We start from the raw sequence: 103407 nt of genomic DNA on the forward strand, positions 1-103407 counted from the left end.
CAGCGGCGGACCCGAGCTGCGACGTGCGCTACTCCGTGTGCTGGACCCTCACGCTGTCCGACAACACCCGGTGCGCGAGCGAGCCGCTAAACACCACTGCCTACACCATCGAGGAGCTGAACCCGTGCGTCAACTACACCGTGGAGGTGACGGCGACCGAGGCTGGCGGCGGGGAGGAGCGGGGCAACACCACGCTCAGGACCCGTGAGTACACCTGGTTGCACGAGTCCCGCCAAACGGCAGCTTTCATCAAACACTACTTACTTCTCACATTGTGGTAGATATAGAAGTGTGGCTCTTACAGTAATTCTGCGCGAAGTTAATTTAACTGCATGACGACTAGAAGCTTAGCAGAAATGTGCAATAAAAACACTTAATACAGTTTTGTAAATATAAGTTCATTTTTGTAAATAGATGAGATGCAGTATTTATGGTATGCCACTCCAATAAATAAGGTGTATTAAGGGGGTGCCTCCCATTTAAGCTTCTAGTCGTCATGTGGTTAAATTAACTTCGCGCAGAATTAATGTAAAAGCCACACTTCTATATTTACCTCTTTGCTCTATGGTTTATAGCCGTTATCGTAAAGGCGAACACAGCATCTAAATTAAATTATCGTAGAATTTATTGTTGGAAAAAGGGGAATTTTATTTATAATGCCCTTGGAAAATAATTTTCGTAAAAATACGTCTTAGCAAATGAATATGTAAAATAAGGAATATACTCGTAGATATCAAAGCGCCGAGACCGGCGAGAATGACCTAGCTCTTTTTAAGTCATGTCTTGGGAGCCTGCTTCAGTCGATGATGTGCTAAGACCGAGGGTCCGCTCTCCGGGTGACAAGGGTCAAGTCTGTCCAACTTAGTCGCTTTATGTACGTAATTTTACCAGCGGTTTTTAGTTTCGGTAGCCACCTCCCAGTGTGACAGCTGTTATTGCTGATTGGCGGCCTGTCGGCCGTGCTGGGATTGGGCGTCAAGGTGGAGGCAGGGCGGAGCAAGGTCGCGCGGGTGGGAGACATCATCCGCCCCTCAGAGCTCGGAGAGTTGGCCGCTCGGACAAAAAGAGCTCGGACAAGTGGTCATTCGGAGAAGTGGACACTCGGACAAATGGTAGGCCCCGGACCTCTCGCTGACAGTCCCCAGGAGCCCGTTGTTCGCCAACGCCACGGAGACGGGCCCGGGCGAGGCGCGGGTGTTCTGGCTGCACCTGTTCCTCGGCAACGACTGCGTGACGCAGTTCTCCGTCACGTGGGCCGGAGGGGTGGGCCTGGCGCCGGCCAGCTCCAACCAGCTGACGGCGCGCGGCCTCGCCTCCTGCGCCGACTACAACTTCAGCGTGGCGGCGCTGGACGCCGGTCTGCTCGCCTCGGAGCCGCTGTCGGCCGCCCTCACGACGGACATGCTGAGTGAGTCGTGGTTCCCGTTGTTCTAGAGGCCCTGCGCACACTCAGAGAAAGGCTTGATAATTGATAATTGATCATTTATAATATTTATTGTCATTAGACACAGGGTGCAATAGACATTGTCATTGAAAATACATAATAATATATACTTACACATTTTTAAGTTTAAAAAAAACATCTTAACAATAATATAACTTTACACAAACTTAAGGTCATTAAAATTTAAATTGTTCCATTCATCTAGTGAGTATAAAGGATTGGATATGAGCCATTGTTCTAAGATTTGTTTATACTTATCAAAAGATACTGTCCTTGGACACAAGGGTAATCTATTAAAAAAACTTACACTTACATTTTCAAAACTCATATATTATTTACATTGTCGTTTATAACTGACATCAATCAAATATCTATTTCTGGTTTTATAGTTATGTACATTATTTCTTAAAATTAAAGTTTGTAGATTACTTTTAACATACAATAAACAGTATAATATAAAAATACAAGGTAATGTGAGTATTGTTTGGCTGAACAAAATATTTGTTTATATATGGCGAAATAAATATATTATTTGTCAATCCAAAACAAATATCTTGTAGCAGGAAAGATTCTGTTTCACCCAACAAAATTATTTTGTCAACTCAAATGTATATTTGGTTAGGTGTAACAAATTATTTTTGTTCCTTACCGCGTTTGGTTAAACTAAGAACATATTTTGTTCCACCAAGTAAATATTTGTTTCGCCATAAATAAACAAATATTTGTTTGATTCAAACAAGCCTTTTTCTCTGTGCACGTTCCATTGGCGGGTCGGGTGGGCCGTGTCCCGGTGGCATATCCCGGTTAAGCTTCTAGATTTTTGAAGTGAAACTTCTTTGGGAACGATGGGAGTAAAATTTGAAGACCAAATTTTAACGTTTTTTTTCCTAACCTTACTAAAAAAAACTAAGTGTGTTCCGGGATAGGGAGGGAGACTAAGTGCGTCTCAGGCCAAAGCCCATACGCTCTTATCATGCAGGGTTTAAGCCATGCGGGAGAGAAAGCACTCATCATGTGGGGGATTGGCCAGCCATGGCAACGTTTTATCCATGACTCCCCCTCACTGACTATTCTAAGTTAAAACTAGATAAGTTGGGCCCAGGTAAAACCTGCATAGACACAGGGAAAACCCTGGGCACTGACATGCGGGATGCAAAATTTTTCATGCATTAATAACAAGCAGGTTGGTTACAGGAAACAGAAGTATGGTTCTGGAAGAAGAGTTGGACAGAGTAGAAAGACTACTAAGCAAAAGGGCGGGAGCTTGGACATTTTGTCCGCATTGGGTCGTTTTTGGTGATTCATAAAAAAAAGAGAGAATCAAAGATATTCCCATCGGGCACACGTATGGTTACTTATAACATTCACAGGAAACATAACAAGAAATGCGATTAACGCAAATCACTTTATTCAGTTATGGCTACAGTAACATTTAAAATCTTAAATTTTTTGGGAGTTATTTAGGCGCGTTATGAAAAAAAATGATGAAAGTAAAATATTACGATGCGCGCGCACCGAGAAATGCATTTTTCACAGGATGAAAAAAGGCTACATACAAATAAAAACTATATATGTGAGTGACTAATATTGAATACTGTTCCATATAATTGAAAACATTTATTTATTGCGAATATTAGTTATAGAAATGGTGTTTACAAATTGGTGAACACTCCCCGCATTCCCATGATCCAAACAAACTTAACTTTTGATTTTAAGAGAGTATAATATACAGTTAAATGTCATTTTGTGATCACCGTCAAAAATCTCAGGGTCTAACACAGAAATATGTTGGTGTTGATCTGAGAAAAGAATGATGTATGTTGGTCTGTCTATAGCAGGGAGTATGGAGAATCAGTATAATATTTTCAATTCGTTCAGAGATAGTCCAAAAATGTATAATACTCAGAAATATTGAAATCAATCAGTCACCGTAAAATTAAACAGATCATTTGTTTATCTCATTTTATACAGCTTGAGTGCGTATATATAACTCTTTTCTATAATTAAAATTGCATTTTCTTGGAAATTATCAATAAGTAAATAGTTTTTTTTAGTATAATTTTCCAAAAGAGTGGTTTCTCTGTTAAAACTATTTGTCTACCCGAGGTAGTAAATTAATTATAAGTGATACATTTTGTCATAGTCCAAATTGCGTGTAACATGTTGCTTATCAAAACATTTTTAAAACGGAAGAGGAATCTTGGATCATGGATAAAAATACCTGTGACGTAGTCACGAGACATATGAGGACGATTAACTATCCAGACTTGTGATTAGTGAAATTTACAACTTTTGATACCTTTTTTAATCTTACGCGATTTCTGTGTCCATCCAGGACGGTTAAGCTATAAAGCTGGGATAGCGCTGTATGCAAGTAGGTTATCAGTATAGACAGCGTATTACACACTACATTTTTATCAACCTAGATATTCGTGGCACAACAACCATGCCATCAAACATATTTTATTGTTACAAAGTATTTTATTTATCAAATATTAGGTACATAAATTTAGATTATTTTTAAAGAGATATTATGATAAAGATTTCATCAACGCTTCTGGATAGTATGAAATAAACAACCTTGGAGAACTAACAGTAATACCTGAACAACAAAAGTCATATTTTAGACATACAATATAAATACTGGGTGGTTCCTTAAGCCTGAGATAGTTTAAATATTTTTATGAAAAAGTATGCTTTGACAATCAGATTATGACCTCATAGTTACAGCTATCGTTCCTGAGTGTTAGATAAAAGAGGCAAGATAAAAAAAATGTTTGTAATGCAACATAGTAAGTTTTGAAGGATTTATTCAAATTTTAAAATCCTATTAATAAAATAGTTAACCATTATGCATATAATTACGAGAAAAGTTTAAAAGAACTTTTTTTCGTTTTATAGTTTCACTTAACGTGTTCATCGTCATGCCGAATTATAATTTATAAGTGTAAAAACAATTATACCACCACGTATATTTTTACGTTCGGGTTAGTAATTGACGTACTTTTTTCAGTTAATATTTGATATAGATCGCCAGTTGAAATATCTCAGCACTAAGTCATTTATGCTTGCCGAACGGCGATGTATGGCAGAAATGCCCAAAATCAGCCATACGTTGCAAATAAGACAACCGAAACCTCCCTTTATAATTGTATCACGAATACTAATATGGACTGGTTGCAAAAGCAAACGAAACTTTTATTTGTCCTCCGAGCATGTAGGCCACGAATTTTCCCGGGATGACTGTTAAACCACCATAGCCTCGTAGATAATATGGACTTCCGAGTGTGGTGGTAGAATGTCTCAAGCATACTCTATGAAAGTATGTAAACAGATTCTTGCCTTCTGCCAACAGAACTGTCAAAATCCGAACTGTTGAAAACGTTTGTTTGCAAACGATGCTTCAAAATTTGGTTAAAATTCTGGACTGTGAAGTAGTTACTTGACGAAAAACACAGTAAATGAAATATAGTCGTGTTGTTTGAGCGGCGATGGCTTTCGTAGCCTAGTTGGCAATGCACCATGTTCCGGTGCGGGGTCTATGGGTTCGTATCCCGGGTAAGACAGGGATGTAACTTGTGTTGTCCTAGTCGTCTCCTTGGAGCTTACCAATACACCAACAACAGCCAACACAGTTACATTTTTACTCGGGTTTACAAAAAAAAATTAAGGGGGTGGGGGAGATGACGTTTGGTTCACTGGTCACTGTAAAACTTTTAACAGTGCCATTCATATTTTATTTAAAAAAAAAAAGTCGGTGCGTGAACTTATGTACGCGAGTTATAAGTTTCACCTGTTTGGCGTGATAGCTAATAAAAGTAACATTAATTTTGCATGAAAATAATTAATAGACACAAATTAATAAAACGTATTAATGCTATTATAAATACGGTTGGTAAAAAAAAACTCCAACAAATTAAAAATTAAATACATACTCAGTATTTAAATTAATATAAACGCATGTATAAAATTAGTTATTTAATTTAGTAGAAAAATCGAGACAAACTTAAACTTATAATTAAAATTAATTAATATGAATATTTTATTCTAATTAACTTTAATTATTCATTAAATAATAATGTAATAATTTATATTGCAAATAAACTTAATTATATAAATACTCTTAAAAAGTTTATAAACAAAATTTATATCTCTAATATTAACAAAAAAAATATTTTTTAAAATTATATGGACCAGTATATAATATCAGCCAGGCGCACGGGTGTTGTCGACAAGCTCCCGCAGGCCCCGTGCTGAGCGTGAGCGCCGCGGACGAAAGTGTCAGCCGTGCGCACGGGTGGTTGTCGACACGCTCCCGCAGGCCCCGTGCCGAGCGTGAGCGTCGCGGACGAGTGTGTCAGCCGTGCGCACGGGTGGTTGTCGACACGCTCCCGCAGGCCCCGTGCTGAGCGTGAGCGCCGCGGACGAAAGTGTCAGCCGTGCGCACGGGTGGTTGTCGACACGCTCCCGCAGGCCCCGTGCCGAGCGTGAGCGTCACGGACGAGTGTGTCAGCCGTGCGCACGGGTGGTTGTCGACACGCTCCCGCAGGCCCCGTGCTGAGCGTGAGCGTCGCGGACGAGTGTGTCAGCCGTGCGCACGGGTGGTTGTCGACACGCTCCCGCAGGCCCCGTGCTGAGCGTGAGCGCCGCGGACGAAAGTGTCAGCCGTGCGCACGGGTGGTTGTCGACACGCTCCCGCAGGCCCCGTGCCGAGCGTGAGCGTCGCGGACGAGTGTGTCAGCCGTGCGCACGGGTGGTTGTCGACACGCTCCCGCAGGCCCCGTGCCGAGCGTGAGCGTCGCGGACGAGTGTGTCAGCCGTGCGCACGGGTGGTTGTCGACACGCTCCCGCAGGCCCCGTGCTGAGCGTGAGCGCCGCGGACGAGTGTGTCAGCCATGCGCACTGGTGGTTGTCGACGCTCCCGCAGGCCCCGTGCTGAGCGTGAGCGCCGCGGACGAGTGTGTAAGCCATGCGCACTGGTGGTTGTCGACGCTCCCGCAGGTCCCGTGCTGAGCGTGAGCGCCGCTGATGAGAGTGTCAGCCGTGCGCACGAGTGGTTGTCGACGCTCCCGCAGGCCCCGTGCTGAGCGTGAGCGCCGCTGATGAGAGTGTCAGCCGTGCGCACGAGTGGTTGTCGACGCTCCCGCAGGCCCCGTGCTGAGCGTAAGCGCCGCTGATGAGAGTGTCAGCCGTGCGCACGAGTGGTTGTCGACGCTCCCGCAGGCCCCGTGCTGAGCGTGAGCGCCGCTGATGAGAGTGTCAGCCGTGCGCACGAGTGGTTGTCGACGCTCCCGCAGGCCCCGTGCTGAGCGTGAGCACCGCTGATGAGAGTGTCAGCCGTGCGCACGGGTGGTTGTCGACACGCTCCCGCAGGCCCCGTGCTGAGCGTGAGCGCCGCGGACGAAAGTGTCAGCCGTGCGCACGGGTGGTTGTCGACACGCTCCCGCAGGCCCCGTGTCGAGCGTGAGCGTCGCGGACGAGTGTGTCAGCCGTGCGCACGGGTGGTTGTCGACACGCTCCCGCAGGCCCCGTGCCGAGCGTGAGCGTCGCGGACGAGTGTGTCAGCCGTGCGCACGGGTGGTTGTCGACACGCTCCCGCAGGCCCCGTGCTGAGCGTGAGCGCCGCGGACGAAAGTGTCAGCCGTGCGCACGGGTGGTTGTCGACACGCTCCCGCAGGCCCCGTGCCGAGCGTGAGCGTCACGGACGAGTGTGTCAGCCGTGCGCACGGGTGGTTGTCGACACGCTCCCGCAGGCCCCGTGCTGAGCGTGAGCGTCGCGGACGAGTGTGTCAGCCGTGCGCACGGGTGGTTGTCGACACGCTCCCGCAGGCCCCGTGCTGAGCGTGAGCGCCGCGGACGAAAGTGTCAGCCGTGCGCACGGGTGGTTGTCGACACGCTCCCGCAGGCCCCGTGCCGAGCGTGAGCGTCGCGGACGAGTGTGTCAGCCGTGCGCACGGGTGGTTGTCGACACGCTCCCGCAGGCCCCGTGCTGAGCGTGAGCGCCGCGGACGAGTGTGTCAGCCATGCGCACTGGTGGTTGTCGACGCTCCCGCAGGCCCCGTGCTGAGCGTGAGCGCCGCGGACGAGTGTGTAAGCAATGCGCACTGGTGGTTGTCGACGCTCCCGCAGGCCCCGTGCTGAGCGTGAGCGCCGCTGATGAGAGTGTCAGCCGTGCGCACGGGTGGTTGTCGACACGCTCCCGCAGGCCCCGTGCTGAGCGTGAGCGCCGCGGACGAAAGTGTCAGCCGTGCGCACGGGTGGTTGTCGACACGCTCCCGCAGGCCCCGTGCCGAGCGTGAGCGTCGCGGACGAGTGTGTCAGCCGTGCGCACGGGTGGTTGTCGACACGCTCCCGCAGGCCCCGTGCCGAGCGTGAGCGTCGCGGACGAGTGTGTCAGCCGTGCGCACGGGTGGTTGTCGACACGCTCCCGCAGGCCCCGTGCTGAGCGTGAGCGCCGCGGACGAAAGTGTCAGCCGTGCGCACGGGTGGTTGTCGACACGCTCCCGCAGGCCCCGTGCCGAGCGTGAGCGTCACGGACGAGTGTGTCAGCCGTGCGCACGGGTGGTTGTCGACACGCTCCCGCAGGCCCCGTGCTGAGCGTGAGCGTCGCGGACGAGTGTGTCAGCCGTGCGCACGGGTGGTTGTCGACACGCTCCCGCAGGCCCCGTGCTGAGCGTGAGCGCCGCGGACGAAAGTGTCAGCCGTGCGCACGGGTGGTTGTCGACACGCTCCCGCAGGCCCCGTGCCGAGCGTGAGCGTCGCGGACGAGTGTGTCAGCCGTGCGCACGGGTGGTTGTCGACACGCTCCCGCAGGCCCCGTGCTGAGCGTGAGCGCCGCGGACGAGTGTGTCAGCCATGCGCACTGGTGGTTGTCGACGCTCCCGCAGGCCCCGTGCTGAGCGTGAGCGCCGCGGACGAGTGTGTAAGCCATGCGCACTGGTGGTTGTCGACGCTCCCGCAGGCCCCGTGCTGAGCGTGAGCGCCGCTGACGTGGACGCCCACTCGTTCGACGTGCTGTGGACGCGGCCGCTGGACTCGGCGGGCAGCGCCTGCAGCCACTGGTTCCAGCCGTGCTGGGGCGCGCCGGGCGCCGCCGAGGGGCAGGAGTGCGTGACCTTGGCCCGCGACGCCACGTCCACGCGCGTGTCGGGCCGCGCCGCCTGCTCGCCGCACAACGTGAGCGTGGCCACGGTGTCGGAGCGCTCCAGCCACACGCCCTTCTGGCTCCTGCACGTCACGCCCAGCGAGAGTGAGTTGCTATCCCGCCTGCGCTGGTCACCGCATCTTGTCAGAGCCAGCGCTCTCTCTCCTAGCTAGCTCCTCGGCAGAGGAAACTATGAATGTCACATACTGACATAACTTGATGTAAGCTTTTGGACATGCGCCATTGCGAAGCTTAGCTTAGAAACGGTGTATGTCGAAAAGCTTACATCAAGTCATGCACTCCCATTGCACAAATATTTCAAAGATAACTGGCTTTATAGCTGCTCGGTGACAGTAAGTCTGAAAGTGCATTATATTAGAGTAAACACTCTTTCTCCTTGTGTGGCACTATTCTAAATCTGGATTTTTGAAGAAAAAATGACTGGCAACATTATTTATCAAAAATTCAAATTTATAATTGTGCCAATTAGTATTTTTGGCACACTAGCTTCTCGGCAAAGGAAACTATGAATGTCACACATTGACATTACCCTTGCTCGGTGAAAATAACTATCAAAACTCGGTGAGAGTACCTATGAAAGTACATCCTATTAGAGGGTACACTCTCCTAAATGCTCAGTAAGAGTAACAATCAAAGCGAAATCCTAACAAAATGGATTTTTCTTCTTTCTAGCTGCTCGGTGAAAGTAGCCATGAATGCCACATCGTAGCTAGAGGAAATGTTCATTCTCCCAGCTGCTCGAAAAAAAAAACTAGGAAATCAACATCCCTAGCTGAAGGAAACGGTTCTTCCTCCTAGCTGTTAGATGAAAGTAACTATTGAAGTGCGTCCGGCTAGAGGGATAGATTTTTCTCTTAGCTTAGTGAAAGTAACACTGCATGACTAGAGACCCGGAAAATTCGCGGGTTCAATGACCTCCAGGATAGACTCCAATATCCTCTACACACTCGGGCAAATGCCAACTGTTCATTGGCTGCTGACTTGTGAGTCGTCTCGACTGGGTGGCCTGTGATTCGACACTTCTATGAGTGAGGGTCTCTAATTGACCCTCAGTGCTCCAGATTAACAGTGAACCAATGACAGAAGCAGCACTAAGGTATAATAATTTGAATTGTAGCATAACACGAAATGAACCCGCGAATTTTCCGGGTCTCTAGTCATGACACATCCTTCGTGGAAAGACAGTTTGCGGGTTAAAACATGAGTCTGCCGACTTCCAGGAAGTTTTCCAAGCAAAGAGGCTCTTCAGTTGAACAGGGATGGTAATAACGCTGAATAATGAGAAACGGGAGCACCCCGAGGGGACCCATTGAACAACTTCTAACTTCTGTGTTACCGACGTTCGGAAATCTAGATTGAAGCTCACCAGTGATCAAATTTGCGGCGAATCGTTAGGCCAGAGATAATTACCATTAAATAATCCAATAAAATTAAATAATAACAAATAGCAAAATAGTTTGAATTTGAAATTAATAAATACATTCGTTATTCGGAAAAGGCACACAATTTTTTGTAATCGTGTTAAATGAGGGCAGGTATTTTTCCCTAAAGAAATCTCTGAGCCCTTTCTAGACTGGAGTTTCTTCCTTATAAAAGCCGCAAGACAAGGAATTGTCTTATTTGGCCGGACAAATCAGAACCCGTTTTCCTCGGCAAAAAGAAAGTTGTGGTTCGTGTGCCAAGTGTAGTAGTGTACTTGAGAGGAAATCAATCAGTCGTGAAACCCAGACGAAGCTTCAGTGCTTGAACACGCAGCTGATCTCAAAAGGTTTTTCGCCAAAAAAATCAATGCTCTGATAATATGATATAAAATATAAATTAGATTGCAGTCTTTTAAGCCCACTTTCTAATAATCTATGTTGGCTTTTGTGTAGAAGTGGTAGATTGTACCGATGTTGCGTTGCAGAAGGCATCTTCGGTGTTGAGAAATCAACTCATTGATTTAATAACAATGATACAGTCTACCACTTCAACGCTCGACTTTGAAAGCCAAAATATTTTATTAAATATATATTTTTTAAAAAATGAGAGTAATTCTTTCTGTACGCGCCAGAGATGTGTAACATCTAACCTCGGTAGCGTGCAAATTAACGTGTTCTCATGCTGTAAATACACTTATAATGCGAAACTTGGACACGAAATTTGACGTCGAATTATTTAAACCTGTCCCGAGTGTGATAAACATACAAAAAATTGTATTTTCAACTACATTTCTGGACGCGAATCACACGTAGTTTCCGCATCTGCCGCTAGAATTTGTTGCCGGAGCAGCTACGTTGACTATCGAATCATTACATTTGCAGAGAGAAATGTGAAACTATATACCTAATAAAAGGCTCCGATAAAAGTAAAATAAGACTTAAAAAACAAATATTAAACCCCGGCTTTGAACCTAATTTTTGACAAAAAAAACTTACAGGCGTTATTTTAAAATGGGGGGTTGTCTGGAAAGTCGGTTTACGGACGATAATTTTACGTGATAACGTCATATATATTTTTTTTAATTGCTGCTTTTAAAAAGCCCGCCTTAACCTGTTTGATATTATAGAAGATTTTCTCACACGGTGGTTGGCAGGTTCTTGCACGCTCGGCTAAGAGCGGAACGCGACACTGAGTCATGCTTTTTTCGTGCGTGCAATCGGCGTTCATCGATTTATCAGACGTTATCAGGTCAAAATTAATTTAAAAGTTAATCGTTTAAAGTTTCCCCTTTGGCTTTGTGAACATTGGTTCGCGCCATCCGCCACAGATGGCAGCACCGTGGTTACATGACGTCATTCCAGACAAACGGCCGCATACCGAGGTCTAAGACATTGCACATCGTCGAGTAAGTGAATGAGTGATGGAGGAAGCCTTCATTTCACAGACGAAAGAGCCGCACCGGAAGTACCCCGAAGTTCATGCTCGCTTTTTTTTCTCCGTTCTATCTCATTGTATAAACCGGTGCAGCATTAAATTTTACGGTCGATTGGGATAGGTTAGCTACATTATAAATACTTTAAAACATTGTGGATGGTTGGTTGTATTAGGTAAGTATAGCTACATTAAAAATACTGTAAAATCATTTCATGGTTGCTTAGAAAATAACTTTTTAATATGTAGCTATCCAGGGCCAGGAAACCGTTTACATGATTTCACAGTATCTTTAATGTAGCTATCCTGACCAAATCAACCGTCCACGATGTTTTAAAGTATTTATAATGTAGCTAACCTAACCTAATTGACCATTAGTTATCATGAGTTACAATGAAAAAAAAAACCCGAAGATGCACGATCGGGTGTTCGGCTCTCTCGTCCGTGGAAAGAAGGCTTCCCGTGACGAAGTGGCTACGCGCCGACGTGCCCGCAGACCGCACGGTGATCGCGGCGCTGCACGTGACGGAGCGCACCGTGCAGTCGGCGCACGCGCGCTGGACTCCCCTGTACGAGGGCCTGCCCTGCGCCATGGCGTACCGCCTGTGCTGGAGCCGGCAGCCCGAGGGCGACGACCCTTCCTGCGTGATCCTCCACACGGACGTGACTGCGCACAACGTGACCGGGCTGCGGCCGCGCGCCCTCTACTCGCTGCAGCTGGCCGCGCTCTTCGACACCGACGACGTCTCAGAGGCCGTCAACGTCACCGTCTTCACGTCCGACGGATCAGGTTCGCCCTCCCCTCCCTCCCTCCCTCCCGCACCGTCCCCGCTTGCTTCCGCGAGTCAGATCACTTTTCAAACTTACGAAATATCAATCGAAATCATAGCACGGGTCGAATTTATCTACATAATAAAAGAAAAATTGGTTGTCTGTAAAGTCGGTTTACGGACGATAGTTTAACGTGACAACGTCATAACAAAACTTTGATGAAATTATTGCATACTTTTATGAATAAAATTGAATAATTTTTTTATTTAATTATCACTATTTTGTATGGATACAAACAAGGAGTGAAAAAGAAATCTACAATTTAATTGATAAATGTACTTTTATTTGCACTCAATAATTCAAACATGTTTACTACTTTGACGAAGAGATTATTTTAACTACAACTTTTATACATGTTTTATATTTAACTTCTTCCAATCTGTGTAATTCTGTTAAGGATAGGACGATGATAGGAAAAGTAGGAAACGATGGGAGTGTTTCAAGTTTAATGTGCCTCGAAAAAGTCAAATCGATGGTTGTTCCAATCGAGTGGACGAGAGATAGATGCGGCGCAAGCGTACAATGAGCGTAACGGGACACGGCGTAACGGGACAATGTGCGTAACGGGACACACACACGTAAAAGAAATAAGAGTGGTTTTGCTGGAGTCTTTGACAAGTTTATGAATGTTAAGATAAACCTAGATTTTTCTTGCGGATTCCAGTTCAACGTAAGTGAAATTAGTACCTGCCAACGGTAAACTTTCAAAGATCCCTGAATAATTTTTAACAAGTGTTCTTCGTAAATAAAAGGTGAATTTTTTTTAACAGTATACCCCCGCGCACAGACCACGTGCCTTAGCTTCACGGTAGACATTTTTAAGTCCCTCATTGAACAAGTAAATCTAATTATAACTGACAAAATCGTGTGTCATTGATGAGGCGGTGGTGCCGTGGTTCATATTATAAAATCTCGAATTGCTTTATTTGTTCAGGTTTCAAATGCAATTAATGTTTTATATCTCATTCATTACTAGAGACCTCCAAAATTCGCGGTTTCGATGGCCTTCAGGATAGACAGCACATACCCCTGTACACTCGGGCAAATAACGCAAGTTCATTGGCTGCCAACTTGTAAGTCGTCTCAGCTGGTTTGTCTGAGATTCGATCCTTCTTTGGTTGAGGGTTTATAACTGGTTGAGATTCGTCCAGATGAACAGTAAGCCAATAGCAAAATTATCTAAGATGTATATGTGTTTGAATTCTAGCCTATCACCGAATGAATCCGCGAATTTTGCAGGTATCTACTCATTACTGTTTATGAATTACAACCATGGCTCAGCCTGAAAAAGTTTGAGAAAACAACCATAAATTACAATGGGGTGATTACAGTTAATTTTCGTTTTCAAGCAGCGTGTCACAAACAGTGTGAAAATGTGCCTGATGTGGAAACATATTAACCACCGGAAACTTTGCTATTAATACAATAAAGGAGGGCTTTTGGGTTCACATGTGATGTTATTGTGTCTTTCTTAATTGAAAAAAAAAATTGTTATTTCAAAACTATTTTATTATAATTTTTGTTTATTTTTGTCTTCTTTAACATGTTTATCAATTTTAATCATTGTAATGAAATCTCACTGTTTCTTTTTATTTTAAGTTAAAAAGTAATGATCGTCTTTATTTTAAAAAAGTTTACCCAGGAAGCATTTTAAATGGCGTGACTAATCTCATTGTTAATATTAGTTCATTTTTGTTTTAAATACTTTTAACACTTTTGAGATAATTTTTTATCATGGTGCATACTGATATTTTTTTTCTAAATTTGTATATAAATTTATTGTTCTGTTTTACAGGTGCCACCACACAGAAGATTTCGGGAGTGACTTTGGCTGTTTCTCTCATGATTTTGTTGAGAGTTCCATATTTTCTGTAAATTTTCTCAGAACAAGCTATTAGACGAGAAAATATGACATAATTCTCTTCCTTCCATCGCATATTATTTAATAATTATAAAGAACATTATTTGTGTAACTCATTGGAAATAAATAACTTTGTGAAGAGAAAGCATAACTTTAATTTCAACCAGCCTCTCTGAACATGGTTTATCTAAAAAAAATTACAATCTGGTGCTAACATAGCAACGTCATGTACGACCGACAACTTGTCATTCTAACACCATTTTATACAGACAAATGTACAGTCTTACTACGACAATGTGAGACAGTAAGAAAAGATAGTAAATCCAGTTACCCGTCATCCAACCATTTGTATGGAGCCCACGAATCATGTAAAGTATAAATTGGTATGCTTTTTTTGTTTCCACTAGCAGGCATTCGGTTCGGTATAAGATATTTGCGTGTAGGTTTTATAGTGCATATGATGTGAAACATTTTACAAGAAAACTAATAATGTTGGGCTTTATTGACATCCGACAATCCACCTTCACCATCCGCAGACACCTGTTTAGTTAATACTGTTTTATAGCAGTAGAGATGCCTGCAATCAACTTCTATCTTCTATCTTCTGAGGCAAGACTTGGATCGCGACAGTGATGACAGTATTGGTAAAAGAAATATCCCAGTTAAATTTTGGAAATGTTCTGTTCCAACAGAGTAAATACTTTTTTGACGTGACGTCTAATAAATCGATGAACGCCGGCTGTACGCACGAAAAAGTTTCCCGTTACTCACATTGTCCCGTTACTCTGTGTCCCGTTACGCTCACTGTGCGCTTGCGCCGCATCTATCTCTCTTCCACTCGATTGGAACAACCATCGATTTGATTTTTTCGAGGCACATTAAACTTGAAACACTCCCATTCGTTTCCTACTTTTCCTATCATCGTCCTATCCTTATCAGAATAACACAGATTGGAAGAAGTTAAATAGCAAACATGTATAAAAGTTATAGTTAGAATAATCTCTTCCTTAAAGTAATAAACATATTTGAATTAATGAGTGCAAATAAAAGTAAATTTATCAATTAAATTTAAATTTCATTTCACTCCTTTGTATTCATACAAAATAGTGATAATTCAATAAAAATGATTCAATTTTATTCATAAAAATATGCAATCATTTCATCAATGTTTTGTTATGACGTTGTCACGTTAAACTATCGTCCGTAAACCGACTTTACAGACAACCATTTTTTTTATGACCTGAAACGTCTGGAAAGCCTCCAGAGGCAATATATTCTATTTCCAACCTCTGGCGCGATCGGCGCGACACAAGACACGCAACACGAATTGCAAGAAAACTTGCGAGAACCACGGATCCACGTGATGCGGCCTTCAAGGGAATCGCTGTCGCAACACTTTCTATCTATAGACATTGTGACATCTACCGCGATTTTAACACGAACACTTGGTCCGACAGCCGTCGTGATCAGTCATTTCAGTGCCTCATGAAGACTCCTATTTAGGATAACTATCATGGCATTCAAATAATTTGTTTTAACAGTTGTGTTTTTGATATAATCATTTTCCCATTGTTATTCACTAACAAACTATATCGTTCACATTGTTTCAGGCACCTCAAATTCTGCACCATATTTTATCACCTTAGATTAAAAAAAAAAATTTAAAAAAAAATTGATTAAAATAAATTTGTGTGGACTAACAAATATTTCCATGAAAATATTACAATTCAACACAGTGACCACTTGATTACCCAATTCCATTCTCGTTTTCGTAAGAACAGTTTGTGCCTGATAACAGGAGCACATGCCAGTTCCCGGAAAGGTTAAACTCTGTTGGTACTGTCGTCATTGTGGTGGTGTCCTTGTTTTGTCCACATTATCTGCTTAGTTTCATCGTTCGGTTTGTGCTTTTGTTGTGGTGTTGTCCAAGGTTGTTGTTTTTCTGTATTTATTTTTCTTGTTGAAAATGTCTTGTCTCTGTTGGTCCACTGCGTTTGTCTTTGCTGTAATTATATATATTTTTTTACTTACTAAATCCTTTCCGCGGAATCAATAATTCCTTTGCGCTGTTTAGTCATTTAACATTTGAAATCAGCCAATATTTTCTTGCTCTCCGTGTGTTTATGTATTTATTTTTGTTGTCCTTCCTTGAAGGTTTTCTATGACGTCCAGTGGAAACAAGCAATGACATATGTTAAAGAAATTATTTTAAAACAACCTTTCCCATTGCTAGAATACTACAAAAAACTCATTTATTATCATTTAGCGCTGATTTATAATAAAATAGAGATAAACGTGTAGGTGTTATATTTAAATTATGACAACCTACTAATGCTACTAATACGTATATGTAAACGTATTAGTGTATATATACATAACGGTATTATATCTAAAATCGGTTAATCTGAATTTGACTGACAAACTTCAGCTTCAGGTTAATAACGTAAAAATAAGTTTATAAAAATATGTATATGAATTATGGTATAAAGTGCTTCCCAAGGTTGGTAAACACTGTTTTAGTAACAGCTGAACCCGTAACTTAGGGAAAATTAAGAAAAAGTATTAATGATGTGAAATCAAGAGTCTGGATAGTTCTAACTGAAGAAAGTCCTACAAACACTGCAAATCTTGTCGTTGAAGTAAAATTATTTAATGGAAATAATTTAGGGTAACACTTTTATAGCCCATAAACGCTTATGGCGCTGATTATTAATCTAAATTAATTTAAATGTCAAAAGTAACGAACATGAGAACTTCGTGGTATTAACTTTTACCCCACCGTTTTCGAGAAATTTAGTATAAAATTTAGATCAAAATACTTTGACGCCTGCAGGTATGCAACTCTCACAACAGTCAGTTTGAAACAGCTGCCTAAAATCAGGGGTACTGATTGTGATGAAGTGATTCACACGCCAATGAATTTATTTCGAATTTACATTGAACTGACAATTAAAAAAACCGCTGTAGCCGCAACTAAAAACTCACAATCGTGAATGTTGCACAACCAATACATGTCATCAAATACCACAATATAAAAAAAAATCTTTGGTCGCACCCTTATTTGTGAGGAAATATCTTATAACCAAACGTGCCTTGTTAATTAAAACAAACGTAAAATATTTCCATACCACAGTTCACAAAATTAAGCACGTAATGTGTGAGGAATGCATTCCAATATTGGAAGTTACTATTCAAATAAAAGACACAGCGGCTGGAAATAGGGTGTCCTATTTACCGCCGAAACACTAGCATTTATCATAGCATTGACGGGCACTTAGTAGTTGTATTTATGTTGATGCAAGTGCGGACAGTTGTTAAACGTGCTGCCAAACGCAGAAATAAGTTATTACGAAAAGTAAAACGTCCTTTGATTGTTAAATTGTGTATTATGAGATGATATTTCCTCACAAATAAAGGTGCGACAACTTTCTTTCCTGAAAGGGTTTTTTTTTTAACATTCGCATTAACCTATTTTAAGTTGCATCTGCGGTAGTTTTCGTTTAGATGTTAGTTCAATGTTTTCTTCGAAATAAATTTCTTGGCAAGTATATCACTTAACAATCAGTACCCTTGATTTTAGGCGTCTGTATCAAACTGAGTGTTGTGAGAGTTGCGTACATACCAAGCGTCAAAGTATTTTATTCTAAACTTTATACTAGATTTCTCGAAAAGGCGGAGTAAACGGTAATACCACTAATCCACCTTTTTCATTATTTTTAAAATGTAAATTAAAAATAAGTTTTTTAAAAATTCAATTTATTCCTCCAAGTCATAAACATTTATGGGATAATAATTATTTCAATTAAATAATTTTACTTCAACAACAAGATTTGTAGTTTTTGTAGAACATTCTTCATTATACATTATCTATATGCTTTGTGCCCCATCATAAATTTTTTTTTTTTTAAATTTCCAATAAAAGGCTTGTTCTGTTGCATCTTCAATGACGTATACAAGACTTGGTAAGCACTGTAGACCATAGGTCGTATTATATGTTTTCAATTTATTTATACGTGAAGTACGTGAAACCAGAGATTCACGGTAGAATTAAACCTCACTCTTTATAAATACGCTTTTTGACGTGATAACGTTTTATAAATCGATGAACGCCGGCTGCACTCACGAAAAAGCATGACTCATTGTCACGTTCCGCCTCCGCCGAGCGTGCAAGAACCGGCCAACCACCGTGCGAGAAAATCTTATATTATATCAAACAGGTTAAGGCGGGATTTTTAACTAATTGTTCGTGATTATATTTAGACAAATTATTTAAATTAAATTTGCAAAAACTGTAAATAATATTTGAAAATTAAAAAAGTATGCAATTTTTCATCAATGTTTTCTTATGACGTTATCACGTAAAATTATCATCCGTAAACCGACTTTACATACAACCCCTTTTTTTGGTTGTTTGTTACCTACTAATGTCTAAATAAAATTATATGTTAATATAATTGAATGTAATAAAGGGTAAGGTAAGTAATTAAGCATTAATTACAGACATAAAGAGTTACTTAGTACGTTGTAATGCTATGGAAATACCGAAAGAAAATATTAAGAATTTCTAATACAAAATATTGCTTTTGTAAACTGTGGACAAGGTGTTCTTTCTAAGGCAAAATGACTTTTGAGGTTTTTCGAAATCCTAATTTTTGAATTTTTGAGGAACAAAACGAGAAAGTTTTTCCTCAAAACGGGAATTTTTTAGTCATTTTTGAGGAATTTCGAGGAATTTTTGAGTCCAAGATGGCCGCCGTGACGTCAGAGCAATCGCTCATTGACCCCGGCACCGGCACCAGCGCCTGGCGCCTGCGCTCGGAGGAACTATAATATACTACTCTGCAATGTCGTTCTAAGCGTCAGAGATGATTTCTTTAACTTCGCGCAGCTAAAAATCAGTCATATAGCCGCGAAAGCGCGTGAACGTAATTGAAATTATGACTTTGACAACCAGTTATTTGAAACAATGCACTTAACCCCCCTTAAAATTTTAGTCCTCCCTCGTCGAAAAACACGGCTTCGAATATGTTATTTAAAGCACATTTCGATGTTCGTACATATTTTTCACAGGTGACCACTTGTACAAATCTTATCTGTTCCCCGGAGGACTGTACCTTTGGACGCTAGATTGTGCGCGATGTTCAAACCCGCGTTGGGCAACGCGGGAAGATCCAGTAAGTCGAGGGTACATACAGCAACCATGAAGACTGTTATCGCTGCAGCTACTCTGTGCCTGGTCTCTCAGGTTGTGTAAGTATTCGCTTCGTCGGAATAACCCTTGACCATTGTACTAGAACATGAGCAGCTCTCACACTTAAGCCTTAAGAAATTAATTTTTTAAACTAATAGTGTAGGTAATGAAATTGTAAATGGGTGGAGATTAAAATGTAAATGTTCAATTGAATCTGATTTTTTTAACTATTGTTCTGGGTGAAAATAAATCTTTAGTTTTTTTTAAAGATATATTTCGAAATTAAAACCTGTATAAATGGCGAATGGAAACAAAAGTATTTAAGTAAAGTTCAAAATCTTTCAAAATTTGTAGATGAGAAGAATGCATTAAAATTTGTATACGTATTTAAGTACTTCGATTATATTTATATTTAACAGTATAAACTATAACCAATAAAATCCAAACGACTATAAAACTAATGAATCAGGTCCTTAGGTATGATTATTAACATTAAAAATTAGTTTAAGTGTATGGAAAGACAATCAAATAATGAAGTGAGAATAACATTATGTTTTACTGCTCATTTAACAATTACACGTATATTGTGACCCAAATACATAGAATAATATAAACTGCGTGAAATATCAAGAATTCAACATGAATTTTTGTAAATTCTTGGAGGCATGCACACAAACTAATTTTGTATTCACAATTCGAATTGTTTATCGTTCGATATTATTTACTTACTGAATAAAAATACTGGATCTCCAATGTTAAAGTAGTCTCCATACCCGAACTCAGGGGAAAAGTGACGATATAGTCAATATAATAACTTAAAATCTTACGAAAATGCTAAAACGTTATTTAATAAATACTTAAAATAGCTGACACTTTGACTACAAAGTGGTTGAAACCTATATGTGTTTAAAATACTTCATGAAGCATGTAGAAAACGAGAATGTGAACAAAATAAAATACTTGAACAGCATAAAACTAATATTTTCATTTTTTTAGAGAGATTCTTAACAGTTTCTACGAACATGAACAAAAGAAAATGTTTTATGATGATAGATTTATACAAGAAAAAATACTTTTCTTGTATATTTTTAGGAAAATGATTGTTAATTATTGTATTGGCAGAAATTGAGAGTAGTTTTACTGTAGTATATTTAAGCTTACTTTATCAGGAATTGTTGTTATGCTTATAAAATGTTTGATGATTGAAATAAGTTAAATTTTTTTTTAGTTCGAATAAAAATCTCTTAGTCTGACTGGTTTTTTAAAAGACTTTATTCTTATATTTATATTTTGCATTAGAAACACTTTTGTGCTATTTGTCATGATAGAATGGACGCAAACAAAATTAATAATTGTAGCCAAGTCTTTCTTAATGATATATTCAATGATTTGCAGAGTAAAACTGACAGGTAAATGTTTTTGAGCAATTTCCTCAACATTAATTTTCAAATTTCAATCATATTTAGGCCTATATATTTTATACTACTTGTTTAGTTATGATTTATAGAGTGTGTGCGTGTGTGTTTTAACATTTGTTTTGCAGCAAACCATGAAGTTTTGTTTACATTATTTCATATAATTAGTTATTTCTTTGATTTATGCTGTAGTATTACCAGAATATCTGCAAAAATATAATGTGTGGAATTTGGATTCAGTAGAGTGATTTCGTCTTCAATGTAGACTAGAAAAAGCAGCGATCCAAGAATTTAGTCTTGGAGAACACAATGCTTGCATTCCACATGCCCAGAGTAGTCTGGAATTGTTTTTTTATAATAAACATTTATATTTATGGCATATATGAACTAATGAGCTTGTTCATTAATCTCCTACTTCGTAGAATTTTAGTTTATCTAAAAACACATCAATGTTTACAGATTCAAAAGCTTTGGTTTCTTCACAGAAAATTCAAACATGTAGATTTCATTAAGATAATTTGTGGATAAGTTTTTAATTGCCACATTTTAAGTTTTTTCAACAAAACCAAATTTTAAAGTTTTTTTCTTTTAAAAATAATGTATTTTGATCATTTCTTGAAATTACTTTGGGAAAAGTACTTAAGAGTGAAATGCGTATGTATTTGACCTTTATATTATGTACTAGCTGCAGTACCCGGCTTTTCCCGGGCTGAACACCTGGTGATATATTGTCCGTGAGTTACAGCAAAATGGATAGCGATATGTCCAGTGTGGTGGAAATTAAGAAATGACACATAATTACTGTTTGTGTATCTGTGACCTATGGTTTTCTGTTTACCCATGGCGATCGGTTGAAAGGTTTAGAAGTTGATGCGCTACAGCGCCATCTAGCGGCGAGTTAAAAAAAATGGATAGCATAAAAACCTTCTCCATGATAAAAACACTTCGATGTGCCAACTTTCATGGCAATCGGTCAAACGGTGTAAGAGTTTATCGACGTCAAACATGCCAACATCCAATTATATATATTCTTATATTTCGAAATTTTGGGGCTTTCACTTTTGCGGAAAGTGGATGTTTAGGACCTCGAATGGTTTGGAACACTCCATCTCGAAAGAATAGATATTTGAAATTCCTGAAATTGTCGAAATTTTAGGGCTTTGTTCCCAGAGGGGGGCGGGGGGTTCGAGGACCCTGAATGGCTCGAAAACACTTAAAATCGAAAGAGATAGATTTTTAAAAAATTTTAAACTTTCGAAATTTTGGGGCTTTAACCACCTGGGGGGGGGGGGGGTCGATGTTGAGGACCCAGAATGGCTCGGAAACACTCCAAATTGAAATAAATATAAAGGAATATAAGAATGTAGGCATTTACTGTACTCCTATCTACCATAATAACAATATTGACAAATAGAAAGCTTATTACCTACCTATGAATAATTATCTAAATAAATTGTTTAAGAATTTACGTACATACATGATATTAAACTTCAAACTATACACACCAAAAACACTAAAGATGTTTTTGAAACTATTTTTTATTTGTCATAATGTTTAAAACATTTGTAGGATTTGTTTATATGTAAAACTGTGGTGGCCATATTCCGCTTATCCAAAGGAGTATAGAAATTAATAGAGATATCACTACCTGTACACACCACAAAACTTTGAATTAAGTAAAAAAAAACATACTCCAAAATGAAACAAAAAGTATTAATAACTAATTTGACAAAAAAATTTATAGAACTGGAATGACAATGTTAACATCCGCCTGAAATTTAATAGAAGTAGGTAGGTAATAATATATACAATAAATTAAATGAAATTAAAACATACATAAATAAAATTATCTCACACTTAACCAAACATAATGTTTAATATGAAATAAAGGAAGAATGAAATTACACGTAACTATTCTAATTAATAAAAAAATCAACTTTCCTGAAATAGTAAAATTCAAATTTTTCAACAATATATTACATAATTGATAAATATTTCTGGTCTTCGGTCTCGGCAGCCCTAAGACTCTTGACACTCAGCAGATAAATTATAAACACTAAACCAAACTCCTTGCAAATAAGTAGGTACTGTAAAAAAATTACAATATTACAAATAGAAAATATTAGTAGGCCCTACCAACCGATGAATAAATTTCGAAGAAATTTATAAGTTTAAGAATTTATGTAGGGTACCTACATAATATTAAACTTGAAACTATCCACACAATAAAAACCTAAGAATGTTAGTGAAACTAATTTTTTTTTATTTGTCATAATACTTAAAATACGTATGTTTTCAAAATGAAACAAAGTATAAATAATGACCAATTTGACAAAAAAAATTGTACAACTCGAATGACATTGAAAACATACACTTGAAATTTAAAAGAATTATGAGTGCCCTAGGTAGGGAGAAAATATATAAGAAGAAATTAAATATTAAAAATGGGTGCATGTACTTGGTACGCGCATGAGAAGTTATACTTATTTAGCATCATTAAAAAATAGTTTTTAATTGCATGCAAAAATATTGCGTGGAGTCCCTCCACGTGGAAGAAGTGAAACTTCGTAATGTGGAAATGAAAATAGGAAGGGGTAGAAATTGATTTTTAGTGAAATCATATTGTATCAAATCAAACTAAAAAAATAAAGGAAATAAATTTGTAACGATTCATAGACTGATCTTCAGAGAGAGAGAGAGAGAGAGAGAGAGAGAGAGAGAGAGAGAGAGACCTATTGAATGTCTATAAAACTATTTTTTTTATGAGAGCAGATTTTCATGAAATAAATCATGAAATCATTCACGATACAAGCTGTTTATTTAATTAAGCGGACGGGTCCGCCCCAAGGAGAAAATTGACGCGGCGAGACCTCGTGGACATAGAGAAATGACACACACTCACTATATATGTGTCTATGAAACATTATTTTTTTCTGCAATTTAAATTGTAATATACAAAAACGGTATTGAAAATTGAAACAAATATGGCGACACTACAAACTGCCAAGATCTTGATTTTTTTCTTACTCTCTACTTAGTTCCTTACAATAGCAAAACGTAACGTAATGGCTTGAAAGCTATTGCTCGGCAGACATAGAGGAATGACACTAACAGTTTGTACATCTATGACACACATTACATAAAATTAAGATATATTTTTTTAACCCGTTTAAAATTTATTTTTTTTAAGACAAAAGATAGCCTATGTCCATCCCCAGGATATAATCTATCTCTTTGCCAAATTTCATTACGATCCGTCCAGCCGTTCAACCGGGAAAAGGTAACAAACAAACAGACAAACAGACAGAAAGACAGACAGAGTTACTTTCGCATTTATAATATTAGTAAGGATGTTCCTTCTCTTATAAAAATGTATGGATGTTGCCTTTTTGAGCTTGTTATAAAATAAACTAGGTAGTGGTTTTAAGACCGTATTTTCCATGTGAATTAAATTAGCAATGATTTCAAAAGAGCATTACTTAATTAGTTAAAACTTTTAAGTATGCATATCCACAATATGTTTTTAATTGTTCTGACTATAATTACCTCTTGGACGCACAGTTAAGCAAGATATAAATTAAATTATAGATTAATTTTTCGAACCTTCCATTAAAACTACCGCATATATTTTTTTAACGTCGTGTATTTAATGACATAAATAAATAACAGTCTGTAATTTTCTACTCATTAATTTTTTTGCCTGCATAAATATTTAAACCATTTTTCTGGAGTTATGTATTCCTTCTTTCTTGTCATAAACAATGATATAAAAATGCATATTTTAAAGTTCGGTTCCCATGATTCCATTTAACAGGAATAATTTATTTCAGATTAAATAGTCACTGTGAACAGTTTGGAGGATTCTTATGTAACCAGCATGTAGGAAATCAGATTTTAACAAATATTAAGTTTTTAACATTAATTTGTAGGGATTAAAACTAAATTTGGCAAAGATTTTGACTTTTTATTTATGTTATGGGGAGGCTACAATTAAATAAAGTTTTGCTATTAAATTTTTTGTAGAAAAAATACTCGTAACCTGTGTCTTTAAGTAACACAGAGTAACAACGTGTTACATGGTAAAGAACGTAATTGTGTTAACAATATAAAAACTTAATCCTATTATGACAACGCTACAATATTTAGAAAAAAAAACATCTTAAATATATAAATAATCTCTTTAAACTATATTTCAACATAAGTGATTCATTATGGTAGCAAAGGTTTTTGACATTGCATTACCTGGACATCACTTATAATCAAATTTACTAACCTTCTTTGTTTCAGAGCCTACAATGGCACATTAGACGTCTACAAATACGCACAGACTCTAGTTAGCGATGCCAAAAACCTCAGCTTATGGCCGGTTTACCCGAGTCAAATATCTGTGACAATTGGCGTAAGTAAATGTGCAAATATGAACAGTTGAACATCTCAATTCACGATAAACTCTTAATCGATTAATTATTTTCAACGTCTAAATAATCGTAAGTGAACAACATTTCTGAAAGCATTCGCTAAAATGGTTGTAATAGTTTTTATATGGATGTGATAGTTGACATGTGGATAATTAGTCAACAACGGCAACATAATATAATGTATTTAAAACCCGTTGCTATGTGGAAGACCTAAAACAACTGTATGATTATAAAGTAATACCAATGTGCCCAATACAAGTCTTATTGTTAAGAACACTTGAATCCACGTGGCAACATTGTTTTCAACTTGGCAGATATGTACTCATGAGCTTTTTCTTTTAATCTCCCACTTGGTGAAATTTTAGTTTAACTGAGAACACATGAAAAATTACAGATTCAATAGCTTTAGTTTCTTCGCGGAAAATTCCAATATGCAGCTTTTCATTAAAATGATTAGTGGATATAAGTTTTTTATTGCCTCATTATTATCCACATACTAGTATAGGGCATGCAGACACAACATCCAAAGATGTTATTAGTCATATTTATTAAATAAAATTTTGTATAAAATGTGCCATATAGGTCACATGTACCTTATATGCCTTATAATAGTAGAACAAATTGAACCTCAAATTAATAACAATTAATGAAAAATGTTTTTATAGCAGTGATAAATAGAAATCCATATTTTTTTTAAACTGTTTTAAAAAAAGAGAATTATATGCAGTAGCATTTTTTTGCACTCTGCATACAAACTTAAAATATTGTGATTAATATTTATAGTCATGTATAAGAATATTTGGTTACAATTTCTTTCTATGTCTTTACAAAACATTTGTTATGAAAGTAGAAGGGTTGTATATGATTAAGGTTAAGTGGTTTGAGCTATAAACATAAAAATTATTACTTTAGCTGGCGGAGTCGGGCTTGAGACTTACTTAACTATAGTGTCAGGTAATCTGAACAAAATTAATTTCCGTATTCATGCCCTTTTTTTAAAAAAAAAATTATTTAGAAAACATTCTCTTACCATGTTTTTGGTTTGACCATCAAGTAGCTATTTTACAGTATCTAAGCTGAAAAACATGATACGTAAAACCGAAAAGCCTAGCCCAGTAGCATGGTCGCGTGGGAATGTGCTGAATACCAATCCTAAGAATTCAATATAAAAAAAAGTGTTTCTTTAGTATAAGTATTAAATTTCAGTGTGTTTTGTATATGCTTTGCAGGTCACACCGGCAACGTACACGAATATTAGTGAAGGAACCCTGGTGACGCAAGATGACTACATCTCCCTGGATAATGCCTCGTATGTTCTTGACAGCCATGGAAAGGCACTAGCTGTTATCGTAGACTTCTACATCCTTTCTCATAAGGTAGGGCCAGGAAAAAATTGTTATATGTTCACCGTGAGAAAAATTGGGAAAAGGAGGAGTTGTATTTCTCTGCGTGTAGCGGCAACGCGTCAATTACTTGATTATATCCGTGTACACGGAAATAAATATTGCAAGTTAAAATAATAATTTAATAATGTCGCATATCTATATATTTTATTTAATTGGTCAATTTTAAGTGGCGAAGTTAAGACTTAAGGCTTAACCATGATAATGTTATATAAAGTACGTGTATATTGGTCATAAAAGAAAACGTTCATAACTAAGTTAAACTCAATTAAAACACTAACCAAGAAAATGAACAAAAACTTATAAATTGAATATATCTAGCGAGTATGAAAAATAGTAAAAATAAAATAATTGCTTAAAGTGATTTAACGTAGCTTGTAAGATATTAAAGCCAAGATTTATAATTATAAAAAGTTTAAAAAATTTCTAATACTATAATTTTAAGTAAAGTAAAACATGTTTTCTAATATAAACAACTTCAATAAATTTTACTACAAGGGTTTTGTAAGTTTAATTTTTTTTTTACCTTTAAATTTTAACATCAAACAAATATGAATAATTATGTTCCTTATTTATACACTGAATTTATGGTTATATGTAAGGGCGTGACTTGAGTTAGAGTGAAATTTTGTCTGATCTCTGTTTCTGCGTGTCAATGAGATCATTTTTAACAATTTAAAATTATTATTTATTTTAGTTTACTATCGTACGTTATTAATTTTAAGTGTATATGATATTGTCATAACATAAAAAAAATTCTAGTTTTCTAGTTATTCTTTATTGTAATATATTTTTTCTCAGTATTTTTTTTCCAAACGCAAGCAATTTTTTTTGGGTGATTACATCCCATCCTGGCCCTATTATATGTTATGAATATTTAATTTTATAACTTCTTGTAAAATAATTTAGCTTCGTATAATTTTACAAAACAAAATTAACATGATCAAAGCGACGAATAAGACTACGCGCTTGGACAAAAGGTGTTAATAAATCGTGTAAATATTTACTTTATTCATTAAGAAAACAGTAGTCTAAATATATAAAATAACGTTATCTGAGACCTGATTGACATTAAAAAAATTGGTTGTATGTAAAGTCAGTTTACGGACGATAGTTTAACGTGACGTCATAACAAAACATTGATGAAATGATTGATCCAGAAGAAAATGAAATATCATATTCGGCCTGAGACTGAGCCGTAATAGGTTTTTGCAACCAAGCTATTTAGGCATTAAAAATATTATATTCTTTGAGGAAGAAATGTTTTTTCTTTAATTTTTTTATATTTTCTATGATAAAATCTACCTCTGCATACATTTATGAATAAAATTGAATACTTTTTATTGAATTATCACTATTTTGTATGGATACAAAATAGGAGTGAAAAGAAATCTACAATTTAATTGATAAATGTACTTATATTTGCATTCATTAATTCAAATATATAGTTACTTTTGTAGTGTCGCGCGCGCCGAATATATTTTTACAAGTACAAAAATGAAGATATCGCAGTTGCGCGGATTCGATCCATTAACCTTTGCGATACTAACCGTACGGCCACGAGGCCATAATGGAAACAATTGTTTCAGATGTTACATATATATATATATATTTTGTTTTGTGTTGTGGAACTTTTAAAAAAAATTGTGCTGGAGTTACGTATAACTGTATAAGTGTATTTGTGACGTGATAACACATTAATTTGATCGTTACCGGGGTTAGTCTGGCGAGTACTGAAAGACTAGCTCACATTTTTGACGTCACGTATAATAAATCGATAAACGCCGGCTGCACGCACGAAAAAGTGTCCCTTTACGCACGTTGTCCCGTTACGCTGTGTCCCGTTACGCTCATTTCACGCTTGCGCCGCATCTATCTCTCTTCCACTCGATTGGAACAACCGTCGATTTGACTTTTTCGAGGCACATTAAACTTGAAACACTCCCAATCGTTTCCTACTTTTCCTATCATCGTCCTATCCTTAACAGAATAACACAGATTGGAAGAAGTTAAATAGCAAACATGTATAAAAGTTATAGTTTAAATAATCTGTTCGTTAAAGTAATAAACATATTTGAATTAATGAGTGCAAATAAAAGTAAATTTATCAATTAAAATGTATATTTCAATTCACTTCTTCTTTGTATCCATACAAAATAGTGATAATTTAAAAAAAAAAGTTTCTATTTTATTCATAAAAGTATGAAATCATTTCTTCAATGTTTTGTTATGATGTTGTCACGTTAAACTATCGTCCGTAAACCGACTTTACAGACAACCATTTTTTTTTTTTTTTACTTCCAGGTGAATTACACCTACGACATTCTGTACTCTGAAACTGACGAAGCAGTATCGGGTACGGCTGTGGTGAGTGTCGATGGGTACTTGGTGTCTGGTGTCATCACCTTCATCGGGGGCAGTACCCCGGTCGGTGTCCGCTTCTTCGCCAACGACGAGGGGTGAGCACCTCCTAGGTTTGGTTTGCTTGTGATTCCCCCGCGAGACACGTATTGTGGGTTGCAGCTTTACTTGAACCTGCATGTCAATCCGTGTTATAATGTGGTTTTAAATATCACCAATAGCAAGTAGCATTTAAATGTGCGAGATTATTGTTAAATAATAATAATGGTGGCGTGGGATATTCTCAGGGTAAGCTACTGTGCACAGAAATATTTTTTGTATTTTTAAAAAAGATTCCTTAGGAAACGATTTGCCAAAAAAAATGTTTGTAATACTACAATATAAATAATGTGAATTTGTACAATACATTGGTATGGTTATTTTGCATATATGAAATAAGTTTTCGTGTCGCACTTACGAAGATTTGCGCATGATTTAAAATTATTTTTCTAACCATGTAAAAGATACAACAATGTACTGGTACAACATAAATCATAAATGCGAACTTTTTTTTGTAGCGATACGGTTGTTTTGAGATAAATGCACAAAATTAAAGATTTCTGTGAATTTACATGATTATTTCAGTTCTGTCAATAAATTTAGTTTTCACAGTGTTGGAAATGACAAACGCTAATTTTGGTCAACTTTCCGAAGTAAATTCTGCGAACTTTATTGTATTGTATTGTGTTGGGAGCCACGGTGTTTGAGTGTTCACATTATATCGTTGGGGGGGGGGGAAGTTGGATGGGGAGGGGGATATTAAAGGGAGGGGGAATTGGAATGAAAGGGGGAATTGAAAGGGGAGGAGAATGAACACACTGGAATTTTCGCTAGTGTGTAAACGTGGCGTGAGGCAATGTGTTTTCTCGAGGTTATCCTGTTTCCTTAGCTCGTTCTTTCCGCCAGTGATTCACTTTCATCTCACAGACTCTGACTACCTTGATGTTGACGATACGTCAGCCCCCTGACTCATTTATTAATTGTATCGTGCTCAAAATATAACAGTACCCTTTAGGTATGGTCTCACTTGTTTGGGTGACGGCTTGTGGGGGGCGGGGAGGGGTGATGGGCCTGAACTTCGACAAGGAAGGCGGTGGTCAAGTCTTTGATGGGAACATAAAGTAGTTCGTTATTTTGAGTACGACTACCCTCCTCCACTTACATAATCGGCTTCAAATATCTGAATATCTCCAATCAAGGGCGTAGACAGGTAGGGGGCCATGACTCCCCTCTTAAGCAACTCATTAACCAGCTCAAAATGTCTCATGTGTGGCTCAATTTAAGGCCACTGAAAAAGCAAAATTAGATAGTAGCACTCTTTTAACCACATATTAGAACATGATCATGAGCGGTATTATTGCAAGGATCCATCTTTCATAAAGGCCATATATTTATTTGTCCTCTTGGTTCAAAGGCGCGTTTTAAAGCATTATCTTATTTAAAATATTTTCCGGGAAACACACCCCCGGCTTAACGTGGGGGGGGGGGGAGGACGAGTTATTTTCCATACCACAAAACTCCCTTCCCCTTATAACTTCCTTCGACCCTCTCTTCAACAAATACTAGCCACGTCAATTTCCCTAGTGACTTTAAATGAACAGATTGGCGAAACAGCTTGAAAAGGTCATGGCATTAAGCAACACCGATTGACTCTACGACCTCGCATGTATGTATGTATGTATGTATGTATGTATGTATGTATGTATGTATGTATGTATGTATGTATGTATTTCTTTGTTCAGGAACGTGACGGTGACCACCAACTCGAGTAGTCTGGCCGAATCGCTCGTGAAGGCCCACTGGGATGAGACCGGCCAAGGCAAACTCCAGGAAGCTTACGTCCTGAACATGCAGAGTGCCGTCTTCAGCGTCGACATCACTCAGTATTTCAACTAGCAAGCGAATAATCTGTGTGGGCAAAATCATGTGGTAGTTTATATGTAGAGACCGGAAAAATTCGCGGGTTCAATGACCTTTTGGATGGACTCAAATATCCTTTACACACTCGGGCAAATGCCAACTGTTCATTGGCTGCTGACTTGTGAGTCGTCACGACTGGGTGGCCTGTGATTCGGCACTTCTATGAGTGAGGGTCTCTAATTGGCCCTCAGTCCTCCAGATTAACAGTGGATCAAAGGTAGAAGCAGCACTATGGTATAATTATTTGAATTTTAGCATAGCACGTAATGAGCCCGCGAATTTTTCAGATCTCTATTTATATGTATTAATTATGCTGTGAAGAACAGCCTCAATTGTGATGGTGCGATGAATCAATTAAACGAACAGCATATGAAATAGTTTTCATTTTATTTTACGTACCGATCTCTATTATTTCACCAGGTGGCAGTGCCATAGCCAGGATTTTGTGTAGAAGGAGTGTCCAGTATAGAAATTATATACATTTTTTTATGAGTAAGTGTTCTTTGTAATTACATTTTAAAAGAAAATAGTTTCACACTACAACCAAAAGGGATGTTATACTTTAAGAACTCCGACGTTTATATTTAGAAATTTATGTACTGGTTTTGCTTGAAAAAAAATGTATATTATGTTTTTATTTAAATTACTTTCAATATTTGGTCTTTAATTCTAATTTTCGAGGATTTGGTTAGAACAAGTAATAAATACCTATGTTAATAAAATCGTAAAACACAAATTCCAAGTTTGAATGAAAGACACACTTAGGCTACAGGAAAACTTGTGCAAATCGGCATTAAAAATGGACTATATGGCAAAACAATTCCTGTGGCTTCGTGTTGGAGCCTTTCCAAAATAATCTCTCTGTAACCTTATGGGGTTAAATTGTTATAAATTTTCTTATACTGTCGAAGCCTTTTTTTTTAAGTTAATCTTCTTTGGGCACGATGGGAGTAAAATTTCAAGGCCAAATTTTAATGCAAAGTTTTCATGAAACAATTTTTTTTCCTAGCCTAAGTTATTCTAAGTGTGTAAGGGGAGGGTCCAGGTTAGGGGAGGATCTAAGTGTGTCTCAGGCCGAAGCCTATACACTCTACCATGCGGGTTTTTAACCATGCAGGACAATGGCGCGTGCATCATGTGCTAATTGGGGTTTACTGGCCAGCCATGGCGCCAATTACAGCCCCATTAAACGTCTAGCTTAAAAGCTAACTAATGTGACCCAGGTAAACCCTGCATAGACACAGGGAAAACCCTGGGCCGGGTCATGCGGGGATCAATAACATGCATTAAACAAGCAGGTAACTACTGGACAAGAGGGAAACGGGTCCAGGTAAGAAGAGTTGGGTGGGGCTGAAAAATCAACCATGCAGGGGTTGAGTGCTTGGGCCTTGCGGCCCGCATTGTTGTAGTTGGGAACTCCTGGGTTATTATTAGCCAGGGGCGCATGCGCCCCCAGGGACGGGCGACTTCATCACTCGTCAGCCCAGCCCAGCTGCCCAGGCAGCCATTTCAATTGTGTAAATTGTTTTTTTTTTTTGTTCGGAGTAATACTAAGTTGTATTGTAAATGTGATTAAAAAATTATCGAAGTTAATTTACATTTTAAAATGTGTATAAATTGTGGTTATAATTGGTTTCATCCTATTGTTGGAGTCTTGAACATCTTAATATGACATTTTATGATGTGATTATTTCAAAAGTGAGTAACATTTATTTTTAATTAATCATTTTTTTTATTGATCAATAATTATTGATATCCTAAGCAGTAATTTTTAAGTGAGTAATAATATTGTTTGTTAATTCATGTTTATTTAGACAATTGTCTTCTTTCTCACATTTTCTCGCTCTCTGCCGTTTTACACCTTACTATATAAATACTTACGTTTCATTGACTCAGTTTTGGCCCACCTTAAAGAAATTGTTGGATATATTTTCGTTACTGAAATAAACGTATTTACCTATAGGTTATGTGGTCTGGTTAAGAATTCTTCTAAATATCGCTTACTTTTTTTTGGAAACACACAAGTATCCACACGCGACCGCTAAATATTGCTACCCTAATCGCACGTGAAACATCGACGAATGTGTAGTCACCTGAACGAGATTAAATCCTAAACGTTAAGGAATGACATATTTGTAGCACAGATATCTTCTACTTTGTTCGTATGTTATCAATAAGGCCATACATTTTTCATGAAAATATTTTGAGACTTGCAATGTGTTGAAACACAGTAGCATCTGCTGTGTTTAGGTGATTGGCTGAGTTTCTCCCGGTGGACGCCAAACTGTGCGGAAGTAAACCCGTCATGATTGGCTTGGCCAGAAAAGGCAATGGCCTCACTTGCAGACGGCGCGGCGGCCAATCACGAGGAAGATACCTCTTGAGCGCGTAAAAAAACAAATCATCGCAGTCTAACAAGCATTCAGAACATTTTGATGTGACAACGTCTAATAAATCGATGAACGCTGGCTGCACGCACGAAAAAGTGTCCCGTTACGCACATTGTCCCGTTACGCCATGTCCCGTTATGCTCATTGTACGCTTTCGCCGCATCTATCTCTCTTCCACTCGATTGGAACAACCATCGATTTGACTTTTTTGAGGCACATTAAACTTGAAACACTCCCATTCGTTTCCTACTTTTCCTATCATCGTCCTATCCTTAACAGAATAACACAGATTGAAAGAAGTTAAATAGCAAATATGTATAAACGTTATAGTTACAATAATATCTTCGTTAAAGTAATAAACATATTTGAATTAATGAGAGCAAATAAAAGTATATTTATCAATTAAATTGTAGATTTCATTTCACTCCTTCTTTGTATCCATACAAAATAGTGATAATTCAATAAAAATGATTCAATTATATTCATAAAAGTATGCAATCATTTCATCAATGTTTTGTTATGACGTTGTCACATTAAACTATCGTCCGTAAACCGACTTTACAGACAACCAATATTTTTTCCTTGAAATTAAATGCCTCTGATTATAATGTAATTATGTGATTATTATGTATTATGTAATTTGCGTAATAAAATATGATCGTAGGATTATGGACACCAACTGATTCCTGATTTCTGTGTTGAGACTCCATCCGTGCAGATAAAGTTGTGACTGACGGTTCAGCTTGCTGTTATTAACTGCTCTTGAATATTACTGCAACAACACACGCTAAACGTTGGATATACCATAGCTTACGCGTAATTGGCCTCAATTAAATAAAACAACTAACAAGTAGTTAATTTATTTAACAGGACAACACGTAGGTTACATAACATGTACAACATAAAAAAAAAACCTTACAAAATCGTACGCAACTGGCAGAGCTCGACAAGAAGTGCAATAAGTAGAGTCCTGTAAAATTCGCGATTTCAAATCCCTAAAGGATAGATAGACTCCATGATCCTCTATGCACTCGTGCAAATTACATCTGCTGATTGGTTACCGACTCGTAACACCTTTTGACTGGAATGATCGTGATTCTCTAATTATTCTGTTAAAGATTTTTCATTGGTCCAGAGTCCTTCAGATAAACTGTGGCCCAATAACTGAAGCAAAATAATGTCAAAAGTATTTGGACCCTATCCTATCGCGAAATGAATCCGCGAATTTTACAGGTCTCTAGCAACAAGTGAACCAAATGTAGGTTTTTGTCAGGCTACACGATTCCTTTCTGCCTTTGAATGGTGCTGCGCCTTCAGTCCGTCGTGGCCCTGACGACGCTGTACTTGAGGCTGGCCCCGTCGTGGCCGAGCGCAGCCACGCTCACGTCGTACGACGTCGCCGACTGGAGACCGCTGATGCTGCACTCCGTGGCAGTCACGTTGTCACACGTCCTCGCCGTCTCGGAGAGGGTCTCCTTGTGGCACACGGAGTACCCTCTGGCGCAGTTGGCGTTCTGGGACGGCTCGTCCCACTGGACGCGCACGGACTCCGATGTCTTGCTGGCCACCTTCAGGTTCCTCACGCTCGAAGGAACTGGAAGGGAATAACAATGTTTCATTGTACACTTCCTAATCGAAATATACACACCATTTTCAATATACTTCAACGGCGATAGTGTGCACCGACGCAGCTCGACCTCCAAAGTCAAGACACCCCCAAATCCAGCAATCTACTTTAAAACAAAACAACTCTAGTCAAAAAACACTTTGGTAATATTACGAAAATATTATAAAACTACAAACTGATCTACATAAAAGTAAGATGAGAGTTAGGCATGTTCATGTAAAGGAATGTATCAAGTGCTTGTAGTTCATGGTGATGGGTGAACAGCTTTAATCATTTCTGTGGTCCGAAACAACAGTGCCACTAGCAGAAGATTCCCAATTTATCTGTCACTCTATATTAGTCCTCGCCCTGAACGAATCAGTGGTCTTCAGCTTGAGATAGCCAACCGCTTAAAAGATAACGCTAAGACACCCCTCTTAAAAAAAATTGTATGTAAAAAGATTTCTCCAGCGAGGTTCTACTGACGTAACATTATATGCGATATTCCTTGGTCACCCATAGTAGTGGATCACAATGTTCCTCACATACCATGCTAGGTGGCATCATGCCACAGATGTTACTTTAGTATTGACAAAAAGATTCCCTTGTACAATATACTCAGTATCTTCCAGGTAAATATGAATTTTTGATCTGGAGTCCGTCTCGGAGTTCATGAAAACTGTCCGATATATTTCTTTCTTAATAGTTAATTGTTAAAAGTGTAATCAAGGTTTTGTTAAATATGTTATTATCACTACCAAAAAAAAGTGCCTTCTTGCACTACATAAGAACTATTGCTTTTCATGTTTCCTTGAAATGGCATTCGAACATCGTACATATTAAGTAACAGCCTATAATGGGAGACACGCCCAAAATACAATCAGCTCGACGACATAATTCACCTTCGCTTCTCATTTCATGCAAGAGTATCCAACACATCGTCTGTATGCTTAAATTCTTCGTAGCAGAGACTGGTAGAAGCCACGAAACAAATATTTAATGGCAAATGCCCAAAGACTGAAACCTAAGGGCAACCATTTACCTCAGAATGATCACTAGGCCCTTATGGTCATACATTTTAGCGGTAAATATTACTGTCGAGAGGTCCTTCAAACGTTTCTGGAGACTTCGCTTTGAAGGATTAGTCCAACCTTAATTGTACAGGCCCTGAAATAAATTTAGCCGGTGGTAAAAAAAACTATATCTCAATTGTGCAGATTGTTGAAGTAAAATTTAAAGAGAAGTGGTCAATTTATCTCAAGTGGCAATTAATTATATTTTAATTTTGATTGAATTGGCTTTTGAATATGAAGTTTATCTAAGTAGTGAAATATACTGCGAAATCATAGTAAATTTATTTTGTATTATTTTGTGTTAAGTTTGACTTTTAGTTGTACGTTGACACAATTTGTGAATGTTTCGAAACATATTTTTTTATTGGTTGTAGGATTTAACTCTGAGAGAATGGCGTACACATATGAACTGGTGATAACTACTAACTTTAAAATATGATCTTACCAACTACAGAAATAATAAGAAACTATATTGTTTTGAAGAATAATGTTAGCATAAATCATCTGCGCTGAGTTTAAATGTCAGTACCAATTATACATGTTTAGGTGTCTCAACCACGAGACTCCATTCTGATTAAGATCTTTCCTTCTGGTGCCTGAGCCTTGAAAGATATTCCCAGGGAATTGCTGTTCAATAGCAGTTATCATGTTTATTCACGTACAGCTTATGGAGGCTGCAAACAGGCGTTGTAGCCACTCCCTAGAAGGAGATTTCGTTCCTTCCGGTCGCAGTGGATGCTACTTATCCATCCACCTTCCCACAACCTTTTAGAGAATTTAATCTATATATGCCACCTAGGTGTATCATAGATCCATTACAATTATACGGATGTGCTCCGTAGGGTTGTATTACTGTTGAAAACACAGTGTCCGATGGTCCAAAAGCAAGCCTACCTACTACTTCAACCACATGCTTCGTCAAAGCTGATCACAAAGATTCTTTTGGTTACAAGGTGGACTAGAAACATGCATACCTTTATTTTGCTTTGACGATTAGATCATAATTGTTTGGAAACTTATCTCTACTCCTGCTGTAGAGTTTCCGACTCACATAGACTCACTTTAAATAAGAAGAGGTTCTTCAGTTAGAAATAAGCCAACAGGAAAGCATATGCAGGCAGAGTATACGCGGCACTATGAATTTTAGCCAGTCATGAAACGAATGTGGGGAATTTTCGGGTCTCTAGCGATGACACAACCCGGATCAGATAAAGATTATTCCGACCTTACGGCCGGCGTTCTCGCGTTCCCCTCCCACATATGCGCCCTAATAGGGTATAGGGTGGGAGTAGCATTCCAGTTCTCTTGTTTAAACATTACAGAGCTTCTAAAGTAACAGATCTGTAAAAGGAACACTTCCTGTTGTTGATCGGGAGGGTGTTAGAGCTTCGGCGCCGACTTGAGGCAGTCGTCGAGGAAAGGTCAGCGGAGGGGAAGCCTAAGATGTACTTACATCAAGTTCTGTCCCTGAACGAACACGCCCGAATATTCACCTTCGGCCAACCTCGGGGTTTATTTATGTGTATTTATATTTCTCTGATTATTTCAATGTGGATGTAATAACCTAACTAACCGTCCATAGTGTGTTAAAGTGTATTAATGTAGCTAACCTAACCGACCACTTTTAATATTTGAATTCATTTTTTCCTGCGCAAAAATAAAACAAATCCCTTGGGTTGGCCGAAGGTGAATATTCGGGCGTGTTCGGGCAGGGACGGAACTTGATGGACATCTCAGGCTTCTCGCTCGCGCGGCGGGGAGACGCACCGCCGATGTCGACGAGGGCGGACGCGGCCTCGAACAGCTGGCCGTCGGCGGCGGCCGGGTAGACGGTCACGTTGACGACGGAGCAGGGCTGCAGGCCGGCGAGCTGGGCGCTGGTGGCCCCCTGCACCTCGAGGCACCGCTGCGCGCCCGGCCCGCACACGCTGTAGCCGGCGACGCACGAGGCCTGCTCCGGCGCCCGCCACGTCACCAGCACGGCGTCCTCGCCGCTCTGCGACGCCAGCAGCTGCTGCACTGGCCCCGGGTCTGCGACCACACCCCGAACACGGACTTCACGGACAACCACATTGTTTTAACATGGCTTTCAAGTGAAACTTCTTTGCTGAGGGGGGGCTACAATTTCCGATCGCTAGAGACCGGAAAAATTCGCGAATTCATTTCGCGATAGGCTAAAATATAAATAGTTATACCTCAGTGCTGCCTCCGCTATTGGTCCTCAACTCACCTGGAGGACTTTGGGCCAATGAGAAACACCCGACCAAAGCTTTATACGAATCACAGGCTGCTACGTTGCGACGTCTCACAAGACAGCAGGCCAATGGGTGGTTGACATTTGACCGAGCGTACGTAGAACTATGGAGTTCATCCTGCAGGTCATTGAACACGCGAATTTTTTCCGGTCCCTACCGATTGCATGAGGGAAATAGTTAGGAACGTGGTGGGGGAACCGGTAGAGGAGGAGACTGCGTCAGCGGCGATGCCACTACCACGCATGCGCTAGCGGCGGAATAGGAAGAAGGCAAGTGGAGGGAGAGAGGTTGGTAGCGAGGCATGATATATGCTAGTTGCAACGACCGGAAGGGGAGATGGCAGAGGCGCAGCAGTGATGATACGGAATTCTCGAAACACTGCTTGCGTTTGTCTACTTCTCAGTTTTCGTAACGGCTAACTATTGAAACAATTTTTAAGTATTATTCATTTTTATGTGAATAGTGTGATTGGAAATGTAAAAAAAAAATACGTATAGATTTAAGAGGTTAGCTTTATAGGGACTTATATACTTGTTAGATTGACTTTGAAAGTCTAATTTATGTTCGATTAGAGTGTTTTTGTTCTTTCATTTTATTCAGGTGATGATCGTGATTTAATAACATGCAAAAAAATAATAAAAAAAGCAGAATCACATAAGAGTTATTATCATAGTCAATATGGAAATAAACTGACAAAAGAGGCATAAAAAGTGCCATTGAACGGATACGAGAGTACAGGACGTGGAGAAAGTTTGTTTTAAAATTTAAGATCATACCTAAATCCTACAACTATCAAATATAATCTCTTGATCATTATAAAATAATAATATAGTTCTTTTTATACCTAATAAGCAAGAAGTTTCACTTATGTCACACGCCAAATCCACGGCATTGCTGAATATATTGTGTGTCATAAGAAAAATCATTAACGCACAAAAAAAAAATGAATATGCAAACACAAAGAAAACGAACCAAAATCATCCGATGTAAAAACATTTAAAATGTTGCAGAGACGGGCACAGTTCGCTTAAAACGACGAGACAGTAGCAACAAGGACAGCAAATGAAAACACATGGACAACAGTGATAACAAGACGAACCCAACGATAAAACTTAACACATAATGTGGACAACACCAGGTCAACACAGAGGCGCATAGGAGAACCCAACGATGTGACAAAACAGATATTCTATACACCAAAACGACGACAGCACAGAAAAACACAGCAGGCTTCCTAAAGGCAAAAGTTGCGACGTTTCGTGAACTCTCGTCTGTTCCCAACCTCAGGCGCAAACATACTGACAGACGACACTGAAAAACAGGTAGTATATATGCCAATGTATATTCATCTTTTTTGTCCTTTTTTAATGTTTCTTACGACATACAATGTATCCAGTAATGGTGTATGTCCAAAACAAAAACATATTTAAACAATTTTACCCATTCAACAAACGTAACGAATTTTATTTTTGACGTGATAACGTCTTATAAATCGATGAACGCCGGCTGCACGCACGAAAAAATTGACACGTTCCGCCTGAGCCGAGCGTGCAAGAACAGGCCATCCACCGGGCGAGAAAATCTTCCTTAATATCGAACAGGTAAAAGACGGGTTTTTTAACTAATTGTTCGTGATTATATTTAAACAAATCATTTAAATTTTAATTTTGCAAAAAAAACTGTAAATAATATTTGAAAATTAAAAAAGTATGCAATTTTTACATCAATGTTTGCTTATGACGTTATCACGTAAAATTATCGTCCGAAAACCGACTTTACGGACAACCCCCTTTTTTTAAATAATTAATGTGTAAAATGATAGCTCTCGTGGTACGGCATTTGGTAAGAGTAGGCCCTAGTGTCGTGAATGGAACATGAAACAGAAATGTGCAACCGCGCAAAGCCGTGAACGGCACGTACCCTGGGTGGCGGTCCGCACGGCGAGACTGGCGTTGGCGGACAGCGAGCCGTCCTCGGCCTGCGCCTCGACGACCACCACGTAGCGCGCGCACGGCAGCAGGCCGTCGAAGGTGCGCGAGTTGGCGGACTGCGGCACGTCGCCCGCCGCCAGCAGGCAGTTTCCCTCCGGCGTGCACAGGTACACCTGGTACACGGCGACGCAGGCGGCGCTGGCCGCGGGCAGCGACCACGTGGCCGTGAACAGCGTGGGGCCCACCTCGTCGGCCGCCAAGTCCGTCACGCTCTGCGGCACTGGCGGCAACCAGGGGAACCCGGGCTCTGGCACAGCTGTAACCTTCGGGCGGGAGACATGCTGATATTGAAGTACTCAAGGACATCCATGTCCTTATTCGGGGGGGCTCGGCCGCTGTGTTGCTGCCCGGGAAAGCACTATACCTTAAAATGAATGGTACCATGGGACTGATCCTTTACTGTGATTGTTCCCTGCTGAGGTTTCTTCTAATGGCTCAGGATCAGCATTGGAGTAGGAAACGTGGTGGTAGTGGTCTTCCTATGCTTGGAGAACACTCCGAAGGGTCCCCGCCCTGTTGACGAGTGGAAGTGTTGAGCTACTTAAGCTCGGGTACTAGCCGGCTGAGCTAGTAGAGGTTGGATAGGCCTCGGCTGGATCACGAGCAACTGGGTGACCGAGGGGTCCCAGGGATGTGAGAGGTATGGTTCCGTGTCGGTGCTGCTCAGATCCCGCAGAGGGTGCCAGCTCTGCAGGTGGTCTGGGGGTTCACGGTGGAGCTGGGGGCGGGTCGGTGGGGCCGAAGATGGGATGGGTCTCCTCAACCTCTCGACCTAGACGTGCGCTCGCCAGTAACATGCTGCGATTGGAAATGGCGAATCTATTTCCCGGTTCTCGGAACCCATGTTTGGCACTGGTAATAGTGTCAGGCATGTAAAACACCCATCTTTCTCCTAACCAGGATAACGCCCTAGCGGGATCAAATTACTGAGGAAGTATTGATGAATTCTATGAGGTGTGAACTTAAATTAAATGTCGGCAACCAGGAAAAAGGCTGCGGATGCAGCAGAAAGGAGCAGAACAGGTTTTTAAGGACAAGACATGCTGGCAAAGAAGAAAAACACCTGAAAGGTGTGGAATCAGTGCCCTCACATGTTGCTGTGTCAGGTACAGGCAACCGTCCTGACACAGTGGACATGTGAGACTCCACGCGGATTGTTAGCAAAGGTAAAGTCATCCACCGCCGTTTTAAATGTGTGGACACAGAAGGGTATGTGTGATTCAGAATGGATATGTTATTCTTGGTAATGGCCCATAGAATGGTTTCTAACCATTCATAAGGTAGATTGGAACATCTAAGGCCAAACACTCTCCAAGGTCCACTATCATGTCGATGGATGCTTGGAAAGTACAAGAACAAAGTAGTGCTCCTAGAATACCCTCACGGGTTCAGCTCTAGGAGGAGGAGGTGGTGAGGCTAGGCCGGGCTTTGCCCGGAATAACGTGTCGGCAACCACTGAGGAGCTGGTCCTGCGGGTCTCCAGTTCAGCAAACTTGACTTACTGGCTAACGGCCGGAGGAGTCTAAAGTGCCATGGGACGGTCTATCGTCGACTGGGAGATTATTCCAGAGGTTTCCTCAAAGAGGTCTCGTACTTGGTGTGTGGTCGCTCGGAGCTTTACGAGCAAGGCCCAGGAGTCCATACTCCAAAATGGACAGAGGGGTTAGCAGAGTTACACTGCTCCGGCACTAGCCTAAAAAAACTAGTAGAGGCTGGGTCACTGGTTCTCTGGCAGTTCGGAGGAGTCCCAATAATGTGAGAGGCTCGGATAGGCGCTTTTACTGCCTGCTGATGGGTCTTAGCCAGCAGGGAAGCTATTGGTTGCTGAATGGGCTAGGGGTTGTAGTGATGTCGATGCTGGAATGGGCGGCCTCAGCCTCTCGGCATAGCTCTTCCCCGACACCTTCGGACTGCGTTGAAATGGCGTATGTATCCCTATGGCTCTAGGGAGCTCGTGCAGTTGGACTCAGACCATTCCCGGGATTACATGCCAGTAAATCTACACTTTAAGCAGTTTGCAGGCCTTTTAAGGTTGATCCTGAAAGATCTGTCGGGAAAATGAACAATCAAGTGAATCTAAGAATCAAACTTTTGAACTGCAAGGCACTTAAGGAAAAAAAAACTTCACGGACTGTATCAAGACAAGGACTACTGGGAATATAATATAGTAAGTGATACAACTTTCAGCTATGAAGAACAAGTCCAGTACAGCAAAAATAAAATAGAATTATGAAGACAGAAAATGCTAATAGATGAAGAAAGTCTCAGACAGCCCAATGGAATTGTGGATTGCATTATAGCTTTACATTGCGACAATATACAACAGTGAACAGTATATGGTGTGGTAGATCGTAATCTAAATTATAAATATGTATGTGCTTGTGATATTTAATATAAAAGTATTATATTTTAAATACATATGGATATATGTAACAATGAATAAGAAGAATAAGAAGAATTAAGCAGAACAATATAACATACAGTGGTAGAAAACCGAAGGACTCAATTTTAGGCAAGAAAAGCTATAGAGAATAGAACATTTTATAACAATAAAGTATACTCCTAGTACGCCCTTGTAGGAAAGTTGGCCAAAAGTTAATTGTTCGGGTGAGTTCGGGCGGGGTCCAAACTTGATGTGCTTGTTAGGTCTCCCCGCGTGTACACGAGACTGGGGGGGGGGGGGGGTTGGGGGTGGTTGGGGGGGGGGGGGGGCACTCACGCGTGGTGACGCGGATCTCGGCGGCCTCGGCGGCGCGCAGGGAGACGCTGCGCCACGACACGGACACGTTGTAGGCGGTGCAGGCGAGCAGCGGGTCGCGCGCGCCCCACGCCAGCGAGTAGGCGGCCGTGAGGTAGCAGTCGCCGCTGCCAGTCGCCGCCTCCACCACGCACACCTCGAACTGGCGCACGTAGGGCGCCATGGCGGCGGGCAGGCTCCACTCCAGCTGAACCCCGGCGTCCGAGACCCGCGTGGCGCGCAGCTCCGCCACCGGCAGCAGCACTGTCGCCCACCGCTCGGTCATTCCACAGGCGAGAGAGCCACGCCCGAAGTTCCCCCAAGTTCATGCTCGCTTTTTTTTTTTGACGTGACAACGTCTAATAAATCGATGAACGCCGGCTGCACGCACGAAAAAAAGTGTCCCGTTACGCACAGTGTTCCGTTACGCAGTGTTCCGTTACGCTGTGTCGCGTTACGCTGTGTTCCGTTACGCTGTCGGCGAGTGCAGTAATAATAGGTTATGTTACAATTGACTAAAAAGTTTTGGTGATTCATATAATTGATTACAGATATTTGTTTACAGTTATTTACTTATATGAAAACTTGTTCATAATTATATTTAAACTTTATAGCTAAACGCCAGTTTTTAAAATTAATTACTAGTCATCTACACGTGAACTGATTCATCGACTGTTTATAAAGCGAAGTGAAAAGTTAATGTGGTTTGCTTTGATTATTACAACAACAATTTCGGCAATAAAGGTTAATTATTCTTGCATTTTAAAAATCTGACTACAAGTATAATTTCAAGTATTTATTCTTTTATTATTAAAATAAAAATGATTGAATTTTTTTCATAAAAGTATGCAATCATTTCATCAATGTTTTGTTATGACGTTGTCACGTTAAACTATCGTCCGTAAACCGAATTTACAGACAACCAATTTTTTTCCGTATCTTTAATGTAGCTATCCTAACAAAATCAAACGTCCACAATGTTTTAAAGTATTTATACTCTAGCTAACCTAACCTAACTGACCATTAGTATCCTTTTATCAACACATTTACAATCAACAAAAAAAAAAAAAAAAAAAAAACAACCGAAAATGCACGATAGGGCGTTTGGCTCCCTCGTCTGTGAAAAGAAGGTTTCCCTAGTTCAAACAGAAGCTTCCACATACCATTTTAAAATGTGTTATGAATATGCACTAAAACACAATATTAAAATGCTTTCATAGTTATATATATGTGTGTGTGTATGTGTGTGTGTGTGTGTGTGTTTCTTCCGGTATGGTAGGTTACGTGTAGGGGACCGTAACTAAAATTAAAGGTTGGTTATGTTGTGTCAATTAAATTTAAAATACTTTAAAATCGTAGAAATGTATGAATCCTCGCAAAATTGTAAATTTTTTTTCTGACCATGGAGTTGTCTTACGGAGCGGCTAATTTTGAATACGTTCAGAATTGTTCGGGTGAACAGGTTTTCAATTACTCGTGTATTAATAGTGATGGATTTAGTAAGATTACGTGATTTTAGTTCTGTGGGCATATATATATATATATATATATATATATATATATATAGAGAGAGAGAGAGAGAGAGAGAGATAGAGAGAGAGAGAGACAGAGAGAAACCGGAAAAATTCGCGAATTCATTTCGCGATAAGCTAAAATACAAATAGTTATACCTCAGTGCAGCCTATGCTATTGGCTCACAGCTCACCTGGATGACTCTGGGCCAATGAGAAACACCCAACGTAAGCTTTATCGAATCACAGGCTGCTATGTTGGGAAGTCTCACAAGACAGAAGCCAATGAGAGGGTGACATTTGACCGAGTGTACGTAGAACTATGGAGTTCATCCTGCAGGTCATTGAACCCGCGAATTTTTCCGGTCCATATATATATATGCCCACAGCACTAAAATCACGTAATCTTACTTGAGAACCTTAAATCTACCCAGTACCTCTCAAGTTTGATTTTCTAGATTCGCTTTCCTATATGTGTATACTGAAATTGCATAATACCGAAGATTTAAAAAAAAAATCTTAGTTTTATAAAACATTTTATCTAATCGTAATTTTCATAAATGTTTACAGGTATTGTTATTGTATATCTTTGTTGTTGCACCATAACTTTCTGGGGTTACCTTCCACTTCCCATTAGAGAAATGATACCGACAAAATCTGCACGTTACATGAGTTATTTATGCGTAAAGGCGCTAGAACATGTCTGTTGCGAGCCACAGTAACCCTTACAGTTACAGCGCTTTTAATTATATTTTTTATCATAATAAAACATACTTATAAAATTAAAAAATATATATAATTAATCAAAATATTTGTAGCTTTACAAGATGGACACCTAAACACAAAGTAATAAGTTATTTAATTTTTTTAATGAATATACTGTGTCTGCATTAGATTTATATTTTTGTACTTCATTCTGAGAAAGTTTTATCTTTAAAAATGCTTTTGGTTGATCAATTAAGATATAGATGTAAACAGAATTTAAATCTAATATTAAAAATTAATTTTGTAACATGACATTTGTTGGTTGAACTGTAAAGAATACTTTACCTGTCGGTTCATCCGCAGCCAGTAAAGGAAAGAATATCAACATCCACTTCTCTAGGAACGCGTTCCTTTGCACAAAACAAAAAGTCACTTTAATTGTGTTCAGAATTATTGCTTGCCGCAATGATTCGCAAACAACCACAATTTTTTTTACTTAGAAAATTAATATAATTGTGGTATAGTTTTGGATTAGTAAGCACTAAATTCATGTAAGTTTAAGTTATGTTGTGGTTTGGATATTTTTTTTCCGCGTTGACACTTAACACTAACTTATCCTTAGCATATTACATAAAGTCTGATGTACACAAGCTGTAATATCTCACATTTCGCTGATTTCGCAAGATAAATTTTGGACGAGTGTATTTCGAAGCTTTGTTGCCTTACGCAGTTATGTAATGAGTTTTAACACTTGATGTGCTATTCTTTAGTGTGCTGAAATTAGTTCAATTCAGTTGGATAATATTTTCCACATGCGCTCACTTTTGTTTTATGGTTTTTATTTAGAAAAACTACGCAGAATTGTGCACATAATATTCTGTGATAATTAAATGAAAGTTTATTTTTTTACACAAATGTTTGAGGTACAGTAACAAAGAATTTCGAAATATATGCTTTGTTCAAAGAAAATAATTGATTTTTTTATGATCGTACAGATATCCGGTAATCAAAGTTCTCCCAACTTCCCCACTTCTCAGTAACCCAATTACAGTAGTTTTAATTTTCATTCTTGTAAATCGGATTTTGTGGACTTGATTTTATGATATGGTCAATAGGTCGTATTCTTGTATCTATCATTTTCTTGATAGGCTTGAAATCATATAACCACTTGATTAACTCTAAAACTATATCATTGAATTCTGTGGATAAAGTTACATTCGTGGATACTGATTCAATAAGTCTATGGATTATAGATGCGATCTTTCAAATAACCTATAATGTGTAGACATAAATAACAGCACAAAATCAACATGTATGAATATTTGTAATACTTTCTCATGGCCTTGTCACATTTTATCTAATATTTGTAAAGTATCACCCAAAATATAAAAAAAAAAATATTAATTATCGTAGAAGACTAAACAACTAATTTACGAAATATATATATATTTTTTACGAAAATGCATATACCAGAGTTAAGAAGTAGGAATAGCACTTAACACCTCAGGTATCACTACATAAAAATAAATAAGTTTACGTTTCGCATATGTTAAATTAGTATATTTTCAATGATTATTTATCTCAAAGTAAATTATTATAGAAACTCTGTGTTAATACGGTGAAATCAATCGTGCAGGCCTACATCGTCCATGAAGTACAAACATACAAGTATAAATTATAATGACGTATTATCAACAACAAAATTTTCTATAAATTTTAAATCAAACATAAATACATATTTAAGTATAACAGAAAGCCGATTTTCTTACCGAATCATCATCTGTAAGCTTCTCACATCGGCAATGTTTAACTTTCTATTTATTTTGAATTGTAATATTTTAATTAACAGACGACATTATCTCTTCAGACGCTGCGCCGTCGTTGGACTTACACCCACCGAGATAATCTAATCAGCTCTGATACAAACCAAGTATGTTATCGTTAAATTTAATGATATGAAAAAAATAATAATAATATTAACTACAACTTATTTAAACAAAGAATTGATAGAAATTATATTACACGATCTGTGATTGTTAAAATGTGGCTTCCTGACGTCAAAAAAAAATTGGTTTTCTGTAAAGTCGGTTTACGGACGATAGTTTAACGTGACAATGTCATAACAACACATTGATGAAATGATTGCATACTTTTATGAAAAAAATTGAATCATTTTTATTGAATTATTATTTTGTATGGATACAAAGAAGGAGTGAAATGAAATATACAATTTAATTGATGAATTGTCTTTCATTTGCACTTTTTAATTCAAATTTGTTTATTACTTTAACGAAGAAATTATTTTAACTATAACTTTTATACATGTTTGCTATTTAACCTCTTCCAATCTGTGTTATTCTGTTAAGGATAGGACGATGATAGGAAAAGTAGGAAAGGAATGGGAGTGTTTCAAGTTTAATGTGCCTCGAAAAAGTCAAATAGATGGTAGTTCCAATCGAGTGGAAGAGAGATAGATGCGGCGCAAGCGTACAATGAGCGTAACGGGAACCAGCGTAACGGGACAACGTACGTAACGGAACTCTTTTTCGTGCGTGCAGCCGGCGTTGATCGATTAATGAGACGTTTCCACGTCAAAAAAATTAAACTTTGGAATTACGCCGTAACCAATGATGCCTTGCTGAGTGGCGTGGTGTAGTGGTAACACGCCGAACTAGTTCCGGTCCAGCCGTCGTGTTCGCGCATTTCGCCCGCTCCCCGATCGAGGCGACTGTTGTGTTTGCTCTGTGCGAGTCACGGCCGACTCCGCGCCAATGCCGCGAACAGCGCCGCGTGTGTCCGCGGACAGGAACTCTGCTGTCGGACGAGACGTGTGAGATGGGGCATTGTGTCTATTTCTGGGCGACGGGCGTGAAGCCAAGAGAGGGAAGCCTTTATTTCACAGACGAGAGAGCCACTCCCGAAGTTCCCATGCTCGCTTTTTTTTTTGACGTGACAACGTCTAATAAATAAATGAATTCCGGCTGCACGCACGAAAAAGAGTTCCGTCACGCTCATTGTTCCGTTACACTGTGTCCCGTTACGCTCATTTTACACTTGCGCCGCATCTATCTCTCTTCCACTAGATTGGAACAACCATCGATTTGACTTTTTCGAGGCACATTAAACTTGAATAACTACCATTCGTTTCCTACTTTTCCTATCATCGTCCTATCCTTAACAGAATAACACAGTCTGGAAGAAGTTAAATAGCAAACATGTATAAAAGTTATAATTAAAATAATCTCTTCGTTAAAGTAATTAACATATTTGGATTAATGAGTGCAAATAAAAATAATTTATCAATTAAATTGTAGATTTCATTTCACTCCTTTGTATCCATACACAATAGTGATCATTCAATAAAAATGATTGAATTTTATTCATAAAATATGCAATCATTTCATCAATGTTTTGTTATGACGTTGTCACGTTAAACTATCGTCCGTAAACGGACTTTGAATACAACCAATTTTTTTCCCCGTTGTATCTCATTGTATAAACCGGTGTGGCATTAAATTTTGCGGTCGATTAGGATAGGTTAGCTACATTATAAATACTTAACATTGTGGATGGTTGGTTATATTAGGTAAGTATAGCTACATTAAAAATACTGTAAAATAATTTTATGGTTGCTTAGCAAATAACTTTTTAATATGTAGCTATCCAGGGCTAGGAAACCGTTTACATGATTTCACAGTATCTTTAATGTAGCTATCCTAACCAAATCAACCGTCCACAATGTTTTAAATATTTGTAATGTAACTAACCTTACCTTTTACAATGAAAAAAAAAAAAAACCGAAGATGCACGATCGGGCGTTTGGCTCTCTCGTCTGTGAAAATGGCTTCACAGCCAAGAGACGGGAGCACATGAGAAAACAAAAATTCTGCACTTTTACAAACGTTTTCTTTTGGAAACCAGTTGCCAAGAAATAGTTTGCAATGCTATAATTATATATATTGTAACTTTTTTACAACACATGACGACGGTTATTTTTGCTTATATTAAATACATTTTTGACGTGATAACGTCTTATAAATCGATGAACGCCGGCTGCACGCACAAAAAAGCATGACTCATTGCCACGTTCCACCTGAGCCGAGCGTGCAAGAACCTGTAAACCACGGTGGGAGAAAATCTTCTATAATATCAAACAGGTTAAGGCGGGCTTTTTAAAAGAAGCAATTTAAAAAATTTGATTTATTTGTGCAATTTCCATATTCCAAATTAACAATTTATTGACATTGATCTTTATTCAGTTTATTTCTATAACTAATTGTTCGTGATCATATTTAAAAAAATTATTTAAATTAAATGTGAAAAAACCGTAATAATATTTGAAAATTAAAAAGTATGCAATTTTTCATCAATGTTTTCTTATGACGTTACCACGTAAAAATATCGTCCGTAAACCGACTTTACAGACAACCCCCTATTTTGAGATAATACTAATATTTCTTACGAAAATTGGAGCATAAATTCATATTTTGATTGATGTTTCATTCAAGCTTAAATTTTAAAACCTAGATGCAGTTTATACTGGAAAGCTATTTAGGTAACGGTTTAAAATAAATTTAACTATTGGAGGTACTGGGAACAACACACAGCATAAATGCCCGGGTAAGAATCTGAATCCAGTATTACTTCGACCACTGTTTTGTATTGATAAAATAATTTTTATGTTAATGTACAAATTTACTAATATCTGTAATTTTACATTAATATTTCTGTTCCATTTATAAAAATAATTACAGTGAAATGCGTATCATTTATACTCAGGTACCAGTGAGGCAAATGTCTATTCACCAAAGCTATTGATTCCAAATGGAACACGTGCTTCAAAGTTACTTTAAACAAAAAATACAACCGTGATAAGATCCAATCAATGCTTTCTTATGGACAAAATTTTTTTAACCATATAGTGCGAGAGCTAAACCGCCCTCCCTTCTTGGTTTTACTCTCTCCCCTATAATCAGTATTTACGTTACCTCCTGGTTATTCACATTCTTATTAGCTATGACACCGGTGTTTATTGCGTGTTTATGAGCTTAGTAATGGCAGTATGATTTACAACATGTTAATGTTCCAATTAACTTAAGAAGCGCACAAATCACCATTCGTTAATCAAATCAGACAAGAACAGTTGAAACGCATGTAAACAAACGACTTGGTAAGTGAAAAAATTGGCAAATAAACTGCTTCCCCTCGGATTGCAGAGCTCTGTCGACAAAACGTAAACTCAAAATAGCGTAAAGTTTAGCCTTACGAGCCATATTGATTTTTATTTTTTGCTTATTTGAAATGGCTTTGAAAATAATTTATTTTTAAATATGACCGTAACAAGCTATTTTTCACGTGTGACCAAACAATAAACACAAAGGAAATGGACATTTAGTGACTGATAACCATGGGATTATTCAAGCAAATAAAATGTTATTAATGCATACCCTTACAATTGTACAATTAGTGGCATTTTTGTTACGTGAATCAAGTGAAATTTCTGCAAAATAGGAAAACAGCTATCAATGATTATTGTGTAAGACAAAAATCTAAACCCCAAAAGGATTGGTTCAGAATGAGTTTTAAAAAAATGAATTCATCCGCTAAAAAACTTTGAATGTGACGCGATATCACCGTGAAGGATGGAACACAAAAAAGCAATTGTGGGTCGCACAGGGTCTGAAGTTACAGAGGGTGCAAATACAGGATGTTGCACAATGCGTATGAACAATATTATACGATGAATTTGGCTAAGAACATAAATAACGCCGAAAAGCAAATCAAAATACAGTATAACACCAAAATGCAAGTTTAAAATGACAATGTAATTGTGTTTTTGTCATTTATGTTATTTGTAGTTTTCTTCTACAGACCTACATGTGCATAGCAATGGAGTACGTCCAAAAGTTAACATCAAGTCAAAAGTTATACTAAATGTAAATCTCTAGACGCAGCAAAATGACCTCAAAATGGCGGCGCTTCCCCCTCCACCGCGCGCGATGGGTCACAGTCAGTCTTTTTTTAGCGTAACGTATTCTTTGATCCTTTAGCTATCCATTGGTGTAATTAAATAGATATGTAGCTGCAAAACCATACTGTATCCCCCGATTTGGTTATCATTAGTCTTTTGAATTGCCTCCCACTGTGGAAGCAATTTTAAATACGTATTCACGTCAAAATAAAATGTAAATTCATATAAAACAAGCCAAAATCAGCCGCTGTCAATAAATTTCAACTTTTTAACAGCAATATGTAAGAAAAAAATCTTTAATCAATTTTCCCTATTGTAAAAACATTTAAAGAACGTACAAACATCCAGTGCTTTGAATTTCCTAATAGATGTGTAAAGTGTTTGTCACCAGATGATAAAATACATGGTTTACATGTACATACATGTTACAGGTTAATTTTTGGCAGAACACGGCCTTATCTGCACGTTAGAGATGTCTTTAGTATTTAAGTAAATTTTATATATTGTTATAACTTTGTACCTGTACTTTACTCAAATAATAATTTTTATTTAATTATATTTTCATTTATTCATTGTAACAATGTTATAATTTATACTTTTTTGTTTAAACATAATATTGATTTTTAATAAATTGTTTTTTTTTAACTTTCATCTTTACATAACTAATTTAAAGTTTCTTAGGTTATATTTTATATTTTTATTTATCAGTAATTATACATTTACAAATGTTTACAATCGTCAAAATACCGCATGTAATTTAAAGTGACTAGATGCACTCACATACAAGCTTGCTTTCGTGAGTGCTAAATTTCCTGGTTAAGTAAGTGAATATTGTTAACAAAGTGTAATAAAATTTGGATGCCTGTAAAGTCAGTTTACGGACGATAGTTTAACGTGACAACGTCATAACAAAACATTGATGAAATGATTGCATACTTTTATGAATAAAATTGAATCATTTTTATTTAATTATCACTTTTTTGTATGGATACAAAGAAGGAGTAAAATGAAATCTACAATTTAATTGATAAATTTACTTTTATTTGCACTCATTAATTCAAATATGTTTATTACTTTGCCGAAGAGATACTTTAACTATAACTTTGACGCCGTCCCCACTACCTCTTATTATTGTTACGTGATTTTTTCTCGGGTTCGAGATCTCAGGGAGGGTTCGGCCTTGTGGCTAAAGGTAGGGGTTAACGCAGTAGGGCCCCCCGAGCTGTTATGGCCACTCGGGACGCCTGAAGAAGAACACAAAGTTTCTGGAGGATATTTGATGAATTTATTACGGCACAGCCCTATACATGGTGCTGCCCGTTCTGGCCGTAACGGTTTTCCCAGATCGACTAGTCACACGCGCAGCCCACTTCCTCAGTGGAGGCTCACGATTTTAATGCGCGTGAAGGACGTACTTTACACACGATGCGGCGGTTACCAAATAAACTCTAACATGACAAATTATACCTTGACGAACAAAACACTTCACTATTACACGATACTTATTATACTGGGCTATCGGCACGTAGGCCCGTGTCTCCGGCGACTCTACGTGATTCCTAGATGTGTCTCAGGGACTGATTTGTTAGTACTTTTGGTGGCACGCGTCTCCTTTTGGCTGCTCCGTGCGGGCTGAAACTAATTAGCCGGTAAGCTAAGTTGGGGCGTGAAGCGCCGACGTAGAGTCTCGTAGATTCCCCACAGTACTTACGTAATATGTTGAACACTCATCTTGGAGCACTGATTTGATTAAGTGAAATACCTCATGGTAAATTCATGCCGACCGCGGAACTGTACGTAAACGAATAAGAAAGATTAAAAATATTAAAGCTACATGTCGGTGAAAGCAAGAGTTGAAGGTTCCGCGTTGCGCGCAGGCTGCCGGCCTCTCGAGCTCCCGGAAGGACACTTGACTGTGTCGCCGCGCGCGACCCCCCTCCCCCGCCAGGCCTCCCGCGGAAACGTTTGAATTTCGCGGGAAACTGAACCAGCCAGGTTCGGGACAAAGCGCACAGTGAAACATGAATTTGAAAGGACTGAAATATTAATTGATGAAAAATAATGTTTAATAAAAACCTGTGGAAAAATATACATAAATTAATTTGTTGTAGTGCGGCGGAGGGATATGCCACACCCGGCCGGATCCTTCCGCCGACGTAGCACTCGTTGCCTGGCGTTCGCCTCGTCGCACGAACTACACTTAGCTGCGCGCACGAGCGCGTTCGGTGCACACGCCTTTGCGAGACGATGTGGCATAGCGGTCTATGCGACATAGAGGAGCATTGGCGGTCGGCGTCAACTTTTATACATGTTTTTTATTTAACTTCTTCCAATCTGTGTTATTCACTTATTCTGTTAAGGATAGGACGATGATAAGAAAAGTAGGAAACGAATGGGAGTGTTTCAAGTTTAATGTGCCTCGAAAAAGTCAAATGGATGGTTGTTCCAATCGAGTCGAAGAGAGATAGATGCGGAACAAGCGTACAATGAGCGTAACGGGACACTTTTTCGTGCGTGCATCCGGCGTTCATCGATTTATTAGACGTTGTCACGTCAAAATGGGAAAATAAATTATTATTATTATTAATTGTCGGCAGGATAGAGGTTCCAGCGCTTCTCTGTCTTCAGGATAGGGATGAGAGATGTCATCCTGGAGTCCCAGCGTCGCCAGCGGAGAGGTATCAGAGTGCTGTCCCAGCAGCCGGCGGCGACTGTGAGTCGTGGCCGGGCGCGGCGCTGGTCCAAGGTCGAGGCGCCTCCGTCCGTGACCTCTGAGGCGCCCTCTCTCCGCCGCTAAGCGCAACAAGTCTCCCCGGAGACTACTTAAAGGCGCGCGTCTCTCTCGCGACCCACCACTCAGATACTCGCGGCCGTCTGGCGCAGGTGAGTGAGCGTCTGTTCCTCGATATCTTCCTGTGTGGGAGCTCGGCAGCTGCACTTTTGATTCCAAACTGTGTTGTGCGTGATGCGGAAATACCTCGTGAGTAGGGACCCGAAAAATTCGCGGGTTCAATGACCTCTGGGATAGACTCCAATATCCTCTACACACTCGGGCAAATGCCAACTGTTCATTGGCTGTTGACTTGTGAGTCGTCTCGACTGGGTGGCCTGTGATTCGACACTTCTATGAGTGAGGATCTCTAATTGGCCCTCAGACCTCCAGATTTAACAATGAACCAATGACAGAAGCAGCACTAAGGTATAAATATTTGAATTTTAGCATAAACTAAATGAACCCGCGAATTTTTCAGGTCTCTACTCATGAGTAGAGACCTGTAAAATTCGCGGATTCATTTCGCGATAGGATAGAGTCCTAATACTTTTGACATTATTTAGCTTCAGTGATTGGGCCACAGTTTATCTGAAGGACTCTGGACCAATGAAAAATCTTTAACAGAAGAATTAGCGAATCACGATCATTCCAGTCAACAGGTGTTACGAGTCGGTAACCAATCAGCAGATGTAATTTGCACGAGTGCGTAGAGGATCATGGATTATATCCTTTAGGGATTTGAAATCGCGAATTTTACAGGTCTCTACTCATGAAGGACTACTGAGGAAAAGAATGTAGGTTATGTGGCAATTGCACAGTACACGTTGTGATACGTCAAGTGCAGAGGAACCATTGTTTGGCTTGTTGCGTTTTTCTTTGCTTTAATATAACATGGCGTATGGAATCTGGGATTTAACGAAATCTCTGGGCTCTGATATGTCCCTTCTCTGGGATTATGGCAAAATGTCATGATAGTAACTACACAAGTGGCATGGTTACATGATAAACCCACAAAGGGAAAAAAATAATAGTTAAAAAAACTAAAAAAAACACGCTTTTATAGAAAATCCAACTAAAAAATAGAAAATAAATTTTAATAAATTTGAATAAAAAATAGTGTAAAATAAAAAAATGTATTTTATTTAAAAAAAACGTGGGGTGCATGGTGTCAATAGTTATAATTATTTTATTGACAGATATGAGTAGAAGGATTATCATTTTGATAATATCTTAAAAAGCACCCCACGCTTTATTTAATAAAAACCATTTTTTTATTTTACACTATTTTAAATTCAAATTTATTAAAATTTATTTTCTATTTTTTAGTTGGATTTTCTATAAAAGCGAGTTTTTTTAGTTTTTTTTTAACTATTATTTATTTTCTACTTTTTAGTTTGGTTTATTTATAAAAGTGTGTTTTTTAATATTTTAAAACTGTTATTGGTTCTAATATACTATTAATTCGGTGATAACTATAAGTAACTGTAATTATTTTCCCAATTATTCATGTGTATAGCTGTATTGATACTTAAATCTCGATTTTAGAAGCCATTCAAAGATTTTAACGTTATCAATTATTACTATATACAGTGAGACTTAATGGTAAAAGGTTATTGACGAACAAGTGATATCGACCAGTCTTACATACTGTACGAAATTAATGCTGTGAAGCAGGAAAGGATGGGAGTTACGGATTAATTATTACGTGAAGCGTTCCACATTTACGTAACAGGAATTTTGGGAAGGATAAGGATTGAGAAAGGATGAGGAAAGGACCTTCTCAATGAGAGTGTATAGAATATGTGAGAAAAATTCGGATAGTCCGGACTGGGATTCGAACCCAGAGCCTTCCAATTACATGTCGGCTGTTTTACCATCCGGCGCTCGATGTACGATTATAATATGGAACAAAGCGCCTCACGCTTTTTTCACAATAATACTAGTATTTTTCATTCATTATTGTTTTAAGCTTATTTTAAAAATTATTTTTCACTTTTTAGTTCGATGTGCTTTAAAAGCGTGTTTATTAGTTTTTTTTAAACTATATTTATTTTTCACTTTTTAGTTTGAATAGAAAGATTGGCGAAGTCCCAGATGAATTACAGTTGGATTTACGGCACCAATCCCAAAATTTATTGAAAAGAAAACAAAAAAAAAAAATATTTATATTTTCAGCCGTGGACAGGATCAGAATCCACGACCGGGGAATCCGTAGATTGACGTCATCGAAGACCCGCGCCTTAATCAGCTCGGCCAACAAACCAACTGTCAAGGTTGTAGTGTAATAATACTAATACCTCGAATGCTCGAGCTGGAAAGTAGGTAGACGGTACGCATGCGCCGACTGCACGGTTCTCACTTGCTCTCACACAGAGGCTGGGTGAGTAAATTATTTAATCCTGTCGATCCTAATCAGGATAATGAGATAAACTTATTAATTTAGTGTATTGTCACCGGTCCTCGATAAGAGTACGAAGTTTAGATTAAATCTGTCCGTTTAAAGTGGGTCAAAATCGAGTGCAAAGGAGTCGGTTACAAACATACAACCAAACAGACAGGTGAAGCTAATATAAAGCGTGTAAAAAAGCTTGTAAATATTCCCGCGCCTTCGTCGACGAGGCAAAGTTTGGCACACTATTGTTTCAATCACCGCCAAATTGGAAAAAAAATCTGAAATCAATATATGTAGATATTTTACACACGTTAAAGTGTGTTATTTTTTAAAAGTGTTTTGTGGAATTCTGATAGATTCACAAGCTTACTTAAAATAATCATAACCCACTGTCACTTTTCATTTAATTAAATGTCACAATATTTAGTAGGCTTTGTTTATATCGCGCCAAAGACAAACTGAAAGAAAAGAGTTCGCACATGAGCGAAATGGTTTTCTTTACAATGTGCGAACTCTTTTCTTTCGGTTTGTCTTTGGCGCGATATAAACAAAGCCTACTAAACATTGTGAAATTATATAAATTGACAAAAATCTTATTTTGCAAATTGAATAATGGATAATCTTATCAAATTAGTGTATTATCATCGGTCCTCGATAAATCTACAAAGTTTGAATGAAATCTGGCCGTTTAAAGTGCGTCAAAATCGCACCCAAAGGAGTCGGTTACAAACATACAAACAAACATACAAACATACAGGTGAAGCTAATATAAAGCGTGTAAAAAACAAAAAACTTCTTCTATGCAATAATTTAACTGTTAGATATTTTTTACATCATTATGATACATATTTTCCTCTAATCTCACAAAACGAACATATGAAAAACTACAAAGAGCCAGTCTTCAAGGGTATACTGTTGGGATCTTCAATTTTAAATACACGCAGCTAACTGAGCATATGCTCTGCCATATATTGGCCTGAGATATCAACAACGCCCCGATTACGCAGAAATGTATGAACTCTCCGATATTTGTATATAGAGTACTGTATTTTACTGAAAAGATTGTCTGCACACTAGCTGATATCGCTCGTAAGTACCGCGGAGTTTATTACGTATTTTTAGCTCGGAAAGAATATTTAAATCTCTAATGGCGAAACCTACAAGCGTATGAAGTAGAAGTGAGCTGTTGTACAGTCTTTAGGCAATACTGCATGTAACCCTGGGACTTCATACTCTGACTATGCAATTCAGTTAATTTCATTATTGGAAATTTTATAACAACATTCAGCGCCAGTCCTTTAAGAATATTGGCAAAGTATTCAGAACGAATAACTTTTTGAAATATGAAACGGTGCAAAAAGGCCTTCTTGCCTTAGTTGAAGGGCTACGATATGATGTTTAGGAAAGTACAAAGCATGCATTCTTTTCGCACGTGAATACATTACAAATATATTTCGTGTTTCGCTCGAAATAGAGTAATTCAAATTCTCTTTGCCTATATTCTACAAACGATTGCCTAAATAATACTTGCTTTCTCTCGACTAACCATGCTATCATTTTGATCTCTACGTACGCGAGAGCGGATACAAGAATTTCTTTCGGGGAGGCATTTAGAAATATATAATAAATAAATAAAATTTGAATACGTATATTTAAAAAAAAAAAACTTACATTCATATTGGCACAAACACGCCGACATACGGGCCAACAGAAATAGCCGTAAACGACGTGGCTTCTTACAGTTGAAATTGTAGGTGTTGTAGCAGCTCACCTTGCATCATTAAAAATAACGTACTGTCTTCTCTGATATATAGCCAATATTTTCATAACTTGAGGGGGGAGATAGATCCCCCTGCGTCCGCTACTGCAGACGTACGATAAAGTTGCATGAAACATCGTCCAACTGTCAGTATTGCCATCAACTATGATGTTTAAAGATCCCCTGTTAGAAAGGAGAGGTAAGACTGCACGGTAACGAAGGAAAGGAAGAGTGACATCATTTCTTGCAGTACACATGAACAGTGCCTCGACTGTTTACGCGTTGGTTATGTTTCATACACCATAACGCATGGTACGTATCTCTCACGTATTCCCTTAAAAATTATTGAATATTACGGCATTATTCAATGGAGGCAATAAATAAACCAAAATAACTATATTTATAGCCACAGTATAAATAATTCAGGAAACAGTAGTGTTATAAAGAGGTTGGTCGATAACACATTTTGCACAAAACCTAAAATAACTTCATTTATCTTATTTCAACATTTATATTGAAGGTATAATATTGAAGGTTAAAGTTAAATACTAAATACGTGCTTGCAATTGAGGAACGTTTTGTAAAACTTTCATGTTAATTGACAAAACGTTCCTCCATTGCAAGCACGTATTTGGTATTTAACTTTACGTATTTATATATTTTATTTTTAATTTTATTTTTAATTTTTCAAGCATACTAAATTATTAATTTCACGCCAAGCTACTAAAATAAGCTAGGTATAATTAGTTAAAAAATATAATGATGCACATTAATCTCAAATAGTTTTGTCATACTTGTTTACCGGAGTTTACTTCTCTAATTTTGTGTGTGGCGCACGAGAAGAATCTGGCTTGTGAGAAGCCAGTTGAATCGGGGAAATATTTCGTAGGTAGATTGGACTTAACAGCTGCTTACTGTCTGGAGCATATGCCTAAACTAAGTACACTATAGGTAATTTTAAGCTGTTTATCTGAAATATACGTTATGATAACCAAGGAGTTTAAATCATAGTAAAAATTAATAAAAAATTAAACCATATAAACATGGTATCACCAAATAAACTAAACTTAAAGGGATAGTACTTAGTATAAAATACGATATCAGTAGATGTATATAGTTCATCCTGGGGCAGGGGAGGGGGGAGGGGGATCGGGGATCCGATCCAGCCACCTTAACGCTTCGCTTCATCAGCCATGTTGGATTATGTCACTTCCTTCGACCATACACACACGAAAAAGTGTCCCGTTATGTTCATCAGCCATGTACGCACGAAAAAGTGTCCCGTTACGTTCATCAGCCATGCACGCACGAAAAAGTATCCCGTTACGTTCATCACCCATGTTGGATTACGTCACTTCCGCCGGCCATACACGCACGAAAAAGTGTCCCGTTATGTTCATCAGCCATGTACGCACGAAAAAATGTCCCGTTACGTAACGAACGAACGGAGGAGGACGGACAGACCAGCTCGCCAGGACGTCTCGCTCTGAAAAGTATTAGGCGGTAATAAACAGCCAGGAGGTAACGAATATAAGCCTACTTCTACACGTGTTATGAACGCCGGATACATACGGCCAGGCAACCATGTGTTTTGGCGCGCTCTACTTCCACGACGCGCAACGGCACCGGCAAGTTTTTATTACTACCTCCTCTCAAGTTCTGATCTCCTAATACTTCACAGCAGAGAAGCGCTGTTGGTCGGAGCCTGTAGGTACTTCCTTCGCACACCTAACCTAACCTAACCTAACCTAACCTAACCTAAACTAACCTCACCTAACCTAATCCATATGCTAATCTATGCTAACCTAACCTAACCTAACCTAACCTAACCTAAACTAAACTAAACTAACCTCACCTAACCTAATCCATATGCTAATCTATGCTAACCTAGCCTAACCTAACCTAACCTAACCTAACCTAACCTAACCTAACCTAAACTAACCTAACCTAACCTAATCCATATGCTAATCTATGCTATGCTAACCTAACCTAACCTAACCTAACCTAACCTAATCCATATGCTAATCTATGCTAACCTAACCTAACCTAAACTAAACTAAACTAAACTAAACTAACCTAACCCATATGCTAATCTATGCTAACCTAACCTAACCTAAACTAAACTAAACTAAACTAAACTAAACTAAACCTAACCTAACCTAACCTAACCTACCCAAACCTAACCTAACCTAACCTAACCTAACCTAATCCATATGCTAATCTATGCTAACCTAACCTAACCTAACCTAACCTAATCCATATGCTAATCTATGCTAACCTAGCCTAACCTAACCTAATCCATATGCTAATCTATGCTAACCTAACCTAATCCATGCCAATCTATGCTAATCCATGTCAATCTATGCCAATCCGTATGCCAATCTATGCTAATTCGTATACCAATCTATGCTAACCTGTATGCCAATCTATGCTAATCCGTATGCCAATCTATGCTAATTTATATGTTAATCCATGCTAATCCATTTGCCATTTTGTATTTCTAGTAATTTCCACCAACTTCGAATCGTGACGTCACCGTTGCACTTTTCGTCACGGCCGCCATCTTGGATTCGAATTTTTTTTTCGAACTTCAACTTTTCGAAATTTGATGTAAACATCAGCCGCCATCTTTTGCCTTCCTTAATACATACCTAAGACGTCACATTTGAAATTAAAATTATTATACAGCCACCATCTTTAATTCCAGCACAGACTACCAGATGGCGCTAAATTCAAAAATTAGTTGCCATAGGCGAAGCCATCTTGGTCCTCAAGTTGGTTGGTAGATGTCGCTAGTATCGCGCGCCAAATTCAAAAATTAGTTGCCAGAGGCGCCGCCATCTTTAATTCTTAAAGTTACTGCCGGAGCGCGCCACCGTCGCCATCTTTAATTCTTAAATTTACTGCCGGATGTCGCCAAGTCGGTAGCCTGTATTCACCAAGTTCTCTGTTGCCGCCATCTTTAATTCATAAAGTCGCTACCAGATGGCGCCACTGTCGGCCATCTTTAGTTCAAGGCATTGTCGCCGGATGATGACAAGTTTGAATTTAAAAAACCTACAAGTGTTATGCAATGTGTAACCAGTCGAGACAAGTCGAGATAAGTTTGGAACATGAAGCCATATTCTAAACTACGTTTAATATATATATGTATGCATTTATATGTTTAGGTTTGATGATAGAGTAATGCAAGGGAATGGCTTTTCATTTATATTTGCGACAAACAAACCATCCATCCGATTACATTATTCCAAGTAACCATATTGGATGATGACATCACCGTTGCAATTTCCGTTACGGCCGACATCTTTAAATATATTATCCGAGTTTAATGAAAATTTTTTTTTTAAATTTATAAAAAAAAAAAACTTTTACGACACTGAGCTCGGAGTCCTCGGCTCGAATCTGGTGAGGGCAAAAAAAATGGCGACCGATCCTTCCCTCGTGGTGGCTGCAGGCAGACTGACCCCCACCACTTTTTTTTCAAAGTATATATAATGTCATCTAGTATGATGCCATGTCCGCCATCTTGTCTTCGATGCTGGAAGCCATCATCATTGTATCGTCAGCGAGAGTACGCTGGTGCCATGTTAGTTTAGTTCTTATCCACTAGAGTGCAGTAATCATTTATTACTGTGACACCAGACATCTTGAAATTTGGCCGCCATCTAGAAAAACCGTAATTATTTAGTTAGGAATTCAGGAAAAAATCCAAAATTCATCAAAATAATCACTCATTAACTTACATATTGATTCGATCCGCTCCAGTCCTTGGTTCGATACTATATCGATGCAATAAAGTTTAATTTTATGAAAAAAAAAATAATAATTTCAAGAAACCATGTTCAACATTCTTAAAGAGAAATAAATCCTCTACTACCATCATCCTATCAGACATCAAGACCAACATCTTTGGAATATTCGTAATAATTAACCTAGAAATTCAGGAAAAAGTTAAAAATTCATTAAATAAATTTGCAAACAATATACTGATTAATTAGGTCGACTAAGGTCCTTGGCACGATCCTGGACTAAGCTAAAATATAATTTAATTTAAATACCAGAAAAGTGTAAGGTTCGAGAAATAAAACACCACAAAGTCTTTTACAAACATAATATTTATTACACAATTTCTATCCTACTACAGGATTACTTGCGAAAGCCAGCAATCTTATAAACATTTAGCCCTGCATAGACGTGCAACGACTACTTCTTAGCTCCAACAGCTCCAAATGCTCCAACAGCTCCAACAGCTCCAAATGATCCAACTGCCTTTTCTTTCAACAGCTCCAATGATATTGGGCTACAATGGTACGAGTCTAAGAGACTACGATGCTACAAGGCTACGAGTTTAAAAGGATCTAGCTGGTTCCGAGTTAAACATGACTGTGAGACTGCATGACTAAAAGACCGCATTGCTACGAAACTACATGTCTATGAAGCTACATGGATACAAGTCTACTCGGCTCCAACACGCAATCTACACACAGTACACACAGGAAACTGAACGTACACACAGTACACACAGGAAACGGAACGTACACACAGTACACACAGGAAACTGAACGTACACACAGTACACACAGGAAACGGAACGTACACACAGTACACACAGGAAACGGAACGTACACAAAGTACACACAGGAAACAAAACGTACACACAGTACACTCAGGAAACGGAACGTACACAAAGTACACACAGGAAACAGAACGTACACACAGTACACACAGGAAACTGAACGTACACACAGTACAAACAGGAAACGGAATGTACACACAGTACACACAGGAAATGGAACGTATACACAGTACACACAGGAAACGGAACGTACACACAGTACACACAGGAAACGGAACGTACACACAGTACACACAGGAATCGGAACGTACACACAGTACACATAGGAAACGGAACGTACACACAGTACACACAGGAAACGGAACGTACACAAAGTACACACAGGAAACAAAACGTACACACAGTACACACAGGAAACGGAACGTACACAAAGTACACACAGGAAACAGAACGTACACACAGTACACACAGGAAACTGAACGTACACACAGTACAAACAGGAAACGGAACGTACACACAGTACACACAGGAAATGGAACGTATACACAGTACACACAGGAAACGGAACGTACACACAGTACACACAGGAAACGGAACGTACACACAGTACACACAGGAATCGGAACGTACACACAGTACACATAGGAAACGGAACGTACACACAGTACACACAGGAAACGGAACGTACATACATTATACACAGGAAACGGAACGTACACACAGTACACACAGGAAACGGAACGTACACACAGTACACACAGGAAACGGAACGTACACACAGTACACACAGGAAACGGAATGATCATACATACAGTAGCGGAAACACACAGGCTTAGTTGGAAATCGGAATACAAGAAATAAAAATATTAAATTTTTACTTTCAATATTTAATTACTTCTCAACATTACCCAAATACAAGTAAAAGAAGCCATTATTGTATGTAGCCAGCTCTCCTCAGTTCTTTGATTATGAAGGATATTTCTTTGATGCACGAATAGTTTCCTGCACAAAGCGAGCCATGTAGAAGTCTTAGCCGGTCAACCAATATGTTTGGATCTATCCATGACGTGTAATCAATCTCTTCTACCACCATCTTACTTGCTTGTTTATTATAAATTCTTTTATAATCACAATCGTCCCAGTGATCATAATAAGCATTATCAGATTTATTTATTATAACACGACGTTTCCATCGTTTCGGTCTCAGGACATCGCCACATTCTTCGATCTTGTCAGCTCTAGGTGCTTCATCACAGTCTATGCCTTTGTCAACAGCATCAGAGTCACTGTAACAATCACTGTAGAAGACATCCTCTTCACCCAGATTACCGTATGAATTCGCTATCGATGATGTCGAAGTGTCTTTATCGTCTTCATGCTTCCTTTCTAGGAGTCCATCATTTTTACAAAGAATGGAGGATCTACTGAATATAGGCTTGAATGTATTCTCACTTTTCACGGTGTTGATACTTACATTAGTTTCAGTCTTCCCGAAGCCATTAGCATCCTTCAATTTATGTTCTTCCTCACGATCGGGTGAGCTAATACCATCACGCTCAGGACAAGGAAAATTATTGTCGTAATGCAGATCACTCTTCTTTAGTCTAGTGGATTCATCGGTGTCCTCTATGCCGTAAGTAGTCTTGACTTTACATGTTCTACCATGTCTTTTTAAGCTGTCAATTCGTGTTAACAACCTGCTACAACGATTACAGCTTAACATGTTGCGTAGTGGGTTTCTAGCACAATCATTCTTCTCATGACGTCTAGCATTCCTTCTCATGACAAAATCCTTGCCACAGTATCTACAGTGGCTTCCTTCCGATTCAGCTGCAGATAACAAACCATGATCCATGGTAGCTTCTGTGACTAATGTTAGATACAAACTGTCAGTTTTCTCCAATTGGAACCATTTCTTAAATAGAATTTTTTAAATATTTCATCAGCGAGAGTTAAGTTGTCTAATGCAAAGCAAATTGATGCAAGTAGTTCTGGCTGTCATCAAAAGATGTCGCCACGTGTTGCTTGCAGGTAAATAATATCTATTTCATTAATGCGGGATGCGGAATGCTCACTATCGATCGCAAAGGAAGGTTAGTTTCGCTAGACTCCAAGGAGAAGGAAGTTCGACCTTCCTGTTAGTGCTTCTTAGATTTCTCATAGATTATTATTATTCGACTGAGAAATGATTTTTTTAAATATCCACCTGATAAAAATATTACAAGTGATGATTCAGTGGCAGAAGTTCACTAATTAAATGCAACCTTGAATAAAAATTACATGCCTCATTAAGTAAAAAAATCCTTCATGCAGAGATCAATTCCTCATCAGTAACCAGAAGCACTCGGAGAAAACCATCAGATGTCTAGTCAGGAATAATCAAAAGCACCCCGAGAAAACCATCAAAATATTGTCAAGTATAATCAGGAGCACACGGAGAAAACCACAATAATATTGTCAAGAATAATCGGAAGCACACGGAGAAAACTATCAAAATATTGACAATAATAATCAGGAGCACACGAAGAAAACCACCATAATATTGACAAGAACGAACAGGAGCACCCGGAGAAAACTACCATAATATTGACAAGAATAATAAGGAGCACACGGAGAAATCCACCATAATATTGTCAAGAATAAACGGGAGCACACTGAGAAAACCACCATAATATTGACAAGGATAATCGGAAGCACACGGAGAAAACCGCCACAAGTTTTGTTTGATATCATAAAATTACAACAAAAAAAATATTAAAAAATTAAAAATATAAACGAATAAAATTCAAAATCTGATTCTGCTAGCTTGTGAACTTCTCTTTGATGTGCAAAGTTAGAGTTCTAGTACAAGCCAGAATCAGATTTTGAATTTTATTCGTTTATATTTTTAATTTTTTAATATTTTTTTTGTTGTAATTTTATGATATCAAACAAAACTTGTGGCGGTTTTCTCCGTGTGCTTCCGATTATCCTTGTCAATATTATGGTGGTTTTCTCAGTGTGCTCCCGTTTATTCTTGACAATATTATGGTGGATTTCTCCGTGTGCTCCTTATTATTCTTGTCAATATTATGGTAGTTTTCTCCGGGTGCTCCTGTTCGTTCTTGTCAATATTATGGTGGTTTTCTTCGTGTGCTCCTGATTATTATTGTCAATATTTTGATAGTTTTCTCCGTGTGCTTCCGATTATTCTTGACAATATTATTGTGGTTTTCTCCGTGTGCTCCTGATTATACTTGACAATATTTTGATGGTTTTCTCGGGGTGCTTTTGATTATTCCTGACTAGACATCTGATGGTTTTCTCCGAGTGCTTCTGGTTACTGATGAGGAATTGATCTCTGCATGAAGGATTTTTTTACTTAATGAGGCATGTAATTTTTATTCAAGGTTGCATTTAATTAGTGAACTTCTGCCACTGAATCATCACTTGTAATATTTTTATCAGGTGGATATTTAAAAAAATCATTTCTCAGTCGAATAATAATAATCTATGAGAAATCTAAGAAGCACTAACAGGAAGGTCGAACTTCCTTCTCCTTGGAGTCTAGCGAAACTAACCTTCCTTTGCGATCGATAGTGAGCATTCCGCATCCCGCATTAATGAAATAGATATTATTTACCTGCAAGCAACACGTGGCGACATCTTTTGATGACAGCCAGAACTACTTGCATCAATTTGCTTTGCATTAGATAACTTAACTCTCGCTGATGAAATATTTAAAAAATTCTATTTAAGAAATGGTTCCAATTGGAGAAAACTGACAGTTTGTATCTAACATTAGTCACAGAAGCTACCATGGATCATGGTTTGTTATCTGCAGCTGAATCGGAAGGAAGCCACTGTAGATACTGTGGCAAGGATTTTGTCATGAGAAGGAATGCTAGACGTCATGAGAAGAATGATTGTGCTAGAAACCCACTACGCAACATGTTAAGCTGTAATCGTTGTAGCAGGTTGTTAACACGAATTGACAGCTTAAAAAGACATGGTAGAACATGTAAAGTCAAGACTACTTACGGCATAGAGGACACCGATGAATCCACTAGACTAAAGAAGAGTGATCTGCATTACGACAATAATTTTCCTTGTCCTGAGCGTGATGGTATTAGCTCACCCGATCGTGAGGAAGAACATAAATTGAAGGATGCTAATGGCTTCGGGAAGACTGAAACTAATGTAAGTATCAACACCGTGAAAAGTGAGAATACATTCAAGCCTATATTCAGTAGATCCTCCATTCTTTGTAAAAATGATGGACTCCTAGAAAGGAAGCATGAAGACGATAAAGACACTTCGACATCATCGATAGCGAATTCATACGGTAATCTGGGTGAAGAGGATGTCTTCTACAGTGATTGTTACAGTGACTCTGATGCTGTTGACAAAGGCATAGACTGTGATGAAGCACCTAGAGCTGACAAGATCGAAGAATGTGGCGATGTCCTGAGACCGAAACGATGGAAACGTCGTGTTATAATAAATAAATCTGATAATGCTTATTATGATCACTGGGACGATTGTGATTATAAAAGAATTTATAATAAACAAGCAAGTAAGATGGTGGTAGAAGAGATTGATTACACGTCATGGATAGATCCAAACATATTGGTTGACCGGCTAAGACTTCTACATGGCTCGCTTTGTGCAGGAAACTATTCGTGCATCAAAGAAATATCCTTCATAATCAAAGAACTGAGGAGAGCTGGCTACATACAATAATGGCTTCTTTTACTTGTATTTGGGTAATGTTGAGAAGTAATTAAATATTGAAAGTAAAAATTTAATATTTTTATTTCTTGTATTCCGATTTCCAACTAAGCCTGTGTGTTTCCGCTACTGTATGTATGATCATTCCGTTTCCTGTGTGTACTGTGTGTACGTTCCGTTTCCTGTGTGTACTGTGTGTACGTTCCGTTTCCTGTGTGTACTGTGTGTACGTTCCGTTTCCTGTGTATAATGTATGTACGTTCCGTTTCCTGTGTGTACTGTGTGTACGTTCCGTTTCCTATGTGTACTGTGTGTACGTTCCGATTCCTGTGTGTACTGTGTGTACGTTCCGTTTCCTGTGTGTACTGTGTGTACGTTCCGTTTCCTGTGTGTACTGTGTATACGTTCCATTTCCTGTGTGTACTGTGTGTACGTTCCGTTTCCTGTTTGTACTGTGTGTACGTTCAGTTTCCTGTGTGTACTGTGTGTACGTTCTGTTTCCTGTGTGTACTTTGTGTACGTTCCGTTTCCTGTGTGTACTGTGTGTACGTTTTGTTTCCTGTGTGTACTTTGTGTACGTTCCGTTTCCTGTGTGTACTGTGTGTACGTTCCGTTTCCTATGTGTACTGTGTGTACGTTCCGATTCCTGTGTGTACTGTGTGTACGTTCCGTTTCCTGTGTGTACTGTGTGTACGTTCCGTTTCCTGTGTGTACTGTGTATACGTTCCATTTCCTGTGTGTACTGTGTGTACGTTCCGTTTCCTGTTTGTACTGTGTGTACGTTCAGTTTCCTGTGTGTACTGTGTGTACGTTCTGTTTCCTGTGTGTACTTTGTGTACGTTCCGTTTCCTGAGTGTACTGTGTGTACGTTTTGTTTCCTGTGTGTACTTTGTGTACGTTCCGTTTCCTGTGTGTACTGTGTGTACGTTCCGTTTCCTGTGTGTACTGTGTGTACGTTCAGTTTCCTGTGTGTACTGTGTGTACGTTCCGTTTCCTGTGTGTACTGTGTGTACGTTCAGTTTCCTGTGTGTACTGTGTGTAGATTGCGTGTTGGAGCCGAGTAGACTTGTATCCATGTAGCTTCATAGACATGTAGTTTCGTAGCAATGCGGTCTTTTAGTCATGCAGTCTCACAGTCATGTTTAACTCGGAACCAGCTAGATCCTTTTAAACTCGTAGCCTTGTAGCATCGTAGTCTCTTAGACTCGTACCATTGTAGCCCAATATCATTGGAGCTGTTGAAAGAAAAGGCAGTTGGATCATTTGGAGCTGTTGGAGCTGTTGGAGCATTTGGAGCTGTTGGAGCTAAGAAGTAGTCGTTGCACGTCTATGCAGGGCTAAATGTTTATAAGATTGCTGGCTTTCGCAAGTAATCCTGTAGTAGGATAGAAATTGTGTAATAAATATTATGTTTGTAAAAGACTTTGTGGTGTTTTACTTCTCGAACCTTACACTTTTCTGGTATTTAAATTAAATTATATTTTAGCTTCGTCCAGGATCGTGCCAAGGACCTTAGTCGACCTAATTAATCAGTATATTGTTTGCAAATTTATTTAATGAATTTTTAACTTTTTCCTGAATTTCTAGGTTAATTATTACGAATATTCCAAAGATGTTGGTCTTGATGTCTGATAGGATGATGGTAGTAGAGGATTTATTTCTCTTTAAGAATGTTGAACATGGTTTCTTGAAATTATTATTTTTTTTTTCATAAAATTAAACTTTATTGCATCGATATAGTATCGAACCAAGGACTGGAGCGGATCGAATCAATATGTAAGTTAATGAGTGATTATTTTGATGAATTTTGGATTTTTTCCTGAATTCCTAACTAAATAATTACGGTTTTTCTAGATGGCGGCCAAATTTCAAGATGTCTGGTGTCACAGTAATAAATGATTACTGCACTCTAGTGGATAAGAACTAAACTAACATGGCACCAGCGTACTCTCGCTGACGATACAATGATGATGGCTTCCAGCATCGAAGACAAGATGGCGGACATGGCATCATACTAGATGACATTATATATACTTTGAAAAAAAAGTGGTGGGGGTCAGTCTGCCTGCAGCCACCACGAGGGAAGGATCGGTCGCCATTTTTTTTGCCCTCACCAGATTCGAGCCGAGGACTCCGAGCTCAGTGTCGTAAAAGTTTTTTTTTTTTATAAATTTAAAAAAAAAATTTTCATTAAACTCGGATAATATATTTAAAGATGTCGGCCGTAACGGAAATTGCAACGGTGATGTCATCATCCAATATGGTTACTTGGAATAATGTAATCGGATGGATGGTTTGTTTGTCGCAAATATAAATGAAAAGCCATTCCCTTGCATTACTCTATCATCAAACCTAAACATATAAATGCATACATATATATATTAAACGTAGTTTAGAATATGGCTTCATGTTCCAAACTTATCTCGACTTGTCTCGACTGGTTACACATTGCATAACACTTGTAGGTTTTTTAAATTCAAACTTGTCATCATCCGGCGACAATGCCTTGAACTAAAGATGGCCGACAGTGGCGCCATCTGGTAGCGACTTTATGAATTAAAGATGGCGGCAACAGAGAACTTGGTGAATACAGGCTACCGACTTGGCGACATCCGGCAGTAAATTTAAGAATTAAAGATGGCGACGGTGGCGCGCTCCGGCAGTAACTTTAAGAATTAAAGATGGCGGCGCCTCTGGCAACTAATTTTTGAATTTGGCGCGCGATACTAGCGACATCTACCAACCAACTTGAGGACCAAGATGGCTTCGCCTATGGCAACTAATTTTTGAATTTAGCGCCATCTGGTAGTCTGTGCTGGAATTAAAGATGGTGGCTGTATAATAATTTTAATTTCAAATGTGACGTCTTAGGTATGTATTAAGGAAGGCAAAAGATGGCGGCTGATGTTTACATCAAATTTCGAAAAGTTGAAGTTCGAAAAAAAAATTCGAATCCAAGATGGCGGCCGTGACGAAAAGTGCAACGGTGACGTCACGATTCGAAGTTGGTGGAAATTACTAGAAATACAAAATGGCAAATGGATTAGCATGGATTAACATATAAATTAGCATAGATTGGCATACGGATTAGCATAGATTGGCATACAGGTTAGCATAGATTGGTATACGAATTAGCATAGATTGGCATACGGATTGGCATAGATTGACATGGATTAGCATAGATTGGCATGGATTAGGTTAGGTTAGCATAGATTAGCATATGGATTAGGTTAGGTTAGGCTAGGTTAGCATAGATTAGCATATGGATTAGGTTAGGTTAGGTTAGGTTAGGTTAGCATAGATTAGCATATGGATTAGGTTAGGTTAGGTTAGGTTAGGTTAGGTTTGGGTAGGTTAGGTTAGGTTAGGTTAGGTTTAGTTTAGTTTAGTTTAGTTTAGTTTAGTTTAGGTTAGGTTAGGTTAGCATAGATTAGCATATGGGTTAGGTTAGTTTAGTTTAGTTTAGTTTAGTTTAGGTTAGGTTAGGTTAGCATAGATTAGCATATGGATTAGGTTAGGTTAGGTTAGGTTAGGTTAGGTTAGCATAGCATAGATTAGCATATGGATTAGGTTAGGTTAGTTTAGGTTAGGTTAGGTTAGGTTAGGTTAGGTTAGGTTAGGCTAGGTTAGCATAGATTAGCATATGGATTAGGTTAGGTGAGGTTAGTTTAGTTTAGTTTAGGTTAGGTTAGGTTAGGTTAGGTTAGGTTAGCATAGATTAGCATATGGATTAGGTTAGGTGAGGTTAGTTTAGGTTAGGTTAGGTTAGGTTAGGTTAGGTTAGGTGTGCGAAGGAAGTACCTACAGGCTCCGACCAACAGCGCTTCTCTGCTGTGAAGTATTAGGAGATCAGAACTTGAGAGGAGGTAGTAATAAAAACTTGCCGGTGCCGTTGCGCGGCGTGGAAGTAGAGCGCGCCAAAACACATGGTTGCCTGGCCGTATGTATCCGGCGTTCATAACACGTGTAGAAGTAGGCTTATATTCGTTACCTCCTGGCTGTTTATTACCGCCTAATACTTTTCAGAGCGAGACGTCCTGGCGAGCTGGTCTGTCCGTCCTCCTCCGTTCGTTCGTTACGTAACGGGACATTTTTTCGTGCGTACATGGCTGATGAACATAACGGGACACTTTTTCGTGCGTGTATGGCCGGCGGAAGTGACGTAATCCAACATGGGTGATGAACGTAACGGGATACTTTTTCGTGCGTGCATGGCTGATGAACGTAACGGGACACTTTTTCGTGCGTACATGGCTGATGAACATAACGGGACATTTTTTCGTGTGTGTATGGTCGAAGAAAGTGACATAATCCAACATGGCTGATGAAGCGAAGCGTTAAGGTGGCTGGATCGGATCCCCGATCCCCCTCCCCCTCCCCTGCCCCAGGATGAACTATATACATCTACTGATATCGTAAGTAATACATGATCGGTATCGCGTTCTGCACTAGAACATGTAGTACTTCAGTATATAATACGATACCCGAAATTAAATAAAATAAATAAACGTATTTGGTAATGATATCAACGACATGTCGATAACGTCATCGATAGCACTATTGCATCGTGAGGTATACAAATGCCCAGTTTTCACAAATTTTTGATTTGCTCTCTTTTGTACTCACAGCGAACACCAAAAAGATACAAAAACTCTTTCACACTTCAGTTACCACTTCTGTAGTCAGCACTAGCTGTTGTCTTGCGGTGTCGCAATTTGTCTTTTAATTTTTGCGAAGCACATAAACTGAATCAAAAAATTTTACATACTTTTAAATAATGAGAACTTGTTGGGCATTACTGCAACGCCACATCCGAGCACCTCTTGCGGCCAAGATATCGTTTAAGAAGCTCATTTAGGGTTCCATACCCAGAGAATTAAACAATAAAATGGTTAAGGTGGCATCTCTTCTGACTGGCGAAGCGTCGAACACGCGAAAAATAACACGGCTGGACGGAAAAATGAACTAGGTCAACATGTTTGCAAAACGCAGCGCGAATCGCGGTGGACCCCTTCGACGCCATGCTTGATTATCCCCAACGGCTTTGCATACCCTTGAGGGAATGCCACTAACAACAAAGAAAAAGGTTTCCTACCAACCTAAATACAAGAAGGTGCAAAATTCAAAGTCATAGTACATTAAACTTAACATTTAGTACGTACATGTCACAATTTATTTATTTTTTATTTTATTCTATGTCCAAAAATTCTGACATTAACATATTTTGAACTTATTTAACCAAAAAGATATGTTTAAGTTTTTTATAGCATTACTAGAAGTTAATACATTGAATTTTATTTTGTGTTGTATTAACATTGGATTTTGTTTGTGCTGCCACCTAGTAGGTGGGAAATATTTTCAACAGTTAAAATGACCCGAAATTTACTTCTGTGTGATGGTGCTACATTTCGTCTGTTTCAGATATCAGCTTCAAAAACTCCAAGATGTCTCTGCTGAGCGTCGTCGTGGTTGTGACATTTTCGGCACTTATGATACTTCAGCAGTATGAGTGTCAGTTGGCGCAGATGCTGATGAGCGAGGACCCTAGTAAGTTGTAACGTGAGGTCAACCACAGAGGATGGAAATAAAAATTAACAGCAATTATTAGACGACGGTAAAACTTACTCTCTGTGTTGTAAAGGAAATGTGGGGGATATTGTGCAAGCCGTGGAGCAAATAAATTATATCTAATTCACATTATTAACCAGCTATTTTCACCAATCATTGAACAACAAGCAGATGGCATGTTGTTTTGTTCGTGAAAGGTTATCGCATTTGGTATTTGGTCCGAGTTCAAATGGTTATCTTAAAGAAAACTGCATTTTTATATTTCGACGACGCATTTATATTTTTCGAAGAAGCACATGTATGATTTAAACCAGTTTTTTAAAATGAATTTATAGATTATTATCAAAAAATTATTTCCAGCATTTAATTATCTTACCAGCATTTACATATTTATGGTTTGGTTCTGGTTAGGTTTTCACAGTAAATTGTGTGGTTTGGTGTCGTGAAAAGTGTACATTCAACTACTGTTCACAGTAAATTCTACCTCACATAACTACATATATCAAGATTAGAGTGAATACCAAAACACACTTGAAGATCTTATTCGAGCATGCATACAATAGTTAGACAAGTCCTGTACGACAAGAAACTAATCGCAACGTTGAAATCATACATAATCCTGACAGAAACAGCAGCCAATGAACACAGAAGACACTGACTTATTTTATGTTCAAGGTTGCCTTAAATTGACGCGAACTTTGCAGGCCTCTACTAATATTTGCTGTGACTACAAAACTGACGATTGCTGTCACAGATCACCCGGGGAAGTGCGTGTACGAGAACCAGCCTCATGACGTGGACTCCGAGTGGACAGAGCCTGGATGCCAACGAGGATCTTGTCACAAGAACCAAGATGGAACATATCGTATCACCTTAGCCGGGTAAGACAAACATAGGCCTGCCATGTCTTGGGGTGAGGTACTTTTTGTAACAAAAAAAATACTGAACGCTCAATAGATCGCAACACGGTATGTCAGCACCAGCCGTTTCTGTCCACGCACGATATAAGTGAAACTTCTTGTTTATTAGGTATGGACAGGGATAAATTATTATTAGAGACCTGAAAAATTTGCGGGTTCATTTCGTGTTATGCTAAAATTCAAATAATTATACCTTAGTGCTGCTTCTGACATTGGTCACTGTTAATCTGGAGGACTGAGGGCCAATTAGAGACCCTCACTCAATAGATTTGTCGAATCACAGGCCACCCAGTCGAGACGACTCGCAAGTCAGCAGCCAATGAACAGTTGGCATTTGCCCGAGCGTGTAGAGGATATTGGAGTCTATCCTGGAGGTCACATTGAACCCGCGAATTTTTCCGGTCTCTAATTATTAGTACTGTTTATAGAACAAGAGATCGTTTAGAATAGTAAGGATGCCGTTTTGATCTCAAATTTAAAAATAAATGCCTTTTTCCGCGTCCTGAAATCTCGCATCCTTCACTGGCACATTTTGACGCCTATTCTGGCAGTTTATTCCCACGTTGTCTTTGATAATACCTCTTATCTGCTTCCGTCTTTATACTAATTTTAAGCATGATATTAATCACGATCTCCAGCGCAATAAATTTAAGGAAAAAAAATAAAACATTTCAATCAAACATAGGTTAAACTTACAAAGTATATTTCTCTAGTCCATTAAGTCTGTTTGTATTTAAAATCGCAGTGTTCACAAAACAAAAATAAATTACACTTATAAAGCTAGCTTCATAAGTCTATAAGTAATTTTTACATTTTCAATTACACTATTCACATAAAAAAATGATATTTGTTAAGTTAAATGCACAAATCAATGACTATTTTACACACCAAGAAATAAATTGTAGACTATTTAAATAAAAAAAAAGAAATATGTTAGCGTCAATCATTATCCGTTACGAAAAATAAGGAGTAGACAAACACAAGCAGCGATACGAAAATCCCGTAGCATCACTGCTGTGTCTTTTCTACCTCTCCCCTGCAGTCTCCCCTTCTGGCCATTACAACTAGTATATATAGTAATCTATGCTATGCACCTATCCCCCCTTTTTTTTGCCGTCTTTCCATTTGACCATTAGTGCATGCGTTTAAGTGGTATCGCCGCTAACGCACTCTCTCCTCTTCTACCAGTTCCCCCACCAAGCACCTAACTATTCCCCTCATGCGATTTGAATTTTCGTAACGCTCGAAAATTTTAGCCCTCTCAGCAAAGAACTTTCACTTCAAAAAGAAAATATTGTTGTGATTCATGTGCCGACAGTACCTGAAAGAAACTCGACCAAACAAGAAACACAGACGATATTACATTTTATTTTTAACAAACAGCTGGTCTCGAAATCTTTTCGTGAAAAATACATCCCCCAAATAATTTCCCCCTTTAATGTAGAATAAAAGAGGCAGCAGTGTAAACAGCACTTTGAATAATAAATACTTAAAATTAAACATTAAAAATGAGTTAGGGTCTTGGTCAATTTTAATATGTAATATATATATATATATATATATATATATATTTAGTACTTAATTTAAAACATTCTAACGTAAGTTTTAATCCATATCTCTATAGTTAACTTGTACAAAATAATGGTGGTCATAATATGGTATTAAATATCTTAAAAGTAATCTTATACCTTACTAATACATAATTTATTTAAAGACTAAGTTACGCTTTATTGTATGGTTTCTAGTCGCATAACTTTTCATTAAGCTAACTAGCCAGCGCGGAGCCGGTAGCACTAGTGAAAGATGTGCGCTGTCGTTTATTTCTTTACAAAGTTAGGAATGTCAAGGCTGACATTTTTATTCTTATTTTAAAATGCAACGAAACACAGTGTCAAAATATATTATCACCATACAAACCAGTTTCTGTATATTTTTTTTCTATATATTTTTGAGAACTTATTTCGGTCGACACATATTACATTTTTTTTCCTTGAGCAATAATAAATCTTTGATGAGAATCTCAAACGAAGGGTGCTTTAACGAAGTTTTTACCAAAACTGTATATATATATATATATATGAAATGGGATCTAACCTACGATTCCCCAATCTATAGTTGCTGGGTCGGGTTCCGCCTGTAGATAGAGATATCTTCCCAACCCTTGTTTCCTTGATGGGAAAGTGGTAGTTTTATTGACGTTTGTCATCGATCCAGCGGGCATTATCCGAGCTGAGAAACGAGGGCTGAGATGTTTCCAACAACCCTGATTATGCATGTTGTAATCCAGACAAAGCTAAGATGCTGAGATAAATTAGTAGACAGAGAAAGCGAAAGTTTGTAAATTACTTTAAAGTACCTTTAAAGCACTTTAGATCTTAATATCATATGGCAGTTATAGAACCTGATAATTTCAACTCTTTTCATTTTTTTTTACTTTTTAGCCTTACGTTTTCATTATTATGTTTTATATGTTTTCTCCAAGCCTCTGAATCGAAAAATGACATGGATAGAATACGATTCACATCCAAGGAAACCTCTGAATTCCAAATATCTAAAAACAATTGTGGAAAACAAAAAAAACGTATATCCTAACTTATTAGATTATTGTTTTTATATTTAGTTTAGATTTGTAAAAAAAAATCATAAGTAATTTATTACAACAAGTACTCATTCGTGTGTTTTTATATTGCTTCAAAATTGTTAATATTTAGAATTAAATGGATACCAAGGTTTTACCGGGTTTTAATACAATATAAAAAATTTGTGTTATTTTACACAAAATGTATAAGGCAGAAAGTTTTTCACCGATGTTAGAGTAATTTTACACCTGCACATCGTTTTTACTCCTGTGCCCAAGTAAAAATACTAGCAAAAGTGTAAAACCTTTATTACAAATTATTTGGTAAATATGCCATAGCTTTGGATTTATTTTCACTCCGTAATATATGTATTTATATATGAGTAAATGTGTGAATTAACCACAATTGTCAGTTCATTTTACCAAATTTCTTAGTAATTTTACACAACCAATTAATATATCCATTTGTACTATTTCAAAAAATATTGTACATCTTTATCGCTTATAGCTGTTAATGCACAGTGTGTACATGGAATCAATTTTTAATTATATCACCCTTTTATAAAATGGTTTAAACTTCTAACAATCAGAGTGAAGAACTGGCGGAGTACAGAAACCAAACACCGTTCATTTGCCAGAGTCGTCCTTCCTTGCTTCATGATAATCGTGCATACGAACAAACTGTGAAGAATAGACCGTACCAGCTTCATAACGACGAGTTGGACTAGTGCTATATAATCAAAAATTAATGTAAACAATTATTTATATGCATTTTATTTTCGCAGTTATATATAATTTCTTTTATTTACATTGTATTGTTACAATGAGTAGTCAGTTTGGAACTAGTGACCGTGTACGGTCACGAGACGTTAATTTAAGATTCTACACACACACATTTAAGGACATGAAGAAGCTTACCTATCATGTTAGCGGGTAGGAATAAATTTTGGAACTAATTTTATGTGTTTGGTCAATGTTCTGCAACCTCACACTTTCAGCATATGTTTTATCCCTTTGTTTGAAGTTAATATGCAGGTCAGGCCCCATCTGGGCATGTGTTCACCTTGTGGGAGGTAACAATAGTTGATGCTTGCAGTGGGAGTTGGAACTCTGATGGGGCTCGGCCTCAAACTAATGAGTTTGTTTTTTATTTGTCTTCTGTTAGTTAAGGATTTGTGAACCGTAGAGACGATATGCGTACTGTTACAATCCATTCTTCACTCGACTTGCATCACGTGTGATGTTTTCCAGATGCGGCAAGATGGCGGTGCCAGGGGGCTGCACCCTGGTGAGCAACAACTCCCTGCCGTACCCCGAGTGCTGTCCGAAGCTCCAGTGCGACTAGCCTCCAGGCCTGGAGACTTCACGTGTCCGCGCATGAAGTAGTGTAGCTGATTACTTGAAATGAACTTTCTGATGTCAGACTTACTTAAGAAAATATACAAACCATACTGCTTATTGCTTTTCACTCATTTCTATATTATATAAAAAAAATTTAATTGTATTTCAGGACTCCAGAATTGTGTGACATCTAACCTCTTGTGTTATCATGTTGCAAAAATACTTATAATACGAAACTCTGACACGAAATTATCTTTGAAAGATTTGTGCAATGGAACTGCATGACTTGATGTAAGTTTTTGGACATACGCCATTGCTTTGAACTTTTTCTGTTGAAGAAAAAATTAAAAACTAAAAAATAAATAAAAAAAATACCCAAAAAATTACAAAAACACAAAATTAAGCAAAAAATTGCTGTTGTCAACAAGGATATAAACACCACAAAATATTCCGTAACAGGAATATGGTCAACAAACAAAGAAAAACAAAGAAAAATGTAATAAGAGAACGAATAAAACCAACCCACAAATGATGACGACACAGAAATATTGAGCCCAAAAAAATTCAGCACAACGGTTGGAACGAAACAAAAACACGACAAAACGAAAAGACGAAACAAACACAATAGTTTTCCAAAACAGAATAGAACGATAAAAAAAAAACCACAAATGATGACAACACAAAAATATTGAACCCAAAATAATTCAGCACAACAGTTGAAACTAGACAAAAACACGACAAAACGAACACAACAGTTTTACCAAAACAGAAACAAGCGACGTTTCGGGAACGGCTATCTGCTCCCGTCCTCAGGCAGAGACGCACATGGTAAGGAAACACAGGTGCGACTATTTCTTTCTTTCTTTATTTTTTAGTTTTTAGTTTTTTCTTCAACAGAAAAAGTTCTTAGCAATGGCGTATGTCCAAAAACTTACATCAAGTCTGACACGAAATCTAACGCAAAATTCTTTTAAATAATGCAGAACGTGATAAATATGCACGCAGATTTTTTTTGACGTGACAACGTCTAATAAATCGACGAACGCCGGCTGCACGCACAAAAAAGAGTCACGTTACGCACATTTTTCCGTTACGCTGTGTCCCGTTACTTTCATGGTTCCGTTACGCTGTGTCCCGTTACGCTCATTGTTCCGTTACGCTGTGTCCCGTTAAGCTCATTGTAAGCATGCGCCGCACCGAAAGAAGTGAAAACTTAAAACTTTGTTTATAAATGTGTAGTATGAAATAATTTCTACGTCAAATGTACGTAAGAAAATGAATCTGATTACTAGTATAATTTCAAGTATTTATTCTTTTATTATTAAAAAAAGTAGCATCTGTCGGCGAGTGCAGTAATAATAGGTTATGTTAAAATTTACTAAAAAATTATGGTGATTCATAAAATTGATGATAGATATTTCATTACAATTTATATATATATATACTTGTTCATAATTATATTTAAACTTTATAGCTAAAAGCCAGTTTTTAAAATTAATTACAAGTCATCTACACGTGAACTGTTACGTCGACTGTTTATAAAGTGAAGTGAAAAGTTAATGTGGTTTTCATTGCTTATTACAACAATTTCGGCAATAAAGGTTAATTATTCTTACACTTTAAAAATCTGATTACTAGTATAATTTCAAGTATTTATTCTTTTATTATTAAAATAAAAATGATTCAATTTTATTCATAAAAGTATGCAATGGTTTCATCAATGTTTTGTTATGATGTCACGTTAAACTATCGTCCGTAAACCGACTTTACAGACAACCAATTTTTTTCAGATACATTTCTGGACGCGAATCACACATAGTTTCCGCACCCGCCGCTAGAATTCGTTACTGGAGTAGGTACGTCGACTATCGGATCATTCGATTTTCAGAGCGAGAGGTTAAACTAAATGATGAAACGGCTCCGTATTAGGAAAAAAGACTTGAAAAATACTGAACACCGGCTTTGGACGTGATTTCCGACAAAGAAGTTTATTAAAATACTATCCGTCTTCTTAAAATTCATTAATCGGCAGATAATTCTATAAAGTTTCCCTTTGTCTTTGTGAACTTTGATTCATGAAATCCGCTACAGATGGTAGCAAATTATTTGTAGCGTTAATACTACTAATTACTTCAGGTTTGGAACAAATTTTTATGTACCTTAAGTTTGTGTAGTGAATATAATTACAATAAATGTGATGGGACAATAAAAACAAAAACTATTATCCGGCACCATGATTGCATACTATTTTCACAACACAGTAGTATGAGTATTGATAACCAGAAAGAACAATCATATGTGAATTATATCCGTTTAATATCAGAAATATGTGACAAGTTAAAAGTATAAGTTTTAAACATGAGAATTAGTACATTAAAAAAGTAAACAATTACTGGTTTAAATAAATAATTTATTTAATTAAAAAAAACACAGGTTTGTATAACTGTACCGGCCTTTATTGTTACTTATCTGCCATGTATGTAGGGCACCTAAAACACAAGAGTTCTGTTTTTAGAATTTTCACTTTCACTGATACGAAAATACACCAAATATGATCAATTTACGTAGCTTTAAAATTGTATCAATATATATCTTAGCCACTTATTTATATGACAAGTATATATTATTTATTCGTTATTGTCCTGCTAGTATAGACTCAAGGTTACACGAGTATTAATATACCCGAACCACTGAAGAGGAAAAAATAAATAAATTTGAAATTATAGTGCATAAGTAACTTAACGTATTTTCAATTATATATAAAAACGCTGCTAATTCTGTGTGATTCAGTATTTTTCTACACAGTCAAAACATAAACATACGTTTAAGGCACTTTAATGTACTTTTAATGTACTTTAATGTAGGTACTTATACGTTTAATGTACTTTCTGATGCACTCGGTGTGTTTGACTAATCAACCTTCACAGTCAATGATGTCAGATCTGCAGATATTTCACACTCCTTTTTTACAGCTCATTCCGTAGTTGACCTAATTCTATAAACTTTACTGAGTTAAAGTGACTCAAATCAACAATTTAAAATAGGGATTGCTCAAAATAACTAGATACACACAATTATTTACACTGATATATTTTGCTACGTCTGTGGTCAATGGCGTCTAGTCTCAGAGGATTTTTTTCGAACGTTTTAAAATTTCTGATGAATTAAAATAAATGATCTGATTGGTCCGCTGTAGCTCAAATCAACAGATGCCAAAAGCAAGAGTTCATTAAAACAAACAAATAAAAGAAAAAAAGATTTAAACAAACATCAAAATCACTTCACAATGTATGTACTTCATAAAAAAATATAAATAAATGTTTAAGTTAAAAATAACAATTGTCAATACCGCCTATAAAGGTATGGTCAATTGATGTCAAACGGTATCTCTAGCTTGCATAGAGTAACATGGTCCATAGAGATGTACTCTCTCACAGTTCGTAATAATCAAAGGTAGAATATTTGAAAAATATGAGATTAAAAATGTAAGTAAACAGTTTTGAATTGATCGCTGTTACTCGTTTCGTCACATGGTTACACAATCCAGTTCCATGCGACTTCTTTTCCATTCACGGAATCACTCCCACCAAATTCCGTAAACCGAGAGCTAAGATGATACACATCAATAAGGGTGGTTTGAGGCAATATTACGTACCAGCAAATCCGGTATTTACTCGACTACAATGTTCTAGGTGTGACTGTACTGTACCTTATGCCTTTCGAGAAGCCTAAGATGTCCATCAAGTTCTGTCCCTGCCCGAACACGCCCGAATATTCACCTTCGGTCAACCTCGGGATTTGTTTTATTTTTGCGCAGGAAAAATGAATTCAAATATTAAAATTGGTCGGGTAGGTTAGCTACATTAAAACACTTTATAACACTATGGACGGTTAGTTAGGTTAGTTAGCTACATTAAAATAAACAGAGAAATATAAATATATACAAATAAACCCGAGGTTGGCCGAAGGTGAATATTCGGGCGTGTTCGGGCAGGGACAGAACTTGATGTACATCTTAGGCTTCCCTATGCATTTCCTCTTCCATTCCCTCCCCCCTTCGCCGAAATAAACACACTCTTCCCCAGCAGAATTACCTGCAGTGTTCCCGGGACTGGGGAACAACCGAGATCGCAAAGTGAAGGGGATAGACACAAGGAGTCGTCGCATTGACATTCCACTGCAGTTTTCAGCTGAACCACAGCATTGCCCAGGGCAGCCACATTATATATCGGCTCCTACTTCCAATATTAGCTGAGTATTTTTTTGAACATTGTAAATGCCTTATAATTAACCGCTTGGTATATATTATGAAGATGGATGAAGGACATTGTTTACAAAAGTAGCTACTGCACAAACACGTGAGGAACTACTCGCCTTATCATTAGAGGCAGGCATTTTTCGCGAAAAGATCTGAACACTTATTAGAATGCAACAAGGTATACCCGCACCTGTGGTTTCTTCCTTGTGATTGGTGGCCGTCTGCAAGAGAAGTCGTCACCTTATTTGACTGGACCACTCAGGACGCGTTTACTTCCGCGATGAATCACTGTGATTGGTGTTGTTACAATGGATATGTACCTGGGAACAAAACTCACCCAATCACGAAACACAGACGATGCTATAGTGTTTTAACTTGCATCTAGTCTCGAAATCTTTACGCGTAATCTGCATGCTCCTATTTATCATTCATGCTACTACAGTGGTCAAAAACGTCTAGGTGCGGCTATAGGTGCGGTACGTAAGGGTTCGGCCCAGTGTATGGAAGCGGAAGGAAAATACGTCGAGCACCTTAATGAAGCTTGTTACCCGCAAACTGTGATGTTCAACTGCAAACAATACGGTGTAGCAATACATCATTGTAATTAAATCCGAATGGGTTATTATTGTATTCGTAAATTTTCTTATGTTTCGAATTTCTGTGTTAATATTGGTTATAGTACATACCCAAAATTATATGACATATTTTTCTCCAAATGATGTGCTGCAAATGGAGGTTGCTCTTCTGAATCATCCTGTATACTCTGAGAAAAAAAGATACATGCTACGACGTTTTCTTTTCGCTAAAACATTGGGTTTTGTCTCACCAGGCTAATAGAATGTAATTAATTGAGTTCACGTTTACATAGCGGTAATTAGGTCAATAGATACGATGGAAAGAGATGAGATACTAATGGAGAACTGACGGAATGAATGGGCGTGGGAAAAGGGAGTACCCAGAAAAAAACTTACCGGTAGCGTCCGCCATGTTTTCCACTTGCAGAAAATCCAGGATCGACCCTGCCCGTCACAGATACAGGATCACTTCGGTAGCAGTTTAATGGATGGAGAATGTTTCCAGTATGCACATTGTATTTGTTTAATGTTTACTATACACTCTGTTCGAAATGTAGTAAGACTTATTTTTACAGATGTCGTAAGGGAAATTACGATTTTTACAGATTAAATTTAAAAAAAAATTAATATAATAATGATTTATTTGTGTGTATTCAGTCTTGTGATTGTCTGTTTTTATTTATTTATTATTTATCATTTATTGTATATAATCGTTACAAATTTCCTTTGTCGAAGCCTAAATGTTTCTTGCAGCAAATGCCAAATAAAAGTCTAACATAACAGAGATAAATATGTAATTCTCACAAACATTTGTTAAGGAGTTTCTTCTTGGATGGTTCGCACGGATGAGAGCCAAAACAATAATCAGAACAGTTGCGAAGTTTACCGAAGTAAAAAGTTAGGTTCGGTCAGTGCAATAAATAATAAATAATAGGTTTCGAGGTATGACGTATAGCTTTTCGTTTTTGGTTGGGGTTGGGGAAAATGACTAGTAAAATGGCTGCGAAGCCTGTGTGGTTTTTCAAGGCCTGAGTTCGCCTTGAAAAAAATTTATAAATCACGTCGTGGTAAGTTAATTTATTTTCGTGGCAGCCCTTGAAATTTTTTTTGGGGGGGAGGGGGAATTTATAAATTTTTACCTGAACAGGCTCTCTTAATAAATTGTTCAGTTCTTTGGTCTGTTAAGCATATTAACTGGGTGTATCTAGGTAATGTTTGTAACAATACCTATAGTAAAAATTATTTTAATTTTTTTTTAATTTAAGGCTGGATATTATAGCTTCTGCGTGGCTCTAGGTGTTGTTTGAGTCTCGAGATTCCTAAACCGTGGGCCACTGACCTCCCTCCCTCTAACGGGAGTAGGGACTAGGCCTGCGGAGGTACCACGGCGCAGCCCTGCAGCTAGCATGTCTGCCGGCTCCAGCACCGCGCCGCGCGGGATGATGCGCTGGTGGGAAGCAGCTGAGGGTGTGCTGCTTCCTGGGATGTGCACCGAGAGAGAGGTTTGCTAGCCTCTTCACAATATTTGTTTGTATATGGCGAAATAAATATATTTTGTTAATTCAAACAAATGTTTTGTAGTAGGAAAGATTCTGTTGACCCAACAAAATGATTTTGTTGACTCAAAATGTATATTTGGATTGGTGTAACAAATCATTTTTGTTACCGGGAATGGGTTTAACTAACAGAAAATGTTGTTCCGCCAAGTAAATATTCGTTTCGCCATTTATATAAACAAATATTTGTTTGATTCACATAAACCTTTTCCTTTGTGCCGGGCTCTACCGCGAGGTGGGCGCCGGCCTCCAGGGTGTGAGTGGCCTCCGGTGGGGCGGGTCCACATCCTCAGTCGGCGCCCCGCAGGACAAGTGCCAGGACACACTCTCCCGCGCAGAGACCGCCTCCCTCCTCTCGACTGCGGGCAGCCCTGAGGACAGCAGCCTCGCCGCCGCGAGACTGTGGCCGGGCGAGCCGGAGTCTCACAGGCTGGTCGGGCTGTGTTCCTCGGGCGATGACCCTCCCGCATGCGAGGACAGCCTCGAATGTGGCCCACTGGGACGTGGAGGGCGGTAGAGTCGATCGCTCGCGCAGCCGACATCTCGATTTTTGAATTGGTGGGTTGAGGATTTCGGCCAGCTCCGAGAGATCTTCCGTGTCTTCCGAGTTCCACACGGAGACCGTGTGGTCCGTGTGGGGTTTGGGAGTTCGTGGGGCCTCTGAACCGCGAGTGCAGGCGGCAGCTGACTGGGCTGGGTCCCGATGCTCGCAGCTGCCTGGACCTCCGCCTCTGCGTCAGCCGGGGCGCTGCTCGTGGCGTGCCACGAGGTGCTCGCTGTGCAGCTTCCCCTCCCGCGAGCCACAGAGTACCGCGAGTCGGGAGAGCTTCGCGCGTCGATGAAGTCGAGCGCCCGGTCGAGCTCGAGGCTCGAAACCCTTCGAAACTATTCCTGAGTGTTTTCCTCCTCGGCGCGGTGCTGGAGTGACGGCAAACACCACCGCGCGCGGCCGAAGCGAGGACTCGCATGCTTGCAACACAGTGTTTTATTTTCACCAGCGATCGGCAAACTTCGGAGAACTGTTCGAGCGTGGCTCTCATCCCTGTGAACTATAGGCTCCTCTTTTATTTTTCCTTAACCTATTAAAAAACTAAGTGTATTTTTTTAGGAGTTATATGGGGTTACAGATGCACCTAGGCGCGACTCAGGCCGAAGCCTATATTTCTAGTAATGCTGGGATTAGCCATGCAGGGAGAGAATCCAATGCAACGTGTGCTTTGCTCGGGAATTGGTCCAGTCATTACAAAAATTGGCACCGTGACTAAATTCCCAAATCTTAAAACTTTGCTAAGTTGGACTGAGGTATAAACTTGCATGGTCACAGGGAAAATCGTGGTCACAGACATGCGGGTCGCAAAGGGCATGCATTAATACGAGTATACAAGAGTTGGACAGATTAGAAAAGAGTCCACCATGCGGGAGGTTGGTGAGTTGGTCGCGTAGTCCGCTCTCAAACTTCTGCTGGATTTATGACCAGGGGCACTCGGGGACGCACCACAACGCCGAAATACCACAACGCCGAAATACCACAACGCCGAAATGCCAAATTGACCACAACGCCGACAGCTATAAAACTGCTGTGTACCACAACGCCGAAATACCACAACGCCGAAATACCACAACGCCGAAATGCCAAATTGACCACAACGCCGACAGCTATAAAACTGCTGTGTACCACAACGCCGAATTACCACAACGCCGAAATACACTAACGCCGAAAAATGTCATGGCAGAACTGCCAGAAAGGTTAATTTAGGTTAGACTAGGTTAGATTAGACTAAGTTAGGTTGGATTAGGTTAGGTTAAGCTAGGTTAGGTTAGGCTAGGCTAGATAGGCTAGGTTAAGTTAGGTTAAGTTATATTACGCTAGGTTAGGTTAGGTTAGGTTAGGGAAGGTAAGGTAAGGTTAAGTTTGATTGTGGTATTTCGGCGTTAGGTACATTTAAGAAACACACACAAATTAATTCAGTTGTTTTTACGGCGTTGTGGTACACAGCAGTTTTCTAGCTGTCGGTGTTGTGGTCAATTTTGACACTCGGCGTTGTGGTATTTTGGCGTTGTGGTAACGACCCGGGGTACTTGCACCCCTGGTAGTGAGTGGTTACACTGGCCACTCACTCCACTGCCACTCCGCAACTAGAACTAGAAAAGAAAGAAAATCACTTACTTAAATACTACACAATTGAATAATTAGTGTCAATGATATTCACAGCTCACTGCATTCTTGCAATAGGATGTAATATAATAAATATACTTATTAAAACTAAATTAATTATTTTTGTATTTTTGTTTGGTTTTTTATATATTTTATATTATTTTTCTTAAGGCTATTTATTACCTAGTAACTATGGCTTAGATACTATACACTACTCCAATTGCTAATATAATGATAATAGTAATAGAGGAAGCTGTAGGAGTGTAGAAGTCACAATAAAATGGGGGGCACGAGCATTCATATTTTATTTATAAGTGGTTTTAATGTGCAAATCAAAATCCCATGCCTTTCAGAAACACAGCCGGCACTGGAGGTGAGGCCTGCCAGGCAGTCTGTGCCCATAGGACATGGGAGTCAGCCTTAACACAACAGGCAGAGAACCCCCTGTGTGCTTCGGACCATTTTGAAACAGCAGTTGGCTTTTGACGCGACAACATCTAATAAATCGATGAACGCCGGCTGCACGCACAAAAAAGTGTCACGTTACGCACATTGTTCCGTTACACTGTGTCCTGTTACGCTCATTGTACGCTTGCGCCGCACCTACAGAAGTGAAAACTTAAAACTTTGTTTATAAATGTGTTTCTACGTCAAATGTACGTAAGAAAATGAATGTGATTACTAGTATAATTTTAAGTATTTATTCTTTTATTATTAAAAAAATTAGCATATGTCGGCGAGTGCAGTAATAATAGGTTATTTTACAATTGACTAAAAAATTATGGTGATTCATATAATTGATGATAGATATTTGATTACACTTTATTTGTATGAAAACTTGTTCAAAATTATACTTAAACTTTATAGCTAAACGCCAGTTTTTAAAATTAATTACAATTCATGTACACGTGAAATGTTTCGTCGACTGTTTATAAAGTGAATTGAAAAGTTAATGTGGTTTTCATTGCTTATTACAATAACATTTTCGTCAGTAAAGGTTCATTATTCTTGCACTTTAACATTTTTTTTACTAGTATAATTTTAATTATTTATTCATTTATTATTAAATTAAAAAGGATTTAATTTTATTCATAAAAGTATGCAATCATTTCATCAATGTTTAGTTATGACGTTGTCACGTTAAACTATCGTCCGTAAACCGAATTTACAGACAACCAATTTTTAGAGTCGACTAAACTCGCTTACTTCTCGATCCCACTGCGAAGTTGCACGAGCGAGCGAGGAGTCGCAGTCGTGCCCGGGAGGTGTCAAGGGTCATATCTAATGGCCTGTCTGATCTAATCGAGCGGAAATAACACGCGGAGACGTTTGCTATGGTGAGCTAAGGCCAAGGTCGAGGCGTGTCCGCGTGACCTCTGAGACGTCATCTCTCCGTCCCGCGGGCAAAACATGTCATTTCCGCGTCTACTTAAGGCGCGCGTCTCTCTCGCCATCCACCACTCAGATCGTCCTCTTCCTTTCGGCTCTCCGGCGCAGGTGAGTGCAGATGGTGAGCGGGATGTCATATATTTACATAACTTAAGGGAATTTAATAATAATAATAATAATTTGCCATTTCTTTTACACTTTGTTAACAATATTCACTTAATCAACCAGGAAATTTAGCACTCACGAAAGCAAGCTTGTATGTGAGTGCATCTAGTCACTTCAAATTACATGCAGTATTTTGACGATTGTAAACATTTGTAAATGTATAATAACTGAGAAATAAATATATAAAATTTAACTTAAAAAACATTACACTAGTTATATAAAGATGAAAGTTAAAAAGAGCAATTTATTGATGTAGAATATACAATGATTTATTTTCTGAATATTTATAAAAAAAAACTTTTAAACTGTTTTGTTGTTCCTATCAGTTAGTAGAATGTAGCATGGGTCCTATTCAACCCTCAAATGATAATTAAGCTATTAGCTGGTAGAAATAAAAGACAACATGTATGTTGTGTTTGGTTCTGATTGTATAAAAATGTTTATAATATTTATTTGTGTGTGTCTGTGAAAGAAAAAGAGACTATTGGGAAAATTTTGTGGCTCTGCAGAATTTTTTCCAGTAATATTCCACAAAAGTACTTTTTCCTGCAAACTAAAATCTCTACTGGTCCTTGAACTTCTGGCCAAACATACAGGAGACAAATAAAGTGGTATTTAGTATACAAACGACAGGGGCTTTACTGAGAGAAACAACTAGTGGCAAAAGGTTTAGTATAATAAATAAATTTTTAATTATTTTTCATGGCCCTATTATATATATTTCACTACGATTACAATCAGCATGCTAAAGTCGTATTTTACCACCGAAAATTTGAAAAAAAAAAAAAAAGTTTTTTGCTTGGTGACAGAAGAGTAGGTTATTTCTTCATGTTCAAATATATTTGTGTTGTCAATTTTAAATACACGCAGGTTTAATAATAAGAACGTGATATGCCATCAAGTGGCTTGAGTAGGCAGAGATTCTAAATTTACGCAGAAATATGTTTGAGCTGTCCGTAATTTATATATCTCAAGTAATTGTTCCTACAAAGCGGTTTTGCACAAGTGGATAATGTACTAATATTATAAACGCGAAAGTTTGTAAGTATGGATGGATGGATGTTTGTTACTCTTTCACGTAAAAACTACTGAATGGATTTGAATGAAATTTAGCCTACAGCTAGCTTATAACCTGGATTAACACATAGACCCCATATTAATATGAAATTCCATCCCTAAGGGAGTGAAAAAGTGATCATTTCATTTTATAACAGAAAAAATATTTTGTAACCCTTCTTCCTCCTTAATTGGAAGAGGGGTTGCGTCCCCGACTCACTCTGGGCGCGAAGGGAAAAAAAAATATTAAAACCAGGCATAAAAAGCTAAACAATATAAATTCCCCACACCACTGCCCAGGGGTCAGGCCAAAAACTTCAAAGGATATAATAGGTAACCATTAAACAAACAAGAGGCAAGACTTTGGACGTATGTTATTAACAAATAGAAATTTGCAAAAATAGTATTTACTATACATAACCATACAAGCTTAGTTACAAAAGCTGACGTTAATAATGGCAGCATCTTATCCCCATTTGCGATACTAACAATAACCTTTAAAACATCGTAAAAATATAAATACTGATAACAACAAGTATAAAAATATATAAGGGCGTGAGGCGTGGCCACTATAAAATATCAGAATTTACTGACTGCCCTAATACCAAAAATCAAACAAGACAATCAATACAAATATATAAAAATTCTACAATAATAAAAACTGAAGTACAAAAAATTTATTTAAATAAAGTTCTTAAACTCTCAATCAACGGTTTAGTCTTTCTTCAGATGTTCGTTGCTAAAGACTTGCCAAAAAAAAAAACAAAGTTAATATCCTAGGCGTGCGCTGGCTTCCTGACCTTCATCACCAACTCCAGAGTCTAATGCCACGCCGGGCCATAGGTACGAATTCACAAAGGCGTGAAAGATGATCAAAAAAAAATTATCTTATTTTTAAGGGAAATGTAGCAAAAACTCTTCACGTAACATAACTATGTTACCACAGAAGTATTTATCATCTACTTCAAACAAAGTCTTACTTCTTTATTAACTTGCCAATGATTTCATAAAAACGTAGAATGGCCGCACCAACCAACATCAGGCTGCGCATGTAGTCCAATACAGATCGCATACTTTTAATAATACTGCCCAAGCTGATTATATTAGCTAAAGCCAACTTTAAGTATGCAAATTCCGAAGACAAAGTCTCAAAAAACAAATTGCAAAATGTTCGTTTCTTCCAAACTTATACTTTTATTACAACTACAGGCAAACGGGCGACCAATTTAAAAAATCCCACACTGGAACAACGTGTGAAACGAATGGGCCTCTTCACCAAACAGGCTAATAAAAGTTCCGTCCAAATAAAATTTAGCATGGGAAAATACACAGTTCACTAGGTTTGCCAAAAACCAGTGCAGCACCACGAGGGTAAAAATCAAAATTGCGGCCTCTCTTTACCTTGATAAGTTCAGTATCACAGGGCGAACCATTGCCCTGTCACCCAGCGTGGAGCCTCCACCCCCATACTCTTCGTCGCCCGTTGCCGTCCGGCACACCAGTCCGCGCCGTCACATGGCTCTGTCCTCGACGGTCGCTCGCCACACACTCCTCGCGACCCCAGCTGATTTTCACTCCCGGCAAGCCGAAAGTCTGACGTCATCAGCCAACCGCCGGGCGCTCGCCAAGTGGTATTTACGTGAAACACAATCGATATTCTTAAACTCATAATCGATAGCTACCAAACGGCGTATAACTAATTAACAGAAACAAATATAATTAAAAAAATTTACAGATAAATTAACATTAATTAAAAAAGGCGTAAAAATACGTGAAATAAAAAACCATATAAAACTAGAGACCAGCAACAAAAATAAATTACAAGTAAAAATGTGGCCCTGCCGGCCACAATTTGGTCATAGACATACAAATAGTGAGCGAGTGTCATTTCTCTATGTCTGACACATGATCATACACTTAGAAAGGTCTGGCAAATTAATATTTTTCTCCTTGGTGAGACCAGTCCGCTTAGTGGAGCTCGGAGCGGCTAGCAAAATAAAGGCGCTAATAACAGTTTTGTTCTAAACTTCGTCAATAGATAGAGTTGCCTATAATTTTAAACACACCATCGTTTGATACGGTTGCCATGTCTTTAATTTTCGTTTGTTTGTGCCTTATGTGTTCCTATACCATTCATCCGATAGCGATGAAATTTTGGTGATTTGTTATGCGCATGCCCATGAAGGTTACTGAGAAGGTATAACTATTTTTCAATAGTTGGAGCACGAATCGTGTCAAAAATGTGTTTATTTCATTTTATATAGCGGCACTTAGTCTGTTTTTGTTGTATAACTGCGCACGCATGACACAATTTATTTAAATATAAAGAGAGACAGAAATAGAGTGATATAATATATACATAGAGTGAGATAGAGATGGAGAGATAAGTAGAGATAGAGCGAGGTATAGAGAATGAAATGGGTTAGATAAAGAGATAAACCTATAGATGTATAGAGCTATATAGAGACTTATACATATATGATATAGAGATAGTGGGAAGTATATATGTAGATATAAAGAGATAAATAGAGATAGAGAGATACCTAGATGTATATAGATGTAGATAGAGATAAATATATATATAAAGAGGTGGATATATGATTTGTATATGTGTAACTACTTCAAACATATTACAAAACAAAACTAAATGAGGTATTGCATTGCAGGCCAAGCATTTTCTAGATAATGGAATCTTTTCAATATTAGTAATCTCTTATTTTTCAGCTTTTTTCTATATTGCTTTATAAAGTCAAAATTACATATAGACCGGGTAAATAACTATAAACCGGCAGAACAACGTTTGTCGGGATCTGAAAGTGATATAAATTAATTTTCACACTTGACATTCAAATTAAGAAGACAATTACTAACTACACCCTGTGTTCAGCCCGGGCAATGCCGGGCATTGCAGCTAGTTATAACTATATGGAAAGACGCTTTCAAAGCTATTGTCTAAACGACACGCATTTCAAGTAGCATTTAGCTGTTGTGTAGTCATTTGACATTGATGTGGGTGACCGTAGGACTTGAAGCCCTGAATTTACAATTGAGTTAGTTTCATTCTTAGAAAATTAAGAACAAACGTATGCGACCAATCCTTTACTTTGTTTCATAAGGTTTTCAGTACGAAGGATTTTAAATATAATAACCGAGTGAACGTGTTTAGGTTTGTGAAGGGCTTAAATGTAATTTTCACAGATGCGAAATGACTTGGTACAAAGCATTTTTTCTATTCGCACGTGAAGAGATTGCGATTTTGTTACGTCTTTCCCACCAATACCAGGTATACGAATGCTTAGATTATACTGTTTTTTGTTCAAGTGATGATATTCGCTGGACCAATTATATATCATGTAATTTTGAACTCTAAATACGATGGTGTAGCATAACAATTGTCCACTAGTCATTATTTTCGTCAATAATGTTCTAGGATGTTTCAGTGACAATTATAAAGCAGTTATAAAGAATACGTCGGACTGGTTTTTACAGTAAAAAGGCAAGGAAGAGCGACGCCACTTTTTGAAATACATTTTGATCATTTCTCGCTATTGAAAAGCTTTGTGTTATTTCAGACAACATAATTTAAGATAGCTGTCACTGATAAATTTAAAACATGTTGTGGATTGTAGTAGGGTTTTATGTCAACAATTATAAATTTAAATATGTTCTTAGGTTTCAGTATAACAAGTTAAGACAATTATTATAATGCAAATTTAATTTTTAAAAATACAATCAAGCTGAATAATATTGCAGTAGTGATATGAAATTTTTTATTTTAATTAATTTTAACTAAGCAGCAAGTAATAATTTTCAGAAACATAGGTGTACTTAACCTAACTGCATTTATTATCAGCATATCTGTGATAGTAGATGTTAAAATTTCGCATAAGGTTTAAAAACTATAAATTAAAAATACTAAATGCTTACTACACAGAATCGTTAACAATATTTTCGTAGTAATTATACATATCTATATTTTATTTAAACAATAATATTTTAATCTTAGGCATGATAATTTACTAATTATCTTCTTGAAACAACCAGTTTATAGCTATTGTAATTATTCCATGCACCTTAAACATACAAAAAATATGTATTTCGTATTTGTTTAACCTTTTGTAGATAATTTTTAACATCGAATAACAATAGCAGTGGCTGTTGTAACACCTTATGGGTGACTGAAAGTGTGGAAAGTGTTGAAGTAGCTGGTAGATTTATGCCATGCGAACAGATGAGGGAAAATTAATTTTTTTAATATTCTATTAACACTTCGAATACCTAAGTGGATTTTAAAATTCACAGCAATATTACAAGTACATTACAAGTAGAAGGCTTAGCGTATTTAAATCGTAATTATTGTTTATTGAACCTGTTAAGTAAAATATTTTTCCAATTTGTTTGTTCCGTAAATAATTCATTCTTATTTTCATCAAATCCAAAAGTACTTAAATTAGCATAAAGTGTCCTATGGTTATTTAATAAAATACATTTTCTATTTGTGTTACTACATAGTACAATCATTGGATTTAATAGTAAGTTAATTTATATTCAATGGTAAAATTTTGAGTGGAATAATTTACTATATTTAAAACAGCCTAAAATTTTCTTCTATTCTATTGTGCTTCTTTTTGACTGTTTTAGGTATCGGATTTCAAAATATCAAGATGTCTCTGCTAAGTGTCACCTTGACTATGACAGTTTCGGCCCTTGTGTTTCTTCATCAGTATGAGTGCCAGATATATGTGACTACTCAAAACGAAGATCCTAGTAAGTTAAAATTTAGAGAAGAAACACATTCTCACTATTTTTTAGGATAATTATGGGCCAGAAAACACGAGCTAAAGAATAGGATGTTTCTAGTCAAGTCATTGATTAGTTCATTTTGCATTGCAGCATTTCATATTCAAAATTCATTTCGTAGACAGAGGCCACCTCATTTTAATTGTGAAATATTATTACACTTTTTTTAAAAAATTAAAGGAACAAAAAAAATTACATTTTCATTTTCCAGCAACAAAAGTTTGTAAGGAAATTTATGGTTAACAAGCACCAACATGATTTGTCCACAAGCTACTATTGGCAAATTATTTTTTGCATAAACGAGCAATTTAAGTTTGGCATTGGAAGGTATATTTGAGAATACAGTAATCTTTTGGGTAGTTGTATACATAAATTTACTCATAGTTTTTCTAAATGGTTATCATCGATTATTAAAGGGTTTTCTAAAAAAAAATATGCTCTTAAATAAATAAATTTTATGGCCTCCATTTCGACACTTAGATCCTGTTACACATCTAAACCAACTTTGCGTTACAATTTCATTTAAAACAAATTACAATTAATTTTTATGACCTATCCATATTCATTCATAACTTTAGAATATTATTACTTGTATTGGTTTTAGTTACTTTTGATATTTTATTTGTTTGGTTATTCATACTGTGTCTAACTATACGATGCATACGTGCATTTGTGAGTAATTGTTGCTGCTGGTTTTAAACACCAACCTCTACATTTTACAAATAACTCATTTGTGAGAAAATACACGTTGGAATTAAATAAATAAACAAAGAAATGTTTGACCAAAGAGATTTTGTTAGATTGTCAGAGGTTAATTTGTGCGCTTAAGGAGAAGAAATAAAACGAAAAAAACATCATTTGTGATTCAGCAGTTCTTAGACCGTAATAATTATTCATCTTTTGATATTTAAAATTTGTTTTATTTAGTGCAGGGGACATAAAATTAAAGATTGTCTAAGTCTATAAATCAGTGTAATATTCTACATGTAGTAATTCCTATAAACTAAATTAATAATAAACGCCAAATTTTTGGTGAAAATATTTGTAGCAGATATGGACTCTTATCTGCAGCTATTCCACTTATTTTAAAATATGTTGTAATGGAGCCAAATGTTAAAAATTATGCGATTGTATAAATGTTATGACTTAAAAACTATTGAAATCAAGATGGCATGTTTCGGTATGTAACTATATCTTTCCCATCAAATATTCTCTGTTCTCAAAGTGTATTATTTAATCGTCAAAGCTGGCCACATGTATTTATACTAAAAATAATAGATCTACAAAATCCGCGTTGTTATTATTTGAAGTCAAGATTAGAGTGAATACCAAAACACACTTTAAGATCTTATTCGAGCATGCATACAATAGTTAGACAAGTCCTGTACGACAAGAAACTAATCGCAACGTTGAAATCATACATAATCCTGACAGAAACAGCAGCCAATGAACACAGAAGACACCGACTTATTTTATGTTCAAGGGTGCCTTAAATTGACGCGAACTTTGCAGGCCTCTACTAATATTTGCTGTGACTACAAAACTGACGTTTTCTGTCACAGATCACCCGGGGAAGTGCGTGTACAAGAACCAGCCTCATGACGTGGGCTCCGAGTGGACAGAGCCTGGATGCCAACGAGGATCTTGTCACAAGAACCAAGATGGGAAATATAATCTCGCCGTAGCCGGGTGAGAGCAATATCATGTCTTAGAATTAGAGATTGAGTTTTGCAGATAGCGGGATTTACCTGGTGTGCGTCTCGTTTAAAGTTGAAATCAAACACGAATAGAAAGTATAATCAGAATCAATTGTAAGATGTACCGATGAAAATATACTTAATGCTAAAATCAATTCACTGTAACGTAAAAAAGATTCGATATTTTAATTGTAAGTTCGTTACGAATAATTGCGATTATACGAGGGATTTAACTGTTTTTAAATTACTTTCACCCCATTAATAATCACATCTCTTTCAGGGTATTTTATAACAAATAAAATAATAATACATTTTCTTCGTGGCTTCCATTCGAATTACCGGTTTTATATAAATTCATTAGATATCGTGGAGCCGGGAATATTAACCAAAGACTAGCGAATACAGCTTTTTTTTTAAGTTCTGACAATACTGAAATATTTATTCTCATTATAAAAATTCAACGGGAAACAATGTCATAATTTGTACGTATAAATCATTTTGTACTACATACCAGTTTAAAAAATTTAAAAGAGTTTTTTTCTAATTTTCAAATTATTCTATTTTTCTTTTTCAAAAATATAAAGTTGCAAAAACCAAATTATGAAATGATACAACAAAATAAAAAAGGAGGAAATGGTTTTTAATATGCGGTTTCTTTCTAGTCGTTGGGCCGGAGACTGCCTTAATTTTAAAAACCATCTACCCTGATGGTAGAGTGTATCAACATTTCTATCAAAATTATAGCAGGTATCGTTGGGGATGAGAAACCAGGTATGAGAAGCTGCTTTTCAGCCCTGATGAGGCATGCTGGAATGCATAGAAACCTAAAATCAGAAAAGAAATTACGAGACAAAAGCTTCCAACTTTTGCAATTTACTTTGGTAAAGTAGTCTGATAGATATTAATATCGTCTTGTTGGTTAGCAAATTTCGTTACTTCACTTGTTTTATTAATATATTTTTTTTGCATATATGTTCCACACGTTTCTTCCAGGTCTGATAACCATTATATTTTTATAATGAAACATGATTAACACTTTAGTTAACCTATGAACTCCAATAATAATCTAAAAAGTAGAATGAAGAACCTTAGATAGGTGTGTGTTTAACTTTCGTACGTACGGATAATATTTTAAGTTAACCCAATGATTTAAGGTGGCTGCATACTGTTAATATCGTTGTTAAGGTTGGAGTCAAGTTTTGGTTCTTGGTCTCTCCTGTGAAATTCATCTTCTGGGAGTGATGAGTTTTGATAGTCACGCCGAATATATGCATGGTTAACATCTCATCTCTTGTCCGACTTGCAGAATGCGTTTTTTTTCTTTTGACGTGACACCGTCTAATAAATCGATGAACGCCAGCTGCACGCACGAAAAAGTGTCCCGTTTCGCACATTTTCCCGTTGCGCTGTGTCCCGTTACGCTCATTGTACGCTTGCGCCGCATCTATCTCTCTTCCACTCGATTGGAAAAACCATCGATTTTACTTTTTCGAGGCATTTTAGACTTCAAACACCCCTATTCGTTTCCTACTTTTCCTATCATCGTCGTATCCTTAACAGAATAACACAGATTGGAAGAAGTTAAATAGCAAACATGTATAAATATTATAGTTAAAATAATCTCTTCGTTAAAGCAATATACATATTTGAATTAATGAGAGCAAATAAAAGTAAATTTGTCAATTAAATTGTGGATTTAATTTAACTCCTTTTTTGTATGCATACACAATAGTGATAATTCAATAAAAATGATTCAATTTTATTCATAAAAGTATGCAATCATTTCATCAATGTTTTGTTATGACGTTGTCACTTAAACTATCGTCCGTAAACCGACTTTACAAACAACCAATTTTTTTTCAGATGCGGCTTGATAGGGCTGCCACCCGGTTGCACTGCAGTGTCCAACGACACGCTGCCGTACCCAGACTGCTGTCCTAAGCCCAAGTGCAATTTCTAGCCTCCACATCTATTGGCAGAGGATGGATATGTCTATGATTATGAAGAATTACAGTGAAATTTCATTAATAAAAACCCTAATCATTCAAAACTCTCACTACTACAAATTGTTTTCACAGTCCCTATAAATTACACAGGAGTTACAGTTCTACATGATTGAGTTTAATATAGTGATGGTCCAATAAAATCCTCTAATACCATTAAATCCTCTGTATTCGAAGGATTCGATATTCCAGGAAAGAGATTCAAAGAAATATATTAGAGGAAATAATGTTAATTAAAAATAATCAACATTGATAACCTCTGAAGTTAACTAGGTAATTTCTTTTTCTTAATACCTATCATGTTACCATTCCTTAACACATTGAACTTTCAAAATGTAATCATAAAAATAAAATTATAATATGTATTGATTCTGAAAACATATTTTACGAATGAAACATTTAAAGGGTTAAATGTTTCAACACCATATATAATATTTGATTTTTCTTATACATTACTTTATTTTGTACCCTTGGAACCTGGATTCAGATTTGAGGGGTATATTGGAAGTACTCTTTGGGATTCGACCCATCACTAGTTTAATACAAAAATAGGATTGTTATGGTATAAAAAGTTGTTATTTTTCCAAATGTAAAAAGTTGCATGAAGTTAAAGTTAGTTAGTACAAATATCCAAAAATAATGTAAAGAAATAATGAGAAGATTCAACTAAAATAATACTAATGCCAAAGATTTGGTACCGTGTAGGTTGAGGGAAAAATGTTTTTAAAAATAGTATTCTTCCAAAATTATGGCATTATTTCAATTTATAGGTGATTCGTTAACTGTTTTATCCTCTGTCTTAAATCATTTAAAAAGTATTAGCAAAGAATATATATTTTTAAGATAAAGGCATATTTATTCTAAAATTGTATTTTACCATCCATAAAAAACGTATGGTGCTTTTTAAAAATGTGTGAAAATTTTCTTGGAGCATATTCTATACATGTATTCTGTACATGTATTAAACTATAAAAAAAAATATTTTATTAACACTCTATTTATAAACTATAAAAATATTGTGATTAAATTTTGTAATAGTATGTTTAATACAAACCTCATTGCAAATTGATAAAATTATGGTCCCTTAAGGTTTGTAAAGACCCCTGCATTCAATTAATTTGCAAACAAACTACCGGTACGTTGTACCATTAAGCCGTGTCGTAGCACGGGGAAAAACTTTTGAGAAAGTTATGACATTTATTACTTGCCTCGAGACTACTATTTCAGCAGAGAGCACAGTCCCACTCAAAAGTAAGTCGCCTCTGAATGAAACAAGTTTTTTTTTCTCCGTTAAACGCACGATAATATGACATGAAACCTGTACGATATCTAACAAACCTAATATTAAAATTGATATCTCTGCTGATCACAAGCCTCAATCATGGAAGATGTGAAGATGAAGTGAAAATTTTCTAAGAGTCATGGCTAAGACTGGAAAATTTGGCGCTTTCGATGACCTCTAGTATAGACTCCACAACCCCCTACATACTCAGGTTAAATGCCACTTGCTCATTGGCTATTGACTCGTGACACCTGTCAACTGGGACGCTTGCGATTCGATACTTTTTTTGTTGAATGTTTTCCATTGGCTCAAAATCCTTCAGGCAAACTGTAATCCAATCACAGAAGTAATATAAAGATACAGTTGTTTGGGTTCTAGCATATCGTGAAATGAATCCGCGAATTTTTCCGGTCTCTAGTCATGGCAAATTGTGAGGGTGCAACAGTACGGTGACCACATTCTCATTGGCCCCGTCAAGAGCGGGACGACACCTCTCACCGACCTCAGCCAATAACCATAGGAGAAAAGCTACAGTATTTTATTAAATACCTTGACACGAAATGTATTCGCGAAATACAGGTGTCCCTACTCATCGGTTACAAAGGCAAGGGAGGGAGGAATATGGACACGACTAGAAATTTTACAGTTATTTTACGGCCTCCCAACCAATAACGCACCTCAAACTAATATAGTTTTCTTCTTAGTTCCGGATTAGTGGATCTTCGTACAAACTACGTCGTTACCCAAGATTGGGGGTAGGTATGTGTTCTGTTTTCTAAACGGGTAAGTATGAAAAACTCGTTTTTGCTGTCGACTTAACAGTTTTATTAAGATGTTATTAATACTCCAGAATGATTCTTTTACGAGTTCATGTTTAAAGTAAGAGAACTCAGGACTGCAAATTTGTTTAGTTACTTGTCCGTAAGTTTACGAAGATTCCTGCATGAATTGTAATCAGTGTTGGCCGTAAACTTAATTAAACCTTTTTTACAACATATTTGTAATGGTTTTTAGCTCAAATTCACGTTGGGATCATAAACAATAGATATAGACTAGGATAGCTTAAGTAATTGGAATTGAGTACCGATAAAACGCTAAAACATTGTTTTTTGTCTCACCGTGCTAATAGAATGGAATGAATTGACTTCACGTTTACATAGAGACGATGTTAAGAGAAGAGATACTAATGGAGAACTGACTTAATGAATGGGCGTGGAAAAAGGGAGTTCCCAGAAAAAAAAACCTAAGGCCGGGCTACATTCGCAATAGCATGCAAACAGCACAGACACACAGAAGTTCAACATACACTATTAGATATGAGCTGCCACATTGGCAAATAGCACGCGCACAGAAAAATAGCACAGGATCGGCGCACAGAAAGTTCATTAACTTTTAACTTTTAGGTTATTTTCTGTGCGCGACCCTGGTGGTAGCCAATCAGCAAACAGTTTAAGTACTACTCTAGTGGGCTTATAAAATAACAATTGTCACGAAAGTATTGGTGCTGTTGACTTGAGTGAATTGTTATTGTTTTCAAAAACACACGATAACATAAAAATGGAAGGCACATTTGATAGCTATTTGATAGCTGTAATAGAAAGTAAAAATATTTTGTATGACACGAGATCCGCAGGATACAAAAATGAAGAAGCTAAATTAAAACCTTGGAAGTCCGTGTATGAATGTGTTAAAGAAGCCATATTTGATAATTGATAATTTATTGATAATTGATAATATTAATTGTCATTAGACACAGGGTTCAATAGACATTGTCATTGAAAATACAGAATAATAATATATAAATACATTTTTTTTAATTTAAAGAAAAACATCTTAATAATATAACTTTACACAAACTTAAGATAATTAAAATTTAAATTGTTCCATTCGTCTAGTGAGTATAAAGTATTGGATATGAGCCATTGTTCTAAGATTTGTTTATACTTATCAAAAGATACTGTCCTTGCACACAAGGGTAATCTATTAAAAAAATCTTACACTTACATTTTCAAAACTCATATATTATTCACATAGTCGTTTATAACTGACATCAATTAAATATCTATTTCTGATTTTATAGCTATGTACATAATTTCTTAAAATTAAGTTTTTTGAATGCTTCCGGTATTCTTTTGTGTTGTGTTGTGCGTGAATGTAGCATCAAGCTCTGTGCTATATCTGTGCGTGTGTGCTATCTGTGTGCTGTTTGCGTGCTATTGCGAATGTAGCCCGGCCTTTACCGGTAGCGTCCGCCATGTTTACCGAAGTAAAAGGTTAGGTTCGGTCAGTGCAAAAAATAATAAATAATAGGTTTCGAGGTATGACGTATGGCTTTTCATTTTTTGGTTGGGGTTAAGGAAAATGACTAGTAAAATGGCTGCGTAGCCTGTGTGATTTTTCACGGCCTGAGTTGGGCTTGAAAAATATTTATAAATCGCGTAGTGGTAAGTTAATTTAATTTCGTGGCAGCCCTTGATTTTGATGGAGGGGAGGGGGGAATTTATAATTTTTTTACCTGAACAGGCTCTCTTAATTGTTCAGTTCGTTGGTCTGTTATGTATATTAACTGGGTGTATCTAGATAATGTTTTTAACAAGATAGTAAAAAAAATATTTTAATTTTTTTTATTTAAGGCTGGATATTATAGCTTCTGCGTGGCTCTGGGTGTTGTTTATGGTGTCGAGGTTCCCGAAACCGTGGGCCAATGACCCCCTAGGCCTGACCACGGCTGAACCTGGGGAGTGTACCTGGGGCGGCGCAAACCCTGCAGCCAGCTTGTCTGCCGGCTCCAGCGCCGCGCCGCGCGGGATGATGCACAGAGAAAAATGTTTGTTTGAATAAAAAAAAATATTTTTTTATACATGGGGAAACAAATATTTATTTGGTGGAACAAAATATTTCGTTAGTTTAACCAAACTCGGTAAGTAACAAAATTAATTTGTTACACCTAACCAAATATACATTTGAGTTGACAAAATCATTTTGTTGGGTCAACAGAATCTTTCCTACTACAAAATATTTGTTTGAATTAACAAAATATATTTATTTCGCCATCTATAAACAAATGTTTTGTTGAGGCAAACAAACCTTTCTCTCAGTGTGTACTCAGGGTGCTGCTTCCTGGGATGTGCGGGCTCTGCCGCGAGGTGGGCGCCGGCGGGAACCACACATGACTTAGAAACATACAACTTAGAACAGTCATAACTAAGAAACCTCGAAAAAAAATCCACGTAACTTGGATCTGTCATAAGTTAGGACGATCATAACTTAGAAACACACAACGTAGAAACACACAACTTAGAAACATCATGACTTAGAAAATCATAAATTATAACCATCACAACTTAGAAACATACAACTTAGAACAGTCATAACTAAGAAACCTCGAAAAAAAATCCACGTAACTTGGATCTGTCATAAGTTAGGACGATCATAACTTAGAAACACACAACGTAGAAACACACAACTTAGAAACATCATGACTTAGAAAATCATAAATTATAACCATCACAACTTAGAAACACACAACTTAGAACTGTCATAACTTAGAAACCTCGAAAAAAATCCACGTAACTTGGATCTGTCATAAGTTAGGACGATCATAACTTAGAAACACACAACTTAGAAACACACAACTTAGAAACATCATGACTTAGAAAATCATAAATTATAACCATCACAACTTAGAAACATACAACTTAGAACAGTCATAACTAAGAAACCTCGAAAAAAAATCCACGTAACTTGGATCTGTCATAAGTTAGGACGATCATAACTTAGAAACACACAACGTAGAAACACACAACTTAGAAACATCATGACTTAGAAAATCATAAATTATAACCATCACAACTTAGAAACACACAACTTAGAACTGTCATAACTTAGAAACCTCGAAAAAAAATCCACGTAACTTGGATCTGTCATAAGTTAGGATGATCATAACTTAGAAACACACAACGTAGAAACACACAACGTAGAAACACACAACTTAGAAACATCATGACTTAGAAAATCATAAATTATAACCATCACAACTTAGAAACATACAACTTAGAACAGTCATAACTAAGAAACCTCGAAAAAAATCCACATAACTTGGATCTGTCATAAGTTAGGACGATCATAACTTAGAAACACACAACGTAGAAACACACAACTTAGAAACATCATGACTTAGAAAATCATAAATTATAACCATCACAACTTAGAAACACACTACTTAGAACTGTCATAACTTAGAAACACGTAACTTAGAAACACGCAACGCAGAACCACACAAATTAGAAACGTCATAACTTAGAAAGTCATAAATTAGAACTATCATAAGTTAGAAACTCACAACTTAGAACTGATCGTGTGCTGTTCTCATCCCTGTTAACTATAGGCTCCTCTTTTATTTTTCCTTAACCTACATAAAAACTAGGTGTATTTTTTTAGGAGTTATGCGGGTTAGGGATGCACCTAGGCGCGTCTCAGTCCGAAGCCTATATTTCTAGTAACGCTGGGATTAGCCATGCAGGGAGAGGGTCCAATGCATCATGTGCTTTGTTCGGGGATTGGTCCAGTCATTACAAAAATTGGCACCTTGACTAAATTCCCAAATCTTAAAACTTTGCTAAGTTGGACCGAGGTATAACTTGCATGGTCACAGGGAAAATCGTGGTCACAGACATGCGGGTTGCAAAGGGCATGCATTAATACGAGTATA

At 37.8% G+C, this 103407-nt stretch overlaps 4 protein-coding genes and 1 long non-coding RNA gene across 6 annotated transcripts in view; 4 read left to right on the forward strand and 1 right to left on the reverse strand.

Annotated features, from left to right (window-relative positions):
• The window catches only part of LOC134531396 (collagen alpha-1(VII) chain-like), an 18932-nt gene extending 4668 nt beyond the window's left edge, over window positions 1-14264 (forward strand). Inside the window, exons 3-7 of the mRNA XM_063367100.1 lie at window positions 1-204; window positions 1139-1408; window positions 8406-8693; window positions 11959-12252; window positions 14089-14264. The exon at window positions 1-204 is cut by the window's left edge and continues 75 nt beyond it. Coding sequence (XP_063223170.1) covers window positions 1-204; window positions 1139-1408; window positions 8406-8693; window positions 11959-12252; window positions 14089-14168 — 1136 coding nt within the window. The 3' untranslated portion in view covers window positions 14169-14264. The remainder of the gene's footprint in view (window positions 205-1138; window positions 1409-8405; window positions 8694-11958; window positions 12253-14088) is intronic.
• Window positions 14265-19287: 5023 nt separating this feature from the next.
• On the forward strand, window positions 19288-31276 carry LOC134530230 (uncharacterized). The gene is made up of 5 exons (XM_063364907.1): window positions 19288-19404; window positions 25048-25159; window positions 26408-26554; window positions 28886-29040; window positions 30724-31276. The coding sequence occupies exons 1-5, from the start codon at window positions 19292-19294 to the stop codon at window positions 30875-30877; spliced, it is 681 nt and encodes a 226-aa protein (XP_063220977.1). The 5' UTR covers window positions 19288-19291; the 3' UTR covers window positions 30878-31276.
• A 2859-nt stretch (window positions 31277-34135) lies between these two features.
• LOC134531397 (receptor-type tyrosine-protein phosphatase H-like) lies at window positions 34136-47047 on the reverse strand. The gene is made up of 6 exons (XM_063367101.1): window positions 46939-47047; window positions 45515-45579; window positions 42936-43217; window positions 40146-40436; window positions 37738-38001; window positions 34136-34885 (listed from the first exon to the last, which is right to left on the reverse strand). The coding sequence occupies exons 1-6, from the start codon at window positions 46947-46949 to the stop codon at window positions 34605-34607; spliced, it is 1194 nt and encodes a 397-aa protein (XP_063223171.1). The 5' UTR covers window positions 46950-47047; the 3' UTR covers window positions 34136-34604.
• A 6917-nt stretch (window positions 47048-53964) lies between these two features.
• Window positions 53965-77877, forward strand: LOC134530231 (U-scoloptoxin(16)-Er13a-like). The gene is made up of 4 exons (XM_063364908.1): window positions 53965-54023; window positions 72775-72900; window positions 73676-73802; window positions 77671-77877. Exons 2-4 carry the CDS (start codon window positions 72798-72800, stop codon window positions 77762-77764), a joined length of 324 nt encoding a protein of 107 aa, XP_063220978.1. The 5' UTR covers window positions 53965-54023; window positions 72775-72797; the 3' UTR covers window positions 77765-77877.
• A 9850-nt stretch (window positions 77878-87727) lies between these two features.
• LOC134530232 (uncharacterized) lies at window positions 87728-97461 on the forward strand. Of its 2 annotated transcripts, none has more exons than XR_010074793.1 (4): window positions 87728-87801; window positions 93556-93681; window positions 95277-95403; window positions 97275-97461. It is a non-coding gene; the product is annotated as an uncharacterized LOC134530232 (long non-coding RNA). The 2 variants fall into 2 exon arrangements; XR_010074794.1 differs by having other exon boundaries at window positions 87733-87814.
• The last annotated feature ends 5946 nt before the right edge of the window (window positions 97462-103407 follow it).

The sequence above is a fragment of the Bacillus rossius genome, chromosome 3, assembly GCF_032445375.1.
Source record: "Bacillus rossius redtenbacheri isolate Brsri chromosome 3, Brsri_v3, whole genome shotgun sequence".
Classification (NCBI taxonomy): Eukaryota; Metazoa; Arthropoda; class Insecta; order Phasmatodea; family Bacillidae; genus Bacillus; species Bacillus rossius.

Coding starts and splice junctions, on each gene's coding strand:
- LOC134530230 (XM_063364907.1), top strand. CDS start 19,292: ATGTTCAAACCCGCGTTGGGCAACGCGGGAAGATCCAGTAAGTCGAGG. Junction 25,160..26,407: donor AAATATCTGTGACAATTGGC/GTAAGTAAATGT, acceptor TATGCTTTGCAG/GTCACACCGGCAACGTACAC. Junction 26,555..28,885: donor TCTACATCCTTTCTCATAAG/GTAGGGCCAGGA, acceptor TTTTACTTCCAG/GTGAATTACACCTACGACAT.
- LOC134531397 (XM_063367101.1), bottom strand. Junction 38,002..40,145: donor CGTGCGGACCGCCACCCAGG/GTACGTGCCGTT, acceptor GTGTGGTCGCAG/ACCCGGGGCCAGTGCAGCAG. Junction 34,886..37,737: donor CGCCCTCGTCGACATCGGCG/GTGCGTCTCCCC, acceptor ATTCCCTTCCAG/TTCCTTCGAGCGTGAGGAAC.
- LOC134530231 (XM_063364908.1), top strand. CDS start 72,798: ATGTCTCTGCTGAGCGTCGTCGTGGTTGTGACATTTTCGGCACTTATG. Junction 72,901..73,675: donor GCTGATGAGCGAGGACCCTA/GTAAGTTGTAAC, acceptor TTGCTGTCACAG/ATCACCCGGGGAAGTGCGTG. Junction 73,803..77,670: donor TATCGTATCACCTTAGCCGG/GTAAGACAAACA, acceptor GATGTTTTCCAG/ATGCGGCAAGATGGCGGTGC.